Source organism: Anas platyrhynchos, chromosome 13 (genome assembly GCF_047663525.1).
Source record: "Anas platyrhynchos isolate ZD024472 breed Pekin duck chromosome 13, IASCAAS_PekinDuck_T2T, whole genome shotgun sequence".
Lineage (NCBI taxonomy): Eukaryota > Metazoa > Chordata > Aves > Anseriformes > Anatidae > Anas > Anas platyrhynchos.
In genome coordinates, this window is record NC_092599.1 from 10,498,790 (window position 1) to 10,640,113 (window position 141,324).

Here is a 141,324-nt window from a genome sequence, read left to right on the forward strand (position 1 = left end):
TGCCTTCACGCAGGGCATGACCTTGAAGTCGGATTTGCCAGCCCCAGATTTTTTTGGAGGTGGTAACTCCAACACCCAGCGAGGCTCCAGCATCCGGGGTAAAAGCGCACAGCCCTAGAAATAATTTTAATTCAGGGAGTGACAACCCCTCCCCAACCCACCCCCCAGCTCTATTCTCTCTTTCTTCAGCTGTTAAGGCAGTGTCATACCACTGCCTTCTGTTTGATGTCACGGAGGGAAGCAGGCTCGATGGGAGTAGACGAGGTTGTTCTCGTGCCCATGTGTGCACAGGATCAGACCTTAGAGGGATTTGCAGAATGTGGGTCATACAAAGAAGAATAAGGAAAGATTTATTTCCCTTTGGGGTGGGAATGTTTATGTAAGGCAGAGTTATTTAGCTACGTATTGGAGTAGAATTTTCTAACTTTACCCTTATCTTTTTTTTTTTTTTTTTCCTGTTGTGCATTTTTAATAAGAAAACCAAATAGAAAATTTTAAAATATGTAGGAAATTTTTCCTCTCCTTTTTGTCTTTGCCTTTTGTTTGAAAACAGTTAAAATACTGTATAATTACAAAACATAATTCTCTGTCATAAGTGACAGCATCCTTCTGAGGGTTTGAGAGCAGTGCGCTCAGCTCCCCTGGGACGTTCTGAGTTCTTTCAACTCAAGCATCTTCAGTGGGAGCTGGGGAAATGCAGTATGTCCTAGAGCTACAGGCAGTGTGACATTAATGAGATGCTGTCATTTAATAATTGTGCTTTGTCGCCATTGCTTGTTGATTGCTGCCTTTGTGAAAAAAATAACGTGGCATTTTTTTTTTTATTCCTAGGTTTTAGGCTTGTAACAAACTGAAAAGTTTCTTCCAGATAATTTCATCAGGCTTAAACTGTGGCACTTGAGAAAATTCCCTGGCCGTGAGTTGTAGTTCCGTGGATGTAATAAAGGTCAAGAAGCTCCTGTATAATTTAAACAACAACTCAAAATGGGGAGCAAAGTTCATGTTGCTCTTTAAGTGGAAAGTCAAAGTTAAGCATATTCATTTACTAGTGATGTCTGGATGGCAACAACATAAGACTTTCCAGTTGTTGTTGACTGTGGGTTATAAAAGTGACTTAAAACTGAAAGCCTTAATTTCTCTTCCCTATTATTGCCTGTCTTGAGGAAAGCAGTAACAGAGCTAATGTTTTCAGTTTAGTACTACTAAAACCCAGGCATGCCTGTGAGCTAAGAGGAGCTAAAATCTAAGGGAGACATTTTGCTGTTGTCATTGACAGCTGCTGCTGTCCAGAGGACAGCCTGATGATATTTGAGGAACAGCCCATACCCAGAGGTGTCAGGCAGAGAATGCACATCTTAGCTGCACAGTGTATATGAACAATAACGTGAACAATGATGATTTGCTTTAGTCAGCTCCTAAACTATAGAAGTGTAAAAGCACAATCCTTGAAGTCTCAAGCAAGGTTCATGCTCCAGACCATGACTTTTTCTGGGGTGCTGGGGGAGCCAGATAATGTGGAAAGTGACTGCTCTGGTGGCTTAGCACAGCACCACCTGACAAAGCACCCAGAGAACAAACAGCAAAACTGTGAATCATTCATTTTGGAGGAGGACAGGAGAGCCAATGGCATGGCACAGAGGGGGTAGGTGTGTCACCTGTGCTGCCTGCCCTCTGTGCTCCACAGGCCTGATTGCAAAAGCCAGAGGACGGGCTGTCCTCTTGGAGATAGCTCCAGAGTGGTGGCACATCTCAGTCGCTTAGCATCTTGTTTGCCTGCACCCTTTGTCTCCATTCCTTGCATCTCTCCAGTTTGCCTTGCCTTTCCTCCTTGTATTTCTTCAGCAACTATGACCAGCCTGAAGGAAATCTGTCGTGGCCTTCCTCTAAACCCTTTGCCTGAAAACAGAGGTCGGAGGAAAGGAATACCCCATGCACCTGTGAGAACCCCTAATCTCACTGCTCAGGAGAAAAAGGTAACGTGGGGTTTCACAAGGCCTCACTTCTCTTCCTTTCAGATAAATGCAGCTAGGAGCAGCAGACCTGATCGCCTCAAATGCTCTTCTGAGTGCCAACAGATATATTTCTTTGGTGTTATATTTTCAGTAATGAATAGTGAGACAAAATACTGGAAACTTTTCTGCGTGCTTGCTTTCTCTTTCTCCCTAAGTTGATTGATATGAGGGAAATCTGACACACAGCAGCATTGTGCATGACTTTAAATAGCTAAACAAGAGGCCTTAGACTTCAATGCTGTCAATCCAGCATTGTTCCTTGGAGATGAAATTATGAATGCTGCTGCAAAAACGCTGCATATGTATGGGAGTGAATACTATCCCCTCAAATACAGTTAACATGAAATGTGGCAAATCACCATCATGGTTCAAACTATGTATCTGTATGTTTGCATAGGGATCCAAAGATAAGTTAGTTTAACCAGCAGTCTGAAGCATCCTGGCATTTAGACAAGCTTGTAAGGTATTGAGTTAATTATTTGTCTTTAGTTGTGTAATTCTTTTTCTGCCTCTTTTTGTTTAAATAGTCTGTGCACACTCTAAAGTAATCGTTGAATTATTTCATGCTAGAGACAATAATATATATATTTTAAAAAAAAAAAAAAACAGCAGCAGAAACTAATGTCCAAGGGGTGGACATCCTTAGGAATTTTGTGCATGATGGGATAAGGTTGGTTTCTTAGTTAGAAAGCCTTTTGCTTCATCACATGTAACTTACAATGTGACTTTCTGGTCAGAATGCAGAAGTTCATTCCCCACTAGCGACTTACACGCAACTTCCTTGCCCTCGTGGGAGTTCCTCACTGGCATCAGCACAGAAATTCTTTCAAAGTCCACTTCCACAAGCAGAGAAGAGCCCAGCCAAGGGGTAGGAGGAAGAACAACTGTGAGATATCCAAAAAGGATTTACTTCAATGTCAGGAGCATTCATGACAGAGGCATCCAGTCTGTGCCTGGGACAGCTCAGACAGATGGAAGTGTGGCTACTGAGTGTGCAGAAGGAAGCTGTGGTGATAGTTGTGGAGATAAAGGAGCAGGGGGTGAGCTTCACTGCATGGTAGAATATTGCCAGCCATCTCTACTTTATTCCTTTCCCCAGGAGAAGTTTGCTTTATCATGAGAAGTCAACATCGCAGGGGAGAAGATGGTATCTCACAAAACAATGCCAAACCTTACTCTTTACCTGGGGAAAGATTGGTAATGACAAAGCCCTCATTCCCTATACAGAAACTGGAATTGTTTCCTGCCTCCTTTAAGTGTTGAAGGAGACAGCAGTAGACTGCTTTTTTGGTCCGTCTACTGTCTAACAACCTACCCTCATCTCTCCTTCTTATCTACCACATGTGATAAAAGGTCATGCTGACTGGGTCTTTTATTAGCCTGTTAAAAATTTAAAAGCTTCCTTTCTGATTTATTTTACTCTTAATCCTCCACCTTAAACTCTTAACAGGGTTAGGGGCTCAGATGGTATTTATTTTATATCTGAAAGGCCGAATCTCTTTTTTAAGAGGTGTTTCATGCTGGGAAAAGGTTGTCTGTCTACAAGGTGGTTTGTAAGTCTTGAGACAGGCTTCCAGATTTTGTTGGCAGTGTGTAATGCTGAGCATATTGTGAGGCTTGTCATTATGTATGACACCGCGTTCATTTTCTAATTGAAGTGTTCATGGGAAGCTTTGACAGTAGTGAAGTTAATAATGCTCTGCTAATTTTCTCACAGTAAGGATCTGTCCCTCTCTTCATATGCTTTCATTCTGACGTTACCCTTTTTTACAATAATGATCTGTAGTAGTGCCTTTTTTTTTTTTTAATTTTTTGAGGCTTCCTTTTGTGACTGTAACAGAAATCCTATAGGCAAGATTTATAAAGTTCTGCGTGTTTTGGGGCTTGCTGAAAGGTATACAATTCCTCCTATCATATCAACTTTAATCTCTTTGGATAAATCAAGCTATTTCTCAGAACTGATTTTTGTTTATATGTTTCCTGAGTCCTCTTCCTTCTGCATTCTTTGCCTGAGGCCTGTAACATCCACATCCTCTCCCTTTCCCTCCGCAAGAGGAAACTCTGGTTTTCTGTTTCTCAGCATCTGTATCTTTGTGTAAATATGCTGCAAAGCAAATATCCCTAAAATCTTACGTGTGCTGTGTCCTTTGCAAAACAAGGGCATTGCATGCTTGATACTCATTGACGTTCCGGTAAAGTCAGTGCCATTTAGGAAGAATGTACACTTTTTGGTGTTGCTTAGAATCAGAAAAAACGTCACGTCTTCATCCATGTAGCAGTTCCCCTAACTTTGAGCCAAATCACATTATAGTTTCTTTCTCCCCAGCACAATCACCTGCTAGCTGACTGTATTACCACCTGTGTTTCTGTCCCAGGGCCCTGAGGGAATTAACAAGCTGTGATGGCTCTAACCAGCCTCACCTGAGAGCTATACACACACACACACATACCCTCTGCCCATAGGTTTAGGGGCTCCATTTAAGCTTAATTTTACTTACATTGGAGATTTGGCTTATGTTAGAGCTCTGTCATGGGGGTCTGTCTATGCCTAGCCAGGGGCCTAACTGATCTGAACCCCAACCTGTAGGATGACTTGACCTTGGGCCTACCTTGTCATTATGGACCTTCTGGTAATCTCTGAGCTGTATCTCCTTCTGGTAACCATCATCTGGTCCAGACCTGCATTCCTGATTTCACTGAGATCTGCACATCACCATGGCCTTGCGTGATGACCTAGGCTCCTGTTTGAACCAGGCTGCCAGCCCTGGGCTGCCCTGCTTACCTCCCTTGGGCATTATGGGCCTGGGCCATGGTGGGTGAGGTGCCTGTCCTGTTGGCTGTTTTATTCTTCTTGTCTCCCTGTCCCTCAGGGAGCAGCTGGTCTTTGCTGCTTTGTGATGTCCTGGTATAAAAAGCTGAAAACCAGAGCCTGAGAAGTTGCACAGTACATGAAGTTCCTGTTGAATTTTCTGGAGAAGAAGCAAGACATTTGTCCTTAATGGCTGCTTTACATGCCTAGAAATTAGGCTGCTTTTGGATGTTTGTATATGGATTGGGAAGGCTAGCCTGGTGTCTTCTGTTTTGGAAAGTCTGAATGATAGAGATCTTGGCATACTTTCCCAGCCAATGGGACATTTATAGCAACTGCTACTCAGAAATTGCTGTGTTTACTTCCTAACAGCTGATCTGAGCTACGGCCTATGAGTGAGAATACATGCAATCACAATTTTGCTTTTACATTTGTTTAGATAATAATACCACAAATGATTTTGGACCTGGACGTCATCACACAGAAGATTAGATGACAAGCAACATCTCTAGTGGGGAAAAAGCAGAACTAAGAATGGTTCTCATTTCTTCTCTTCATGCTTCCCTTTTGCCCCAGTAAATGGGGCGAAATATTTTGCCCCAGTAAATAGGGTGAATACAAATCTTAGTGGTTTTGTTTGTTTGTTTTTGTCTCATGATCCCTAAATTGGAAGTCTTGATCAAGGTGTTAGAAAAGGAGACCGAACGCCATTCTCAGAGAGGCAGTGGCTCTCTAACAAACACCAATGGACTAACAAGCTGGTATACTTGGTTTCTCAAGAGAATCCCACAGCAAAACAGTTGATAAACTGGAGCAGGGTTTCATGGTTTCTTTGGAGTACTTAGTTGGCATTGAGAGTCACTGAATCTTGACTAAATGGCAGCAAGATCTTGGTTTGCTGTGTAAATGCCAACGAGAACCAAAAAAGGACCCTCTACTAGTGATTAGAGCTTATGAACAAAAATTAAATGTTAGCTCTGCCTGATAGATCTAAGAACAAGATTCTCCATCAGATGTTTGCATTGAACTGAGCTGAACTGAATCAGTAGCTCAAAAATTCACAGTAGGTTTTTAAAAGCAACGTATCAGTTTCAGAAATGTGATGTTTTTTATTTATTTTTTTTTGAGATATAAGTGATCTCAAACATGATTTTTCAGAGGTACTGAGCAGACAAATGCAGCTCATGATGCTGTCTGAGGAAGCTATGAACAGGAACACCTAAATATCAAATGCATGCTGTCTAATATCAGAGTGGAATGTGTCAGTTATGGGTAAAATTAATCGTAGAGGTCAAAATAGTATTTTGTATGGTGTTTTAATAAAACTTAAGGAATAATGGCCTTGTATTGACTTACCATGAAAGCCTGATGATCAGTCTATTTAAATTTGTTCCTTAAATGCCTTTCTCAGGTTATCCAGTTTATGACTCAATCATGAATATGCAAAATTCTCCCTGATGCACATGGCAATTGCTTTTTCATGAAGCAGTCAGGCTCCATCTAAGCAATTTTAAGGGACACAGCACTGCTATTGAGAGACTGCTTCAGAATTCGTTATTTAAATTCCTTGAATTTCAAGACTACATTTCTTCATGGCTAATTTACAGCTATTTATTCTTCTCCCAGCATTTCCCTGAAGCTCCTTCCTGCTTTGACACTTATCCAGCAGTAAGACAGCAATCAAATGTCAGCTTTGTTCTGTTAAGCTAAACAAGCCACAGTCTTAGTCTTCTTTTATAAGATCAGCTCTCTATTGTCTGTGCAACCCAGGAGCCCTTCTCACCCTTCATGTAACATTGAAGTTCATGTTTCATTAATGTTTGCATCATCAAAATTCAGGCTTCTGCTAGCATGGAACACTAACAGTGCGGGGGCTCACTCTAAGTGAATTTATTTGAAAATCCAAACAGATTTCGCCTTCTTGTATTTTTAGAGCAAATAAAAATATTTTCTCATCAGTTTCGTTATAATAAAAATAGTATATTGATCAAAGGCTAGGTGATCCTTGCCAGGATGCAAGTAAAACACTTTCATCCTAATAGTTTTCTGTAGCAGAAAAATGCAGCAACTTTTTTTTTTTTTCCTCACCATATCACTCTTTTCCTCTTGTGGAACTAGATTTTGTTGTTGCAAGGGGTACAGCTTACTTCATTCTCACTGTAGGAATTTCTTAGAGGTAGAGCCCCCTGTGATGGCTGCTTGCCTCTGAGACTTCAAAAGTCCCCTCGTATTTTGTCACAGTGTGTATATAGCTGGGATTTTTGTGTTTAATAGCCTGTTTTTGAAAAATGACCGCTTATCTAGCTGGAGAATAAGGCAGTATATGGAGGTGGAATTTCTGTTCGCTTGTCTTAAGTGCATTTTACCCCTTGTCATTCTGTGTGTAGAATAGCAAAGCCCATTTGCAGGCTTAGCATCCCTGGTCTGAAAGGGTCTGACCCATGTTCCTGTTCAGAAGCAAGTACACCAAGAAGAACATCCTAGTATGAGGTGTTTGTAGATTTGGGGCATTGTACTTCATCTGCTCTAAGGTATGTGAGACCAACATGCTCAGATGATGAAGGGACTGGAGAACTCTAGCCAAAAGAGACACAGTATAGTCATGTTAAATGAGGAGGTTTGTCAATAAGCTGAGAAGGTGGCTTTGTAGAGCTTTTCAGATTTTATACCAATATGTTTTATCCTCCCAGAAGAATAAGGAGAGTAAAGATACCCGGGCTGCATGGCTCTATGCGCCTTTGTTCTAGATACTTATTTTCTGTACTATATGCAACCCCTTCACTTCTTCCAGTACATACTTCCATAACACTCTGATCTTCCAACAGCAGGTTTTACAAACATGAATTATCCTTGCTATAGTCAGCAGTCTCCAAAACTGGTCTTTCCAGGTTGTTTTTAGGCTGTTATCAGACCAGAAACCAAATTTGATCCCTTCCTATCCTTTCCAAAGCGCCTTAAAAATCATCCCAATGAAGATGTGAAATTCCATGTGAGTTGTGAATCTCTTCAGTTAAGATTCATTTGGATAGTGTTTTCATTTATTGGGGAACTTATAAGAGCTTCTGGCATCTTTGCATGAAATTGGCTTTTTAAAGATTACAAAGTCTTTATTCTCATTATGGTTTTAATCAAGTGGGACATGGAATACAGAGACATGACTTAACTAACAGACTGTTACTAAAGATGGTGATTTATTTATGATTTCTTTCATCCAAAAAGACACACTGTACTTTGCAAACTATGGGTGATGTCTTTGAAGGCCATAGGGACTATAAGCCACTTAGTATCATCTGCAGAATTTAATTCAATGCCTACTAATCACTTTAGCTAATTTAAAAGTGATACGTGTAGCTTCAATAAAATAATGTAAACCACCACTCTCTGTAATACATTAGTATGTTAAATGTAGTGAATCTTTAATAAAACTTAGGCCAAGAATATCTTCATCTGTTGTCTCATAATTCAAGGCTAAGGTTTCTTTCTTAACAGAAAGTATAGTAAGGTCTTCAGTGCCTCTAAGAGTTCAGGATCTCGGGATAAGGATTTCTGGACAATGTTTTTCTTGGTAGTTCAGTGCCCCCTAGCACTGTAGGAAGGGATTCATCTGTGTCAAGTGTCTGTAGGATTGAACACTACTTAACGAATCCTTGAGGTCTTTCCATAAAGATTTGGGGGGTGGGAGGGAAGGGGAACGTTATATACATGCAGCAAATGAGTTTACAAGGAAAGATGCAGATGGAAACATTTCAATGGGAAAGCAGGAATGGAAGCTCCCCTGGTGTGAGGTTGGCCTTTTAAATTAAATCGTCTCTGTAATAGCTGGGGCAGTTTTCCAGCTGACTAAAATTCAGGGCCACCCACTTACCTCCATTTCTCTTTTACCTAATTTTTTTTTTTTTTCTCTTCCTGGCAGCTTGCTTTGCGTAATGCCTTACGCTATTTCCCACCTGAAATACAGAAGAAGTTGGTGCTGGAATTTGCTGAAGAACTCAGGCTGTATGGCCATATCTACATGTATAGATTCTTTCCAGATATTGAGATGAGGTAAGAACTAAGGGGTTCACACTGCATTTGGCTACCATTTGCTTACCAGCTTTCACCTGTGGAACTGACTCTAAATAGTGATAGCACTGTGGATGGCACTGGGACCTGCTGTGAGAGGCTGGTTATTTTCCAGTCTTCCTGGGCTTAAAAGAGAGGCAGTACTTTATTTTTCTCTCTCTTCTCCTTCCTTGGAACCTGTATCTGACCCTGGTTTGTAATATGCTGTGCCTGTTGATCTTGGAGCATCGCTTCATTATAGGGCTGATGGGGCTAATGTTTGTGAAGCAGAACAGTTTTGGAGAGGGCTGCCAGGGGCTAGCTGCTTTTTTTAGACTGATTGATTCCTTTTTGCATCCAGCAGGGGTCTGGTTAATGTCTGTACATAAATCTGAATAAAGCAAGCAACTAGAAAGCACTCTAATTTCCACAGACATACATATTTCTGTGCTGTCCACACTAGACTGGGGTCAGCTCTTCTTGCAGAAATCAGCTACGGGGACAACAACTGGAAGAGAGTCTGAAAGGTATTGCAGAGCTGGACTGCATATTTTTCCTAACTAGTTTGGTATTTGAGAGTTTCTTTGGAACCAAATTTCAAGCTGGGCATTTTTTCTTAGATAGGATCTTAAATAACAAGGGCTAATGAGCCTGAAGACAATTTTTCCCATTGCTCTTTCCCTTGGTATTTTGCAGGACTGAGCTGCTTGGCCTGGCAATTGGGTTATAGAGGCCAGTGCAAGTGCGAACCAAAAAATTCATGTAGAAAAGCAATGAGTGCTTGTGGCTACCATGTTAATAAACAGTTGTGATTAATGAATTCAGCAAATGATAAGCTGAATGTGATCTTTCGTGTTTTTGTTTTTTTCTTTGCTTATTTCTGATTAAAAGTCGAAACCTGGTTTGCTTGTTAAGATACATGTCATATCAGTTCTGCACTTTTTCCTTTATTTTCTTAATCCCTCTTGAGTAAAAACCTGTAATTCAAAGGGATGTGTTGGCATGCAGGGATGTTTCTGTGGTGTGTTTTGTTGCTGTTGCTACCATTATGAGTCCCTTGTTTGTTTCCTGACGTCTGATGAATACAATTTCAGAGCGTACCCCATCAAAGACTATCCCTGCAAAACCAAGTCAGCTGCTGCCATTATGCTGATGATCATGAATAATCTGGATCCCTCAGTGGCTCAGGTAAGCTACAGTGATAATAAAGGAAGCTGGATTCATAGAACAGAAACAAATCTCTATGTTCCTTCCTGCTAACATAGAAATTGGAGAATGTAAGCGTATAGGTAGAATTAATCCTTGTGCAAATGATGCACCTTCAGTGGATTGAATAGGATTTCAGCTGTACAGAAGCCTTTTGCTGATTCTGTGGTGCTGGCTGCTCTGTTAGCTAGGCGGGTCAATTTTAGTATTGCTAAGGCAGTCTCTTTGCAGAGTGATGTGCTAGAATGATCATTTCTGTGAGGCTAACCTTGTGAGGGAGTAAAGGCGATTCTACCTTTTTTCTGTGGTGGTTTTGATACCTTGGAATGTGGTTCTTATTTGATAAGTTCTTTTGGTTTGTGCTGTGCATAGTTCTTCATTCTCCGTAGGGGGTCCTAATTTAGACCTATGAGGACTACTGCAGCACTAACAAGGCTCACTCCAGCTCCCACTATTTTCAGGAGCTTGGTTGCTATCTGTGAGATAGGCAGAGTTCAGCTCTCAGTGCACTGCTTCTACAACATATGTTGAAAAATTAGTGTTGATATTTCCTGTAGCTTGGCAAATTTAGCCCCAAGGACAGATTTACTAGAGGGTTGCTGGACTAAGTCCCTTCTTACAAGCACTGTCCAGTGTAATGCATCTGTTCTACAAATGGCAGGGAAGAGACCGTTCAGCAATGTCCTGCTGGTCTTAGACTCTTCCAGCTATAAAAGCTAGTGGCAACCAAACTGTAAGCTCACTCAGGCTCAGTTTAAGGGATTTTACTGGTGTGTATGTTTGTTAAAGAACCTACAATCCAGGAATTACTTTCAAACATTCTGTATCACCAAAATGCCATTGTAACAATAATAGATGCTTACTTTGAAAAAGACTTTTAGTATTTATTTATTTATTGCTTAACCGTTAACTTTTTGGATGGTATTCCCTGTTTTTAATAGTGTTGGTGCAATAAGCTATATAAGCTATAGAAAGAATTTATTACTGAGATTTTTTTTTTTAATAACTTGAAGATACTGTGAAACATTTCAGAAAAATAATTGTGTTATTATTGTTAAATTGTCTTTCTCAGTTTCCCCAGGAGCTTGTCACTTATGGAGGAAATGGTCAGGTCTTCAGCAACTGGGCACAGGTAGGACACTGCTGGCTTTGCAGCTTCTTTCATTAAACCCATTTCACTGTCCCCCAGGCACATTCTGCTTAGGCAGAGTTTGTGATAATTCTTGCAGTCATTGTCTCACAATACTCCAAAACATCCTGTCTGGATAGAGGAATGCCCAGTTATGAACTGCATAGATGGGGAGAGCTTTATTTAGTAAGGAGAGCACAGACAGCCCAATAAAAATACTGTATTTTAAACATATCAAGCTGTGTAAGATGATGTAAAAGTTCTTTGTCTTTCTCTAATGCATGTGTATGTGCCTGTACTTTGCACAAATAGTTTTAGAGGCAGAATAAATTCTATGAAACAACGTATAACTTCTGCTTGCTTCTCTGTAGTACTTTTGCACAATATATAGAGGAATAAAAAAAAAAAAAAGAAAACAATATGGCTTTAAGAAAGTGTAGTCCTTAGTCTTTTTCCAATAAAATCAGATGAGCTGAAAATATTTCCATGCTAGCTGGTCATAGTGCACTTTATTTTCAGGCCTAACTCTGAACTTCTGATACTAATGGCAGGTGGGTAAAGTCCTGTCTGAAATCTGAACTGAGATGTTTAAGGTATAATTGCCCATCCAAAAGTGGCACTAAATACACTTGCTTTAATCCAAGTACTGCAAAATGCATGTGAAAAACATTTTGAGAAGAAATTTGTGGCTTTATCTGAATCTCGCTTTATGCTTATTAAAAATATCAAGCAAAACTAATCTGTAAATGAAATTCCTCATTAAGGAAAAAAGAAATGGATTTCTCACTGTAGCACAGGACTGAGAGACGTGGTCTTTCTTCTTTGTGATTTTTATCTGTAGCTAAGGAAAAAATCATGGTTCAGTTTCCAGATCTGGTAAATGGGAGTTTAATGGAAGTCTTAGGTAGCTGTTGAGGTTGAATAATCACCTGTACCTTTTTACAGTAAAGGTACTATGGCAATGCACACCATTTCTTTATACTGTGTTAATTCATAAATGTCAGTTAAGCCAGTTAACACATTGCATGAAAGTTTTACAGCATTTCTTGCATGTCCAGTGCCAGCAGTTCATATAGTGGCATTGCTTGGGCTGACATCACTAAGACGGATGTTGGGCTGCAAGGTGAAGTAGAAGCTCTGCCAAAGTCAGAATTATTTTCTCTTCTCCTGTTCTCATCCAAGTTAGAGCTCTGACCTGCAGTTGTTTCACAGCACAGCAAACAACCTTTCTGTTTTTGCTTGCTTAGAGTAGCAAATCACATGAATGATTCCGTTATGATGGAACATTTTGTTCTCTGAGGCTTGAAAACAACATCCTTTCTGAAAATCTGTCATTGCAAAATTCCTAGGGAAAAGGCTGAGTTTGGTTTATATCAACCACACAGGCTGGTCATCCACACACATTTCTACTGAATGACTTTTAAAGAGAAAAATATGACCAGAGGTAAATTTCCCCTTACTAACTTGTCTGCAAGCCTGCAGGCTAGGAAATACAGACTCCATCTTCCTTTTCCTTCCTACTTATTAGATATTTCTGCATTGACTGAAAGATACAACTAAGTATCTCACAGCTTCTGGTTTTGTTACAAGCTTTTCCCAGCCTGCTTAAGTTTTCACAGCTAGTGACCTGTTCTGTACTGGAACAAGTTCAAAACTTTTCATAAAACATACTAAATGAAAAGCAAACAAACAAAAACAAACAAACAGAAGTAATTCTTTCCTGCCCAACTTAACTTGCTAAACCCATCTTAGAAATTATCTGGGTTAGAAGGGACTAGCTTCAAATCTGTACCCCTTTAATATGGGTGAAAGGCAGCCACAAAAGTTAAATGTGTTAACAGCTGCTCTTCTTGGACCTGGTTGCTCATACTAAAATTCCCATGGAATATAATGGGCTTTGCAGTAGATAATAATGGATGGGAGTTAAGTTTATAACAGTTTAGATGATCAAGTCTACTTCTTGGCACAGATCAAGAGTAACTATTGAATTATGCAGTTAGATTTGAGATGCATTTATTTAGATTCCAGGGTGTCTCTAGGACTCTCTTCATTGTCCATAGTGAAAGCTATTTTTTGAGAAATTATTTCATTAAGTGCATGCTGTAATGATGATCTCTTGAAGAGATGACAAGAACCAGAAGATGTTGAATTTAACCATATCAGGTTAGGCTCAACATTATACATGGGTGTTTTGATCTCTTTTTAAGTGAAAATTTCACAGCTTGCTTTTGGAAAGATTGCCAGAAAATTGCTAGGTCCAAATGGTTAACCTCAAGATAAAATTAGAATGGCTTTAAAAATGATGCACTGAGAAGCTAGCAAAGCATTTCTGGGGTTTGTACTGCAGAAATTACTCTGGAACTTATTCAGACCTTTGCCAGTTGATTTATGTTTCCTGCTGAGCGATGTCTCTTAATGGACTTTATTAAAAGCAAGAATGTGTTGAAATGTCTGGCTGTTACTCTGTATGTGAATACACCTCATTATCTCTGTGGCTGCCATCATACTCTGTTTAGCAGCTTCATGAAGAAACATAATGCAAGATAGAAACGTATTCCGTCACTTTCCTTGCTTTCCCTTTCAGTTCTGGTTGGTAATGCAGTATTTGTCAGAGATGACTGAAGAGCAAACATTAGTAATGTACAGTGGACATCCTCTGGGACTCTTTCCCAGCCATCGATATGCTCCTCGGTTAATCATTACTAATGGCATGGTAGGTGTTAACATCTTGGTTTTTTTTTTTCTTTCTTTTTTTTTTCCTCCTCTTTGGTTTATTTTTCAAGTCTCTGCTGAATTAAACATTGTTCGTGCTACCTGAACTTATAATAGCACACCAAAGAATCTGGGGTCTAAATTCTGCAGTATTTGTTCCAGTACAGTCACTCTCACCTCAAGCAGGCTGATCTGCAGTGATGGAGAGAACAATTCTTGCCTTGTCAGAGGATTTATGTTCTGACTCAGCCTGGGCTATACATATTCTTGACCAAAACAATTAATCTAGACTCATTTTGGAAGGCATGAAAGTCCTCGACAGTCAAACAGATGACCTATATCAAATGCTTATATACCTGAACTGCTTTGCTCAGAAGGCAAGCTAGACAAATGTGCCTGCTGGTCCATTGCCTGTCCTCTTGAGCTATTCAATATTCATCTCTCTGTAGGCTGGTTTTGTGGCTAGACAACTGCTTTCTTTAAGATTTGTATGACAGCCATGCTGATGGAAAGATCAGATATATATTGTATAATACTAGAATGCATGGAATAAAACCCCCTGAATTACTACTTCTGTTTTTCATTGTTTTTTTGTGTGTGTTTGACCATGGAAAATTCAGGTGGTGAAAAAGATCTGCTTAAATCTTTAATTTGCTTATCTATATTTTATTTTTGATTGTTTTCTTAGGTTATTCCCAACTATTCTACCAGAGATGAATATGAGAAGATGTTTGCTTTGGGAGTAACAATGTAAGAAGATACCTTACTGTTAAAATATACAAAATATTTATTTAAAATTTAACTCAGGCATTGAGCAGTGGCTGGTTAAAATTTCCAATACAGGTGGATTTCAACTGCACCGCATAAACTCCTGATGTTGCAAAGCATTAATGCACACTTAAGTGCAACTGCTTAGGAGTTTGAGTTATGTTCAACCACATATATAAGGTTGTCATTGAGGTCTGCTAGGAATTAGTATTAGGATTATGTGTAAGACTTGGCTGAATTACACCCTGAAGCCATAATCATAACCTAATTATAGGCTGGGCTAGTTACACTTTGCAGTGGTTGTTTTGCAATCTTCAAAAAAAACAGCTAACCAACCAACCAACCAAAAAAAAAACAAAACACATAAGTTATGAAGTTTTCCTTTAATTCTACACTAAGAAAGAGCTTTGAAGTAGAAAGCTATATATTTTTTAATATATTTGACATGTTTGTTTATCCGTTTTTTTAAATGCTCATTTAGCCAATGAGCACAGGATTGTTATTCTGCTGTGTATGATGGAGAGAACCAACTTAAGCTATGAGAGAGCTGGATGTATATAGACCAGAATGCTGGAGGAAAGGAAAAGGCATGAGCAGAGTATGTTCACTGCTGCTTTCTCAGGGATTTTGTAGGAATGTGGACAATGATTTTGGGGTTACAATATTTAAGTCACAATATTTTGTGACTTAAAAGTGGGAGTGCCACTAAAATCCAGTGGTATATGCTCAAATGGGAAAAGGAGCCTTTTTGAGTCTTAGTTGCTATGCTAAAAGCTAAAATAAAAATTACACTCAATTCTTTTGTTCTACACATTTTGGAGCTCAATAATTTAAAGAGTTAAATGATCTTCTGAAAGCCTGTTTGTGCATTGAAGATGAGGAAGGTCAGTTAGGTTAGGATTTTAATAATGCCAGACCTTTAGCATCAAAACGAAACACAGGGGATTGACATGTTTCTTTTTGTTTGTTTTGTTTTTGTTATACTAGAAATATACTTAGAGGTACACAGCCCTCCTTCCAGCATGAGTAACTTCTGGTGTTATTGTTTTCCTTGATATTGCCAGGTACGGCCAGATGACTGCAGGAAGCTACTGCTACATTGGACCTCAGGGAATAGTCCATGGGACTGTGGTAAGAAATCAAGGAAAGATTTATTTGTTGATAGCTATTGGAGGAGGGTATCTCCTGCAGTGGCTGGTGACTGGAGTGGTGTGGACTGCTGTGAGAGGATGTTCCAATTATCAAAGAAATTCTCATTGCCTGCTCCTTAAAAAGGCAGTGTCCTTCTACTCAGTCCATGACATAACCAGAAAGCAGACCTGAAGGAATCCATTGTCAAGGTCTCAATCTGAGATCACATCTAGCTACAGTAAATGAAGTATGAATTGACCAAAAGGAACAGAATGTCAGTTGGACGTAGAAAATAAGTGCCTGTGAGTCCCCTTAACAGTCCTGCTTGCAAACATCCATGTGTTACAGGTACCTATGGAAATTAATTGGGAAAAGAAATTTAATGAAAAAATATAATGTGACTCTTGAAGAAATACCTCCTGGTAACTGCTATATTGTATTGTGTGTAGCTCACAGTGCTGAATGCAGGCCGTCGCTACTTGAAGGCAGAAGACCTATCTGGAAAGGTGTTTGTTACTTCTGGTCTTGGAGGGATGAGTGGGGCTCAAGCAAAGGCTGCGGTCATTGCTGGGTGTGTGGGAATCATTGCAGAGGTGAGAGCAATTCTCTTTTGTTGTCATCTTGTCTTCGTGCGCTGCATTAGAAGCCTCATTCTCCTGATCACATATGCTCCTCTATCAACTCTGTCAGGACAAACTCAAAAAAAGATACTGCCTTCCAAGATCTGTATGTCTTTCCATTGCTGAGCATTTTTCACTGCTATTCCACCTTCTATCTGTTTGCCCACTGGGTTGTACTGTAAAGATATGAACTGTTACTTCTAATAGTTGCTTCACAAATACTGCAGAATGATTCTGTTATATAGGCCATACTCAGCACTTGAACTACCATCACTGAATGTGTGAAAGGATATAACTTCCACAGGCAATTCCAATGGGAACTATATCCTCTTTTGCCAAAAAGTCTATCAGGTTAAAAAAGTGATAGTTATATTACAATTAACCTTTAATTCCTCTGGCACCCTTATCAGGTGCAGTGAAAATACCTGTTAAATATGGTGGTATGATTCAGTCATCCAGGTTGGGACTAACAAATTTGCTTAGTGTTGTGATTCTCTGAAGGCAACGAGATTTTGTAAAACTGGGAAACTCAAAGTTGGCTTCAGCATGAAAATGGTGAGGGTAATTACAAGCACTGAATTTCAGTTGTAGACTGTCTGTCTTTGTAGACAACAAAGGTAAGTTCTGCTAAGAGAAAATGCTGTTGGGGAGAAGTTCTGTGCTATCATTTTCACTGTTCCCTGAAGCTCACTCACAGCTTATATTGTTTTGGAGGGTCTTCCATCCTGATGTAATATTTCTGTTCCAAATATGTTAAAATAACCCATCTGTTTCCTTCCGTAAACAAAGAGAATCTAATAATGATCTGCAATTCAAAGATTGCTAACGTTTGAGTGATTAGAATAGTGTATGGTAGGATCCACTGGATACATAGATATCTCTAAGTATCATGTATCTGATGCTGAACCTGAACAAAGTCTTGATAAGTATTCATATGTATAGTTTTCAAGTAAAATAGATTTTTATATAAAGAAAGTAATGTTAAGGTCTCCTAATACTTGCATTTTCAGCTATTATTTTTATCACAAAATTCTGTTCCAACAAATCAGAAGACTGGACTATAAAATCATTGCAATAGTTTTTAACTGAAAATGTTGCTCTGCAATTCTATGAAAATGATAGTGAATTTCTTTAACGATAATGACTTTAGTCATTATCGTTAAATGAAGTAATAAACTAGAAGTAATAGAAGTAATAAACCCTTCCATGCATTTCTTTCTTCTTGACAACCTTTAAATTCAGTACACTGGGGAAACATTCTTAGTGGAACAGATATAAGAGCTGACCAAAATGCATTGGGCTCTTTGATTGGTAGGTAATCAGCTCTTGCTACTGCTTCAGAGGAATATTTTCAGAAAATAACTTCAGAGCAGACTAGAGTGGGAGTTTAGCTTTCTCGGCCAAAGTAGCTTATAAAAAGAATTAGCTGGCAGACCTCTGCTACGGACATGCCACTTGCTGCAATCCCAAGGATAAGAATATTGCAACCTAACCTGTAATAACTCTAAGTTCAAAACATAATGGCTCAGACTGCCTACGTGGCATGCAGAAAATCTGTCCCACTCTGGCTAGCAGAAGTCTTACTCATGGAAAGTTAAGATTTCATCTATTTTGTAATGATGGTGCAAAAATATTTTTTTAGCACAACATGAATTTTGCGTGTGTTTGAGATCTCATCAGGTAGATTGAATGAAGATCAAATTTATTATTGAATAAATTACTATTGAATAAATTATCTTGTTCAGACTTTGACTCTGTCATCATGAACTTTCAAATGCTAGAATACAAAAGGAGAGATTTCAGTGAATGCTATTCAAAGCAGTCCTTTGTCCTTTTCATCTCCACGGCTGCAGATGATTTTGTTCAGGAGACTGAATATCGCCTGGTTTTTATCTCCTGTGAGATGATCCTTGTCGGAAATGAGTCTCAGGAGCACATGTGGATAGCTATATATATGTACATATTATTTATTTAAGGAACTATTTATGCAAATGGCATTGATGAATTGTGCAAGAGATGTCATTTTGTCAGCCAGGGCTTCCGAAGCTCAGACAGAAGGGATTAATGGTGCAAGTCTTTTACCTCTTCTGTTTGACATGAAGCAGATTGTAATTTTATGAAATAGCTGTGTGGAGGGCCAGATGATCTCCTCTGAGCTGTGCTAAGCTCTCTAGGGTTACACTGGAGGTGACATTATAGAATCATAGAATCATAGAATCATAGAATATCCTGAGTTGGAAGGGACCCTTAAGGATCATCAAGTCCAACTCTTGACACCGCACAGGTCTACCCAAGTTCAGACCATGTGACTAAGTGCACAGTCCAATCTCTTCTTAAATTCAGTCAGGCTCGGTGCAGTGACCACTTCCCTGGGGAGCCTGTTCCAGTGTGCAACCACTCTCTCTGTGAAGAACCCTTTCCTGATGTCCAGCCTAAACTTCCCCTGCCTCAGCTTAACTCCATTCCCGCGGGTCCTGTCGCTGGTGTTAATGGAGAAAAGGTCTCCTGCCTCTCGACACCCCCTTACGAGGAAGTTGTAGACTGCGATGAGGTCTCCCCTCAGCCTCCTCTTCTCCAGGCTGAACAGGCCCAGTGCCCTCAGCCGTTCCTCGTACGTCTTCCCCTCCAGGCCTTTCACCATCTTCGTAGCCCTCCTCTGGACACTCTCCAACAGTTTCATGTCCTTTTTATACTGTGGTGCCCAGAACTGCACACAGTACTCGAGGTGAGGCCGCACCAGCGCAGAGTAGAGCGGGACAATCACCTCCCTCGACCTACTAGCGATGCCGTGCTTGATGCACCCCAGGACACGGTTGGCCCTCCTGGCTGCCAGGGCACACTGCCGGCTCATATTCAACTTGTTGTCTACCACGACCCCCAGATCCCTCTCTTCTAGGCTGCTCTCCAGCGTCTCATCGCCCAGTCTGTACGTGCAGCCAGGGTTTCCCCGTCCCAGGTGCAGGACCCGGCACTTGCTCTTATTGAACTTCATGCGGTTGGCGATCGCCCAGCTCTCCAACCTATCCAGATCCCTCTGCAAGGCCTTTCCACCCTCATTCGAGTCCACAACTCCTCCAAGTTTGGTGTCATCAGCAAACTTGCTCAAAATGCCTTCTATTCCTACATCCAGATCGTTTATAAAAATATTGAAAAGTACCGGCCCTAAAATGGAGCCTTGAGGGACCCCACTGGTGACCGCCCGCCAGCCTGACGCAGCCCCATTCACCATAACCCTTTGGGCCCTGGCCGTTAGCCAATTGCTCACCCATCGTATGATGTTTTTATTTAGCTGTACGCTGGACATTTTGTCCAGTAGGATCCTATGGGAAACCGTGTCAAAAGCCTTGCTGAAGTCCAAAAAAATCACATCAGCTGGTTTCCCTTGGTCCACCATACGGGTGATCTTATCATAAAAGGAAATCAGGTTAGTTAGGCAGGACCTACCCTTCACAAACCCATGCTGGCTGGGACCAATGACTGCTTTGTCCCCCAGGTGCGCCTCAATACGTTCGAGAACCATCTTCTCCATGATTTTACCAGGCACTGACGTGAGACTGACAGGCCTGTAATTGCTAGGGTCTTCTTTCTGACCCTTCTTGAAAATCGGCACAACATTTGCCAGCTTCCAGTCTACCGGGACCTCTCCAGACTCCCAGGATCGTTGAAAAATAATTGAGAGAGGTTCCACGATGACGTCCGCCAGCTCCTTCAGCACCCGGGGATGAATCCCATCCGGACCCATGGACTTGTAGGGATCCAGGTGGAGTAGCAGATCCCGCACACGTTCAGGGTCGGTCGGGAGTTTGTCATCCCCACCGTCCCGGTCCTCCAGCTCGGGGCACCCTGGGTCCCATTAGCTCATCATGTTTGTGCAATTTTTAAAACTGAGTTTAAAAAAAAAAATCCCATATTTGAAAAGATGGTTCAAAGGAAGCTAGCTTTGAGTGTGCCAGCAAGTCTGAAAGACTTTCCAAGACTGTCAGAGAGGTTTGAAATAAAGTATATAAGATGTGGTAACAGATTTAAATAGATCTGATCTGTATTATGCAGAGCTTTAAATGAACCCCATTCCTGTAATTCATATGGGCCATTTAATATCCTTTTCCCCTGTGTTGATTTAAATAATTCCCAAAGCAGCTGTCCCCCACGGCACCTGACTTTTTTGTTGAATAATTCTATTGGTAGTGACACTGCTATTATCATAATCTGGGGTTTTGGAAGGACAGTCTTTATTACTGATGTGGGAAATGATGGAAGGTTTCTCATGCTAAGAATAATTGGGGAAGAAAAGGTTTCCTGGTGTTCAAGCAACTCCTGAATACAGAACTTATTTAATTTACATATAAATACTTTGTTAATGAGAAATAATTAAATGGAAATGATGGGGGTGGATTATAGAGAAGTAAAAAATGCTTTAATGTAATATTGTAAGATACTCAGGTTATGCATTCTTGTGCGCACACACAACACTCTGGGTGTCTAAATCAGTTGCCACCACAGAAAATTTGCTTGAATTAATTTTGCCATTTGCTTTATGCCACTGATAACTCATTATAAATGTCTTAATGATGTTTATGCATCATTAAGTTTGTGCATTGAATCATTAATATGGAATCTGTGCCAAAGCCTCCACGGTTTGTCTATCCATTTATATTTTTATCCTGCTGTCTCTGGTGCATACACACAAACTGGTTCCAGAAGAGTACCAATTTGGGATTGAGCTTGTTAGGAGCTTCAAAGTTCAAAGCAAGAGGGGATTGAAGGCGTAGTTTTGTTTTGATCCATTCCATTTTTCACAGAGGCACCAGCCAGCTGGGACAAGAAAATACTTTCTTCTTTTCTTTCCCATATTTGGTTGAGATTTTCAACCAGAAGTCAAAGTACAAAAGTGCGGGTCAAAAGCAAACCATTCTTTTGTCCTGGGCAGTCTGGCAGAAAAGTCTGAGTTATTAGGGGAAAAAAAAAAAAGTTTACAATTTTCAATGAAAATCATCAAAACAAACATTAAAGATCACTTAAAATTGATGTAAATATATTACCTCTTGCACAATTTTAATGAGAATTTCTGGTTTGTAAAATATGATTGAGAAGTGATAGGTCAGGTTTTTTTCTAGCTTGTACCCTAAATAATAGAGAATGGGATTGGTAAAAATCAGAGATGGAAAATAAGCATTTGAACTATCACTTCATCTTAAGGCCAATGCAGGGCTATTCCTTTCACTCACTTGCTACTTTCTTATTTAAAAAAAAAAAAAAAAAAGTAAAAGGGACTCAGTGGGAGAAACAGGAGTTTTAAGATCTTCTGTTATTTGTCTTAGGTTGATGAAGCAGCGCTTTTGAAACGTTACAAACAAGGCTGGCTCATGGAAATCTCTAACAACCTGGACCATTGCATTGCTCGTCTGAGGTATGATTTGTAACATTCAGTTACTTTATCTCTGCTCCCTAATCCTTGCTTTACATCTTTCTGCATTGTGCTATTTTAGTATTGCATAGGGGGAGAGGTTGAAGGACACCACATCTTACCCTAGGTCTGCTTTTGAATGTGAATCTATCCTTCCAAACAGCAACTTTCCTTGGTAGTGACTACCAGTGCTTACAACTTGCAGTTACCAGTGCTTCATATAGTTTATATCATATGTTAAATGTCTGCATTTTTTTCATGAACATGCATATAGCAATTACAAATAATGTTACACTTGAAGAATCAACCTGCCTAAAGGTCAGAAGTTCTATTGCCCAGATGAGTGTTGGAAACAACATACAGACTTATAGTTTTGTTTGCAATTTGTATGTTGCAAGTCAGAATTACGAGGTACTTTTTCTTCAACCCATCTTTTTAAATTCTATTCTAGAGATGCAAGAAAGAATAAAATTGCCCTTAGTTTGGGTTACCATGGGAATGTGGTGGATCTGTGGTAAGTAGTATATATGGATATATTAATGTTCTTGCTTATTAAGTCAACCTGGGATTAATTCCCAGACTTGGAAGAGAAGCAGCATTAAATGTAGTGCTGAGTTCATGACTCTAGATATTTATGAAACTGTATTGTCAAAAGAGGGATTTTCATCCTTGTGTCCCATTTTCCAGTTGCATGGGAAATGCATCATCTTTCTTTATGGAACAGTGAATTTCTTAGGGAAAGAAATCACTAAGATTTGTCCTCGGATGAAGAGGGAATTTCTCCATCTCCTAAGCTTTTGCTATTTGGTTAGCCAAATAGCCCTGACTTCAGTGAGGAATAGAAATACTGAGGCATTGATTGAATAAACATAATCAGATAATGGATGTAAATTCTAGCACTCTTGTGACTTTATCCAATGGTAAACCTCACTGTTACACCATAAACCAAGGGTTGAAACTGATCGATATATGGCTGATACATCATACTGGCATTTGACTTACCTCTTGGCATTCCTGTGCAGGGAAATATGAATCATAGAATCATAGAATATCCTGAGTTGGAAGGGATCCTTAAGGATCATCAAGTCCAACTCTTGACACTGCACAGGTCTACCCAAAAGTTCAGACCATGTGACTAAGTGCACAGTCCAATCTCTTCTTAAATTCAGACAGGCTCGGTGCAGAGACTATTCCCTGGGGAGCCTGTTCCAGTGTGCAACCACCCTCTCTGTGAAGTATATGGTGATGAAGATTTGCATGCGACTTTTAGTTTCCCACTTCCTGACTGCTAAAATAAAGCCAGCTTGCCATGGCATGCCTTCATAAACAACTTTTTGTGATGGAAGGAGTTCGCCTGAAAGAGGAGCTTCAATGCGAGAAAACAGCTTTTGTTCAAACATTTCATTTATTGTCTTTCCTTCCCTCTAGGGAGAGGCTAGTGTATGAGCTGGACACAACAGGAGAGCTGCTAGTTGATCTGGGGTCTGACCAAACTTCATGTCATAACCCATTCAGTGGGGGATACTATCCAGTCCAGCTTGGCTTTGAGGAAGCAAAGCAGCTCCTGTCCACCAATCCAGGGAAGTTCCGGACCATGGTACAAGAGAGGTAAATGTTTTGATTATTCATATTCTAACCTTTAGATTTTGTTGCTCAGCAAGTGATTGGATCTTTGTCTTTTTCACAAGAAGTTTCACTTAAGTATAAGATACTGCCCTTCAGTAGAAAGCTGGGGTAGAGCTATTGTAGCAATAACACTAGTAACTGCTGACTTGGACTTACACGGTTGTTACTCGAAGTCTGGTAGACATGTCCCCTAATCACCATTTTAGAAGTCATCACTAGCATACAAAATCCAGAGGCCTGAACACTTATGATTTATTTCACTTCTAAATATTCCTAAATTGCATTAGATTTTAAACATCCAAGGCAATAAATACAAATCCATGTAGACTAACAAATGGTTTAGGTTCACTGACTAAGGCATAAAACAGCAATTGGTAAGCCAGGAACACATGTAGCCTACCACACTTCTAGCTGTGGCTGGTGATAAGTTTTTTATAGAATGATATAACAAGGGGACAAACTTTCCCAATCAGTCCTCCCAGCTTTCTGCAACTGTAACCAAGTTCTCTTTAGCATTTTGATTTCAGGGAGCTACTCCTGATTTACAAGTTTGCAAGTGAAATTGGAATTGGATGTTACAAAGGGAACAATTCAGTATAATTTATATACAAACAAAGATGACTCTGTTATTGTTCACCTCAAATATTCTCACTGGAGAGCTATTTTCTAGTAGAAGTTAGAACATGGCTATGTAGTCTATTTGATTTTGAATTAGGAACCTACAAGAACCTTTCGAGTTTCCCAAGTCTGTATCATATGGACTAAGACAGAGGTAACAGGTAAATTTCTTGGAAGGACTCATTTGTAAGAGTCTGATATGACCTAAACAGACACAATTTAGTTTGTTAGGCATTGGTTTACCTTTTTAGAGTTCTAAGAGGTTACACCTTTGCATGTACAACTCCACATGCGAGTATACATTGAGATAAGAACTGGATATTGCTAAGTGACAAAGGTATCAGGACAATCCTTGAGTATAGTCCACTATACCCAAGCAACGGGAAAAACTGGGCTGTTCTGGCCAAGGGAGAGGCCAGAACAGTGATGTCTGCCCATTTAAATTTTTTCTGTCTTTGCAGGCTTTCTCTCTGAAGTCTTTGAATTGCTTTGCATATTTGTAAAAGCTGTTGTTGCTTTCAATCCTCAGGGCTGGCTGCACTTCTTTTGCTGAAAGATATGACCCTTCACTGTTAATTGTTAATTGCAATGGCTATGCATCAGTTCAAGATTTGGGGATAACAGGTGCTACAGAGATTGAAAGTATCTTAAATATCTTATGGGTTTATGTCTGATTTTTAATTTTTTTAGTTCCATCTGTCTCTACACTGCTTCCCTGCCTTTAGTGAGCTCATGATATGATTCTTTTTGATATTTAATCAATCAGGAATAATGGTTTCATTCTTTATTTCAGTCTGAGGAGACATGTGGCTGCTATTAACAGACTAGCTGATAAGGGCATGTTTTTTTGGGATTATGGCAATGCGTTTCTCTTGGAAGCTCAAAGGGCTGGTGAGTAGATTCTGGAGTTCTTAGATGGGAACGAGCAATTCTTAATACCTCTTTCCATCCCTATCCTTTGGTTGGATAGGGTTGGTCACAGCGTTATGCCAACTCCTTAGTCCCTCTTGTTCTATCACTGTTCTCTGGGGTCCTTTACTTCCTCTGTGGCTAAGAGAAAGCCTTCATGGGAACCCAGGTGCAGTCTGGTTATATATTTTATATTTTTTTCATCAAAAACAAGTTACTGATAACTCTAAAATTCTTTTATAGGTGCTGATGTTGAGAAAAAAGGAGGCAATAAAACAGAATTCAGATATCCTTCCTACGTTCAGCACATCATGGGGTACGTTGGGTAGATCTGGGACTAAAGTACTTTAATGCTTTATGGTTATTGGAGACTTCACTTAATGAAAATCTGGCAGTGTAGTGTATACAATGAAAAGGAATCAGCTACAGCAGTAGGAAATTTGATCTTACAGGTGTTATGTCAGAGTTAGTCTAATTCTCTTCTAATTTGGAGTAGTGCCCAGTGTGGCTTAGGAGGATGTTCTATAAGCATCATGCTTGTGTTTTCTATTGGTTTCAGTAGAGCTACAAGGAAAAGAAGTGACAGACCTGGAAGGACGTGTGTGACTAGTATAAGACTCTGATAGCAGAGGTGTTTTGCTAATAATTTGCGGTGAAAGGCATGACAAGTCTTGTTAACTTGGTGTAAAAGCTTTATCCTTTTTTGGATTAAAAAGCCTTATGAAAACAGATACCAGATGTCTGAACAGTAAGCTAAAACATTGCCAAAACAAAACTCTTTATTCCTTTACATGAATAGTTGCATTTTCTCTTTCATTGCATCAATTTTCCTTAAGCAGCTCTGCTCAAGAAAATAGCCAAGTTGCTGCCTCAGACTGTAACTATCTGCAAATAAGAGCTCTAAGAGCTTAAATTGAAGAGCTTGTCTCTTCAGAGCAGTAGAGCATAATTTCAAATCATTGGAGCCTATGTCTGCACCGAACTCAAAACACGTCTGAAATAAGACTTTTTTCTGCCTGTGTCACCAGCTGCACTCCTCACTCAAGCTGTCCATGCACTGCTTGTAGAAAGATAGAAAGACCTGAGCTCAGGACATCCACTGAAAGATTTGGTTATAACACCTTCTGACTCATGCTTAGCTTGCCTGTACTATGTGAATAAAAGCTTGAATGTAGAGTAAGGCACCCACCAGATTCTCTGAAGCTCAAATGAAGTGTCTTATTCTTGTGTGTAAACAATGTGGACAGCAGATGAGTCTGGACTCAGGCACTTTCTCAAACCTACAATAGTCTGATAGTATAGATAGTAAATTTTATGAAACAGAAAACAAAATTGCAATTCATCTGATGGTGCACCTGTTTGATTGAACTGTCCAACATTTCTATCAAAATTGTTGTCTGACTGTATTTTTTACATGCCAGTCATTGGCTGCAGGAAACAGCACTGTTTAATTAGTTAATGGCTCCTGATGCTTCTGTTTAGATTAGTTCATTGAAAATGTTTGAAATTCTTCCGTCTCCAGCTAATGAAAGAAAAGCACTGCTAGCAGCCAGGATAAATAAAGAAAGAATTTCAACCATCTGTTAATGAAACATGTTCTCTTCCCAGGGACATATTTTCCCTGGGATTTGGGCCATTCCGCTGGGTTTGTACCTCAGGTGACCCACAGGATCTTTCTACCACTGACTCAATTGCCATGTCTGTGCTGGAGGACTCCATTCGTCGGGGAGGTAAGGCAACATCCCATGCCCCCATCACTGGGAGTGTTTTTGAAGACAAAAATGAACTGAGTTGTACAACATGTGATGGCTTTTGGCTGAAACCATAGAAAGCAGTCTTTTGCTTGTTCCATATGGGCAGGAGATCTCATTCTTCCCAAAACTCGTATAAGGAATGTAACCAGTAGGTAAGATGTAAAAACACCAAGTAGCGAGGTTACTGATCCCAAAACTATTGCTTCAGTTTTGGCTAAGAGCATTTATTTTCATTTGTTAAAGATTTTCCTGTACTCTGTCACCTTGAAACTTTAAGGCAAACAGTATCTTTCATTAGGTCTCCAAGAGCTTCATAAAGGAATCAAATTGTTTTGCCCCTGTCTCTCAGGGGAATGAGATATGGGAATCTACAGAGGTTTGTGAGAGGTTAGTAAGCAGATCAGTGGCATGAAAGCCAGATTTCATGGGCTCGGTGCTCCATCCAGTGTCATTTATTTGGGATTACAATTTTGAGATCTGAAATTTTTTTGCTATTTGTTAATAAAGTGGCAGCTGATTCTGCCATTTGTGAAACCAAATTGGGATTCATGGTTGTGTATACTGCACCAGTATCTAGGAATTACACTTTCACTCTTCCATATCAAAATGCTGTAGTTTCTTTAAAAAATAATGTAGCTATTTTTCTGCTGTGTACTGAAATCACCAGTCACCTCTCAAGACTGAACTGATGCATGACCTTTGGATGGTTTGCATTGCAAGACTCGGAAATGGATCGGTTACTGTGTACACAATAGTATGTGGGTATTTTTACAGATGCTACTGTAAAGCTGAGGAGAGAATTATCTTCCACATTAAAAAATAAAAAAAATAAAAATTGAACTCTTGCACGTATATTCTTAATTCAAATTTTAAAATGGCATTTTAAAATCCCAACAGGTGAAAACAGGCTTAAGGGAAATGCTAGCAATGCTATTATTTGATTTGCTGTTGTGTTTGGCAGGACAGTGGGAATAGGATTTCAAAGAGAAATGAAAACAGAATTTGGCCAGAAAATAAACCGCCATTCATGGGTTCATGTTCTTAACTGTTACACTTGCTGTTCAGTCCCTGTGGGACGTGAGCTTAGACCAAATTCCAGGGTCTGGATATACTCATATACATATGTATCTAAAATCTGAGCCTGCATTTGAATTTTATAAAAGAATTGGTTGTGATGGTTGAAAGAAAACTCCATAGAGCTGAAGTCTATTGTATTCCAACTCTAAACTTTTGACCCAGCCTTGAACTCAATGTTAAGCATTCTTCCTCTTTTGGGGAGATGAATTTTTATGCTTAAACCTCACAAACTGAAAAAATCCAATATAGTTTTATTTGCTTCCAATGCCAAGGCACCTCGGCTTTAAATTAGCATTTGTGCAAGAGATGCAGCAGTGATGACTGAAGTGTAACTTGGATTTACTACCTCTCTGGCAGCTTGGAGGCTGAGCTGTTAACAACAACACAAATCTCCCAAGAGCAAAAGGGAAGCAATCTCTGTGTTAATGAGGACTGTTCCTCTGCTGCATACACAATGTCTTCTAGTATTTTTAAAAGCCTAAAAAAGCACAGGAGACCATGAAATTCCAGAAGTAACATGGTTGCCTTGCCTGTTTAGGAAGGGATTCCTTTTGGGGTGTGGGATTTAAGGCTGGTAGCAGTTTAGCAAATGAAACACACGGAGCTCTTTCTAGAAAGTTAAGCTCTTTCTAGAAAAAGCTGTAAGATTTTCAGTTGCAGGAAGGCCTAAATAAAAGGGAGGATTCTTCACTTCCCCAGGGCTAACAGATGAAAACCAAACTGGTGGTCACCTCTGTAGTTTAGGACAGAGAATGACTGTTACTGGAGCTGTCTGGGAGAGACAGACGTGCTGTGTGGAGATATGTGCGTGTAGGCAGTTTGCTCATCTGGCTACCCGGCTGGCAATGTTCTATAGAATTAACAGATGGATCTTTTCTATAAGTCCATGCACAGCGAGGTATGAAACATGATAAGTATTCTGAGATTTTTTATAAAAATAGTAGAAGGGAACTCAATGGTTTATAAAAATGGTAGAAAGGAACTCTTTCACTATTTGGTTTTCTAGAGTAACACCTGCAAACTCTCACAAAATGTCTGTAATAACCTAAATTAATACTACCCATTACATTCTAGAAGATGTTTCCTTGAAACTTCTGAATGGCAGCACAATCCTACTAGGACAGCACAAGCAGATGTTTTGTCTTTCACTCCCTATGAGTCTAAGAGCTGACACTTTAATCCTCATCACAGTGTTTAGAAGCTCTCATTTGGAAGCAACCCATAAAGCCCTGACAGGTCCTTTTAGTATTGTTAAAGCTGTGTCTTGGAAGGCCTTCCTCTGCAAGAATAAATGTATTTTGTATTTCTCTTTAACGATATGTTTAACCCAGAGTAGTTCTAGTTTTACATGCTGTCATATTGCCTAAATGGAAAGATAGCAGTCTAAACACTCTGCTCAGTTACCTGGCCAATTTCAAGTTAGCAGTGTGCAGTTACTCCAGTTTGACTTGCAAATGCAAATCATTTGTATTTGTTATAATCTGACTTGAAAATGGGTGAGAGCTGGGAAGAGGTAGGAGACATCCTGTCTTGGCATCTGCAGAAATGATTATGATTTGGAGCTCCGGTGCACAAGCAAGTCACTGCGGCTTAGCATGCTGCCACATGCCAGCTGAGTCCTGGTGGCTGCCTGTGTCTCTCTGGCCAAAGTAATGCAACATAACTCCAGGCCAATCTTTGCCTGTAACTATGCCTATAGGGAGTAACTTCCTAAGCACTGTAACCTCAGCTGTGCTCACACGTACCCTTTGTAGAAAGGCATAGCTGTGAAAGCCCCCCGAATTAAGATAATAAGACAATGCTTCTGTGCTGCTCTACACTCCTCCCTTTAGTTACTCATGTGATACAGATGGTGCCATGCCTTTGGAGGCAGCTGGCTATACTGATTTTGCCATGTATCTGACTGATATGTCATATTTGCCTGTCTTTCACTTCAGATATCCTTGTTCTTTGTCCTCTTTGGTTTGGTTGATTGAGATGGAATTGAACAGGTATAAATGAGAGGAGAAGCTGGAGAGTAGTTCAAGATGTTGTTGTATTCAATTCTCAGATAACATACGTGTCTAGACAAGGTCTAGGGTGGATTTACACACAGTTGCTAACCCGTAAGTCTTTCTGTGCAGTTTGTGCTCTATAATAACGTGAGGCAACGTACCTCAGTTTGTAAGATATACATGACTGACTTCAGGTTTATCTTGGGATAAGAATGTTCACACGAGCAATTCAGTACAGAGCAATTGCAATCCTATAAATCTATATCCCAAGCACTGATGTAATTTATCCTCAAGTATATATTACCAGCTGCTTCTGAGAATTTCTGATAGATGCTCAGAAGAGTTATTTACTACCTGATGCAACACTGGGCTGTGGTACCCAATATCATGGAATTTGCTGAAGTTACTAATTTAGCAAAGGCTCAGAAAGTGTCTGGTCATCTAGTAGGCAGCAAGCCAGGTCACTGAAAATGAGCAGTATGTGCAGCCCATATTTCAAGGTTTAATTTAGTTTGCTAAAGACCTGAATGGCAGCTATAATTCTAACTGCCTGCTCCACAGCATCTCATACCTTTCTCTAAATATATTTTACCAATTACTGCATTGGCTGTGAAGAGGACTCTACAGCACTTTATATATGCGTGCTTATATCTCACAGCAGAATTTGACTTGCTAGTGCTGTCAGATGAATTAAATTAAATTTAGAGCATATTGCATTCATTTTCAAAACCTATTTTTTCTTGCTTTCTCTTGCAAGTGAGCACATCTGTGAAGCAGCAGTACCATGACAACATCCGCTGGATTCGGGAAGCTGGCAGGCACAGCTTGGTAAGTGCACAACCTCCTTCAGCACAAGTGATCATTCCTGGTCCAGGACAGTTTCAAATGCTGGAGTGAAAAGTAGGAATGTGTATGAATGAAAACACTGTCTGTAAATACCAGGGCTCATAACTAAACATCTCTCCACAGCAGGGGTTTAGGGTGAGCTGAAGCAGTTCTTTCCCTTCACCTCTTCATCTGGAAATGTTAAAATAATACAGCAAGCTGTAGTCTTGTATCTGGAGTGAAACAGGCTAGTGATTCTTTCTCCACCTGATTTGTAACTACCTTTCAGCACCATTCAAAATGTCCTTCATTTGGCCCAACCTCATTAGGCCTACAGTTCTCAGTTCCCCTTTCAAAACAGGTATGTTATATTATGGGAAGCAGGATGACAATGAAACATCCCTTGTTTTTATTTTAGGGCAGGCTCTCACTGTGAAGCTAACTGGTAATACTGAAGGGCTTACATGTGCTCTCCTCATCTGGAAACCAGACTGGTCTGTGGAGTAAAGGCTGGAGAGGAGCATAGCAGTGAAGGACAGATGTTCTTTGACATTCTTTGTCTCTGTATTTCTCTTCCCTTCCAGCCCACCACCACCAGTTCCAAACCTCTGCTTCTCAGATGTTGATAAGGGGTTTGTTGATAGGGGGATTATAGTTTAGCAATCAGGTTGATTTTAAAAACGGGATTTATTGGACAGTAGTGGCTGAATACAGAAATACATCTCACTGTTTGTGCAAGTGGAGATATAACTCAGTTCAAAGAAGGGCTTTAATTTATATTTTCTGGAAGCTGGATGTTGATGAATGAATAATCTGTACTTTCTCCTACAGAAGGAGGCAATCCTGTGACTATATCTATCTGGGACCTGAAGATAAGCCAGTTGCACAGAGAACCTTATCACTCTGGCTTTTTTATTTTGCAGGTTGTCGGCTCTCAAGCTAGAATCTTATATTCTGATCAGAGGGGTCGTGTGTCTATAGCTGTGGCTATTAATCGAGCGATTTCTGAAGGAAGGATTAAGGTTTGCCTTTTTCCTCCTGATATGGTCCAGTAATTGTGTTTAGTATCTGAGGCTAGGGTGGCAGGTGGGAAAAAGAAAGCTTCAATCAATAAGAGCAGAAATGCCTGTCATTTACGTGGGACCATTCTGTTAAAATATGTTAAAGGTCAGTCCTCCTCTGTAAGTAACCAGTATTGTGTTGTGTAAAGGAAGAGACAGGTTCAGAAACTGAAATACATTGCCCTTTATTTCATGTTGGAAATTTGCTTTATTCTATGTTTGAGCAACTGCAGGCACCACACTGTGACTTGCTGAAAACACAAGACAGGGTCTCAAACTCCTTAGCAGTGCCCCAAGATGACACATAACAAGAGGCCATGGCGCTGCCCAGTGTTTCGTACCCTCAATCCCTTGCTTTCAGCCATATTATTACATCTACTGATTTAATTCAAAATTGTTCCTTAACTTTTGAAAGATTGTGATACCTGCTTTTAAACAGTCCTCATCAGTGTCCCTGCTGGGTGTATTACAGCAGCAGCAGACCTAGGCATGTTTACTCATCTCAATCTCTTTTATAGCCAAACTACAATAATTGCCATATTAAAAGGAGCAAATTCAAGTAAAATTTAAAATGGATTCTAGCTAGGGAAGGCTTGTGTTTTTGTTACGCAGAAAATGTTTTTTAAAATATTTCAAATGTTGAGCTGTTGACCTTCTCGGGATTCAAAACGAACATCACTGCAAGCTAGTCTTAAAAAATAAACCTGACCAGGCAGAGCACTCCCATGGAGCTGTGACTGACAAGGTCAGACTCCCAGGCCCTTCAGATTTTATGTACTTTTTTCATTTCTTCAAATCTCCATTCCTCCTCTTGCAAGCTGGGTACTCATTTCTATTTTCAATTATTTTCTAATCCACTGCCAGCATAAAACAAAGCCAGCTAATTCTAGACCAAACCATGCCAAAAGAGTGAATTCTTACAGAAGCCTGGTGCAAGACCTGCAGCTGGTCTAGATTCATACTGTTAGTTAAATTCCAAATCAAGAATGGACTTGTTTGAGATGCAGGAGATCAGTAATTTTCATTGTTGCCTTATTTTTAGTCTTGAAGTCTTCCAAAAGAATGAAAACAGTAATATTTGCTATTTGTTATTCAGAGGAATAAGTACTTGTGAAGGAAGATTTTTTGCATTCTGAAGTGTCTTTGAAATTTCAGCAATGAAAGGCTTCAGTGAAATTGCCACTCTACTTTTCTTCTTCTTCCTGTCCTATTTGAGGATGGCACTGACAAAAAGAACAAACTCCTTTTGCTGGCTATGAAATGATGATGACTCTCATGAACAAGCAGCATATCAATGTCCCTTTGCTAATAAATAATAGCAGGGAGAGGAGATTTAGGGGGTTTAGGAGATGGAACAAAGCTGAGATTTGAGATGACTTCAGATAAAGTGAATTCAGCAAAATATGATCTGTGGTAACATTTCCAGTCCATGAAGGACTCCATTTGCTTGTCCTTGGATTTTGCAGGCTCCAGTAGTCCTCAGCCGAGATCACCATGATGTGAGCGGGACTGACAGTCCTTACAGAGAAACGTCAAACATTTATGATGGATCAGCCTTTTGCGCAGGTCAGCAGAGCATCTGAGACTTGTCTGTACAGGCAAACAAGAAAATTGCTTTAAAAGAGATTTTTTTATGCAACATTTTGAAATGTTTCTGTTCAACCCTATAATCCTAATTAATCAGATTTTCTGTGAATAGCTGTCAAGAGATAAAGAAATGACTGTAGAGCTAGATAAATAGGAGAGGCTCAAAACAATGACAATTCAATGAAGATGCACCAGATTTACTTCACTGTAAATGGAGAGCAATCTGTTTTAGAGGACTGCATCTTGTGTTTGATTTTAATTTTGCACCTCACTCTTTCAAAGAGGTGATCTGACCAGAATTACAGCAGTACTTCCTTGAGATGCACAAAATCACATCTGTAGCAGCATTTTGCTTAAAGCAAAATCAAGGACTCAGAAGTTTGGAGTTTCTGAGAGGAACTTTTCTGGGCATAAGGGTACATACATTTGCTAGTGAAAGCACAAAACTGGAAGTCAGGAGTTCTGGATTATATTCTAAACCTTGTTGCTCACTCAGTGTGACACTGGGCAAATTATGTACACTCGCTGTTCAAAAGAAACCTGACCTGAGCTAACCAGAATCTGCTCTTAAGATTGTGAAATGGTGCTTTAGAAAAAAATAAATCCAACACATATCAGACTGCAGATGTGAAAAATGAGTGAAGCACTAAATGTTTTTAACCTAAGTCTTCCTCAATTTTCCATCCGTAAAGTGGAAGTGATGACGATAATTTTAGCCCGGTAGTGTTATCACATGCCATGAACTGACAATCATGAAGTGACTTCAGAGAGGAGGATGCAAGCTGCTGTAGAAAGAGAAATTATGATTGAGGTAGCTGAGAATATTGAATGGCTCCCATTATGACTGAGAATTCATAATAGAAACAAATTATGGCTCAATGTTAAGGAGAAAAGTTCCCTGCTATCTTAAATGGACTGCTTGATGAAACGAGGCTTTTAGCAGTACCTATCAGTCCCACTTCAACATTTTCTGAGTATGTTGGCTGGTTCTAATGTGCCAGATGGATAGAGGCCTGAAATAATGTTTGCTTCTGCCAAGCTGTGAGAAAATGGTGCAGCTGCACAGAGAACAGCAATCCAAATTGAAGTCTCCACCAAAGAGCCTAACCATATAAGTAAACACCAGGCAATGCTCTCAGAAGAAGGCAAATAGAAACAAGGCCTGCTAACCCAGTTGCTTACTATGTTATCTGTTTTTCTTTGAGTTTTGTGAATTAAATGAACTACTTGCCTTCTCCATGGGCTTATCCAAATCCTGTTGACCACTGATTTCACTGGTCTTTAAAACCAAGTCTAACTCTGTTTTCCAGATGAGCCTCTGGAGGTAATTAAAGAACACCTTGCATCTTAGGTCTTCCTCTTTCTTCTCTCCCTCCTTATCTGTTGTTTTAATGCCAAATTTGAGCTAGTTCGATTGAAATTGGCTCCTCTCTGGCACAAAAGGAATTTTTGAGTCTTTGCCTGTGTCATTTTGTTTTGCAGTAAGTACCTCAGTCTGATCCCTGTCAAATGGGTCATCGCTGCTCTGCAGAGTATTTCAGCACAGACATTTGCGCAGTTAGTGACCTTTACTGAAACCAAAGAGCACAGTGTTACTACGTTGTTGGTCTATTTACCGTGCTCCTTATCTAAGCTCCACTCTTATCATGCAAGTGGCTGAGGAAGAAATCTGTACATTTTTAGAGTATAGGGATTTGAATCTCTCCCATTTCCTCCTGACAGCACTGTAATTATGATAATTGGGTTATTAAAGTGACATAATGCCAGATAAAAGGTGCCATAATGGGGCTTTTGACAGGGTTTAACATAGATTAGTGCTCAAGTAAACTCATTTTTCCATCAGACGTGTAACTACTGTAGGTCTACAAATGTGACTAGGGACATTTGCTATGTTCCATTTTTTGCTGTTAAAAGCTTAGCAAATAATCTATTGCTCCTGAATTAAATCTGGACAAGTGTTTTTTTTACTCTTATCCTCAGTGTGTACCTTTTTCCACCTCTCTGGGTGTATCTTTTAGCGCAAGTTGTAGTGAACATGAAATTCTAGTGAACACTTCAGCAGATATCGTGCATTTAACATTAGTCAAGTTACATTTGGCTCCTACGTTTATTTTTCTTCATTTATTAAAACAAAAGAAATATCCCATGTGATTTCAACAGTCCCAGTTTTGAGGGTGAAATTCCTGTGTCCAGAGAATGGCAGCTTATATCATTTTCATTGTGACTGTTCCTAAAATGCAACCTGTTAGCTTTAGACTGGTTTTCTGCACAGGGCTGAATTAACTCCTCAGTCTGATCTGAAAATACTTCAGCTCAGGCCCTCCTGAGAGCTACGAGGTATGTAGTTTTCCAAGTGTTCCCTCACTTTGAAATCTTCTATGTGGATGTGTACAGCCTGTTCCATGACTGAGGCACTCCCAAGGAGAGGACTGTATTTCTTTCCACGCTCAGGAGCTACCTCCCAGCTGAGGAGCGGCACGTTCTTCAGCTTCTTGAACTGGATCACAAATACATAAAACTCCTTGTAAACCACGGTGTGAAATCAGCATTTGGTTCCTGCAGTGTAGGGAGGAAAGAAAGAATGGGAGAACTCATGCCTGTTTGCCCCCCACCCAACATGAGATATTTACTATATATGTGAGAGAAGCTGTGTGTAAGCCCTGCTTCCAACACTGCCTTCAATCAGCCATAATCGAGGTGGCAGTGGAAGGAAGTGAGCAGCACAACAACAAAAACAAATGCAGCATGTCAGAGCCCTGGTAACTCCTTTTCTCTCCTCACAGACATGGCAGTACAAAACTTCGTAGGAGATGCGTTCAGAGGAGCAACCTGGGTTGCACTGCACAACGGTGGTGGAGTTGGCTGGTAAGAGCTTTACTTTTATTTTCTAAAGCTGGACTCTGAATCCAGTTATTGCTGCTGTGCATGTGTGGGGGGAGAAGAGACAGGAGGTGAATTTTAGAGAAGGTGTGCGTATGACTGGAGAAGTATGATGGGAAGGATGGGTTTGGAGACAAGGGCTGGAAGGATGCATTATAAGGTAAAGTGTGGTGTTGTATGAGGTTCTCTTAATTAATGTTCATATGTCAAGAAAAAGTGTTTTAGACATTGGCCACAGCACAGTTTGGAGAACTTAATTTGCAAAACAAGGACAGTCTGCCATGGTCTTTTTGAACAGATCCCGTTTCCAAAGTTGTCTTCACACATGCACAGCCAGAGTGTTAGTGGATGGATTATGTTTAGATTTCCCCTTAAGCTGTATTTAAATCTGTGACCTTAGGACCCCAATATAAATGCCCATGTGCTAAAGTGCAACGAGGGGTTGTTGATACAAAACAGCTCAGGTGCCAGCAAACCCCCCACTCTTCTTTCTCCCCTTGTTTCTGCGTGGTACCATAAAAGACTACAACTAAGCAAGGACTTGATTAAGCACCTTCTTCACGTAAGATGCAGAACTAGGATAAATGCTTCGACTAAGAAGCAGAATGAAAGAACTATCATTTATTGAGAGGGAAATTAATCTCCTTCATATGCTACTAAAAGGCTACTCTGGCTTGGCACAGGCTAAGGGTAAAGGAAAGCCTGGGTACACTACAGAGTATTTAACTCTTGTTTGTTCTTTATGGCACAGTCCAGCAAAACCTCTCCCATTTACAGTCATGTCTTAATTTTGTCGTGTAGCCAGTCAAAAGGAGGACAACCCTCTATTAAATACTCTAGTGATCTCTTACTTCACTGTTTCATCCAGCTCTGGAATATGCCAACAGCAGCAAACTAAAGAACTTGTTGCAGATGTTTTCCTCAGAGACACTTGATGATACCTAGTTATTACTCATCTGGATGAGCTAGAGCTAGAAAAATAACCCTTCAAGTCAGATGGAGAATTCCCTCCCCTGTACTCTACCTCCTTTGATTTTTCAGTGAAGTAGCTACTGAATAGAAGGTATGCAAAAGCAAAACTGAACAATGGGATAAGGAAGTTTTCTGCGGGCTTAGACACATGGAGTGAAAATCTAACTTTACTGATTTCAGTTGTAACAACCACAACGGTCAGGATTTTATTCACAACTTCCATAATTCTGAATGGAAAATACCAGAATATCCACTTATTCTGGTCATTGCAGTCTCCAGATAGAGATAGACTCCAGATAGTAGCAGACTAGATCTGTCTGAATGGCTTTAGTTGAGTTTAACCTTCTAAAACATTGCTTATGGAATACAAGAGAAGAAAAACACTTTCCGCTAACTGTTGTGCAAAATACTTGGAATGTTTTCATGGTGATTATAATTACTGGAATTGCTTAAGTAATTGCTTATGCCATGAGTGTTCTGTGCATTAATGATGCTTAATCAAGATGATCTTATTCCCTGTCTCTTTCTGGCCTCTATAAAACCAATCCCTCCTGCACATTCCTAGCCCTGTGAGCAATTAAAACAGAGTGAATCAATGGTGAGACTGCCCTGACTTCTGGAAAAACTGGGAATACAGTTTCATTGTATTGTTGCTTCTGCAGTGAAACTGCATCATTGGAAAGAAGTTGTCCCTGCAGGCAGAGGAAAGGTGCTGTCATTTATGTAATGAATTGGGAAGCTAGCATGTGACTATTCACTGAAATCAAAATATCCATGGAAAAGCAGGGCTTGATTGTCCTCTTCACCAGCTCCTATGGCTGCTTAGTGACTTGTCATTGTGGCACAGTGTCTGCTCACCTTGTTCTCAGGAGTAGTCCTAACCCTCTGTGATTAAATGACTGTGCTTCAGTGAAGAATGCGGTGCCTGAAAATTAGTCCTGTCTCTGCATGAGCTTTAATAAGCCTCCATGCTGGGACTCAGATGCAGTAACAATGTCATGTCATTAGATGCCGTGGTCTGCAGAGCCCCGAAAGCCGTGGCACGACAGGTGGTTCTGCTTGGTTTAACTAATCACGGCACCACCCGGGCTAGTTAAAGCACGGTGCCCCTCTGCCTTCTCAGGAGAAAGAGAGGAATAATTTAAAGGTGGGAAAAGAAGCAAAACCATCCCCCAACCATTATAAATGACTTTCCTTGCCTGAAAGACAGATGCTTCTAGTTTTTAGGACTGTTTTGCTTTCTCTCTGGGGAGGTAAAAATTCAGCTGACTTTGTTGTAAAGAAATCTCCATGTGCCTGATAAAATATTCTTGTCAGCTGATTTGGAAATGTGAAGCATGTGAAAGCTTATATTTATAAGCAATAAACATATATTTATAAACAAACATGCGTATGATTAGAAGGAAATGAAGTTGCCATTGTACTGTTTTTGTTCAGGGAGTTCAGAAATAGCATTTGCACTGTGCCAAGCTCCCTGTCCTCCTTGCAGAGGCTGGGCTCGCCTGGATCTGTTGAGAGATCTGCTGTGTCGTCTTTCTGAGACAAGAGGGATGTATTTTACTTGCTCTGACATCCTGCACAATAGCCTGGTGGGCAAAGAGAAAAAAGCAGGATTAATATTTAGCTGGAATCTGCATCATGTGCTGTTGTAGAGGTTTAAGATTAACATGGTCTTGACTATAATTACAGCAAATGAATGTTATTCATTTCTTGCTGCCTCTTTATTTGCAGGAGAATATATGTTAGCATGGAGCCTGGGTAACCTATAGTAACAAAAAGGCAGAAGTAATTTAAGAATTGAACTGAGCTGTTGACAGTGTGACATCTTGTTTGTGAGAGAGGCCTTGTTTTCTTTGATCACCTTAGAAGGAGACATCTGGAAATTATAGGAGGTAGCTTAGGTCAAAATGCCACATGTTTCTTTAATTACCTGAAAATATGACCCAATGCTAATGAAGGCAGAGAGTTCCCCTTTAAAAGTGAGAGGTTTTGCTAGAAAATCCATCCTAACAAATGCTGACATCTAATTTATGAGTGATTTTTAGACAGTAGGACAGATTCTGATGAGTAATTCTGATTTACACTGGGGTAACTCCATGGAAATTGATGGAGAGACTTTGAATTTATGGAGTGCAAGCCAGATCAGACGCTCACTGCTGATGCTTGAGCTTCAAAGGATGCTCTCTGGGATGCTGTGCATAGAGGGGATCTCTACCACTGACAGAACATCATCTGTCAGTGTGAATAATCTTTACAAAGCACCAATTCAGAAGTCTCATCTTGTTATTGTCTGAAATCATAAGCAGGCTGCCTTGAGGTGTGATCATACTATGGTCCTGATGCCATAACTGATATTTGTAAGTATACTCTGGGCTTATACTTTCACACTGGTCTTTCTTTACTGTCAATTTGGTCTCTGTACACAACAGAAGCAGAGTGTAGTGTGGTAACTGGCCATGGTCTTCATACGGTGACACTTGTAATGTTGTAGTCCAATCTGGTCACCTCTTTTGGAGAAGATAGTAACATGAGCCATTCAAAAAGTAGAGTTGGCAAGAAATACAAATGTTTGGATGCTTGTTTTCATCCCAAAATGAGACCTAGAGCAGTGTTAATGAAAGATTTCACACAGTAAGAAAATCCTAGGAATTAAATTCCAAACTGAAACACGTTGAGTGTCAATCAAAATGAAATGTTTTATTTTGAATGTCAGAGGTTAGAATATTCAAACATCTCAGTTAAAACACGATTTTGTTTCAGATTTTCCTGCTAAATATAAGAAAGTGATTAATCTTCTGATATTCTGCTATGACAAACATTTGTTGAAAAAATTTTTTTTTCAACAAAAAATGTATTTGTAATAGCAATATATCTAACAATGGCAAAGTGGAGGGAGTTCCAATAATGGGTAGAATCATTGTGATACCTGGAGCTCTGAGTCTCTTGCTCAGCTATGAGACAAGGTCCTACTTATCACACAGGTAGTGTACATAACCAGTGAAAGGAAATTAACATCACGTAATTAACAACATAACATTGAAAAGGGGAAAAATGTGAGTTTTAGTTTCACAAAGCAGATCAAGTTTGAGGTTCCAATGCAGCTTGATTTTTCCCATTTCCTGAGAAGCAAAAGTTATTGCTGGAAAATGTAAGAAATGATTCTTTTCTGGATACCTAACTTCTGCCTGATTCATGGGTATGTCCGATGTTATTCTAAGTAAATTTTGTGAATATACTCATTCTATTAACTATAAAACACTGAGGACAAATCTTGCCTCCAGGACCTTCGTTAGTATTCTCTCACACCACATGTTGCTTTGCTGTAAAACATGCCCCATCTCACACATTTCTGATGCTGGGTTATAGTGCTAGAAGTCTCTTACAGATTTACAGCAATAGATAATTTTCAAACTGTATTCTCTACTATTCACCATATGCAACAAAGCAGGAACTTGAGCAGACCAGATTTTGAAGTGAGACAAGATGTTTTTCTCTGTGTTTTCCCTGTCCTTTTAAAACCAGACTGGTATTTCTCCCAAGTACGGTCTGTTTGGAGCATGTTTCTGTTCTTCTTCTGCCAATAAGTCTGCTTCCTGAAAAGTTGGCACTGGTGTCTTTAAACATCTACATATCTCATACAAAATGAATGACAACTTTTGAAATGATCAAGGCAGATGTGCATTAAGCAGTGGTTAACACTTTTTTAATTAGAGATGCTCTCTCATTTGTCTTGAGAGAATATAAATAGATCCATCTGTCTGCTTCAGTAAGTACACAATCCTCCTCATGATCCTAAGTATATGGCAGGCTCTAGTGTAGTAAACACGAATAGCTTAACCTTCAAAAATACCCGAAGATAGGTAACTCTCTAGTCCATCAGAAGTGCTAACCTTTCTTTACTTGTTTCTAGAGCCACTATAAAGTGCGGTCCCCAGGAAACACAGCATAAGCTTAGTTTTTGGCACACCTGCTTGGAGTAGATACTCACTGCTAGCAGAACTTTACATGAAAGGTAGAATAGGTTTTATGCAGCTCAGGAAACTAGCTTCCCCCAACCCCCCCCCCCCCTTTTTTTTTTTTTTTTAAGTATTTAAGAGGTCACTGTTAGTTTCTCTTATTCAGTGTAATTTCTGTTTTCATCCTTCCTCCAGTGCAACTGAACAAATTAACTCCTGTAGATTTTGTGGGATTGGCTCCAGTTCTTTTGATTGAATTCTATTATGTTTATATTTTTAGGGGTGAAGTGATCAATGGGGGATTTGGCCTGGTTTTGGATGGGTCCACAGAGGCTGAAGAACGAGCTAAAATGATGCTCAGCTGGGATGTTTCCAATGGAGTAAGTAAAACTCACTAAATACATTCACTGGCATATACTGCCAGGAATAATCATAGGTGAGTGGCAAGGAAATTGAGTTGCTGACTTGAAAGGTCATTTCTAGCTGTTATTGCTATGATCCTGGCAACTTCTTATTAGCCCTACATTAATCAAATGTGTAAATATTTTGCTAAATCGGAACTGAGTGATTTTCTTGCTTGAACACATTTGAGCCTGAATATTTCACACTCTGATATGCAATTCATAATGCAGAGACTTGTAGTGCATTGGATACAAGCAAGTGCTTCTTTCCTTTGTGCCAATACACGATGTTTTTTCATCTGGGATACCTTTCTTGTTCACAGACCTAAATGCAGAACTTCTTTATTGAAAGAGCCTGCCTGCCTGTGGAGTTTCACTCATACATGCTGGCAGAGAATTTGGCTCCTTGATTTCATATTTTGCAAATGCATTGAGTGTCATTTATCCTTTTATTTATCCAACTGAAAAAGCATCGGTTGCTTAAATCAGACTATTATCTAAATAAAAGGCTTGTTTTTACCAAACTGGGATGGAGTACGTAAGTTTTTGTAGAGAGAATTTTGGGAAGTATCTAAAGTACATGGCTCTACCAATGTTATCAGCCCAGCCATATGCTTCTGCATGAAAATGTTTCAAAACTATCCAAATACTCATGAAAATGAAGTACCTATTAACAAATTACTTCCAAAATTAGCAAGGAAACTAGAAACTGGCAGAGCTGAAAGATTTATTGTAATGAAATTGGGTGCCAGTGTTTGCACAAATACCGCATAAGATGGGATGTGGCATGAGAAATGTACGATTTTTACACTCATTGATTTTCTTGTCTGACAGGTTGCAAGACGCTGCTGGTCGGGTAATGACTATGCTTATGAAACGATCTGCCAAGCAATGAAAGAGAATGTCATGTTGAAGGTGACTCTTCCTCAAAAGGTGGCAGATGAAGACATCTTAGAGCAAGCCCTGCAAAGTTAGTGGTATTCCAAGTGCACTATTATTCTGGCAGAAACATTTGAAGCTGCTTCCTTGATATCCTACCTGTGCAAATGATAAATGTGTTGCAACTGTCTCTTCCATGTGAGTTTTTCTTGTTGTTATTTTTTTCCTTGTTAATAGTGCAGGCCTGTATTGGTCTGTGACAGGTCCACTGTTGTCAGGAACAGCCTTTTCACTAACAAAATGGAGGAGTATTTGCAATGAGAAACTGTTCATTTTAAGAAAATAAACTGGAATTTTGTCCCATATATATAAAAATATTCCTGATAATTCAGAATTTGAGGAGACTTCTTAGCTCTAGCAGATCAGACTCTGAATTGGAAATTGGAACTGTGTCCTAATTCAGTCTGCTGCTATCAGCAAATAGTCATGAAATCCAGTAGTCAACATGTTGATTTGTAAAACAGATTTATTCTTTGGCTGTAGGAGTATGTACTAATATTACGTGTGCTGGAATCAAACTTTTCTGTATCACCATAAAAACATTTAGTTATTACAACAGAAACAGACAGATAAACTGTAAATGGCCAGTGCAGCTTGCCTGCATGTGTTTCTCCCTGAAATCGTTACCTGAGAAAAAAGAACAGAATCTAGTGCCAGTTATTTAGGTAGGTTGGGAGGGGTGGTGGTGGTGGTGGAGGAGAACCAGAGGGTGGTAAGTAGTAGACCACTTCCAAACATCTTAGACTAAGGCCAGAAAAACATGGAATAGCTCATAATAAATTAGTGGCAGTCAAATTCTGCCTCAGTGCTCATCGGTGTTAGGCAGCAAAGCACACTGCTGCTGAATCTGCAGTGTGCTTTGCTGCCTAACACCAATGGGTTTCTTCTGTAGAAGCACACTGCACTTGAGCAGTTTCCAAATGGATGGAAACCTTCATAGAATCTAGATCCTGAGTGCCGGCTGACTTTTTCTCATAAGAAATAAATTAAAGCATCAAGGACAGGATGATATGGGCTTCTTTCACACAGAAAACGGTTATAAAGGGAGAGATAAAAAGGTCTTTTGGCCTCTCTTCTTCCAAGAAAGAGAGAGGAAGACACAGACCCCAATATGCCTGGATGCAACCAAAAGAAACTTCCTATTTTGCACTTGAACTTACCGTTATATTTGTTAACAGTAGCTCACTGAAGTATATTTTGTTCTAATCAGCTATGAGGCTGAAGTGAAATCTGAGGCTAACTGTGAATGAACTCTCTATACGCATACATATCAACAGATGCATGTATGTATATCTATATTTATATGCACACACAGAGAAATGTTTTACATACTGGTATGTGTACAAAAATAGTTCTCAGCTATCATTAGCCTCATGTTAAGTATGGCCCTTGCCTACGGGCCTTATTCTGACAGGAACACAGAGTGCCAGCGGTCCCTGCCTCAGTGTGCACATAATTCTGGACATGCACCGCTGATCCTGCCTGGGACTCAATTTGCTTGGCACGGGATCCATCACCCCATGGTGGAAAGGTGGGGGTTACACAGGTAAACCCATGCTGCCTGCTGCAGGTGAGTGATGAGCTGCAGTCCTTTGAACTGTCAGGCCTCAGGAAAGCAAATAATTGTTAGATCCTGTGGCACTTAACAAGCGTGCAATCTCTGCACCCCTGTATTGCCTCTGGTGTCAGGCAAAGAAAACCTTTTAATTATTTTTTTTTTTTATCAGAAATCAGTTCTTTACTCTGTTCACATACTGCGTGTCTCCAGACGAATAGTGAGAGTCTGGCATCTGCTAGCAGCTGAACCTTCTGTGAAGTGCAATCTGCAGTTCATTGGAATTGCTTTACATTATGGAAAAAACGCACACATTGACAAGTTGTACGATTGAGATGTGAGTAGCTGACAGCCAGATTTGACAGCCTTTGCTTTGACATATGTTATGCGTTACCTATTATTAATAACCACACTGGGTTGGGCCTGAAGTTGGCATCTCAGTAACTATCATACAAAACCACTCTAGTTTTCATAGCCCCAAAGAACTGGGGTACTGTTTTGTTATGAGGAACATGCAGAGAATATAATGGCTTTCTGTATTACAGAATCTACAGCTGCTCCATAGTCATCATGAGTTTTTCACCATTGTGTTATTTAGTACTGAGACACCTGCCAGCATGCTCACCTTCACATCCCAGACAAAACAAGGGAACCCTGTTTTCCTCCTTGCAACTTTACTGCCAAGAGGACATAACCTTGCAAGTATGACTATATTAATGTCACTCAAGTCCCTGGGAGTTTGTAACTTTGGTCTACCTGTAGGGAGACACGGCACCTGAAGGTATATGCGAGAGCTTCTAGCTGAAGATGAGGCTATGAAATATTTGTCTATTAATTAGTATGAATATGGCAAAGGGATTACAGAAAGGCAATGATAATTTTTGAGTTATAAAGTACATGCAGTTATGTGTATACTCTTAGTCTACTTTGTGGTCCTTTAATGGTATATTTCAAATTACTCAACACATGTGAACTGAGGTTTACAGTACCTTTGGGAAAGCAGAGGGGAACAGCAACCTGTTCCTGCCTGCTGGGAGGAAACAGAAGGTGATTTTGCCCTGGCCTGGCCTATGGCTTCTGTGTGCTCAAAGATTCCCTTTCTGAGCTCGGCTGAGCCTCCTTATTTTTTTCTGCTCTCCGCTTGTTTGCAGAGAAACTGGGACTATGAATGAGCAATTGTTCTGTCTCGTTCAGTGAGGATGCAGATGTCATTTCTAGGTAGATGACCTCACCGCTGGAAAAGCTCAATGCAGACAGAGCAGTCTCTCAAACCACGCATCTGCTGTCATTGTATCAGATCCTGACAGTGGATATAGAAGCAGTGAATTTTTGTAGTGAGGTTCCAAGCTTGCCACAGGCTGGTGTCCTTCCTATGAGCTGCAGTACCTCGATGCTTTCCTCGTAACACAGACACTTGTCTGTAAACCTTTTGTGTGGCTGCAGATAGAGGCAAGAGAACATCAGAGCCTTGGGAGGAAGAACAACATGCAAGATGTGTGTGTCTAAGTACAGTGGCTTTTTGACTGCATAAAGTTTCTGATGTCTGTTGCTTGCTCTCCTGAGCAAGATTCTAGTTAGTCTCTCCTGGCAATGGCAAATTAGATTTGTGGCTTTTTTTTTTTGTTTTATCCTTCAGCTTTGACATCTCTCAACTGGGGATGAACCTATGGCTTGAGCAGTAGGTCCGGGGCAGATTTTTCTTTTCCTAAGAACGTGAAGGAGAGCTGCTCAGAGGTGAGATCAGGATGGCCAGGGGCAGCCAACAAGAGGATTGACCCTGACCCAGTCAGCACGGGGCTAACAGGGATTTTGGGGAGGCTGAGCTCAGGCACCCAGAGCCTTCAGCCTCTGCACAGGCAGCTGTGGAGGTGCAGAGTGGAGGCACCTACAGCGGTATTGCAACAAGTACCAGCTTCCCCAGAGCTAAGTGTGGCTGGACAGCAGTTCCCCATCCTTGCTGTTGGAGATCTGATGCAAAATTGCTCCAAGGAAAGCAGAAACTTGCCCAGTGGAAGAATCACAGCACCATCTGCTGGGACTTACGCTATTTCTACCACAAACTACAGAGTTCTCCATTTTGCTTAAGACTGGAGCGAGAGAAGCTCTCCCAAATAACTGGGGAGGAAAAAAAATGCACACCACTCTTTATGCATTAACTACCTTTGTAGTTTTGTTTGTTTGTTTGTTTTGTTTTGTTTTTTAGGACTTCCACCACCTTCAGCCACTCGCTTCTGCCTGTCCCTCTGTTGGTGACACTGGCAGCAGGGGGAGGGTTGGGCCAGGTGGTCGTGAAGGCCTTTTCCAGCCTTAATAATTCTAGGTAATTACTGTAGGATTTCTTGCTGGGTTCCCTCTCTGAGGGGCTGGGGTGAGGGAGCAGCACAGCCAGGATTTCAACGTGGGGGAAATAATTTGTGTCTCTCAGGGCTGGTTCATAATGCTGTTTTCATGATCCTAATAGCAGTGCATAGGCTATTTTGCCAAAACATTCACATTTTGCTACACCATTCACATATTCCAACTCTCCCACCATGGCTGCATGGTTCTGCACTGCCACACCTTCTCCCTTGAATTAACATTAATAATAACAATAAAACACCTCCAGCGGTGCCTCTGTAGGGCAGCACAGCCCCAACCCCACTCCTGCAGCAGCTCCGCTCCGCAACTCCGCTCTCCACCTTTTCCCCGCCTCCCGCTCCGCTCCGTTCCGCGCGGCTCCGCGCTCCGCGTTTCCCCGCGGGCCGCGCCGGCCCCGCCCCGCGGCTCCGGTTTCAGCCGCTGCTACAGGGACCCCCAAGATGGAAACGCAGGGGCTGCCCGCCGCGGAGGCGGCCCGGGCCCGGCCCGGCGCCCAACATGGCGGCCCCGCCGCGCCGCCCGCCGCCCCGCCGCCCGCCTGGCAACCGCCGCTCGCCGCCGCCTCCTCCTCCTCAGCCGCCTCCTCCTCTTCCTCGCCCGGCCTCTACGTCAGCTTCCCGGTGCTGCTGCTGGAGGAGAAGCCGGAGCCTGGCTCCAGCCCGCTGCCCGGCCCCTGCGCGCCGCCGGCGGGGCCGCAACCGCCGCCGCCACCCGACAGCGACGGGCTGCTGCTCGTCTTCAACGTGGTGCGCGGCGCCGCCGAGGCCGGCCCGGGCTGTGGGGAAGCGGGGCGAGAGCAGCAGCAGCAGCAGGAGGAGGAGGGCGAGGCCCCCGCTTCTTCGCCGCCGCCTCCTCCTCCACCACCACCACCTCCTGCTCCTCCGCAGCCTCCGTCCCCGGCGGCCCGTGAGGTAGCAGAGGATGATGATGATGAGGAGGAGGAAGGCTCCTTCTCGGGCACCATCACCATCAACAACCAGAGCCTGGTGGTGCGCATCGAGAACGGCGTCCTGACGCTGGGGCCTGGCGCCGAGCAGCAGGCCGCGGGCTCCGCGCTGCCTCCTCCTCCTCCTCCACCTCCTCCTCCTGCGGCCGCCTCGTCAACCTCAGCCTCCTCCTCATCCTCCTCCGAGCCCCCGGGCGGGCCCCGGCCGCGCTCCCCGCCGGCTTTCCCATGCCCGGAGCCCCGCTGCGGCCAAGCCTTTCCCCGCAAGCAGCAGCTGCGGCTGCACCGCCTGACTGCTCACGGTGGTGGAGGAGGAGGAGGAGGAGGAGAGGAGGAGGAGAACGGCCGGGGGGCGGCGGTGGTGACGGCTGCTCGGCCTTTCAGCTGCCAGGTGCCGGGCTGCGCTTGGTCGTTCGCCACCGCCTACAAGCTGCGGCGCCACCTGCACTCGCACGACAAGCTGCGGCCCTTCGTCTGCTCCGCTCCCGGCTGCTCCAAGCGTTTCACCACCGTCTACAACCTGCGGGCCCACAGCCGCGCCCACGAGCAGGAGGCGGCGCACAAGTGCGAGGCGTGCGGGCAGCGCTTCCCCAGCGCCGCCCGCCTCGCCGCCCACCGCCGCCGCAGCCACCTGGAGCCCGAGCGGCCCTACCGCTGCGATTTCCCCGGTAAGGCAGCGCCGCGATCGTCCCCTGGCTTTTCGTGCCTTTATTCACCCGCTGGGGTTGGCACCCGATGGGGATGGGGGCTCCTGGCCCCGCCCGCCGGTTGTTCTGCAGCCCCCGCTCGGTTTTGGGATCGCCTTCTGGGTCTCCAGCAGGCTCCTGTTCCCGCACCGGTTATCTGGGAGCTTGGCACCTTCCTTACGGCTTTGGTAGCCTGAGGTTGAAGCACAGGTCTTTGGCTGTGTGCCCTAGGCCGGGCTCTACATGTTCTGATCACTCACCTTGTCTAAGTGGCTATAATTGATGCAAATAACATAAAAAACAGCACAATCATAGTTTTTTTCTTTGTATCTGGATGTACTATCCAGGAAGACAATGAAGGTCGCTAACTAAAACACAAGAAAGCAGCACACCTTTCCTGAACTACTCCTGTACCAAGCTGATTTGCTGTCTCCCTTCTTTCCTCAGGCTGTGAGAGGACATTCATCACAGTGAGTGCGTTATTCTCCCACAACCGAGCCCACTTTAGAGAGCAAGAACAGTTTTCCTGTTCCTTCCCTGGCTGTAATAAGCAGTATGACAAGGCCTGCCGACTGAAGATCCACATGAGGAGTCACACAGGTATTCATAGGGGTAACTTGCGCCTTGGGGAAGTATGTAGAAGAGAAAGTGTCAACGGTGAATTTCAGTTTGCTGGAAAGACTGACAGTCTTGAAGAGAGGAAGAAAGACATGAGTTACTTAAAGGCAGTGAAAATGTTTGATTCTTGGGATTCTAGGAGTCCACGGGACATACTGCCCAAATCTGAGATAACAATTGACATGCAAGAGATACAGCTTTTGGCATGCGAGGTTGTTCGTAAAAATTATCACAGCTCTATTCCCAAGTTCATAGACATTCAGATCACTGTGTAAATTCTAATCTTGTTCAAAATAAGATGCTAAAAAAGATACTCAGAGCATGTAAAACATCTGTACTAAGACTTGGAACAGCACAAAGATATATTTCAACACAAGCAAGCACTCCTGACTTGGAAGAACTACTGCTAGGCTGAAATCCAATATTTTAGTATTTTTAAGACAATTTTGTGTACTTGCTACTGTCCTTTGTTTTCCTGGTTTCATGGCTTTACAATATGTTTAAAGAAGTGTCACTTTGTTAAGTGAAGGTTAATAGAAGTGGTGGAAAATACAAGTACTTCATTATACTGTAATCAACATATATTCACAGGTCATGGAAACAGGAAAAAATCCTCAGTCATGTTTCTGTTTTGAACAATGTCATCACTGGTTATTGAAGCAACTTCAAGATAGCTGTGGGTTATTTGGAAAGAGTATTTGGGAGAAAATTAGGAGAACACTGGGGAAGGTCTGGTGTTAGAAAACAAACAAGGCAGGATGGACCGTGATTGCTGAACGAAAAAAGAGCACAAAACCAGGAAAGACCATGTGTTTTGACAAGCACAAGATGGATTGATAACAATCCTTGCTCCCACGTACACGTGAGAAAAGACAAAGTCCTTGTGTTAAACAACGTTCAGACTTTAGGAGAGGGAAGGTGGCATTGCTACTCAGAAATCATTTGCCTGAGGGGGTGGTCAAGTCTTCTTGTCTTAATCTGATTGAATTTAAGCAGCTTTTGAGATTTCTTGATAGCAGTGTGTAATTTGGTATTATATTATTAATGTAACCTTTCTTTGCTTAAGGTGAAAGGCCTTTTATTTGCGACTTTGAAGGCTGTGGCTGGTCTTTCACCAGTATGTCCAAGCTGCTGAGACATAAAAGGTAGCCTTTTCCGATTGTGCTCTTCTCAGTCACTTGCTGTTTATTATTTTTTCATTATTATTGCAGAAGTTAAGCAGCGGGTTTAATCTTGCCATTGGTGGTTTCCTTCCTTTGTAGGAAACATGAAGATGACAGGAGATTTACGTGTCCAGTAGAAGGCTGTGGGAAGTCTTTCACAAGAGCAGAACACTTGAAAGGCCACAGCATAACCCACCTTGGTACAAAACCATTTGAGTGTCCAGTAGAAGGTATAGTTCAACTTTTGCATTAACTGATAATTGCTGTACATATAGCCTAAAGGTTGTGTGCTTTTCTCCAGACACAAGCTAGGTACAGGATCAGAGAAATTCAGAGTGAGTCTTCTAATACGGTTTGAAGAGGTAAAACAGAAGACAAGTAACTGAATTTAACTGAGTGATCGTTTTCAAATTTATGGATTGCCAAGAAAACAGGGCTTGCTCTAGGTTTATTTTTTTTTTCTTCATGCTAAAAAAAAACCTGCTTTACCCTGGAAAATCCAACTTTTGATGCTCAGTTTCTGCAGCTCAGCATCAGAAGCTTGGTTCATCAAAAGCAGTGAAAAGTACCATCCAACACTTCCAAGGCTCCGTTTTGCTGCTGTGATGTGATCTTGGGTGTTCAGTGGTTGCTCTGTGATAGGCTCTGCTGCTGGAAAGGCAGTGTGAGTGTTTTCTGTTGTGGTTTGTGGTCACATGGGAACCTAACTGACTCTCTGAGTTTCTTAGCACTACATCCATTGCTTCAGTAAGATTCCAGGAATGTGAATGTTTTGTGTCTGATCTTGAATATTCTTCCTCATAAAGTAAAACAGCTCCCCTTGGTGATTGTTTCTCCTTTTAATGTTTTTTTTTCCAGCAGCCAGCATGAAGAGTTTTCACTTAAGATGATGCAGTAAGGAAGGGATGTACTTTACACTGAATGATTTAGTGTTTCTTGTCGGAAAAGAGATTGCTGAACTATTCTACCCACTGAGATATCCTCAGTGTAAAACAAGAAAATGTATGTTTGGCTGTCTTCTGATTCTTCTGAACATATGTCCAGACACTGCAAAGCAACACATAGAGTTCTGCAGAGCCGTTTTGATTTGTTAAGACAGTAAAAAGAAACATCAAAATGAAGCTAGATGAATCTATAAAGCTTTCTGTATCTTTTTGCAGGCTGTTGCGCAAAATTCTCAGCACGTAGTAGTCTGTATATTCACTCCAAAAAACATCTTCAGGATGTGGACTCATTAAAGACGCGTTGCCCTGTATCAAGCTGTAATAAATTGTTCACTTCCAAACACAGTATGAAGACACACATGGTCAAACAGCACAACTTCAGTCCAGGTAACGAATTTTTTTCAAACTGTGGCAAGGTGCAGTTGAACACCTAAAAGTTTCTAAAAGCTTCCTTCTTTGATCTTTCATATTCTTTCATCCCCGTTGTCTGATGAAAAGGGGCCTGAACCCTGCCCAGAAAGATTAGTTGCCTTTACTATACTGTTGCTGTTTTATCTTCACTGTGTTCCCCAAGAGCAGATGACAGTATTGTCTGTTTGTGCACTTTCTTATCCATGTTCTTGTATCCTAATAGCTCGTTCTCCTGATAAGTCATAGCATTATCTTCTTTGTTTGTCCTAGCAATTAAAGATGTTTAAACTGTATTCTGCTGCAGATCTCCTAACTCAGCTTGAAGCAACCAGCTCCCTCACACCCAGCAGCGAACTTACTAGTCCGGGACAAAGTGATCTCAGCAACATAGACCTGGTGTCCCTGTTCTCCAACGTGTCAAGTAACAATTCTGGAATTGCAACAGATATGGCGTTAGTGAACTCTGGAATAGTCACGATAGATGTTGCTTCGGTGGGCTCAACTCTCGGAGGAAACCTGCCTGTCAGTAACAGTTCTTTAAGTCAGGCGGTTGATCCCTTGATACTGGTGGCCAGCAGTGACATGCCGCAGAGCCTGGACAGTTCTCTCTTGCTGGGAACCAGCACAACAGTTCTACAGCAAAGCACTTTAAATTTGGATGATGTACAGACTGTCAATGCAGAAGCCTTGGGTTCGCTAGCGTCTCTGTCAGTGAGGAATTCCAGTCAAGATGTGCACAGTTTGACATCCAGCAATAATTTAACAATTGACACAGCCACTTTGACTCCTTCTAGTAGCCTTGGTGGTACCAACGTGCCTGAGTTACTAACGCCAACTAAAATTGAACGGAATTTGCTTCCCAGCTCGGACGTTGTTGGTCAGCAAGAGGGCAGCAAAGTAGTGACTCAATTTGTTTTCTCCAACCCTCCAGGAAGCTACAGTGCTCAGAAAGAAATGGATCTTAGCGCAGTCACTGGCAGCTCGTTTTTGGTATGCAGTAGCTATACTTGTTTACCTTTAGATGAGTGAGACACCCTGAATTTATCCATTGCTACTTACACCTTATAGGCAGACTCTTTTCTTGGAGTTTGCAGGTGATGTGTTTCGACTTTTTTTTTTTGGATGAAGAATGTAAGATGTTATGTTGAATTGTGTGTTGTCAGAAGTGTGATCAACATGGTGATAAGTTCTGTTAAGAACAATTGGAATTCTGGTGGTGAGAGTGGAGGGAAAACCTTTCAAAATAAGGGATTTAAAAAATAACCATCCATCTGAGAATGAAATGGGATGTACAAGAAAACCCAGGAACAAGATGATCTCATGTACATTACATGTACATTAGATGCAGGAAAAGATTTAAGTTAGGAGAGTAACTGAAACATTTTCATCTTAGTCCTCATTCCCATAGCTGTTTCAAATAGTCATTCCTTTCTGCTTTCTTATGTTATTGGAAGCCTGTTTATTTACAGCATGAGGTATTCTTTCTATTGTGATGTTTAGCATATTAAAATCTGAAAGCTTATAAATATGGAGCTAACTTCCTTTTGTGTTGAACTCCAGTTATTAACTACATGCAGGTAAGTTACTGAAACCCTAATGTGAACAGCATGGGAAACTGGAATTCAGTGTTTGCAATATAAAAGATAACCATGACTGGGAATTCATTAGTCTGTTCTCATTGTCTTGCTTAGTTCTTGCATTCAAAACGCTTTGCACCCTTTGCCCCCCCCCCTCTTTTTTTTTTTTTTTATCCCCTCAGGAGAGCAGTGGGTCTGCAAGAACAGACTACAGAGCCATTCAGCTAGCCAAGAAAAGAAAACAGAAAGGGAATGGGAGCAGCACAGGTGAGAAGATGCTCATTTTGTTAAATTTGTTAAACACAAGTATTTAGGGGTTTTGGCAGTGAAATGGGAGCAGATATCAGAGTACATTCTTAAATAACCCGTCCATTTATTGGTAGTTAAAATAATTATGCATATGGTTTACCATCTGTTACTAAGAAAATGACATTCTGTGGAATATCAAATTCACAGTAAGTTTACAAAGAACTTTGCACCCTATGTTCTGTGATGTTTAAAAAGATGATCCATCCGTCTCTTCATTTGCTTTTTATTTTTTCTTATTAAAACGTGTAGAAAAAAGTTAAGGTTGCTTTTGGTCTTACGTTGTGGGTTTTCATTTATTCTGTACAGACAATGAAAAGATCAGCTGGATTTCTCTTGCTTCTGTTTTTCGCTTGGTAACAATGTTTATGCAGTGTTAAGGAACTTATTTTTTCAGTTACCCAGAAATACTCAAACATCTCTGTTAGATTTTAGTCTTGTAAAGAGCAGGGTGAAATTTAGGTCATGCAGACATGGAAGTATGCAAACTTCATTGCTTCACTATGCTTTTTTTTTTTCAGTTTGGAAAAATTGTGTACATGACTTCTCAGGAAATGAGTTGCAAAATTAAAAATAGAAAACAAAGTTCTAGTTCCTAATTCCTCACTATAACAAATGTGCTGGTATTTCTGTTCTACCAGAGGGGAGAGCCCTAAGCTTAGCAATTTGTGATGTGGTTTTAATGGCATCCATGTAGAAAGATAACTGTTCAGTCAGCAGGTGGAGTTCATCAGCTGATTGCTGTCTGGCCTTTTTAGCTATGAGATGGTGCTTAATTATATTGCACTGTTCCAGGCGTTTGCTATGTAGTGCTAATTAGTGGTGCAGTGTAAATTAACTGCATAAAATTGAAAAATGCTAGCAAGAAACTTTGGCAAATTGCTTCTGGCTATCTAAGTATTAAACCATCTTTTTCAGGGGCTTCTGGCTCTGGTCAGAGGAAAAGCAAGGGTGGTAAAGTAAGCCCTACGAACTTTTCATCATCCAATACTGGCAGTCGACTGGGTGGCAACATTGTTCTGCCAAATGGGGGGCTGACAATAAGGGACCCTGCCACTGGAGCACAGTATGTGCAAATTCAGCTTCTACAGGTAAGAGCTGAGGAGGACAAACATGCTCGTCTCTGTTACTTGAGCTAGCACATTTACAGACAAATCTGACTGACTGTGAACTCAGGTATGACTGCCCCTAGAGAAATATTCTCCTGGAAGTTTACATGAAATGTGGCTTTAGGGAGGTGTAGAAGTGCCTGAGAACAGCTGGTTCAGTCATACAACAGCTGGGGCCAGAATCCCAATGCATTGCACAAGTGAATAAGATATTTTTATTTGGTGTAGTGCTAACATTCAGTCCAGTCTGGACCATACGGGCACTGTAACTGTAGGGAGCATCCTGTTCAACTTAAGCTGAACTTTTTCCTCTTTGAAAAAAGAAAGTCTTGCCCTTTGACAACCCACCTCCACTCCTGTCCCTACCTTCCACCAAAATTCTTGCATTGCTCTCTCTTTGTCACATATACAAGGTAAATAAAACTGACACGAAAAGTTTTCTGCAAAATGAAGTTTTAGCTTAAACTAGCGTTCCTCTCAACTACTGAAATAAGGTTTGAATTTTTTTTTTTTTTTAATACTTAATAATCCATGTGGGCTGGTTAGTGGAGCATGTTGGGCAGTACGTTTTTGGTATGGTGGATGTCTGCGTATTATCCAGAGGGAAGGTAAGTTCCACTTAAGATTTGGTATGGAGGAAGCTATGGGCAGAGTTCTTCCTCTCTGTCTTTATAGGTTTGGATTTAAGTGGTAGTTAGCTTTCTTCATATCTTGGTGGGTCTTGGCTTTATACTAGAACAGAGTAGTTGCTTTATCAGATCTTTTAAGACTCTTAAGGTTGATTGAAAATTGCTGTATTGTGCTGAGATGCTTCAGAGTCTTGTAATTGCATCATGTTTCTGCCTTCACAGGATGATCCCTCAGGAGAGGGAGATTTACCCTTTCAACTGAGCTCTCAGTCCTCCTCATCACATTCTCAGCTTACAGTGGATTTACCTGTTCACATACTTCAGGTAGAGCATGTCTAAGCTGCTGGGTTTTATTGGCTTGCTTGAAAGTGAATATAGCTTACTGTGAACCCTGATGTTCTGCCTAATGGAAATACCTCGTTTTCCGTTAGGAATACAGAACTGCACTGCGAGTTTTATCTTGTGTATGTTACCAACCTGTGATGCATCATAGCCACTTGTTTTTCTTCCTCTGCTACTGAGCAATGAATAACTACACGTTACGAATTTATTAGTGCCTTATTCTTGTTTTCCTGATCCCATTCTGCAGATACTAAGTAGGTCAAGAAAGAGGATCAGAATTGATACTCTTAACTGTAACAGGCTACATGAAGGGTGGGAAGTGGGCAATAAGATCATGGTCCTACACGTCAAAAGAGGTGTCTATATGAGAATGGCTGTTAAAGTCTGCTCAGTTCTGCAATCTGTGGTTTCACTGCTTGTTAACTACTGAGTGTCAGTGGAAATTCAGTTGTTCAAATGCAGAAAGCTTCATATGGCTCAGTGTCTTGCTGCTAGCATGAATATTTTGTTATCTGCTATTCTGGTAAGCTGCTTGTCAGTGAATATGAACAGCTGAGAACCAAGCAGCAATGAGTGATTAACGGATATACATACACCAGATTTTCCATTTGACCATGTGGAGCTATGGTTTTGTTAAACTCTGCCATGCAGTATTCTTACCAAGTGTGTGTGTGTCTTGGATAGAAAATAAATTTTTGTATTTGGGAGAAGCACCTTACTATGATAAATGTAGAAGTACAGGAGTACTAGGATCATTGGCTGTGGTAGAGAGTTAACAGAGGGAAAGCAAATAGTCAGTGATTTTAATTTTATCTCCCTTAGTAATATTTGTGTGAAATTTTCCAAAGAAAAAATGGAGTGGCACTGTCTGAGTGGGTCCCTAAAGTAGGAGAACTTTGGGTTTCCTCTAAACAGTTAAAAGCGTTTCTCTGATCTTGGATAAATGTCAAAGTAGTCTTAGTGATAAGCATTAAGAACATCTAGAGCACCACTGAACTCTTCATGCTATCTGTTTGCTTTAACAGGAGCCACACAATTCCACTGAAGATGATGCAGGTTCTGATAACTCTCAGTTCACTGGAAGCACAATAAACTTACAGGATCTGGAGTGACCATTATTAAGAACTATTACTTGAAAACAAATTGGGCAATCACGTCTCAACAAAGTGAGATAACTGTGTGGGTCTTTTTCCAAGGAAAATATGAAAACTAGGAGTACTGGACTGTGGTTGCACTCTTTGCAATTTGCTAAAGACAGTTACAGCTGAAAGATTTCCTTAAAAAAAAATGTAAATCCTACTTGATGTGCCTGTGTAGTATAACCTGTCTGCCTAACGGTCACAGAGACCAAGGCAGGCTGCTGTACAGTGTTGTTTCAGGGAGAAGTACTGTATTAAACTTCAAACTGAGGTAATATTTACTGTTTTCACAGGAAAGCAAGTATTCTACAGCTAACAAGTACAAATTTATAAACCTCTGCCTATGACAGTTCAAACTTCCCTTCCATTGGTCTCCTGCTGGAACCAGTGGCATTGAGAAATTAAAAGTTAAAATTTGCAAGTATTTCACATGTGCACACACAGATTGTTTTGGCCCCTGTGTTTTGGCAGAAAACTGGAATAAATTGTCACATGTAACAAAGTTAATGTCCTACGCCATGAAAATGAAATGCTCTAAAGTTTTGTTTTAGCAAGCTAGATTCTAAATGTTAACTTAGCTGTGAATCAGTTTGTAGCTCATGTTGAGTTTCTCCCTTTCCTTGCTCCTGCATCCCAAATTATCTGCTGAATTCTTCCAGCAAAACTTGAAAAAAGAACTGCAATAGAACTGTACTCACTGTAAGTGATTAGCTAAGACTCCAACAGTGTCTGAGAGAGGTTAGTTTTATCTTTGTGTTCCCTTTTTTGGGAGAGATGTTGACCGTCACGTAAATTTTAAGCACCTTGATTATATCTCATCTATGAACTGCTGCCAAGTTAGCTGTAAACTGGCCACTACCTTTTTTTTTTTCTTTTTTTTTTTTAATTTTTTCCCTTTTTTTTTTTTTTTATGGAACACTGTTAACACTTTTTTGTTATTGATATCACAGAGTATCACATGCATGTGGAGCTTCCGTCTGGTTTACAGAATATGCAGTTGTTAGAATATGTTGGGAGGGGAAAAGAATTGTTACTAGATTTGTCCCGTTGAAAAGCTGCAGTTTCTGCCGGGGGGTGGGGGGAAGAGTTTGTATGTACTGTACTTCCCTGGATTGGATTGCAGACAGTTAAGTAAGTTTAGGGTTGTATAGGGGGGAAAACCACCATTTGGTTACATTTTAAGGTGGCAATTTAAATGTTTCTTATGGTAATGTACTGAATGCCTATAAACTTATGTATAGGAATTTGATAAAAGGGTGTATGTATTGTTTTTTATTCTCAATGAGGTGTGTGTATGCACGTATGTGTATATTTTTTATGAAATAAGATATGTCATGCAGAAGAACCTTGTGATCTTTCTAATCTTGCACATATTTATTTATTTTACAGTTTTACTGATGTTGAATTCACACGAGGTCATTCAGAAATGCTTTTACTTCCTGTGCCTTTTGAACTATGTATGTGTCCAGAACAATACTTTTTTTCTGGTTGATGGGAGGGGGCAGGGGGGAGTTTACAGGTTACATTTAACTTCAGGTCCTGGTTTGTAGGCAGTATTTTATCTTCTGGTTTAACCGGTCTTTATTTTTTCTATCTTTTGCTTAACTATCTGAGCATTGAGGTCTCTCTGTTCCTCTCATCCTGAGTTTACAGCATATGTCCAGGGAATATCATAACCCTCTCAGGTGGGGTTTCGAAACCACGCTAATTGGTAGGGGATATACTTGATGGCTGTGACCACAGCATAGAATCCACTCCTGAGAGGTAGAAGGGTTGAGGAGGAATCATGCTGAAGGGACTACTGGTGTTTTTCCTAGTGGTCACCGTGCTCTCTCTGGAAGCTGAAACTCCTCAAGCTCCCATTGCCTGTGTTAATCTGTTTTCGAGGACCATACCAGTTCTTAATCTAATAAAATGGCCAAGGAACACACCATCTTTTTATGGGACTTGCAAATGAATCTTTATACTTCTGAAAATGTACCTCATTCAGCTTTGTAAATGAATGTAAAGCGCTAACCTCTGGGGGCCGAAAATTGGATTACTTGGCTTCAAGTCCATTGCTGGCAATGGATACCCGAAGAACTGCTGGTGCAAAAGGGTTAATAAAGCTTTTTTTTTATGGTCAGTTTGTCACTGGGTGGTGTTCTTTGTATGGATGCATCTGACATAAAGCTAACGGTCAATAGCTTGGTTTCTGTATAGCTTTTTTCATTTGCTCAAGTTATTGATATATAACAAAACCCAGCCTTTAGGCTAAGGGATAGCCTCTGTTTTTATAGTCATTCACCAGGTTTGTGACTTTAATAGATGTCTGGTAAGTGCCTGACTTAGTTCTACCATAACAAAAAAATCGTTATTGTGATAAATCTCACTAGTCAGCTTTTTAGGACCGTCACGTAAATTTTAAGCACCTTGATTATATCTCATCTATGAACTGCTGCCAAGTTAGCTGTAAACTGGCCACTACCTTTTTTTTTTTTTTTTTTTTTTTTTTTTTTACTTTTTCCTTTTTTTTTTTTTATGGAACACTGTTAACACTTTTTTGTTATTGATATCACAGAGTATCACAGCTTTATGCTTCAAGAACTGAATGAGAAAAACATTGTTGCCTGCAATGAAATGAGAGAAAATTTTATTTCCGTAAGCAAAAAATCGGGGGCTATAAAATATTTACCTGTCACTAGCTCTTTTCCCTGGGATCTTGTGGTATAAGATACGGAATTTCATTGAAGTTCATTCACTGAGTAAATGGCTTAGACTCTTAACAGACTAAATCTAGGAAAACCTTTTTTTCTAGAATGATTATCAGCCCTACGTGGTATAGCAAAGGCTGTGCTGTCAAGTGAAATAATAGAGTAGTTCTTCCTTCTCCTTATCCATTTGTTCTTGGCTGCGCTTCTTCTTTTCCTTCTTGGTGGGTGGGCTGGAGCGGAACATCAGCTTCTTGCCAGGCTGCAGAGAAAGCAGAGGCCGTGCACATCAGTGCTGTGCTGAGCAGCATCTATGAGCCCTGTGGCTCCTGATACAGCTGCTTCACACCATGGGGTTCTCCTGCTGCCTGGAGCCATGGCCCTTTGCTGGCTGCTTTCTAGGCAGGCTTGAATGTGTCTATTCAGCGTGTTTTTTCTCTTAAAGTGTAAGCATCAAGCACCTGAAGATGATTCATGTGCCAGTACTTCAGCTTCTACAAAGACTGTAGATGTTCCTGCAGCTGTTTTCTGATTAAAGCCTTATTAGTACTGCTACAAGGAGGTGGGAAGTTGGAATCTGAGGGGGCCTGCAGAACTCTGTTTTATATTGCGTGAAGGGGCAGGGACTCACGGTGCCTGTTCTTGATTGCCCATCCTGTTACCAGCTTGATGCATGGCAGAGCTGGGCTGCCCTCACGGTCACGTTGACCTGTGAAATGTGCTCGCTTGGTGTGCAGCAGGAGCCCTGGCCTGCGGTTCTGCACGTACCTCTGAGGAGGGAAGTCTTGGATTGTTGTGATGAGGACCATGTGCCAAAAGGTAGGGCTTGGTTATACACCTGAGCTGGTCTGGGGGCTTGCTGCTGCTGCAGGGTGTCCTGCTGCTGCCTCCTTTCTCCTTTGTTGATTTTCCTGCCTTTTTTTTTTTTTTTTTTTTTTTTAATATTGCCAGATTATCAAGTTGAAATGAGCTTAATGAGAAAATTGGCAAGCAATGGAGAGGACCACATGGTTAAGGCACAAGAATGGGAGGACAGTAGAAGGACACAGAACTGGAATAACTCTGCACAGCTGCCCTCTGGCAGTTGTTTAAATTATATGAATCCTGTAATCTGGCCTACACATGAGCATGGGTGTCATCCCCACACAGCTGTGGAGGCCTCCTTGCAACAGCTCTTCCCTTGAATGCTTGAGGGTACCCCCAACTTCTCTGAGGCAGGCTATGGAGACAAGATATTCCTATGGATTATTGCACTGACCTTTTTTATTACGGTTGCCTGTGCTCTTTCCAGGGCCCGTTGCAATCTTTCCTCCTGCAGCTTCTTCTGTTGCTTTAGCTTTTCCTCTCTGAACCTTTTGAAGGGAATGAAAAAAGGATTTAAACGTGCATGGCTACACAGAGACATGGCTACACAGAGTACCCTTTTGATATATGTGTCGTCTAACAGTGTAAGACCAATGGAGTGTGGGGGTTGAGTATAGATGATGTTGGATTTTAAATGATCTTTGAATGGTGTTTTTTGGCATGGGGGGTGTGGAGGCAGGGGTAGGGGTTGGTCAGATTCCTTCCTGGGTTCCTCTCTTCCATCCCCACTATGTGTGTATCTTGTTTCTTTTGTCAGTTACGAGTGCAAAATCATTCACAGAACATCAGGAAGAAGTATTGCACCCTTTCTACTACAAAGGTGAAGAAAAATACAGAGAAAGAAACTAAGCAGGAGCAGAATGTCGCTGTTCTGGCTTTAAATGCTCAAACTACTTTATCTTCTGATTAACCTGGTTCACCTTGGAACGGCCAGATCCAGTCAGCTCTCCATTTATTCCAGCTCTCTTTGCAGTTTGCAAGGGGAACTTTCAGGTGGGTAACTGAAGCAATAGCAATGTCTCAAAACCTGAATTTATTGTATTAACTGGCTATTATTTCCATTAAAAAGCACAAGTTAAATTTAGAGTTCTGTAGGAGAAACATTTAGAAACTGCTGTAGCTGCCAAAAATTCTTATGTACTTATACAGAGAATTAATTTTCTATCCAATTACTTTAACTGTTAATGCAAATTGTCTTCTTAAAATTACAGTTCTCATCAAATTTGCTCAGAAGACTTTTTTTTTTTTTTTAATCTTTTTCTAGATTTTACCTTTCAGTTCAGAACACAGGCACCTTCCAGGTCTTTTCTAACATAGCTGTGGCTGCTGTTTGCTGATGAAGAGTTGTCAGTACCATGAATTTGAAGCAACACAGGAGTAAAATGGGATCTATTGGTTATCTGGGCAGTCATATTTCTGTTAGTTACCAGGGTTGATTTGAAAAATTTAGTTCTTTCAGTAGTTTTGCATTTGACCCTCAATGTTTAAAAATAGAGGACCTGTTTCCAGAGAGTCTTGTTTTACCTTATCCTCCTTTCTTTTTCTTTGGCTTTCTCAATCTGTGCTATCTTTTCTGGTGGGACTCTCTCCAGGTTGTCCAATAAATTGTTGAGCCGTTTTTCTATCGCTGCCAGCATCTGCAGTGTCGTCAGGTTTGCCTCATTGTCTCCAATGCACTGGTTATAGACCTCCTGCACCTTTTTGTTCAAGCTTGTGAGCGTTTTGTCCTAGGGATAAGAAGAGATAAGGTGAGATGCACCAGTGAGCTTCTGCCCAGTAGAAACACTACATCCCTTCAAAAGAATAGAAAAGGAAACCAGTAGATTTAAATTTCCTCAACAAAACTCAGTTGTTTGCTTCTCAATTTGCTTTGCAGTGCCTGGGGTGGGAGGGCTGTATTGAGCCATTCTTTTGAGCCATGGCTCAGGCCAGGTTGCAGCAGCCTGGGTGCCTCTGTGGGTTTTCCTCCCCCCTCATGGCAGCTGCGTGGTGTGGGCACATTTGTCCCAGTTTGCTGCCTGCACTGTGCCCCAAACCTGCCCTTGCTGCAGCTCCACTGCTGAGAAAAGTGCTGATCCCAGCCCTCTGTCCCTGTTTACCCAGGATGATTATAGTCAGTGGAGAGAAACTGCTCATTGCCATGCTATCCCACCTTGCCTTGATCTCAAGGAGTACCTGGACATCAGTGTTGTGTTCTTCAGAAGAAAAGACTTGAACTCTGTGCTTCAGATCTGCTGCCCTCTCTTCTTCTTTGGCGATGGTGGATTTGAGGTTGACCACATCCTGCTTCAGCTGTCCTATCTCCTGCTCCCTAGGCCAGAAGAGAAGGGAGGTATTTTGAAAAAGGCATCTCAGAACCCCTTGGCTGCTGTTCTGCTTTCCAGCCCAGGACCATCCCTCCTGCTGCCGGCAGATGGAGGTAACACTACATGCCATTTCTGGACAGCTTGCACTGTAGCTCTGAGAGCAGAGAGCTTTGGGTTTTCTGGAATAACAGTTCATGTGTCGGTGTGGGGGATGGAGAAATAGCATAGCTAAATAACACTTGAGAATTTCTAATGAGTTGATGCAGGAAGTAGATTGTATTTAAAAACATTCACAAGGGGTTAAGGTGCACTGCAAATGGGAATAGGTGTGCCTACCTGCGGTAGAAATACTGTGCTGCAATTACACTCAGGTTCCCTGCTGGCTTCCTCTGGGAAGGGTTTGCATTGAGTCAAAACAGATGCTGGTCTGGATCGCTCCAGGTTCATTGTTACTTGCTTTGATCTTTTCTTATGAGAATTACATGATACTTCCTGGTGTGTGTACCCCACAGAATGCTAATTGCATCAGTTCCCCAGCCTGTGCCTTGAGGACTAGGCAGCCTGGTGGGAAGGTGCTAGTAAATGGGGGGGGGGGGGGGGGTCACTTGTGTTTGAAAGCCGGGGCACAGGGACCCCATTCCCATCACTCACAGAATCGCAGGATCACACTTACGTCCTTTGGTGTGTGGTGATGAAAGTGTTTTGGAGCTCATCCAAACTTTCTTCCATCTCCTGGGAATTCTGGATGAAGGACAAGTTCTCTTCCTCCATCTCCGTGAAAATAGACAGCAGTTGTTGGGGATCAGTAAAATATAGCTCAGGCTCCTGGAGAGGAAAGCACATGTGATGAGTTTTTGCCCTCTGCTTGTTCTAGTTCTGCTGCTTTGATTTGAGACTGGAAGAAGGTGCCCTAAAGCTCCCTTGTGTTTTTTGTTGTTGTTGCTTGTTTGTTTTATCAACTGTGTTGGAAAAAAAAAAAAAAAAAAAACTTGAAAAGATTTGAAAAAAGTATTATTTTTCTGGAAAAACTTTGCCTAAACAATATGCTGTTTGTAACTAGTTCAATCCCAGAGAGAGAGAAGTTTCCTAAAACTTTGGAACATAAAAGTAGTTTAATATCCAAATAAAATGATTTTGTGACTCCTCTCTCTCTGTTCCAGACGAAACTGCACAATGAGGAAAGAGGGAAATGCCCACCAGTGCCTTTGCCTACTGGAGTTATTTGTGGCTCCCCCCAGCAGGACAGCCAAGCATGATCCCCAGACATGACTATATTCCCCTAAAGAAAAAAATGTGTTTGCTTAGGGGAAACTACCAAGTAGACCCTGCCCTAGGTTAAAGAAGTTTTGTCGCTCAGCAGAGTGGCTCTCTGGTTTCTTATGGCAGTGTGGGCTGGAGGGGCTGTGGCTACAGAAAGCTGAGTGCTCTGCACCCAACTCTGGGCATTGATTTTTGACTCCTGAAACCTTCTGTCTCTTCTCTAGGACCAGGCCTGTCTCTGAAGCCTTGCCTTGTTATGGAGAAGGTTTGTGATTTGTGATCTGCGGCCAATGTGATGAACTCAAGAAAAGAGGGAGGTAAGGCTTACTTGAAGAGAGAGGCAAGACTTACACAAAGTCTGTGTGCCTTACTGCACTGGCTGATTTGGGGTGGTGATGCTGTTAGCTTTGCCTTAATTTCATTCAACTGATGTAAAACAGTGGAAGCTCTTACTTCAGTTTTTGCACAGATGGTAGAAAACAGGCACGAACTGAAATAAAGCAAGTGAAGAGCTTATTCAGCCCCAGCTGTCAAACTGTTCTTGCATGTAAAGAGGTACCTGGCTGTCCACATACAAATGTCTCCTACTTTCCTGCCAGGTGTTTAGCTTGACACTACCTCAGTAGCTGCACCAAGTTGAATTTTGGGAAGTAAAAAGTGATGCAAACATCTGAGTGAGAAAACTTCAGTTTTGGACATAAAACGGTAACGTTGCTAATCTCAAAACCTCCTGTTGTGACATGTCATATCATCTTGTTGTGGGTTGGCAAGCTTTGAAGTGATGGTGGGTTTTTGGAAAGCAGCGGAGGAAAGTTATATGAAGATACTTATAATGAAGGTTTCTAAAAACATGAATGTTTATGAATATATAAACATACATCTACAATTAGTGGCCACAATAACACCTCAACCCCATAATGAATGGTTAGAAGGTGAGAGAAATTAATAACATCAATAAATGACACAGAACAAAGTGTAAATGTTTCAGTATAAAGACTTCTGACCTCATCTTCTTCATCTGAGCAGGGTTTGCTCTCTTGCTCCTCCCGTGAACTTCTGAAAAAGTATTTTGTGTATCAGGCTCTTAGAGAAATGACAGCTCAAAGGAGACCTTGTTAGTATAGCATGAACATAGTTGCCACATGTTGGCAACTAGCCAACATTGACACCTCAAACAACTTCTAGTTTCAGCTGCAGGTAGCTGACAGCTTCCCTTTCTGTTGTGTGTTGGCTGTTTGCTCCTGAATAGTCCTTTGAATGTTTGCAGGTTTGCCCCCCATTTGTCTGTGGGCTGCCTGGGCATCAGTAGGAGCTAGAGGCCACACCAAGATGCACTGTAGGAGCTGCGTCTGTCCTCAGGCAAGATGTTTTTTGAGCTGCTCCAGGCTCTGCTGGCCAGCGGGGTGAGAACTCAACAGAGGAGCCTGACCTGAGGGTGTTGATCCAAATGCCTTTAAATGTGGTGGGAAGCTGGGCTCTTGGGTAATGAGAAGGCTGAGGCAAAAGACTTGTTAAAAAGACACAGCAGCACAGTAAATGTAGAGAAAGCTTTGTGTGGAGTGTGCTACTGCTCCCGAACAACATGCTGTGGCCACCACAGGAGTCTGCAGTTTTTACTTGCCCTTGGAGAAGGCTGTTAAGTGCTTCTTCTGCACAGCCATCTGCCATTTACCAGCAATAAAGTCTCTTTTTTCCCTGCTCAGTCCCAGGGATGAGCCTGAGCTGCAAAAGCAAGGCAAGAGGAGCCTCTCTGGCACTGGCAGCAGTCTGCTCATTGCCTTCATTCGCACCTATTGCCCCAGGGCTATGGGAGGGGTGAAAAACCTCAGTTTGCATCGTTTTCGTGCCAGACCCACTTGTGTATGTATTGTTTCTGCCACATGGCAGCAGCCCAGTAATTGCAGTGGCAACACAAGGGGTGGCACAAAGCAGCCCCGCTTGGGAGGGCCTGGCACCTGCAGTGCTCTGAGGGGAGGCCGAGGAGCTGGCCCTGCAGGTAGAGACTTGGCTTAAACTCTACTGCTAACCAGGTGTTTTTTGGCCTCAGGAGGCTATAGAATCACCACAAGCCCATGCTTTGCATTTCCAGGCAACTGTTCAATATGCCTTCCAAAAACAAAAAAAAAAAGTGGGCCCTTCTTGTCTCTTACTCTCACCTGCTCTCCACTGCTCAGTCTGGGCTTGCCCATGTTATGGAAGCCTCTTACTGCCTGAAGCCTCTTACTGAAAGCAGGTGGTCAATGCAATGTGGACCTCATTGATGGGATTGATGTGACCAACAGTGGGAACCAGTAACCCAGCCACAAACAGGCCACAGAGAAGCTTTGCTCCAACCCAAGGTCTATAATTCCTCCTGGGGTCACCTTAGGGCCCAAACTCTGTGCAGGCTCTTATCAGAGGATTTGGGGATGGAGCTTTTTTGGGGTAGGGGTACAAGTATTGACTTGCACATCTTTGGAACGTCTGATATGTTGATTTGTTCCAATAAGACCCAGACCTATGCATGCTGAGAGCGAAGGTGAGGAGTAGGTTTTATCTTCCTGATTCTCAGTTGAGTGTTCTCCATATTACTTGACTGTTGTTTTTTGTTGTCTCGTACTTACTTTTTTGTCGAGAAAGGCTTCAGGAGGCTTTTGAGTTGTGGCCTGATCTCACACAACAGCTTTAAATTCAAACTTTCTGCAGACAGCAGAGAACTTGATGCATCTGTATAACCTGTAGTGTACAGACAGGCAGCATTAACCCAGCTGTCAGGCCTGGGCCTGAACACCAGAAGAGGTGTACGTTTAGAGCATGGAGCTGGCCTGGTGAGGAGTGGGGAGCTCTTCCATGGCACTTACCCTCTTCTTCAGCGGTGAGAGGAGAGGCACTTTCTTGGTTAGCTTTGGAGGCTGTATTCGACTGCTTTGTGTGCTTTTTTACATGTTCCTCCTGCCACTCTTTTGGAGATAGCTGATAGAGGAAGTCCTTGTAGATCTTGTACTCTTGCAGAGTATTCTCAAATCTGGATATTTCACTAGGGTGAGAGAAGTGGGCAAAGTGTGTTAGCAAGAAGGAAAGCCCCTGTTTGAGCAGGTTCTTTCTAACTCTTGACAGACAGCTCCACTCAGAAAAGGGACAAGAAGGCACATGTCCTTGTGAACACACACAGACAAATGTGAACCTGCCCTGCAGTTCCTCATCTGAAATCCCTCTGGTCACATCTCTGTGGGCAGACCTCTTCTGTGGCACTGGGCTTACTAATATAGGAACAATACTAGGAAAGTTTGTCTGGGTGACTGGCATCTGGCCAGCCTGAAAAACTGGCAGACAAGTTCAGGTGTAATTGCACATGTCCAGAGAGAGTTACTTGATTGCAAAGCAGCAGTATTTTACCCACATCTCCAGCAGAGTCTTGAAATCTGAGCAGCAGGCCTTGGAGCTTAATTTTTACATCTGTCAACCCTGTAAGGCCTGTGCAGCTAGAAGGGAGCGAACAGAGATCTCCCTTGCCCATGTGTCTCTGATAGGAGTGGTGACCAGCTGCCATCTGCAGCTTGGCCAGTGTCAAAATACACTGATGGATGTCAAAATACACTGATGGTGTCAATTGAGATGAAGAGGCAGAGATGTGCATTTAGAAGAAAATAAATGCTTCCATTTTGCTGTCTCGTCCAACCCAAACTTCAGCCCCTGCACCTTGGGAAGCCAGCAGAGAGCACCCACGCTCTGCAGGTATCTCCAGGGGTTTAATGTGGCCTGTGTCACCTTTGGTGTGGAAGATATAAGTGGTGAGATTAAAGGACTTGACCTGGCTCTGAGCTCAGTGTGAGCAAACACCAAGAAGGGATATTAAAATAAAGCAGTCAAGTTACCTTCATTAAATATCTGTTTTACTTCAGGAGGGCTCGAAAGATGCATGTGATGAGGTATTGTGCCTTGGCTGGCAGGTGATAACTTGTTCAGCTCTTTTACTTTCCCCCAAGTATCTGTCACCTCAGGAAAGAAATACCTGCTCCCTGCACGCTGCCCATAGGAGGGAGCATGGCAGCATTTAACAAAATGAGTAATTAATGTATTACCAAGTGCTCCTGCTGCCTCTTAAAAAAAACTCAGTCTTTCAGTCAGTGAATCAACCCCCAAGCCACATTTTATAGCTTTGATGCCAAATAATAGAATTTTTACTTGAAAAATTAATACAAATCTTGCCAGCTCCGCTTGTCATGGGAATTATCATTTTTAAAGACACTATTAAAATGCCTTGCTGTAGTTTTTATTTGTTTTTAATCTGAGACTAGGCATTTCATTTTGGTTTCAGATTAGTTCTTTTTTAAAATACTGTTAAACTTGTTAAACTGTTAAATTGTTTTAGAGAACAAAATCAGTATCTGGAAAACAAAAGCTCTAATGTTTTGTCTAGAAATCACTGAAATGTTTTGACTTTTGAAATAGTACTGTTTTCTGAACTTCCCTCCCCTCCCCAAGGACTGTAAGGGTATAGTGCTGTAGGGGCTGTTAAAGGTTGAGCAAGAATAATGTGCTGCTCTTACCTTTGGAGACTATTTATTTGGGAATTGATCATCTGGATCTCTGTTATTTTCTTTGTCTTTGCTGCAGATTCTTTTTCAGCGCTAGAATGCATCAACATAAGCCATGAAACAATTTAGCGATAAGCAGGTAGTGAGCTGTGATGCATATAAAATAGATCAAAGATGGGGAGGAATCCTATAAATATATATATTTTTAACGGTACAGATGTACCACAGGTGACACTTGGCTCCTGCCTGAAGGTCCCACTTGCCTTGGTAAAGGGCTTGTGGGGTCTTCTTTCTGTTCAAGGGGTCCCTAACTGGGCTGCTGCTGAGCATCACTTGCTGCTCTGCTTTTATGATACCTGTAATGGACCAAAGTGCCCAACTTGCTTCTTATAGGGAACTGTTCCTGCTGTGAAGGGTTGGGAAGAAGAATTTGCCTGTCATAAGGGTGTTGTGAGAACAGAAGTGGTGGAGACAATGTTAAGTTCTTCACCGCAGCCAAATTGAGGGTTTTTGCAATAAGATGATTCCCCTACTATTGATTCCTTCATCTGTTTCATTGAATGTGTGGGGAGAAAATGCTACTGGGACTGTAACTCTGGGAAAACCCAGACACACAGAATTTGAGGTTGGATGCTAGTCCAAACCCTCAGGGGAGGTCAAGCAAAAAACTTGCTGTCCTATGCAAAAGAGTATATGTGTGGTTCCCTCAACGTCCTTTACATTTTCAGGGCGTGAACAGAATTTCTGTGGTTCTCCTTCAGGAACTCATCAAACGTGGCAATATCCTTCTCCAGGCGGTGTTCAGCCTTTTCCAGCTTTTTTTCCTCTTTCTCTGTTATGTTCTCCAACCTTTGAATCTCCTCTCTCTTCACTGCCATGGCATACTGAAATGAACCCATAAAGGCAAATCAGTTTGTTGGTGTTAATTGTGTGGTGTTTTGGCTTCGTTCTTGGTTCCCTTTTTGCCTTCTAGTTGTTGGCAGAGAGGGTAAGGATTTCAAACCAAGATATGTCTTAGTGCAAACTCGGTACACAGAGGCCAGAAGATGTTTCAGAAATAACACAATAAATAAGTGGTGAAACTGAAGGCAGAATCAAAAAGTCCCAGCACTGAATTAACTCCTAGCTGATAAAGATTGATTCAGTGGTGTTTTAGTAAAACAATAAGGGTGAATAATGGGGATATTCCAGCACGGCTCCCATATTTTGGTTTCATAAAGGCTCCCAGCTATAAACTACATATGGTACAGCAAAAGCCAAAAGGTCAGTGTATCTGCACATCTTGTAAATGAAGGGGAAATCGTTGGATGGCTGCCACTGGGTGGTGTGAGCGACCTATGTTCACTTCTTAGTTGTGGATTGCTGGCCTATGTATAGATTAAGAGTTTCTAACACAGGGTTTGGACAATCAGTTCATGAGGTCTCATGTATGCTCTATTAGTGTAACCTCTATGCAATGGGAGGAAAAAGCAACACAGGGAAGAATAATTAAGTGGTCAGAGAACAACATCCTTAAATAAAGCCAAGTACCTCAAGTAAAAATATTTCTCTTCTGTCATTTATGTAGTTGCGGAAGGTCTCCTTTTCTAGTGGGTAATCTGAAACAAAGACAAAAAGTTCATCAGACTTGGGGGGGAAATATGGTCATGCAAAGAACAGTGAATACGGTGGCTGCTGTGAGCATGGATGTGGTTGGCACTGAAGGCAGCAATACCAATTATTTTATTACCATTTTGACATCAGTTAGGCTCAGTTGGCAAAGCTATTCCCCACGTTAGAGGCAGGAATTTAGGGTCATGTCTACTAAGCTAACCTAAATGTGGATTTTAGTGGAAGTGTCTCCATGACACAAGGTCCACCAAACTCTCAGCTGATTTCTGTGCTGCTTCCCAGGACTCCCAGCTACTGTTGTGGCCACAGGGGATGGCAGAACCCCAGCTACTGTGGTGGTGACACCTGCTGCATATGTAAATGCATGAGACGGAGACAGCCTAGCCACACAAGGGCTAGAAAGATGCAGCAGATAACTACTGTGTCTGCAAGAGCTCACTAAAGTCAGCTAGAGCAAACTGCTAGTCCCATCCTCTGGGTGACTTTTGATGTAGTCTGTTATCCAGCTGAGCAGCACTGCTACAAAGACGGTAACTGTTCCCTACCTTTTTTAATGGCTATCTTCCACGAAAGACACTCCTGAAGAGCTTTCAGTTTCTCTTCATCTGTTGCCTGTTTGCTGTTTTCTTCTTCCTCCTCCTTTTGCAGAGCTTTCCGGAACCCTTTTTGCTTTGCTTTTACTTTAGTGGAGTATGTCATTTTCTCATGGATTTTCATGGTCTTCATCTTTTCACGTTCCTACGAGGAGGAGGCAGTTATGCGGACAGCTTGATAATGTGTTTTGTCTGCTGTGGTTTTTAATGACATCAGTGGTTATTCACAGTCTAGAAATTAGCAGCAACTGATACCCTGCTGATGCCTGTTTGCCTGGTTTATCTGACTGATCTCAGTGATACCCCCTCTTGGTTCAACCAAAACACTTATTTTCTTAGTATCTGTTCTCATTAGTTTGTTGATTTTGCGTTCTGCATCCAGCCACTAGCTGTGACAGTTTGTACCCACTCAGTGTCCTCATTTTTCCTTCCTGGTTTATTCCTGGGACAGAATGGAAATTATCAGAGGTTCATCCTTCCCCTAGTCAAAGGGAACAGGACAGCCCACGGTCAGTACAACCTCAGCCAGCCTTCACACAGGCATGTAAACCCTCAGGTTTGAATTGAGGATGTCTCTTCAAACCCTCTTTAAAGCTGTGGTCTGTAATTCATTGCTCCCTGCTCAGTGTGGGCCTGGGTTAGGCTGAGGACATCAGGCAGCAGACATCCTTAGTGCACTTCCTACTAGGCCTTTCCCCATATTTACATTGTGACATTGAACCTAAGCTGAACACAGACTATCAGTCATCAGTTGGTGAGGTGAGGAGGCTTGCCTAAGCTTGTTTGGAGCCTTCCCTTTGTGATTTAGAAACAAAACCCTCTTGCTTCCACACTACTGCCTGGCTTCTGCAATCATCTGAATTCTCAGGCCTCTCAGGGGCACCATAAGCTCTCCATGCTTCCTACTCCACTTGGATCACATACCCTAGGGAAAATCCACAGTGGAAATAAGGAAGAAAGATGTTCCACGGACCCAGCTCTCCAGGCTAGTGCACTAGTGACCAGCAAGCCTATGCTCGCCTTTGCTCTTGGTAAGCGTAATCTTTCATCATGGACCTCAGTGGACTTGTAGCTGATCTGGGGGACTCTCAGCCGAATATGGCAGGTGTTGTTTCTCTCATGCAGTAAACTTTGGTCTCATTTTGTATTAGTTGGTTGCCTCCCCTAGTGAGCCCCTTCTATATGCACAGGTGTAAAATGTGTACATACCTCCTTAGCCTTTTTTCTTTCCTTGTCCCTTATTAAGAAAACATCAAGATCTGGAGGAATTGTAAAAGGATTTTTCATTGGGTTTTCACCTTCTTCTGGGAATTCTGCAAGAAATAGACAAAGATGTAGAAAGTGCAAGGCAGAACGTCAGGACCTAGTGCAAAGGGACATTGCTGTGCTGGACCGCAGCAGCACATCTCCTGACAATGTATGCCTCTGGCTGGTGACAGCTGACTGCCTACTTTAACATTTAACATTAGCATTTAACAATCCCACTCCAAGATTAGAAGCCCCAATATAACAAGTGTCAATTGTTTGGACCTTCTCCAGCTCTCTTGTAACTGGTAGGTACCTAGTCCTCTCAGGAGAGGTAATTGGAAAAGTATTATACATAGGTCATACCTGTTAATATAAATATAAGCTTTTAGTTAATTGTCAAAGCCTCAAAAGAACTGGTTTATCTGTAAATCAGGAAAGCTTTAGCCAGGCCCAAGTCTGAAGAGCAGAATGCTTTTTGCCCCTGTGCAGGAAGACTCTGGTTCACGATTTAATACTGTGATATAAAGTCAGACTGGGTAAATGCTCAAGGTAAAATCAGTGTCTGAGAGACGAAGAAAAACTCAGGAAGGACTTCAGATCTTGGCTCTACTAGGAGATCTATCAGAGACCAGGCTAATTCCTGTGCCCTTCTCTGAGGAGCTGTTGATGGCAGAGCAAGAGCTGTGTTCCCTTACAGTCCATCTTCCCATTTCCAAACCTCATTTATTGAAGTATTTGTTCATTGTTTTCCTCAGGCAGAACTTTTCCTGAAGCTTTTGGGAGTTAGTCTAACCTGATCATGAGCAGAAGAGTATGAACACAGACCTCTCCTTTGACCTAACCACAAAAAGCTGCCAGAGCATCATGACCTTACCTGACAGCCCAAGGTGTGTTTCCATTGCAGGTTTGGAAGAGAGACTTTCAGAGATTGACTCTTCATGTGGAGATGGCATCGTTGACCCTGGCCCAAAGAAAATCATAAACAAATCAATCAATTGGGACCTGCCAGCAAGTGATGCAGTGACGGCCTAGGGGCTTTCTGGATCTTAACCACTGAGCTTTTTGCATCTGGGGGAATTAAAAAAAAGCTTCAGCAAACTGGAAAATGTTTGTGTTCTGACACCAAACAGGAGATGCTGATCCTTGGCTGATGTGAAGGCTGTGTAAAACAAGAGTCCTCCTTACATACGCAATGATGGGAAAGCAAAGACAAAACAATTTGGAGGCAATAAGCAGCTCAAGTCCCTTGCCTTTTCTTGTTCCATTCACAGCTCCAGTTCTGATCTAAACCCATGCTTTCATCTGCCCATGCTGGTTCACAAGCAACATTTTTACTCCCTAAAGCTCTTACCAGAAATTGCTCCAGTACTGTGGGTTTCTTGTGATAAGGCTGAATGACTGCTGGACAACACAGACATGCTGTAGGGAACTGATTCGTGTTTAATTGTAGGCTGGCAAACTGTTGAAGGTTAGCGTTTTGTTTCTCTGAATCCAATCTCTTTTGTAGTCTTTGCTGTAGGTCCTAGGGGAAAAGACATAATTGTAATGATCTCACTCACAAAGAACAGATAGATCATTGTTACAGTTACCCTGTAATCAACAAAGGCAGCAAGCTGGGTCCAGGGAGGTATTAGTTCAATTGATGTAATTCTGCTGCTGGGACCATTCCTGATCCACACTGGTATAAGACACAGCAGAAAATATCCTCTTCCGCTTGCACTAGTTTTAAGGCTATTTTAAAGCATCATTATTTGCTCTGAACAGCCTCCAGTTTTCATGTATTTTGAGCTAAACTCATCTGGCCTAATTTCCACGTACGTCCTTGGTGCTTTGTGTTTTCTACTGGCTGTGTTTCTGCAGCTGCCCAATTAGTATCTTATTCTTCAGAGGTGTCAAACTTTCAGCATTGATGAGAGACAGAGACTGAGGTAGAATTTAAGCTGTTTGAATGTGCCCCAAATGTTTTCTCTCTGCTTTTCAGATCCTGAAGTACCTTTTCCAAAAGCATCCTTGACTGTTCACTTAGATTTCATGTCTCTCTGAACCTGGGTGTAACTTCATCGGATTTTTTTCTCTAAGGGTCCCCCATCTGTGTCCTGCCACAACATAAACCTTGCTGATGTTGTGAGTTTTAGAGGAAAAACCCATCAGGCCAGGTGTAGGAAGGCAATGTTCAGATGAATACACTTTGTGAAATACACAGAGCAGTTCTAGCAAACATTCAGCCCTCTCAGTGCACACCTTGGCTTCTGTAATTCCCAAACCTTCTCATCAAAATCTTTTTGTTCAAGTGGTTGATTCCAACTTCTGCTACAGGGAATGGGACTGAAAAGCGAGACTAGACAGAAGATACTGATATATTGCAAATAATTTGTCAGAGAAGCTCCCTGAGATAAAAAGTGCTTTGTAATACACTTAACAAAGTATACAAAACCCTGTTGCTAAGATTAACTTATAAATATTCATTTTTTGAAGTATTTTTGTTTTGAGGATATTGGTTTTGGTGTTTTTTTGTTTTTTTTTGTTTTTTTTTTTTTTTAATAGATTGTTTGCACAGCACTTTAGAAATAATGCCAAAAGCTACAGAAGCGCAAGTTGTGCTAATTATAATTATTAAGCTCTATAATGCTAATGAAAAATACTTTGTTGCTAGAATCATTTGGCATATATTTCACTGTTTCTGACACTTTTATGTTTCAGTAGTTACACATCAATGTCCAGTAGTATGTGAATCAGAAGATAAGGCATTCATGGCTTTAATCTACTGAAACGTTTATTCAGTGATTTTCCAAGCACCAATCTGCTGTGTAAAAAAAAAAAAAAAAAAAAAAAAAAAAAACAAAGCCAAAGTAAACATGCAAACAATTCTAAAAATAATACAATAAAATCCATCCACTACGTTCCCAGAGTGTGTGATAAGCATATGTGCTATATACTCAAATAATTTAAATGATAACATCACTCACAGAAAAGGCTCGTGCTCACTGGGAAATTGCTTCAAGTTCTGAGCTGTGGGGCAGCTATTGCAGGGACAGATGTGTCCCATTTCCCAGCTGGCACGCAGAGGAGGAGGCCGTTAGTGCGTGTGATTTCCCACTGAAACACCCCAGTACCTTTGCTTGTCTGAGCACAGTTATATCCGATGCTGACAAGCAGAGAAAATGCTGCAGTTGCCCTCACCCCTTTATTTTTATGGCTTCTCACCCAAAGGAGACCTCTCCACGGATGGCTGTGGATGCGGTGCAGCAGACGCAGTGCAGCTCGGCTCAGCTCCGGCTGTTGTCCTTCTGTTTGTGCTACCATGGGAACCCCTGCGCCTGCTGTCAGGTGGCACCCAGCCCATGCACGGAAGGGATGCCTTGGCCTGGGTTCCCTGCAGCAGGGACAAGCGTCCCTGCCCTGATGGCACAGGGCTGAGCCAGGTGGGTCTTCCCAGGAGGCTTCCCGACACAGGTGATGCTATGTGTCTGCCAAGCAGGCAGCTCCCTTAAGTACAAACCAGCCATCTGGATGGTAAAGAGAGAAAACTTCTCAGGTGTAAAAGGCTCCCCCCTTGCTGGGTTTCTTTATTTTGATCCACCTGGCCTGAAATCAGGCATTTAACCTTGTCTCAACAAGCAAAGCAGTGGGCTGAGGAGATGGGAGTTGGAGCCCTGGACTGTGGAAGTGACTGTAATTTTTAGTCACCATGTGACTTTGAACCATTTTTTTTTCTCTGCTTTGGTCTTTCTGTTCACAAGGTGTGAACAGTCTCAGTTCAGGGCTGACGTGGTGTGGGTGAATGAACTGACATTTACTGGATTCTCCCCAAGTCAATAATGCTATAGAAACCCAAATAATCATTCCATAAAGTCACATAATTTGAAAGATGATTTGATACTTTATCAGTTGAAAAAAGTAATATATTTTAAGAAGGAAAAGATCTTTAAATACCATATTTGCTTTTTCCTTTTTCTGAAAAGACTGAGTCTATTCCAAATGGACCATGTTCTTCTCTAGACTCTTTAGATTTTCTATTAATATAATTTCAGCTTTCGGAAATAGCAGTTTCCTTCATTTACAGATAGGTTTCCAAACAGCTTTCTCCCTCTGAATAAGTCATGCAATAAATAGCATGATTTTCTGTAAGTGCAAACTCTCATTTGATTGTTATTGTTCTTTTCCATGATTGCTGATTATCGAAAGATTGGATTCAGGCAACAGAAGGAAAATGCTTATAAAGAAAGAAATTTCTCTTTATTCTGCACATGATTACTTTGATTTTTAGCAGTGATGCAGAAAAGTGCTATCTTTGGTATATTTGGGGAAAATTTCCAAATGTACTTGGGAGTATGTATCAAAAATGAGACTGTAAAGTAATTTCCATTACCAAAAAAATAATTCAGGAATGAGATGTATTTAAGACGCACTTTTCTGATCCAATGGCCTTTGTTCAGAAATACCAGTTTATTACAGAACTTCAAATTTGCAGTAGTAGTAACAGCAGTAGCCATCACAGAAATAGATAACAGGACTAAGACATTGGAACAGCTACAGCTCTGTCTGGCGTAATCTCTACATCAATGAATGATGCATTTATATAACCATTGCTCAATTCTGTGCCATCCTTCCTAAACGCTTATCTCTGTTCCTGTTTGGGGAAATTATTTAAAATCGGAGATGTATTTTGTGAATTCTTGGAAATGCACAAGCTCTTCATAGTTTTGGTTCCTTCTTTGTATCCTGCACATGCCATAAGCCACTTGGGCTCTTTGTTTCCTTAAGGGCAAAGAAGTTTTTAAGGCCAGAAGGACATCTGGGGTCTATTCTTGGCCACCATTAACTTAGTTAATGAATGGAATAAATATCATGTGCACATCATGGGAAAGCCTGCTTGGTGGCATAGGCTGTGCAGCTGACTGGTGCTGTAGCTCGTTAGGGATTTCCGGGTTGTGCAATGTAGCTTCAGGGCACTGCATTTTTGGGTCTTATTAAATGTCTGGACAGTGCTTCCCTGGTGCAGATCTGAGGAAGACAGGCTACATGATAAGAATTGCAGATTGCCTCTTGTGTTTCCAACAGAAGGATGTTTTGGGGGCTTTCAGGGGATGATTTTGTTAGGACCTGGGATTAGGATTGCAAGATATGGTTATTTCTTTGCTCCTTTCATTTATTTCTTGAAGGTGTTGCTTGTCTTCTCTACTAGCACAGAGGTGCTGTGAGGGTTAATTAGTGTTGGCAAAACATTTTGAAATGGCTGATTGAGAAATGCTGCCAGAGATGAAAGCTAAATAAGTATCTAGATAAATAAATATTCCTTTGTAGTCTTATCTTTACAGGAAACTCCCTGTGTACCCAGGATACTGCACAGGTCACTGAGCAGCCATCTCCCCATTGCCTGGAGTCTTCTCAAGGGGAACTCATTTATTTAAGTATTCTACTTCAGTTTCTTCAAAGTGAGACACAATACGTACCACACAAGGGGAAAAGCCTTAGTAAACAGCAAATGGCACAGGAATACTAAATGGTTTGGCAGCTTTTTCATTCTCTGGAGCTTTTGTTCCTCTGTTTCCTGCTGAATTGTGTGGCTGCAGAACCCAGAACATCCCAAGAGGAAGAAGAGGAAAACAGAACCTATTTCCAAGGTAGCACACGGGGTAGGAGGAGGGATGCACAAGTGAGTGTCCACAGCACAAAGTGTAAGAGTTCCACTGAAGGTGATGAAACCAGCACTTTGCTTCAGTGTGGTCTTAGAGCTTCTGGGTGCTTTTCTGCTGGCGGGTCTCTTAGGGTGACTGTTCTTGCGCATTTTCCCTGCTTAGAGGGGAGTAGCTTCAGGTTGGTTGTAGAGAAGAGATGGGGAAATTACAGCTGCTCACACCCTTCTTGCAAGGTCTGTACACACTGCTGAGCTCTGTATAGACACTGACTCAGGGAGGAACACTGACCAGGTGGTTCTCCTCTGTGCTTTATTTACAGTACACATCCCTGCATCAGCACCACAGCTCAATGGAAGATGCCATAAAGAAACAGTACGGGAGACCATATCCATCCCATCTGATCAAGCATTAGGGCTAAAGCATGTCTCTGCTTCTCTGCAGATTTTCTTCCTTCCCAGCACCTGACTGTTGTAATGGCCATGCTGAACTGCTACACATACCAACTGCTGCATGTGCATGGCAAACCCAGGGCCTCTTGACAAAACTGTGGATGTTTCCTTGTCTCCTTTGGTTGTGGGGCACAAGGAAGTGGTGGCCTGATAGAAAAAGAGGTACTATGACTTGGGGTGGAGCCATCCCAAACAGGGATAAGCAACTAGTGCAGAAGACCTCATGTGCACAGCAAAGCTGTGATACCCAGGTGCCCTGGTTCCATGGGGTCTATCTACAGGCAATGCTGTTTACCCCCAGCTGAAGCTTACTTCTAGGAGGGATTTTTATCTTAATGTAAAATTTTCCAGCTGGAACAACATGCCCGGTGACCTTTGGATGGTCAGAGCCAGCCACGAGGTGGCAGCAACCTTGTATTGCCATGGACAGGGATTTGGCGCAGTGATCTGTATTTCCCACTTTTACCATACAGGTGAGGTCTCCAGACATGATGAGCACCAAGAAAAACCTGGCCCATCCTCTGGCTGCTGAAGAAGTGACACTGAGAAGTGTCCCCAGAGGGTGCTCTTCAAGAAGACCTGTGAGCTCAGCTCTCATCATTGCAAACAAGCTGATGGAGCAGGACTCACTCAGGTCTTTGAGTCCTACCACTGATTCTCTCATATCCAGTGTCTTCCAGGGCTGCCTCATCCAAAATGAATTTGTGATATTCTTGCAACAAGAATTATTCTGGATTCAATCTGGTGGTTGAAAGCTGATAAATACTATAAAGAGACATGTGGAAATGACAGGACAGCCCCTGTTATCCATCCTTTTGCTGTGAGGGTACTTGTGTAATGACTTAGACAGCAAGTAGCAAGTGCTCAATGATTTGTACTTCACGCTCTCTTTTTTCTGCTGAGATTGTGGACTCTTTCCTGCTGAGAAGAGGAGAAAATACCCTGCTGTCTGTATTTTAGGACCTTGTGAGACCTGGGCCAGCTTCTTTTGCAATGTAGAGCTTATTCTAGCATGTGCCATGGTGGCAAGGATCCTCCCTTGCAATGACTGTCAGCGGTACTCTTCTTAGACAACCGCATGCAGATAAGCTCTGGGCTTTGCTCTGTCTCCTGAACTAATGCAGCCAACGCTGAAGCGTCAGTTGATTCAGGCTCTCTGACTTCTGGCCTGGATTAGTCAGTGTGGGGACACCTGCTGATCTGTCTGCTGATAGTGGCCTAGCAGAGCATGATGCAAATGCAGCTGAAGATGACAGAACCACAGAACAATACCACTTGGGAGAGACCACTGGAGGTCTCAGGCCGAACCTCTTGCTCCAAGCAAGGCCAACTTCAAAGTCACATCAGGCTGCTGAAGGCTTTGCACAGCTGTTTTGAAAACCTCGGAGAATGGATGTTTCACAGACTCTCCAGGTGGCGGGGAGGAGATCTGGGAGGCTGAGCTTGGGCCCCTGAGTGGCTCCACAGCCTTCTGTTGGTAAGGATGATAAATACATGACATAGTTGTGATTTCAAGGCCAGTTCCGAATACCTGTTTAGACCTAATCCCAAATTGAAAAGTAGTTCCAGATTTCCCTCAAAACTAAGTACGTCTGGGGCCTAGGAGTTTGTGCTTGGCCCATTGGAAAGAGAGCCACGGAGCTGAAGCCAAGGAGACTTTCCTAACCAGGGCTATAACAAGGGCTATAAATTCTTGCTATTTGCAGGGACAAATGACCCAGGAACCTGAGGTTGCAACTTCATGATTTTACATTAAGCTCTTACGGCACAGTTCCAGCTGTTTTCCTGGCCCTTGCTTCATGGCAAAAGTACAGCTGCTGTGACTGTCCAGCTGAAAAATACCCTGCCTGAGGAAACAATCCTTTTATTTTGATCACCGTGATCAAAGGCGGGGGGAAGGTGGGATTGGCCCTGTCAGTGCCAGTCTCTGCTTAGGGAGATAGCGAAACTGTGGCTTTTTGTTAGCAGAACAGGTGGTGGTGCAGGCTCCCTTCCTTCAGTAGAGGCATACAGATCTGACCAAAAAGGATCTGTAAAGTAAAGGGCTGATTTCTGAGAGCTGCAAGAGAGAGCACATGCTTTATGGCTCCAAACCCTTTCTGCTCATGTGGAAAGGATTAAAGAGAAAAAACAACCCAGTTATTCACTTTGCTCCTGAGCTGTTTTGGTCCTGTCCGTCTTCTCCAGAGAAGCTTTGACAGGAGTTGTTATCTGTGGCCCTAAACTGCAGCTTATATCCCCAGGGCAGCTCATGGGATCTGTTTCCCTTGCCAGAGGACTAGGCGTCAGCAGGTACCCATCAAAACAGTTCCTAAACATGTGGTGTCAGCCTGGCTGTTTCCTTGCAGGACCTGCCTGTTTGCCTCCCTGCTTTAAGGATGGAGTAGTGGGGCAGAGAAACCAAGTGACTCCTCTGATGCCGCACGGTGGGGCTCTGGCGGGTCAAGCCCCAGATCCACAGCTTCTCGTAGCTGTTCAGCTGCAATCACAGACAGCGCAAACATGCCCCTCATGCAACAACAGCCTTGTTACTTGGAAATGCTAGAAAGTTTCCACATCCTGTTCCTATTCCATTGACTGCACCTGCGTGAATGCCCGCTGTTCTCTCCACCAGGGTGTCAGCAGATCCTGTAGCTTGTTTTCCACTGAAATGTCTCCTCTTAGGTAAATATTATATCTGAGGTTGCTTTGCCAGTGGCTTTCCTACCTGGAGTTTGTACAACAGGTCAATGCCCTGCTCAGAGATAAGAGGAATACTTGCTGTGAGTGCTGTTTGCTGCTGTGATATGCCATCCTGCTTTTCCCTCACCAGCTTCTCCTTTAAAAGTTTTTGAATGCTGCTGAAGTCGTGGAGGTTTCAGCAAAGTGAGGGAAATTTAAGACAAGCTGTCTAGTGCTTGGACAGAGCAGAAGGGCTTGTTTATCCCAACAGCCGTGGCTTGTAAATTATTCATCTGTGCGTAATTGAAACATGCAGATCCTCAAAGGTCATGTTACAAAGGGTGAGGTGAAGGATCAGCAAGCTTCGAGCAAAACAGGAAGGTTAACAGGTCCTAGGGAACCCTTCTCCATCCACCTGCATCTGCTCAACAGGAATTCTTGCTTGCAGAAGAAAACTGAGTCTCAGATAAGTGAAGCAATGCACAAATGTGTGTGTGGTGGGGAGGACACCTGTAAAAACTCTTCCTGTGCCTGTTTTCCCTCCAGATGGAAGCTGGTTGCAGTGAAACTTATAGAGAGCCTGTGGGCACACACAAATATCAGTGCACAATAGTTTTTAGCCTCTGTGAAGTGTAGAAAAAGTTTCCAAAGACCAAGAGAGATCAGAATAGCCAACTAAGCAGAAAAGAAGCCAGCACGCTTCTGCTCAGCAATTCTGTCTCCAGACAAAACCAGACTTCAACTAATTAAAAAGAGCAGATGCTAGCTGGAACATTAATTGGAACAAGTATCATCTTCTGTCTGCTTAAATCTGTATTCTAGCTCCCTCCTAGTAGGTTTGGAGATCTATAGAGAGTTAACTCTTTAGCTGGCTTATTATTTTGTTACACACAGCATGTACTTAGAAGAGCTTAATGAAATATCTATGAATAGATTTGTGTGTGTGCATATATATATATGTATATATATTTAGGAGCAAACAATTCTCCATTTAATAATGCAAAGCCATCAAACCCAGCATTTTCAACCCTTCTTTCTCACAGTGTTGGTAATAAAGTGATCTTCCTCAGCTTTGAGAGGTCTTAGAAGTAGCACTGGGCACAGGGCCAGCTGCTGTTCTTTCCCATCTGCATTGTATTAAAGGACACCTCTTCTCCAACCTCTGCTCATTTGCTGCCCTCAGCCCATGTTCCTTCTCGTTAATCTTGATATATGCTCCATAGAAAGTGCAAAGAGCTTAGCTGATATCTGATACGCTTATAAATAGCCTGTCTGCCCTGCTATGGTTCTGCAGCTATCCCAACACGAGTAAACACCCAACGTATTGCACTCTTCCTGGAACTGGGATGCTATCGAAGATTTTCCTCTAAAGCATCCAAATTTGCCTCTTCTGGAAGCTGGGTACTTGACTGCAGGCACCACTACTCTGTTCCAGATTGGCAGTTCCTCAATCTCGTCCTAGTCTCTGATTCCTCCCTAAGAGATGAGGGAAAGGCATCATTTGGGTAATGAGGCTCTTTCACTGTTCCCTGCCCTCCCTGCTCCATGGGTGCAGGCTGGGGCTCCCTCTGTACAACTCCAAGTCCCAGTCCTTCCCCTCTGCTTCGCACACAGCTTGCCCCCAGGCTCCTGCTATTCCCTTCATTCTCACGCTCCCAGTTTCCTCCTCCTCCATCAGGGACAGATCCTGTTTCCTTGCTGGACTCACTGAATCTGTCATAGGTCTGGCAATCCCAGCAGAGATTTGTCCTGCAATGCTTTCCTGAGCACCAGTGCTCCCATCTAAATGCCATGCAGTCCTCTGCCTTCCAGGGAACTAGGAGCAGCAACAACCCTGTGCAAACTCCTCCATGCTTCCTTGGTACATCTCTCTTAGTCTCCTTTTCTTTTGGCGACCTCCTTGAGTGATAACTTTCATTTCCCACTGGCATTTGTACTGAATGAGCCTCGAATTCAGCTCCCCAAGAGCCCCCTAAATAGAGCTGAACGTAGGCAGGAGATGTAGGGAGGCTGATTGGGATATTAGAGATTATCCCTGACTCATTTTCTTGCAAGTCTGATGCAAGAAGTGAGTCAGATCCCTCCGACAAAGCTTGACCCAACAGCCACAGCCGGCAGCCAGCCGAGTGGCAGCGTGTGGAGCTTGTGTCATTTTGCAAATGGAATAAAGTTCACTTTGCACAGCGGCATCTGCCTGCATGTGCCGTTAGAGCAGAGGCATCTCGCCCGAAGACGCCTTGCAGCTCGCTTATCCCATCACCGCTTGTGGGTGGGATAAGCTCCCCAGAGCCCTCAGCAAAGGGGACGGGTGCCACTGAGCGGCGACCCTCTGTCTTTACTGAGATGGGGCAAAGGTCCCTGCCCTGCAACACCGAGCTGGTCATGCTCAAAATGCTGCCAGTCCTTGGCCCCTTTGCAGCCAGGGCTCAAAAACCCTCTCCCTCCTCTGGGCATTCTTTCATAGCAATGCTGCCAATACTAATCCTAATGTAACTCTGCTTTTTGGCTGCTTTCTCTTCCTAGGTGTTAATGCTGTCATTACTGAATGACACCTCCTTTCCCCGCAGCTCAGCTGCAGACAGGCATCTCCTGGGGCCGGTGGCTGAGGTAAGTGGCTCCATCTGACTCCTTGCATTGAGCTCTCAGTGCCCATCCTCCTTCTGGAGGCGTCTTGTTGACTACCGAGAGCCATGGGTGACTGGCTCATGTGCCGATATCTGATTATTGAGGCAAAGAGATAAAGTTAATTGATATTTGTCTCCTTATATTCACCTCCCACATAGCACCAGCATCTCCCCTTATCAGGGTCCACCCTGCTTCTTTGCCATCTAGGTGGCGGCCTGCCATCTATCCTGTTTTCCCTCTCAGCTGGTTTCAGGTTCAGACTGTGCCCATTTTCTCCCAAAAGTAGACGAACTCCTAATGTGGATTCTGCAGCTGGCATCCCTGCAGCCCATCCCCACCTCACTGAGACACCTCGCATGGAGCTGCCCTGAGAGTGGTGCGTGCAGTTGGACTGTCTGGAGCAAGCACCAGTGTCATTGCCTTTGGGTTGGGGCCTGCACCACTGCAGGTTTTATGATCCTTAGAGTTGCTTTTAGTGGCTGCTATCTCTAAACATGCATCCCTGAGACATAAGACGGATCCTGACCCAGGACTTTTCCCTGGGGATAATGGGGGAAGCGGTGCTCAATGCCTCTGATGGGAGCTTCTTTTGGGTACGGCAGCAATCTCGCTCTGCTGAATACAGGCTTGTGCCAGGTTAAGCACTCACCCCTGAGTGCCTCTTCTGTTCTTGTTCCAACGCAGCTTCTAAATTGGAAACCCCACCACCTGCATATGATACGAACAGGGATTTTGCAACATTGGGAGGCTGAGTCAGGGCACAGGAACGAGAGCCATTTCTACTGCTGAAGAGGCTCGATTGCATTCAGGTGCCCACTGCAACAATTTCCCTTCTCACCCTGTCTCCCCAGGGGTTGTGCAATGCTGGCACCGGTCAGCCTGGTGGCGGAGGAGCAGCCGGTGCAGCTCGGTGAGCTCACTGCCTACCCATCACTTTTCCCCCGTCAGCAATAGCATGTCCAAAGTAAATCTTTGGAACCGCTTTGGTTCAGGCTCAGACTGGCAGCCCCTGTCTTACTGTGAAATTTCTTGATACAGCAGCTCCCATTCAAAGTTTAGTATCACAGCAGGACACCACCCAGGCATGGAAAGGAGCCTGCAAACCCTCACCGTGCTGCACCCTCTCCAGTGGCCTGCCCTGCGTGTGGACTACACAGAGCAACCTTCCCTGAGCCCAGTTACCCCCAAGCTGTACCCTGCAGCAAACCCATCTGGTGCCGGTCCTTCAGATCCAGCCCCTCTGGCCAGTGCCCCCTTTGTAAGCTTCCCAAATAAATTTTAATGGAGCTCGTTAAAGCTGTTGAGATTGGTGGCAGCTGTGGGAAAAGGTCTTGTAAATAAGAGTGCTTAGATTTCCCTTATCCTACTCTTTAGTTTCCTGTAGGCTTTTCAGTGCTTTCTGAGCCTGAGTTATGGCTAAACCATTCTCAAGGACTAGTTGAAGTCTCTTGTTTGTTTTCTTGATGCTGTTCCTAGTGTCTTGTAAATCATCTTCTGTCTTTGGCACTGCTAAGGAGTGAAGCAAGCAGTTCCACCACTGCAATATATCTAGGTTTTGTTACAGCAGGAGGAACAGAGCCCAGCTCCTGACTGAAGGTCTTGTGAGTTGTTCTAAGTTTTAATGTATAGCATCATTTCGGGATCAGCCCAGTGAGCACTATCAGTTTGCCTCATTTACCTTCCATTCCTGTGCACTTTGTTAGACCTGTGACTTTGTGCTATGCTCCTCCTGGGTCATGTATTGGTCTATTTTCAGAGGGTAAATCCTGCAGCTCCACCAACACACAGCTGCTCACAATGGCCCCGTGAAGCAGCCCACGTGGCTCGTCTGCAGGCACGTGGCCTTGAAGTCAGCCAAAGAAGGCTTCTGGCATGTTTTCTCCTCAAAGCTGGGGATGAAGGAGGAGGAGGCTGCAATAATTGAGCTGAGAAAACTTTTCGTCTCCTGTCTGGGTCTCAGTGGGCTCCAAAGAGGGTTGAGAAGTTCCAAGTTCTTGGGCTGGCCCTGTCCCATGTGGCAGCTGCCTTCTAGTGTGGCTCAGGAGCCTCTGCTCAAGGTGACTTTTCAGCATTTTAATTCCTTTCTGTACCTCTTCTTCTGGGTTGCTGAAGCTTTTCTGCTGGCTTGTATTTTTATGAGGGTTTGTCTCACCCACTGGGCTCTGATGGCTGGGACACCTTTTGGTCCCTGTTTCCAGAAAAGCATCACCGCTGCTGGGCCCTACCCAGGACGCCTGGATGTGTCCATCAGCTGCCCCGGCAGGCTGCCACTACAGTTCTCTGGTCCCTCCTTGAGCCCATTGCTCCCTCCCCATTGCTCATTTTCTCTTGGCTTAGCATAAACGCCAGCCCTCAGCATTCTCCTTGGAGGTGACAGCCCATGCCTGAGTCCAGCAGTGAACCATTTGCTCCAAGCAGCAAACGGAGCTGCCTGGGAGCCCTCAGGGCTTGCTTTGCTCCTGTCTGTGTCCAGCTCCTTTGGTGCCTATTGCACCATGGGCTCTGATTTCTTTCCCTTTCCTCAAAACATCATCCCCTTTTGGCTTCTTCGTGAACTTTCCTTGATTCTCTGATTCCAGAAAAGACCTAAATGTCTCCATGTGCTTATCCAAAGTGATTGATCCCTGAGATTCTTGTAACCTTTATTTCTCTTGCCCAAGCCCAACTGCACTGTCCTAACTCCAAACAGCAAGTCAAACCCTCTCCTTCTGCCCCATGCAAACTTTCTGGCTTGAGGAGGAAACAGCTCTTTTGTCTATCATTTTTGCTGCTGCATGTGAATGTGTCCTCTTTTAAAATGTTTTTGCTTGAAGACAAATTATTATAGAGTTTTCTGAGCAGACTTGCACCAATTTCATTTACTTCTGCGTGCTGGAGGCCTGATCCTGGCAGTACTGAGCTGATGCTCTGTGAGGCAGAGTTATGCCCGGTTCCTCAGCGAAGTCTGTCCTGGTGTTGCACAACGCATCTGTTCTCGGGGGGGCTGTGTGCAATCTCCCATCCGGGCAGACGTCTGAGCCTGATCCTGCTGGAGTGACGTCAAGGGCTGCAATACTGTACCTCGTCCTGGCACGCTGCTGCTGCAGCAGCTGCAGGCGCGCTGGAGGTTGTGCAGCTGCTGCTGCTTCGACCCGCAGTTAATAGGTTACCGACAGGGAACATGGGTGGCCCTGCAGCTCCGGAAACCTCTGACTGGAAGCAAATGGTAGTCGCTTTTAAAAGGAGGATCCTCGTGTTTTGGCCTGTGAGCAGGGCAGTGGCTAGGATAAAACTCCAGCAAGTTTGCAGCCTTTCTTGAGGTTGGGGCTCGGGCTGGCACAAGAGAATGCCTTTTGTCATGGAGCTGCAGCAGCCAGCACCACAGAGAGTGCCAGTAAATCACTGGCCTTGGCTTGGTGCTCATCCCCGTGGCTCTGATTAAGAGAACAAGAGTACATTATCTACAAGCAGCCATTGTGAATACTTGCTGCTGAGGTCTGCTGAAGGCAATAGTGACGGATAAAACAGCAGCCTCAGCTTGCATCTAACCCACCATGGTGGAATATAAGGGTGGTGGATACACCGGCTACACCTGAATGCAGCAGGGAGGTTTCCTGCTGCTGCAGGGAAGGAGGAGAGCCTCACATCCTCAGGGCAGCCCATGCTTCCATCCCTTCACCTTGAGGCACCCAGGCCTCTTGCACTCCCCAGAGGCAGGGCAGGAGAGCTGTGAAATGGCATTGAGCAGGAGTGGATTTGCTGGGACTTCCTGGCATCATCACAAGCATTGCCTGCACCTCACCAGCCCAGACTGATTCCAGCCCCAAACTGGAGAAATGATGCTTCTAAATCTTTCGGCTAGTCAGCTGAGTGCTGGCCCAGGCTAGGGTCCATCTTGACAGCTCTGCACATAGGTCAGAAGGAAAGAAAAAGCGACTGACGGTTTCAATTTTTATATGAATGCCCACATTCTTCAATTCTTCTTCAAAGCTGCTTACAGACTAAGATCCGCTCCCAAGTTTAGATTTTGGAAGTATCCTTAAAAAAATCATAATTTTGATCTGGAAACAGGACTGAGATAAGTCTTGAAGGTAAATATTTAATTACTGAATCAATTTTAATAAAGATCCAGAGTTTGCAGTTGATTTCTTTATCCCTTGCAGCACCAACCAGTGAAATTCCTGGTTAGTACTGGTGTTGCTGTGGGTCCCATCAGCAAATAACTTATAATTGTGATTATAATTGACTTTGCATGCTAAAAGTGGAAAACTTGACATCCCAGAACCAACATGCTTTCTGTGTTCTCTCATCAGTGACAGCTATTTTATTTCTGGGGGTAAAAGCAAAATTAATTTTCTTTACTGGTCACCCTAGTGAGGTTGCGATACTTTGCAGGGCAGCAGCTAGCCGATATTTACCTTAGGGGCTGTGATATTTAGACAGGAATTCCATTGCAAAAGGGAATTACAGTGGTGAACTTTAGCTAAACCTGGCAAGTTAGCATGACCAATGCTTGACTGTAATAATGGAGTTGATACTTGTTTATTGACAGGAACCATAGTGCTATCCAGAGAAGCCCTACTGCATGCATTAGTTTGTGGGATGCTCATGATTAAATACAGACTTAAGCAAAAGCAAACAAACAAAAATAGACCTAAATGCTCCCCAACACTGTGGGAAAGCAGCCTTAATGCCAAGGGCTGGTGCTGCTCTGTGTCTCTGCAACACGTAGATCCCACATCCACTTTGTCAACTATTGGGTGATGTGAAATGGTTTAGAACCTTTTTTATTTTTCTATATATTTTTTTAAAGGAAACACTGAATTATCATGTCAATAAGCAGAGGTTATAGAAGAGTGAAATGGTTAAATAAGATGTGTTGCTCTCTCCCATGCAGTGATGGCAGGATCTTCCTGCAGGAGCTGCCACATTCCCTGTGACATTGGCACAACTCAGGTGTCCTGAAGAAAAGGCTTTGTCATCATCTTTTTGCTACATATTCTGCACCAGACAGTTAAAATGCTTTTTATGAACATCAGTTTGTTCAGTGTCAAGACTGTTATCCTCAGGGAACCATTGGAAAAAGCGAGGAACAAGGAGATGAGGTGAGTTGCTTCTGGCTATATAGACATTAATTAAATAGGAGCAGAGTTGGGAAAGGACATGCTTTCCTCCAAAGCAGTGTTTATGGGAAAAAATATATGCCAATGATCTGATTTCAGCCCTTAGTTATTTCTTGTGATGCTAGTAGAGGTGAATATTTTGCCCAGGAACACCTACAGCATAAGAAAATGTGCGTTTTTAGATCACAGGATGCATGACTAAAACTTCCCCAAACTTTCTGACAAGTCCAGGGCTGGTGTGAATGAAAACACTTCCTATGATCATGTCTGTATTTTGGGGACGTATAATCCAGGTCTGCATCTGTGTTTTCTTCATTGCTTACATTGCTACTAAGGATTCAGTAGATGAAGAAATAGAACATTACATCACAATGGATCATTTTTAAATGAGCAGTCCCTCTGGCTTGTTTATTTGTTTGTTGTTAATTATTCTGTTGAGAATATCTGCCCTGTGACAAGCAAAGCAGTCAGCTCTCAACAGCAGTGAAATAAATCTCAGTCCAGGGCAAAACAAATTGGGAAGAAGCTCCAGAGAGTGGTGCTATTTGAAATAAGTTGAAGTATTATTTTGAAAGCTTGCATGGAAGAATGGAGTTTTGCCAGCTATTACAATTGGACTTCAGAGTAACTGCTGAGTGGGTAATTATTCCCCCAGGAACACGGGAGTCTGGACAAATGTAAGGCAGAACAAGAGGGAAAAAAAGTGTATGAAGAATTAACTTTAGAAAACAAGCTAGAACATTAGTCACAGGAGGGATATAACTCAACATTCATTTAATGTTTATTTCTGTGATGAACAGAAACGTTGTTCTTAACCCCTGTGCTGAAGCAGGAAATAGGAGTCTTCTCACTTCTTGGGGCAGCTGGAACTGCTTTATTGAAGTTCATATCTTTGATAAGAGGGTGAAGGGGAGGATAAAGAAATGTGCTGAACATGCTGCAAACCCAGCAAATGGGCCTTGTGCTTGGAGCAGGGACAGAAACCACCTGTGGAGCTTGTTGAGATACTATGTGGTATTTATTGCGGTCTTCAGTGTCTCCCCCAGTGTGAAGATTGGGGCAATATCCCAGAATTTAAAAGCTAATGTCCCCCTCTCCGTAGGAGTATTTGCTAATGGTCTGTCTGCAAGGCATGGTCCCATTTGCCTTTGTGCTGAGCAGCACCTCAGCAGCAAGGAGGTAATTCAGCTCTACTGCATGTTAGAGGAGCTGAAATACAATGGCAAAGAAAGCATGTGAGATGTTTTGGGTTATACAGTGCACTTGTGGTAACTATTGAACTGTAGACTTACCTGTAGAGTGTCCACACTCAGCTTTTGGGATTCATTGCTCCCATTCTGATCTTAACAGCAGCAATTCACTAATCAGTTCTCTTTCTAAAGCAGGACCAGTATTGCTTTGGATGTTTGGCAGTTTGGAAGAAGATGGCTGTAATTCTGGTGGCTCACAGTCAGGTGGTGCTGGAGAAGAATGAAACTTCACAAAAGCATCTTATTCATTCAACATTGATCCTATGTAAATGGGCCACACACACTGAGCTGAGTGTCTGGAGTAACATCACAGTCAAAGGGTCCAGACCCCCAGCCTTAGATCTCCCCAGTTTTGTGGACTTTGGCTTTGTCTCATCTCTCTAACCTCCAAAGAGACTGACTGAACCTCCCTGCTGTGCTCTCACTAAATCTCTGGCCAAATGATGGGCTCCCACTTGCCTGTCCAGCACTGGTGCCCCCAGGCACATGCCTGTTGGTGTTGCAGTGTTGCATTTCTGACCTGTTGTTGCTCCGTGACCTGAGCGAAGGTTACCAGTGTTTTTGTGTGGACTCTGTGTTTACTATTTAAGGTGAGCAAGAGGCTCTGGATTCCACTGGTTGGGTCATCCTCTCTGTTTCCCAACTCAATGTAAACGGACAGACAGGCAAGGTAGCTCTTCCTTGAAAACCTTCAAATTCTGTTGCGATGTGCCAGTTTCTGGCAGACTCGATACTGGCAACACACGATGGTTACAGCACAGTCGTAGTTGTTCAATTTTGTAAATGTTGTCTTCAGAAGGACCATCTTCTCTTACCACCTTGAGCCACTTCCCTGGAGTCCTCAGCACCAGGCTCCTGCACAAACACACCCAGCTCTGGCGTATTCCTTCCAGGAGAGGGCAGGGGAATACAGTTTATTGCAGATCCACTCCTGAACAGGAGCCAGGTTTAGTAATGCCCCAGATCTTCCTGTATGTCTTCTAGTCTATTTTGCTTTCCTAAATGCAGTAGAGAGGTAAGTGCTGAATCTTGAAGTGAGTCAGTGGATTTTGTCACATTTGCAGACCTGCCTGTTCCTGAGTCATCTTCACGAGGGACAGCTTGGGCTGTGCTGCTCGCCTTGCTCTTGAACCTCTAGGAATGAGCCTCATCTGTCACATTGGAGGCATCAGCTCCTGCGCAGCTGTGGGACCAAGGCTTAAACAGCTGAGGCCCAGCTCTTCTGCTTCATATCATCACATCAGGGGAGGCAGTGATGGGACAGCGTGTCTGTCACTCACTTAGCACACCCATATTCCTGCAGGAGATGGCCTGATTCCCTTGGCCGTTCGGAATAGTGCAGCTCTGCTCTTGAGTGTGTTTGACCACAGATTAAAACCCAGGAGGTCTGCATCGAAAGCCAGGTTTGGAACGGGACCTGGTTAAAGATGGTTTGGAAAAATAGCAGCCAGAAAGTCAGCTGATATTTTCTTTCTCAGTATCTTAATGAACAGAAAGTTTGGGAGAAAATCAAAAACGCTCGCCAGCTCTCCACAGTTTTTAATATTCCAAAGGGCATTAACATACAAAAATCCTAAAATGAGTTTCTTCCATCTTATCCCTGCCTAGGCCTATAACTCTGACTTGAAAAGACCACGTAATTTCCAAACTAGTTAAGGAAAGAAAAAAACTTATATGAAAGAATCAATAAACTGTTGGCTCTGCAGCACAGATGCCCTTGCAAGGCCAAAGAAATGAAGCCCTGAGATTGCTGTTGCCGTTTCCACCTTGTCCTGCAGAACCACAGTCAGGGATAAACATATTCTTTGTGTCAATATTTCTGTAGTACCGAAAGAACTTGCAGTCCTTATCTGTGAGTGTCAAGGACTGCCGAGTTAAAGCGATTGTAACGTTACTGGAGAGTTTGACAGGCTTGGGCACTCGCCCTGGGCTGTTACTGCTCCGGGGCTGAGAGCTGCAGCCCAGCAAGGCTCAGTCGGACACTGCCACTGGCTTTGTGGCAGAGGAACGGGATCTGTCTGCGTGTGGCTGGTTCAGGAAAATCTCCAAATAGAAGCTGAACTCTTTTAATTTTTCTTCACCTGATTGTTTTTGCTTTTCTCATTGGGAAAGAGCGGCCGTGATTTGTAAATCACATGGAAATGTGCAAGTAATCAATTCCGCCTTGCTAACCCTTCTGCCAAGCGGCCGGTTGGCTCTCCAGACTGCTGACAGCTTGCTGCTGCAGTAACGGGAATAGCAGGGGCTGGGGCAGAAATACCACAGGTGACCTCTAAGGCAGCAAAGCACTTACCCTGTGCAGCCCAAACCCTCTTTTTGCCCATCCGTGAAGCTCAAACACTTTCCCTTCCAGTCCCCTCCAAAGCGAGAAGCCATTTGTAACGCAAAACTACAAAAAAACTTACAGAAGATGGGAAAACCTGAGGCAGGAAAAAAAAAAATCAGTTTTGGTACAGCCACATGTGGAAAGGCAAAGTGTGGGCAGGGTCAAACAAGCCTGAGGTGCAAACTGCTGAGCACAGAGCAGCCTTTTGCTCCCTCTCCCACCTTTCCTGGTGCTGTGCTACGTGGCACAGCAACTTGGGAACAACTTCAGCCCGATTTTTTTTTTTTTTTTTGTCTTTACAGTGCAGTGCTATTATTATCCCCAGGAAAGTTTTAAAAGCCTTGAATGCTGAGCTTTATTTGCCTTTCCTGACTGGATCTTTAGCACACAGCCATCAGACAAAGGACAATGGAAAGTGCCTTAACTTCGCTTTAGCCCCGGTGTTTGGCGGGGCAGTAGGAATGCCACAGAGGCTGTCTGAGCAGGGGAACCAGTTTGACTGAAGTTCTCTCCTGAAAGGTGGCAAAAGAGATAATGGAAATTCCCCAGGCTGGATCAAGCCATAGAGGTGACAACTGTTTTTTAAAGAACTTGGTGACCAGCTGGACAGGGAAGGAAGTCACCTAGCAATGCACAAAAAGCATGGGGCAGGGGAAAAGGTCAGTGAGCATGGTCTCAGTTTTGCTGCAGTACCAAATAAAGCCACCGAACAGAAGAAAGCTGACGTGAGACATCGGTGACAACGGCACAAAAGATCATCCCCAAAAGCCTGCCCAGCCCAACAGTCATTGCTGGTTCTTGTGAAAAGTTGGCAGCCAGAAGTGATCAGAGGATAAGTCTCAATATGTGCATTTCTCCTGCTGTTATGCAAAAGCTCAGAGTGCCTCCAAAACCTTGAGCAAAGCTGAGATGTGTGCCAATTTGCTTTCACTGTCATGGGGCTCCAAGGAATTGATCAGTAAATCAGTTCGCAGCTTGAGAGGTTCGTTCAGTTATCCTGGATGGATGGAGAAGAGGCTGGCGCTGCCACTGCAGCTTCTAAATCTCAATTTTGGTTTTAAGCCCAAAAGCACTTCTATGGACCCCAGAACCAGGAGTGTGATGTGAGGCCTCACAACAGGCTCTGTGCGAGGAGGAAAAAAAACTTCTGAGGTAAAATCTCTGCTCAGAAAAGATGCTGTAGAGGATGAGGCTGTGGGCATCTTTCACCAAGGATGACCCCAGATCTGGGCTCCACGTGACACCAGCTTTTGCATGCTTTGCCATTATTCTGTTACACGGTAGTGGGTTAGCACAGGAATGAAATTGTTTGTACTGAAATTAAATATCAGAACTTGTGCTTTCATGTATCCTGTTTATTTGTTTTTAGCATGTCCTTTGTCTGTCTAGAATTTTTGTCTGGTCAGAAAAAAATGGACTTTGGCTATTTGTCCAGGGTGTCCTGATGTCCAATAGCCTGGACAGAGCAGCAATTTCTACAAAACTGCTGGACCTCCAGAAGTCCCCAAGGCACAGCCTCTGCACAAATGTACAAGAACTTTCCTGAAGTTTCCCAGCACAGCTGATCCCACATGCATGGCTGAGGGCATCAGGACATGTGCGAGGCTTTTGGTGCATCCAGAACCTGTCACACAGTGGGTGAGTGAGCTCATGTCAGGGGTTCATCCTGGATGCCCTGGACTCATCTCCTCTGGCAGTATGTGTTGCCTGCATGCATTTTAATTTTTTATTTTTTTTTTCCCAGGGAAATCTCCAGGAGAAATATAGAGGCCCTAGTTACACTTGCTTGTTTATTACCATTGCATTTGAACTCCCAAGGATTGCTCTTGCCTTGTACTGAATGGGTAGGAAGCTCTGTAGGGTTCTGCAATGTAGTTGAAGTTACTCCTCCCTGAGTGATGATGAACTGAAGCTGTGTTTGTTCATCCCGTGGGTGTCCTTGGGCTCAGACTCACAAGCTCGTTACCTGGTTTACCAAATTGCCACCTGCCTCTCGAAGCGACTGGTCCATAGCAGGTGGGAAAAAGACACGGATCCCTCCTCTCTGTGTGCAGCCTCACAGGGCTAGCACCAGCACAAGGGGCAGCGGCGGTGCACATCTGGTTCTGCTGGAGCCCTCTGGAAACACCAGCCTCTGTATTTGCTTCAGTAAGAGCTGAATGCACCCAGCCCTGCAGGATACTGACAGGGAAACAGAAAGGTTTTGAGCTGGTGAAGTGGAAGCAGCTTGAAAGCAGAACTGGGACTGGTTCGTTTCCATGTGAGTAAACATGGGATTTCCCTACCCCTTCTGTGACCAAGAAAAAGTTGGAAATTACTGTAACTTAAATCTAAAGAAGTTGTCCAAAATTCAGAGCAAACACTAATGTGTCCCAATGCATTTCTAGGTCACAATGATAACATTAAGACTATAAATCTGGGTTGTGTTCATGGCATTAAACATTCTGAGGTAGTTCTGTAGCTGCACAAACCAGCAATTGAGATTGCAATAAATCCAGCCTTGAGGGTTTGGGATTTTAGCTATATCTAAATCAAATCCTTTGCATTGCATCAAGCTAAACTTCACCTACTCAGGGAACAAAGGGGTAGAAAACAGTGAAACAAGACTTGCTAATGATCTATTTGGGGTACAAATATTCAAGGCCAGTGTTTTTACCAATGCAATGCTTCTTACATCAGTGAAGTTACACTAATGCAGAATTTGGCCCTGGTGTTTGTATATAAATATAGTATGTAGGAATCTGATGAATGTGCACTTATGTATTATTCATTGAGATACAGGAACGGAAAAGCGAGGTCCCTGCATGAGAGCAGGACACAGCGATCGTGTGCGCGCTGCTCCATGCTGCAAGCTGAAAGTCAGCACTGTGCACGTGGGATGGTTGCAAGGGCACTGAGCATCTGGAGAAAGTGGAAATTGCATCTCTAATTCCTCTGGCTAAACCGAGGGAAGGTGAAAACCTCACTAATCTCTGCTAAAGCAAACTTAGTAGAATAAAACTGGCTGAAAAGAGAAAAGCCTTTCCACTTTGTTGAGACCATTCCTGCAACCCCTCAGGGTTTTGCCCAGCCCAGCTTGGCCATTGCATCCCCTCAGATCCTTAGGCACTGGGTACTGCCTGGGCACCCCCAGGTCCTTCAGCTACATCTGTTGGGGCTTGTCTTGCCTGGAAGTCCTTTTGGAAGAGGCTGTTTAGTGTTTGCCAAAGTGTGAAATCTGCTGCTAGCAATTCTGAAGCAATGAAGACTGAGGAGAGTTTTCCTCTTCAAGGCACTGGGCTGGAGTTGAAAAAAGAATAGGCTGTGTCTTGGTTCTACCACAGACATTTGGTTCAACCGTCCATGCCTCAGTTTGCCCATAAATTCATAAAATGACGTTAATGCTTCATTTTTCCTTCAGGACAGCAATTTGCAGCCCTGAGGCCCACAGTCCTGCAGCATCAGAGTGCAGACCTCAGAGAGGTGCCCAGACTTATCTCACTTGGCTGTGCCGGGCCAGCCCAGCCTGCGCCTTCCCAGGGATCAGAAAAATAAAAAAAAAGTGACTTGAAATATCTCTGATGTAGTAGGGAAACCCAATGCTGTGGGAGCTGGCAGCCCTGTGCGTCTGAACTGTAGCTTCCTCGAAGGGCTTCACCACTGCGGGTGGTAAATGTGGATCCTGATCCCCCCATGATATTGCATGAATATTTGCACATATAAAACTTGTAAATTTATGTATAAATTACAAATTTATGTATAAATGTATAGATTTATGTATAAATTATACTTAAATTGTAAATGCATGTATAATTTGTGTATATATAATTAATGTATATGTACTTGTATATATATCCATATACACACTAGTTTGTATATACATATATGCATACATACATACTAGTGTATTTAACCAGTGTGTGTGTGTGTATATGTGTATATATATATATATATATATATATAACTGGTATATATATGTATGTATATATATAGCAAATGTATATATCCATGTATATATGTAACTAGTGTGTGTATATAGATATTTAATGAGTGTATATATACATATATATGTAAACAGTGTATACATACATCTATATACGCTCTCAGACATATGGTCTGATTTTTGGGTGGTCCTGTGTGGACTCAGGAATTGGACTTGATGATCCTTGTTGGTCCCCTCCAACTCAGGATATTCTGATTCTATGATATATGTAACCAGTGTGCATGTATGTAGTTACGCAATAAGTGTATATGTATGTGTATATATAACAAGTGTACATATTTCTGTATATACATAACTTGTGTATATATCCATGTATATATGTAGTGTATATATGTAAATACATAAGTGTATATATGTAAGCAGTATATATATACGTATAACGAACGTATATATATGTACACATCCACCTACATATACACTGCTTATATGTACGTAACCAGCGCATAGATCAGTGCATATCAGTCCATACATAACCTGCATATACATACGGACACAACGCACATACAGGTGCATATCCGTGCACATACCCCCCCCGCCGAGCCTACACGCGTGCCTACAGCCCCCCACATGGTAGCACGACGGGGGACCCCCCCATCCCCAGCACCCCCCTTCCTACCCCCCCCACAAGCATCCAGCGGGCACGGCGGGGGCCGGGCTCCCATCGAGGCCGGGCCGGGGCCGGCCCCCGGCGCCGCGGGGCCAATGGGGGCGGCGGAGCGGGGCGAGCCTCTCCCCGGCCCCCCCGCCGCCGCCGGCCGCCCGGCCCGCGGGGATAAAGCACTACGCGGCCCGCGCCGCGCTCCGCACCCGCGCAGCCGCCTCCCGGGGGAGCTGCGCCCACCGCTCGGGGCTCGGATCTGTCACCGGGGGGTGGGCTGGGCTGGGGGCTACTACGCTCCCTGGGGGGGGGGGGGTCTCGGCCTTGTTTTTTTTATTTTTTTATTTTTTTTTTTTGCATTTTCTACTATATTTTTGCACCGCGCTCCTTTGCCTTTTCGTCGTTGCTTTTGCATTTTTCTGGGTTATTTTTGCCCCGGCTCGGCTTGCGGAGGAGTTCAGGTGAGGGTTTGCACCGGGGGAGGGTGGGATATGGCATCGGGGGGGCTGCAGCAGGGCTGGAGCTGGGCAGTGCACAAGGGGCGGCGGGGGGGTGCGCTGCTCCCGGCCGGGTGGGATGGGGGGGAGAGCTACCAAAGCCTGCTAAAAAAATAGAAAAAGGATCAATAAAATAGGGGAAAACAATAACAACTTCTCAGCATTGGAGATCTGGCAGTGCCGGGATGAGGGTTGTGTCCCCCCCCCGACCGCTGTCACTGTGCGGTGTTTGGGGAGTTTGGTGCCGACCCGGGGTGCGTGCCGCTCGTGAGGCCGAAGTTTGGGTCTAAAGGTGGGCACTTTGCAGAAAACGGGGTGAAAACAGGGCTTTGAGGAAGGTTTTTACAGCATTCCAGAAGCAGTGGCGTTGAAAAAAGCCAGGGAGGCCCCTAAATGTAGCCCCCTACCCCTAGTGTCCGATAAGCAGTGCAGCCACCTTGCAGCAGGGCTGAGAGTAAATGGACTCCCTGGCTCTTGGCTCCTTTTTTTTTTTTTTTTTTTTTTTTTTAATTATTGTTTTATTACCTCCCCGTGCATTTCCATTTGATTTCTTAGAAAAGCTGGCCCTGATTCACTGCCCAGTTTATGGCTCTGTCTGTGGAGCACGAGTCAGCCTGAACAGATATTAAATCTTCCAGGGAACAAGGGAAAACAGTAAACAGATTAGTCCTAAACTAGAAAGAGCTGTAGCAACATACATGGGAAATGACTGTCGGTGTATCTAAACCCAGGTACTGCTGTGTTATCTGTGCTGGGAAATGGGTCCCCATGTTGCAGCAAGTTCCTGGGACTTAACATTTTAAGGTTATTCTGAGACAGAATATGCCTTCTCTCTCTGTATTCCTTTAAGCTGGTGATTAGACGGACAGATTTTAAGCAGAACAACATGTTTCTGGCAGAAGGGACATCATAACAACCTAGGGAACTCTTAAAAGTTGGAGCCCGCCGCGTTGCCGTGCGCTGTTGAACAGCTGCTCTATTTCACTCCAGAAGCGGCTGTTTTCCAGTGGCTCGGGCACTCAGCTCCCTGTATAGGTGCTTACATTTCTGACATGTTTTCATCCCTCCCAGGGATGAAAGTGCTTTATGTAAACAGCATCATTAGTTTTCATAGCTCGCGTAGCCCTGGCTTTTTTTATTTTATTTTATTTTTGTTTTTTAAGCTTCTGGTTTTGGCTTTAGACAAAGTAGGGATGAAAGCCTTTTAGTTGTTAGTCTGGCCTTTAGGATAAAATAGAGCCTGGGCCCGATCCCACATTCCAGGCATTCCCCAAAATCTTCTTGGCTGCTGTGCAAGTTTTGCGAGCGTGCAGAAAGCAGCTCTGGCCCGCGATGTGCCTGGATCTGTTTGCCTCTGACAGTCCCCTGTCTTCTCGAGACGACTCTGGTTACACCAAGTGACATTGCTCCTTGTCAAAAGCGATGGGGAAATGAGCGTGCTGCCTGGGTTCTGCTGAGGTATGTTGCTCACAGCAGCTGCTAGGGCTCGGTTGTTTTTTTCCCCACTCTCTTTTCAGTCTCCATTCAAAATAAGATTTAGTTTTATTCCCTGTGAAATCCATGGATATTTTGATATGTGGCTTCCCAGTTCTTGCAGGCATTTAAAGAAAACTTGAGCTTTTTTTTTTTTTTGCCTTTTTTTTTTTTTGGAAAAGCTTGCCAGCTGCTCTGAGTGCACGCTCATTCCCCGCGCATGCAGAGCACGCCAGCTTTTCTTAGAAAAAACACGTCGTGGTCCAGATTTCACTCACAGCACTGTTCTTCAGCAGTTGAGGCTGGAGCAATGCAGACGTACGAGGAAGGATCGGAAAGCAGCTGAGGGCAAGAGCTCCTCTCTGCCTCCCGTGTCACAAGGCAGTCACCCCTTTCTGGTGCAGGCACAAAGTGAGCTGCCGGGGTGAATTCTTACTGGGAGCAACAAAAACTTCTCAGAAACAGACTGGGTTTTCTGTTTCACATCGCTCAGCTCTGTGACTTTTGCCTCGAGGGAAAGTTCCTCCAGCAGAGTTTTTTTTTACAAAAAGAGACGTCATGTGTCTTAAACACGGCTCTCCTGGCTCTTCACTTTTACTATAAGAGATTATTATAGTCTGAGGTCGCAAAGCAGAGCCACTAACCTCTGTTTGAACTTCCTCGTGTTCAGCACATGTGAGTATTTTGTTATCGGGTCAGAGGTGTAGCTGGCTGACGGGCTGTGCAAACCAGGAAAATGCTGTCTTACTTTTAAGTCTCTTTCTATCAACCTGTCTCTGCGTCCACTTGTGCATATAAGGGAGGAAGCTGTGTCTTTAAGAAATATAGAAGTGTGTGGTGTTTTTTTCCTTGTTTCCTGTGAAATATTAATAGGTGCTGCCAGTGGGATGGAGCTCTTTAAGGGTGTTGTGTGAAGCATCTCGCGCCGCGTTAGGTGCTAAGCACATAGATGGCTTTTGATTTTTCTCCAGAGAAGGCAAAGACGGGCAAATTCTGGAGCTCAGGCAGCAAGGATGCTCAGCAGTAGCAATAACAAGCTTCCCCTTCCCTGCACAAAACTGGGAGCTATTGACTATTCATGGCAAAACGTCCAAAGCGCAGCGGCAGAGCCTGTGGAAAATGACAGCGTGTAACAAGCTTGACTGGCATTTCCTTCGCGCTGGTCACATGCCTCCTAATTCACACACACACAAAACCTCATAGGCTGATCAAATGACTTCTATCTCTGCGCTCCGCATACCTTCCACAGAAAGAGTTGTTTTATTATGCACATATACAGCTCTGTTTTCAATCAGTCACCTTGAGCGGATGACTGAGAGCCAGTGTTTGCTCCGTCCGGAGGTCTCTGCAGTCGCTCTCTAAGGGGCACAGTCTCCAGCCCGTAAGCAATTTTTTTTTTTTCTTTTCCACCGGGGTGGGGGTGAAAAAAGAAGAAAACAAACCCACAGCTTGTCCCTCCTGCCTCCCCAGTAATTGTACTGGGAATTTTGCTGGGCTTAACTGGGAAAGCATGGGATGTGCCCGGCTGCGCTAGCAAGGTCAGGTTTGGCTGCGGTGTCTGCACGGGTGGCAGCAGGGTTAGGGCTCACGGCAGGGTGGCCCCACGGGACACTGCCCCTTTGCCACCTCCACATGGGGGAGACCAGGCACAGGGCTGCCCTCCCCACTCAGCAACTGGCACGAGGCTGGGGTCAGCTCATTCTCCGCCACCAGAGAGAGACGGGAGCGCAGAGTGATGGGGTGAAAGCAGCCACCAGCTGCCTTGCCAGGCCGTGGCAATTAGCTCAGCGCCGTGCCAGCCTGATTAAGGGCAGCGCAGGTGACGATGACGTTGGCACACTGATTCATTACATCTGGAGGGGAAAATCCGCCTAGTAAATGCTGAAGCACACTAAATATTCCTGGCTCCTGACAGATTGATCCTTGCATTCCGCTGATTAGCCTATATTTGTGGAACGGAGGAAGTTAAAAATAAGGTTGGTGGAAAGCTACAAGATAAGGAAAGGATTCGCATTTTATGGATACCAGCAGTAAACTTGATTATTTTTTTTTATGGGTGCTAAAAATTTCAATACTTTTTTCTTTTTTTTCCCCTCTCCATTCCCTTCTTTGGCTCTCAGTTTCACTGTTAGGTGAAAGCCCGCAATATATTTCCTCTGGCCAGTAATATTCTGGAAGGGAGCTGTAAATCTAGAGTACACACGGTTGTGAAATGGTTTCTGAAAGAATTCTTTTGCAAATATGTGGTGCAATCCTGCGAGGCGCTTAGGCCCTGACAGTCCTTTGGGGGTGGTACAGACGTATCGCAGCGTGCAGCAGCATGTGCGCACCAAGGTTGGATTCTTGGGACTTTCCTGCGAGCTAGAGGGCTTTGCGAGGTTTAGTTCATGGAGGTAAATGATTAAACTGAGTTCTGACTGCTGCTGTTTTGTTTCCCTGCACCCAGGCTCCCACCTGAACCTTTGCCGCGTGGTATATGCTGTTGGGATACCCTAAGACATCGCCCAGGAATGGTGGATCACTTGCTGCCTACCGATGAGTCCTTTTCATCTATGAGGTCTTCTCTGGGATACTTTGGGGACATGACGGCAGGGGTGAGGTCCTACCAAATGCTGCCCTCTCCCCTGTCAGAAGATGACAGCGACTCGTCCAGCTTTTGTTCTTGTTCCAGCCCGGACTCCCAGGTTCTCAGCTCCAGCTATGGGAGCACGTCCAGTGCGGAGAGTCAGGACAGCATCTTAGACTACTTGTTGTCCCAGGCATCTCTGGGGAACACCACCATGTCATGGTGGGACAAAAGGAGACTTCAGCCCATAGTCAAAGAGGAGTACTTTAGGTTGCCTGAATTTGCTGTGGATATGGAAGACTCTGGACCATTTCAGCCCACACTTGAGGAAATTGAGGAATTTCTGGAAGAGAACATGGAGCTGGAGCTCAAAGACAGACCTAAAAGTGAGACCAAGGACTTGAGAGCTTGCAGCCAAGTTTCTGTTGCCTCGCTACAGCAAAAAGACCATATGTTACCCAGCGCTAGCTTAAAAGAGAGTAAAAACGAACAGTTGAACAGCTCGACGGAAGGTGGCCAGGCTTCAAATGGAGGAATGCCCGTGGAGAATGGGATACCGGTTATGCTCCAAATTCAACCTGTACAGGTCAAACAGGAGTCCAACACCAGCCCTAATTCCCAAGGACCAGCACAAGACAACATTAAAATTGCACAGCTCCTAGTCAACATCCAAGGACAGACATTTGCCCTTGTGCCCCAGATAGTTCAGTCATCCAATTTGAACTTGTCCTCTAAATTTGTCCGCATTGCTCCCGTCCCCATCGCCGCCAAGCCAATTGGGCCAGGAGGCATGATCCAGGGTCAGACGGGAATCATCATGGGTCAGAAATTTCAAAAGAACCCTGCAGCAGAACTCATTAAAATGCACAAATGTTCTTTCCCTGGTTGTACCAAGATGTACACGAAAAGCAGCCATTTGAAAGCCCACCTGAGGAGGCATACAGGAGAAAAGCCTTTTGCGTGCACGTGGCCAGGTTGTGGATGGAGGTTAGTATTGGGGTGCAGCAGGGTCCAGTTCCCCTCGCCCTTTTGCTCGTTTCACTGAACTTTCTGAGCACTCTCAGTGTTTGCACTCATTTCTGAACAGTTTCTGTTCCCAAAAGTGGCTTGGTTTGTTTGAGAATTTGAACTTTTTTCTTACTATTAGGTAATCCAAGGGCTTAGATAAATTAAGTGGCAGAGCATCACCTGCTGCCACCAGCTGTATGAGTGTCTTTAAAGCCCATTATAACTTATATTTCATTCCAAGATGGTCAGATTAAGCCTGTTACTGCAGGCAATGCCTTGCAGTCACATGGATCTGGTTGCAACACACCAGCTGCATCAGATGCTCAGCTGGTACCAGCTGAGGGCTGTAAATGAGCTGGGTGGTTTAGGACAGAGTCACGGTGTGCATGGCTGTATGGGGCTCCAGCTGCGGAGGGTTAAGCATGATCAGTGAAGGGCTGTGACATGTAAATGCAGTTAAGAAGAGCATTTTGTGCAGTTTCGTAGAAACCACACTCCATCCTGTTCCTTCTGGAAATGCTGGCACTGGCACTCCAGCCTGCTCTGGGTTTTATTCTCTGCATTGATTGAGAAAAATGCGTGGGTGCTGCTCAAAGTTGCAAAAAGCTGTCAGATGTAACAACATACCCAGAAGGCTGAGATGGAATTGAGTGTTGCTTGAATGGAAAATTGCAGGTTTGATTGAGCAAAACGTTTTGTACAGGTGATCTCTACAAAAGTAGAGGTGATTTTTTTTTTTTTATATATATACCAGTAGAAAGCATTAAAACTTTTTAAGAGAAAAATTTGAATTTTTTTTTGACAGAAACTTTGATGGAGGCCTTCATCCCTCTTTCCAATTAGCTGTGCTAATAGTCTGCCTGCTGGCTAGTGTTAATAAAGAGCACCACAAATTATGATGGGAGCAAAACATAGCCTTAACTCCCTTGTAGTAAATTAAACCACATTTCTTTCAAAGAATATCCTGCAGAGCTTCAGTGAGCAATGTCTAATGAGGAAATGGGTGGTGATCATGGGGAACAGACAAGGTAAAAAGTAACAGGAGAGCGTTGAGTAAAAATGCAACTATGTGAGACATGCAGCAATTAGAGATGGCTGGATTGGTTTGAGGGAAAAGGTCAGAATAGGGCTGAATCCTCTGTTCCCAAACTGGACTAGTTTGAAGCCTCTCGGGGGGCCTGGGGGGATCATTGCAATTGATTTCTTTGGTGATATTTTTTTTCCTTGTTTCAGTTTGTGGTGTTTGTATAAACAGGCAGGGATTTTCTTTTCATTTGTGCCTGTGGCACTGCTGATGAGCTGGGCTCAGGGGCTGCTGCTGGAAATGCACTGAAATTAAAGCCCCCTTGTTCCCCAGTTTGTCCCGCCAGGCGCAGGTGGTGCGGTTCCTGGCCTGTCACAGGGGCACTGCTCCTGTTTATTCGGCTGTCAGGGTATGTGCACACAGGCAGCAGATGTGCCTTCTGCCTGCGAACGTGCCTGTAGGTGTCGTGTTGGCTTTCCTCGTGCTGGGATGTGAGCAAAACCCTCATTTCCGTGGCAAATGCATGTGGCACGTGAGAGTTTGGGTCTGGTCCATGCCGAGATTTATGCCAATGCTTCCGGTGACTTGTGTGGCTCAGGCTCAGGAGTCTGAAGCGTTGCCTCTGGGTGACCTCTAGCTCTGTCTTCCCGCAGGGCTGCTGCTTTCCAGGCTGCAGAACCAGAGGGAAGCATTTAGGGAAACACGTGAAGCAGTCAGGGAGGGATGCTGACTTGGCAGCTGGGTGCCTGCTGCTGCAGCACGGGGTGCATCGTCGGGTGGGCCAGGAGATGTGCTGCTCCAGCAGCACGGAGCATCTGCACCTTTTGCTCTCTGCCAGCCAAGCCCCTTAAAGAAGAGGAGCCCACTAGGGATGAATCGATCCCTTTATCTATGAGGAGTTTCTCCTGTTCACCAGCAGCTGCTGGGGGAGCTGTGCAAACTCACTTTGGTTGCTTGTCTTGTGTTCATGTGGCACAGGCAGGTACCTGGCCCCCAGCACCCCCAGATTTCAGCAGGGCATCCATGGAGGTGGGAGGGGAGGGAGGCATCTTCCCTCCTCGCTGCTAGCTGGGGCTTCGTGCATCCCACTGCCACACCAAAGGGTAGACCCAACAGAGCGCTGAATTGCTCAGCCCCCGTTCATTAATAAGGCGTGTTTACCTTTTCCAGAAGTGCAACAAGAGCTGTGGTCTCGCATGACTTATGTCAAATGCATCCGGACTCTCTGTCCTCTCCCAGTTTTGTATCATCTCAAATGAATTTAAGCACCAAAGTGCTGCAGGGCTCTGCTTTCCTCCCTCTTTCCCCCACATTCTTGTGCTTGTGTATTTATTTTTCACCAAAGACACTTGAGATCTGAGCTTGCTGAAGATGGTCATTTCGAAAACAAAACAAAGTGTTGCCTAGCACAAGGCGGCTGAGTGGAGGGGATTAAAGCTCGCCCTGCTCACTGGGCAGCGCTGCCACAGGGAAGCTGTGTGCTGTAACTGCACCAGGGCAGGGCTGTGGGGGGGCTTCGCCAAACTCCAGGACAGTGGCAGAGCCCTGGAGGAGGCTGAATCCTCCTTGCTGGTGCCCTTCCCTGGTGCAGGGAGAGAAATGTTTCCTGCAGGGTGCAGAGGAGGTGGTGAGGAGTGGCCAGTGACCCGTTGAGTTCGATACCCCACTGGACTGGCTGGCGCACTGATCCGTGCCTGGCCAGCTCGTGCCTTTGGCAGCCACTGGTTCTCTGCCCCTCAGACATCCCCACCAACACATGGGGCTGTGGCACAGGCTGGCCCGAGCAGCCGTGCTGCATCAGGAGCCGCAGAAGCTCTCACTGTCCCTTCCCTGGGCACCAGCACCCAAAACTGCCCTTGTTCCTAACACCTGCAGGGTTAGGCCGGAGCGTTTAAGGGCCCTGTGCATGCTGGGGCTGGGAGCAGTGCAGGAGGCAGAGGTTTGGCTGGGGGTTTTAGAGGCGTAGGGCAGGTCAGGATGCACATCCAGAGCCTCTCCGCTGCAGGGCAGAGGTACAGCCTGGCTCAGCCCAGTAGCTGGTGGCCATGGTGGGGGCTGTGGAGGACCAGCTGAAGTGACTGACCTTTCCTGCCCTGCGAGCCACGTGTCCTTGTGTAGCCAGGAGCCACAAGGACACGTGTCCCGCACACCAGGGAGCTCTGAGGTTTATCTCCAAGGGAGATGCGCTTACAGGTCCTGTGGGGTCCCACCAGACAGGGGGATGAAGCAACTCTTCCAGTTGCTGTGGGATTGCCTGGTTCTTGGGGTGTTTTCAGCGCCAGAATGTGCTGCAAATATCATTTCACCGTGGAGCCAGGCCGCCAGGTCTTCCCGGCTTCCTTGTCCTAACCTTTGCGTTGTTTTTTTGTAAACACACCGATAGCTTGAGGTTTATTTCTGTGGGCTCGTAAGTTGATCTTTCCGTGACTGCTGGGGAACAGTATTGCAACATTCCTGCCTCTTCAGCTAAGGACATCGTTATGAGGCAGAGTGTATTTTTATCGGATGAACTCATCCGAGCTCCCAGGGTAGGAGCAGAGCTGCTTGTTCCCAATGTGCACCTCCTTCTCCCCCACTCACCATGCGATTCCCATTGAAATGCACTTGTGGAGCTCTTGTGCGGGATTAGCCATGTGCTACGGCACTTCTGTTGCAGATGGTGACCTTAACAGCCAAGGACATGGGACAAAGCAACCCAACCACATCTGGTTTTACTCCTTCCCTAGATGATAAGGCAATATATAAGAGGGCAGCTCTTTGCAAAGGAGCTTTCCTCTTGCTGCTCCCTCTTTTCCTTGACGTGGTTGCCATTGCCATCTCTGGCAACTGGTCTGTTCCTAGTCCTGAGTCCCTCTGAGACAGCCTGCACAGGCAGCAACCTGCTCTCTCCAGAACGCTGCCAAATCCCATTTGCTTCTAGCTCTGTAAGACCATTACCCCAGGGATGCGGCACTGGGACCTGCTCGCTGCTAGAGACATGGGAGAAGCTCCTGGCCCTGCTGCTTCTAGATCCGGGATGTGGTTTCAGGAAGCCTAGGATGGAAGGAGCAGGGGTGTTACAGCAAGCAAGTCTGCAGGTCCCAGAGGCAAAAAGAAGTTCCTGTGGCAGCCTTTGTGAAGAAGATGCATCCTGGGCAAGGGATGGCTTGGTGGCTCCACTAGAGCACCTGCCTTTTGCTCTTGATTATAACTTTGACTCTTTCACCATGGAGGTACCACAGCAAGGACAAGGCTGAAAAGTAAGAGAACAGGTGAAGGAATCTCCCCTAGAAATGCCCCAGGGGGAGATGCATCCACACCGCACCTTGCCCAGGGCGAGTATTTGCATCTGCTCTGTGCTGGCTCTCTCAGGGTAGCAGCAGCAGACTGAAGAGCTGTGGGAACTGAAGGAGCTCTTCCCAGTGTTCCCAGTGCCCGTGCCCTGTTCTGCAACTAGTGGCGGGAGATCACTGCTAATTAAAACCTTTATGTGGAAACTTATTTTTCTTGCATGAAGGACTTATTCATAGGAGCCCAGCAGTCCTGTTTTTCCCCTTTCATAAAAATAGCGTATTCACCCGGTTGGTGATGTGATATTTTGCTCCAGAAGGGCACATTTTTCTACATGTTCTTTCCCCCATTTATTCCACTACTGCCCATGACTTCATTTATTTATTGTAAATAAACAGCTGATACCGTTTCTTGCAAGCTCTCTTTCTGTGCTGCTCTTTGTTACTGTGCTGGCAACAAAACACTTAATTGCCCTTTGTCAGGCAGCAAATTTTTTGTACCCATCTGGACAGGGCTGTTTTAGTATGACAGTGCTAATTAACCCTGTGGCTCCCAGTCATGTCCAAGCTGGAAACAGAGCCAGCCCTGCTGCCCAGACCAAAGGACTGGCTGATTGAAGTTCAGTAAAGCCTATGAGACTAGCAGTGGGATTTGGGGATTTTTCTGTTGAGGTGGGAAGTGGGGAATATCTGAAATTAAAATGACTCTGAGAGACAATTTTGGTAATTAAAGTCCCCATCTTGATTTCAATTTGCTCTTGAAGTATCTATGCTAATGGCCATGGGGCCCACCTGGATTTCAGCTGTTACAGCCCTGAGCATCTCTAGTACTGAGCTGCTAATTGCTCTTCATTTAGCCTGCAGGAGCATGTGCAAAGGCCAATTTTTCAGCTGGATCTGATAAACTGGATAGCTTCTGGGTAGCTATATCTCGCTGTTATCTGGAGCTCATCTCAGATGGATGTGCCATAGTGCTGGTGGGAGCTTGGAGTAGACCTCACCTGTGGGATGCTGGTGGTTACCTCTGCTTGGCTTTGCAGGAGGGAGGCTGTGGGACTGGCTCTGAAGGGGACTAGTGGAGGGATCAGGAGCAGAGCCATCTATTTGAGCTGCAGCCTTATGATTGGGCTTAGGGCAAGGCTTCTACAAATGATGCATCCATGCATTGTGCCGAGTTGAGTTTACATGGGATGAGGTTGTGAATTGTGTGTTTTCATCACTATTGCTGACCTCTGGCTGGGACCAGACTGGCTCTGTCGTGTGTCTTGGCCCTTTCAGTTTGCATATTTGGGCTTTGCCACAAGCAGAGTTTCTGAGTGGCCTGAGGGGAGGTTTGGGGGCCGTAAGAGAATTTATTCATTTGTCTGAAAAGGCCTCTCTTCTCTCGCAGGTTCTCCAGGTCAGATGAGCTGTCTCGGCACAGGCGCTCCCACTCGGGGGTGAAACCCTATCAGTGTCCCGTCTGCGAGAAGAAGTTTGCTCGAAGCGACCACTTGTCCAAACACGTCAAGGTGCATCGATTCCCCCGAAGCAACCGCTCCGTCCGCTCCGTGAACTGATCAGTCCCGCTTTCCCCTTCCCGCCCAGCCGTCCTACAGCAGCCGATGACAGCACTTTGCTCACTATATTTCTAGTGATAATTTATTTGTCTTCACACAACAGTCAATGCTGTTACTTGATACCACCATGTCTGAGTGTCCCATGTCCTTTAAAGATGATTTGAGAATGAAGTTCTTTTTGGGTCAGGGGAGGGGGGTGTTCTTCCTTTTTTGTCTTTTTTTTTTTTAAGGATGTTATTTTCCTTTCCTCCTATCTTTCCCTTCTTTCCTGCTGCTTCTTTTGGAAATTACAGTGTTTTATTTTTAGCTGTTTTCTGCTGCACATGAAAATGTAAGAGTTGCTTGCAGCTAGTTAATTATAGCCCTGGCATTCCTGAGGGCTTTGCTCATGTACAGGCCATTCATTGTGAGTTTTTATTAAGCTGCTCTATTTGTCCAGTTTGGAAACAGCAAATTCCTTTTGAAATGAAAACAACTCCTTTGTTTTTGGGTTGCCTGAGCCAAGGATTTGTAGGGGCTGGCCATAGGAGGAGGAACAGTGGGAGTCGGGGAGAGGGAGAGGCAAGCGCTGCAATGCACCCCCACACCTCTCTCATTTCTCCAGCTCACATTTACCTTTTCCTCGGTTAGGGCTATATATAAATATTTATGTATATATATTCATACATATATATATGTATATATTTAAGCAAAGATATATCCCAAACAAACCCAAAGCTCAGGCTGGGTGAAATGGGTTGGCGTGGAGGCCTTTTGGTGTGGCTCACTGCGTATCATGTGCATGCTTTTCCTGTCCTGTGCTGCCACTGAGGGTGAAAGGATGCCCACGCATCAAAGGAAACGCTGCTTTCCTTTGACAGTTTGGAAGCATCCACTGTCTTTAGCAGAAGATCTGTTGTCTAGAGTGTAAAGCAACAGGAAGCTGTTTGTAAGAATGGCTGCGCTATGCTCCCATCTCCACTCCTGTCCTCTTGTGTGATCCTTGAGGAGAAACCCCAAGGTGCCCAGTGGTCCTGGTGAGCACTGGGCATCCCGAGCATCCCCTGCCCACACTGGCTGGGGCTGAGCCTCTGTATCCTTGACCATTTGTCAGGGTGTGCCAGTGACTTGGGAACAAGGGGAGCATCATGGCCTGGTGGGACAGCACCAGGAGATCTTCTGACCCAGGGTGAGCTTCAGCGCTGAACCTTCCCTTATCAACAGCCATGTCAGAGCTCCACGCAGCTGGGCTGGGCAAATGGGTGAGAACAGTAGCCAAAAGAAACAAATTCGTATGGCAGATGGCTAAGAAGGGAATTTAAGCAAATAATCAGATGGTAGCAGGCAAGCGATTTTGTTTGTGTTTCTTCTTCTTGTTTTGTTTTTCCTTTTGAACTCTGGCGATTGTAAGAAGCTTTAGAAGAAAATAGAATTCAGTAATTAGGAACGATTTTATAATGGATGTTGCATTTCCTTTCCATTCGCAGACAGCATCTGTTTGTCTTTTTGTTGGCAAAATGGGAAATAGATAACTGCCGTCCTAGTGCTAGGCAGAGCAGGAGCCCGCGCTGTGTAAGAACAGCAGGTCTAGCTAAAGCGAATGCATTCCTTTTGTCCTCTAGAAATTAATATAAATGAGCTATCATCTATTGACTGGTTTATATCACATCCTATGAATGTATGTAAATAAAACTGTACATAGATGCATATCTATATAAAATATCTTTTAATAACGTATCAAAATTTGTGTAAATTGGAAACAAAAATACCTATAAAGCCAGTGTACATAAGTTACAATTCTGTATATTTTCTTTTGTTCTTCATAAAAATATATTTACTTTGACAATAAAATGAAAATGGAAATTTTATATCCCTTTTTGAAATTATTATTCATCCATTTCCTTTGTAGCCAGCTCTGTAATCAAGAAAGTGGTTGAAATCAAGTTAGCGCATGAAATTTTGATTCACCTGGATGTAAGTTTTCAGGTGCTGAGTAACAGAGAGGTGATGGAACAGACCTCAAGCCGCCTTCAGTTTTTCCTCACCTCAAAGCTCTTGGGAGGTGCGAGATGTTTCACCGGAGCTCTCACGCCTCGCCTGGCAGCCGCTGGGCCCCGAATGCCTTCTGTGGTTTCTGACGGCTGTGGAACAGGTCTGCAGCTGACTATTAACCTCAGTCAGACTGTGGTTAATAAATTAGAGCAAGCAGGTTTTGAGGAAATTCAAGCTCTAGGGGCTAGCATGAAGAAGGAGGGTTTCAGAGTCTGAGATTGGGATGGTGACTCGCTGTGTGACCCAGGGCAAAGGGCTCCACTGCCATGTGCCTCAGTTCCCTGTCCTGTCAAACGGGGATGGCAATTCATCGTGGTGACACTGTGGGACTTGACTGCTGTGTATGTGATCCTTGGATGGAAGGAGCATGCAGTAAGACCGGTCACGGGATTAGATTGTGAAAGAATGGCTCAGCACGGTGGAGGTCTTGGTGCCAAGGCGCTTCAGTTGGCTCTGCTGCGAATCCCACATCTGAAGGAGAGATGTGTGGGACCTGTGGTAAGAAGCATGCCTCAGGCCTGAGGAGAAGATGCCCTGTCCTGCAACAACCATTGCTTCCCATGGGCAACAACACAGGCACAAACACGATAGTCTTGTGGTTTGCAAGCTGGGACATCTCTTGCAATATGCTTTCGGGTGCTCGGCCTACACTGTGAGAAGAAACCAGCAACGTTATTGGTGTCCACTTCTGAGTCTCTATGGGAGCAATGGTGCAGCGGGTCCAGAGCTTCTCCCAGCAAGAATCACACTGAGACTAATGGCACCTGGGGATTAAAGCATTTCCCTGAAGTACAGCCACCAAAACAGGCCAGCTGATGAGCCATGGATCTCCAGACCTTTGTTTTTCCTAGAGCACTCCTATGAGCCTGGCAAGAGGACTGAGGGACTTGGCAGAGCAAGCTCTGGTCACTCTGTGGTGTTATTACCTCCTGAGATGTAGCCTGAAGACCAGAGTCCTAAGGACAGCTGCTTTAAGAGTTCTAATTGCATAGAAGCTTTAATTAGCAAACCTGCACCAAGAGGATCTCCGATTCCCTTCTGTTCTCACCCTACAGACATTATGCATTAAACAAGTTGCTTTATTTTAACCAGTGTCTCAGTCTCCTCCCCATCTCCTTTGGAGTTCTGATATTGCTGTAATGTTGGGTAATTCACCCTGCAAGGTACTTGGGGCAGAAGTTGTTATTTCTTCTACAAGAGGCAGTACTTACAGCTGAAGTGGAGTAATGCAAAATACCCACTCTTGGAGCACAGCAGTGCAGAAATCTTAAGATCTAAGCTATGTTTTAGCTTGGAATATTGTCCATGAAACACTTACTCTCTCTTACTTTTTGTTTTCCTTTTCTAAGCACAGTTTCTGTGTGGGGTGTGTGTGTGTGTGTGTGTGTGTGTTTCTGTATTTTTTTTCCCTAGTTTTAGATACTTACCTGTAGGGAAATATAAGCTTATCTTAAAGTTTCAGCATTTTGCTCTGAAGAGCGGGGTCATATTTGCTGTGAAAGGAGAGTTAATTCTGCATGAAATGTAATGGTATTTTCAGAGGTTTGTCACACACAAAAAAAGTAGAAATTAAAAAAAAATAGTTTGGGGTGTTTGTTTTACATGGAATTACAGGCCTGCCGAGGCTGGGCTGTAGGTCTTGCTAATTCATGAGAAAAAGGTGGCTTTGCCTTAAGCCACCTGAAGATAAGCATATATATAAGTTCTTCAACGATACATCTGTAGATAGGTTTATCATGTCTTTGCTTTGGCAACTCTGCACAGCATGGCATCATTATGCATATACCTAAGTCTCATTAACTTAAAACATCTCTAATTGGCTTTCTGAGGCATGAATGGACACCTGTGCAGTGTTGCAGCCTTTGTATAATGACTGTGAGCCAGTCCCTAACACTTGTGAGTGCTCTCTATGATTCTGAATGGTTTTACTGGCAATTTCTGGCTGTTTATAAGCTCTTCATGAGAGCTAGTGGTGGAGGAACCGTTGTTTGGGAAGGTCATTCTCAAGGTAAGGACTAAGTGTAAGGAATAAGAGTAAAGTGACGTTTCTGTAAGGTGACCTGACTTCTATGACCTGTGGCTAATCAGAGGGCAGTGAAATGATGTGTCCGAGACCACAGAGCAAAGCAGAGGGAAAGTGGGAACAGGACCAAGAAGTCCCAAATCTCCTTTGCCCCAGACAGTGGCACAGACCGCGTATCAATAGCAAACAGAAGGTTATAGAAAGCAAAGAGTGATAGGACGTGTAAGTGAAACATCAGATAAGCAAAGAAAGGTAAAGACGGGACATGAGATAAAGTTGAGCTGTGCTGATAGTGTCTGCTTTTGGAAAGGATGCCAAGGAGAGAGAAATGAGAGCTCGCTTGCTGGTACATTGCGCTTGGGACTCACCCAGGCAAAGCTCCCTAAAAAGGTTCCTGCTCCCCTGACCACATTACGTGTTTGCAACAGTCCCCTGCTCACTGCCCTCCCTGGGGGTTGTTTCCACATAAATCCTTGTGCCGGGAGCCTTCTCCTTGTCTAAATGGCCACTATACATTTAATCCAAACAGCCAGGTGACTCCAGCACAAAGCCAGTGGCAATAAGCCAGTGTTAATTATTACCCTGGGCCCCTTGGGTTATGTAAGCCTGGATGTGCTGTACCATGGGCACTTGGCTCGGGCCTGCCCTCCCCGTCTGGGAGAAATACCAAGGACCTGCCAATGCACATAGAAAGCTGTTTGGAGCCAGACGGGATTTTCCTTCTCCCCTTCTGAGAGCACCTATGAAACCCGTTATTCACTGGGCTCAGTGATTGCCATGCTGTGTTTTCTTGTTATTCAGAGACATTGCTCTTAAAGAATGAGTTGTGCTAAGCTCCCACTGACTTCAGTGCAAGCCAAGGACAGTGACTGCCATGGTTTACCCAGGGAAAAATATTCCCAGCTAAGGCAGGGACCGCAGATCCCGGCAGGTCCTTGGCTTCCCTCAGTCGTTTCTTCTGGGATATCTGTGCTTTTGTGGCTACCAGTCTCTTATCCCACAGGTTTTAGTTTTATTCTAGTTTGCTTGGGGGAAGGGGCTGAGGGTGTGTGGTGTGTGAAAAGTAGATATTGTAAAGAATCTTCTGGCCTTAACACCTAGTGTGTGTTTGCATGCAATTGCAGAGATAGGACTTAGTGACTCTTCTGGTCCAATGTTTCTATATTGTACGGTTTATAGCTACTCAGTGCTCAGCATTTCCCAGGGCTAAGCTTCGATCTGCTCTGCCAGCTCCGCAGGTCTTCCTCCAGCTGGAGCTAGAGCGCATCCTCCAGCTCTTGCTGCATTCCCTGCCCAAGTACCACTTTTCTAATGGTTTTGTGGTCAGGCTGACTCAAAGCCCATGTTAGTACTTGGTCTCCTACATTGCTACAGCTTGATGAACCTCTTGGCCCTTGGAGACATTGCTGTGGAGAGCTTTCATCAGCTCACCTGTCCTGCCCTATGGAGTATGTATGCCTTGGCCAGCATCTTGCTGAGCCCCAGCTCTCTGTTCAAGCATCCTGCAGTGCAGAGCAACATCCAGCAGCCCTCTGGCCAGCAGGAGCAGAGGGCAGTGTTTGCATCTCTGCAGGGCCAAGTCGTTAGGTAAAATGGGAGTAAAATGCGGGGGTGACAAGTAACTGTTGGAGAAACCTGCACTCGTCTTGCTTGCACTAGATGACAGTAACTTCCTCTGCTCATGTTGGAATTGTAACTGTCCTGAAAGGCAGAGAAAATCAAGGTGAATGTGGCCTGTAATTTCCTGGAAGGGAACAGAGAGGGGAATGAAAACAGAAAGTGAAGCATGTTATGGTGTAACAGACCCCATTTGGTCTTTTTCCAGCACGAATAGGTGACAGGCTCATTGCGCGCAGAAGGGCTTTGCGTCTTGTGTAGGAGGAGGGTGGTCTCGGCCAGCAGCCAGCGGCAGTCAGAGTGCAGAGCCCTGGGGCAACTGCAGCTCAGTGGCAGGGATGGCATGGAGGGGAGTCCCAGGGCTGCGCCTTGGGCAGCTGGCAGGCATGGAGAGACAGGGCTGGGATCACACTGAGTCCCCTGGGGCCTTCCTGCTATAAGGATGTCACTTTTCCTGATGCTGTAGCTGATTCTTGGAGGGGTCTCGAGTGAGTCTTAGCACTTCCATAAGCAGAAATGTTATTTATCCATATGACGCGGATACCGGGAAACTCAATAATTACAAAACACTCTGAGGTCTTTAGTGGAAACATCCATCCAGGAATTGTTTTGCATGTGACTGAGGGTGGAGTCCTGCAACCCACAGAAAGAAAGGTACAAAGAATCACTGTTCTGCATCTAAAAAAGCCTCTGGCACCTGCATCTCCTATGGACTCCAGCGGGCACCAGCTTGAGCCCTGCTAGTTATTCCAATGTTATGGTTGCAAATGCAGAGATGGGACTGTTGGGCTGAAAAGAGTCCAGGCATTCAGTACACTTGCTTCCATAAGTGAAAGAGTGACGTGAATGTTCAGGTTTGGCTGTTGACTGCTGGCTTTTTCTGAGAAGACTATAAGTGGCAGCCAGGTAGTCTCTCACTTTTTGTTTCTCTGCTGTGTGTTGTTTTTCCATGGACAGCATGTCCTGGACCTTAGAGAGCTGGCTGGGGCTTGATTCATTCAGCCCGGCTGTCCCTGGTGGCAGATAATGCATCAGGGAGGGCAAAGGGCTTGGAAATTTTATTATGTCAGAGAGGCTGGAAAAACACCCAGACTGTGCTGAGGGCAGCAGCGCGTCTGCACGCGGGCTGATGGATGGGAGCTGGGGTCTGACCATGTAGTGTTGCAGTTCTATGGGGCTGAGGTGGGATGTGAACGTCCTGGGGCAGGGCTGATGCGGGGAGCCCCATGCTGTCAGTGAGATCCCTCTGCTTTGGCTGCTGGGGGAACAGCCTCTGATGATGAAAAGGCAGATAGATGTCCGTCTCTTCTGGAAGTGGCAAGGGCTGCTGGGGAGGACCAGCTTTGGCTGGAAGAGATGAGGAGTAATCTGTCCTCTCCAGAAGAGCCAGTTAGTGATTTACAGATGGCAAGTTGGTGAGCTCTTCCTCTCGCTCCTTAGGAATTAATGGCACAACTGGAGGCTGTTCATTTACCTGCCACCTGGGACCTTTAGTCTCCTTGCTGTGTATTCCAACAGCTGATAAATAAACACACATTAGTAACACATTTCTCTTCAAGGGAGAGTGGGTTTTCTTTGGCCACCAAAGCTCCCAACAGCCCTTCCCAAGCACTGCCCAGCTGCCTGAGTGCTTGCCCCTTGCTCAGTATTGCTGGCAGTGCCTTGCGGGTAGTCCAAGCTTGTGCATGAGATCAGAGGCACCCATGAAAGTTTAATGTGAATCAATCTGTGTCATGCCTCAGGAAATGATTAGCAAATTAGAATCAGTCCTGATGACTTCATGAGAGTTACCTGATACCCTGCCATGGATCCCTGGTGGGTGGAGGACCATGAATCCAGGGAGAGCTGGAGCTACCTTCCTCACTTGGCTCCAGCAGTCATATGCTAATCTCCATGGAACAAATTAGCTGTGCTAAATTAATAACAATATTTGGCACTTCACTAGCATCTCTCAGCTGAAGAGCTGAACGTGCTTCCCACTGGGGATTTAAGCCTTTCAAGCCCCCTGAAGAGTAGTTGTCACCTTCATTGCACAAAGGCAGAAAATGGATTTAAATGATTTGACTAGTATTTCTTGGGCAGCTTGTAGCAGAGCTGTACAGCAAACCCAAACACAACATTTCCTTCTCACAGACCCAGACCTTCATCACATGATGTGATTTTAAGACATGTACACTGATGTGTAGATGCAATTAATTGAAGCACACTGTGAGAGGACTGGGGATGCATTTTAGCCCTCTGGATAGGCCTAGGATCTGTACTGTAGAAAACCATCAGGTCAAGCACAAGGGGTGACAAATGTGTTCATTTTGCTGATGCAGCATGAGTGACATTGGAACAGGTGTACTGTGGTCCCTGTGGCTGCTGCAGAACCCTGGGGAACAGGAGGGGACGGCTTGGCTGTATCTGCTTGTGGATTTTTGAGTCCTTGCAATGGCCCTAAGTGGCCTCTGCAGATGGTTCATATTCTTCTTCTGTGGGGGCCCTGTTAGCTCCCACAGTAAGTGGCAAGAAGTTCAGCTTGATTTCCTTTTATTGCTGACTTTATCACTCCATAAAGCACTTCTACACTGTTTAAAACTTTACCATTATGGTGTGAAGCTGATAAGTACCCTCAGAGGATTCCTTGTGCTAAAATCCAATGTGCACCTTGCTGGGTCTTCCTATTCATCTGCCTGCAACCTTTCCTTTCTTGACTTTGAAACTTTCTGCTTATCAGGAATCTCCTCAAACTCATTTGTTTTAGAAAAGAAAATGACCAGTTGCTGATGCACTGTATGTGAGCTATCTATCTAGCTGTTATCTATTAACACAAACATTTTAGATTGTGTAAGAGTGTTCATTTTGAAAGTCGGTACAGAAGATCTAGTCCAATTTAATCTCTGCTGTTTATTCTGATCTTTTATTCAACTTCTGCAACTAGATAATTTGTGTTGGAATTAATAAACTCTACTCTTTGTTGTGATAAGTGCTAATTATTGTTTTCAAGGCAGTTAATTTGATCAACAAATAACTAGTCAGTAGCTAGAGAGATGTGCTGCTGAGAAACAGGTTTTTGCCTGCCTTGTTCACAGTGACTGCTTAGGTACGTGTAATCCACCCAGAAACCTCACAAGTAGGGTCTCTGTGACATAGACGCAGTATATTTGTAGAGGCAGGCAGTTTAATCAGATGGGCAGGACAAAGAAAGCACAGTTAGGGCTGCCCAGAAAAAAACATAATTCAATTTCAGTAGGAAATGCCAAAATTATTCACCAGAAGATATGAGGGAGCATGAGAGAGAGCTGAACTGCTAATGTGGTGGCAGGCAGTTACTGGGAATGTTGGCTGTCCTGGTTCGGGTCCCAGAGCTGCTGGTTTGGTCCCTCAAATTGGCCATATTGAAATGGTGCTCCTTTCTTGTTTTCTTGCCACTGAAGCTTCCCTTGTGAACTGAACGTCTTGATTTTACCAGAAAAGCTCTATTGATAAGCTAATGTAAAAGACGAAAGTATGCAGAACTTCATAGTCTGCTAAGGGTTTTACTTAAGCGAGGTGCTGTTTGGGGACTTACTGAGGTCATGTAGCTATGCAGCAAGAGCAAGGAGTGCAATCCAGTGAGAGCACTTCTCTCAACTTTTGTCCTTGAGGAGCCCTTATGAGTCACATCTGTGTCCACATGAATGGAGGAGCCCTAGGACCATGGGTCACAAAGGTTAGTACAGGCAGTGGATGACTCTCCATAACCCCTTTGTCTATACTCTCTTGCCTGATCAAGGTCTTCCTCCACCAGTCAAAACATTCCTGTCAAATAAGCCTCAGATTTTTTTATTTTTATTTTTTTTTTCCGGATATATATTTTGTCAAATGGGAATTTTCAGGAGAACTGTCTGGTTTTGTTCAAACCTCAGCAGCTATTTTTGAATTTGACTTTTCCCTCACTTTTCAGCAACCCCAGAAATATGATTTTTCATGACAAGGCCCTTTTCATATTCCAGGGCAAATGCAACACTGGAGAGATGTGAAGACTCAGCTAAAGTTTTTAGGGCCTTTAGTTGGAGGCAGCAACAACACAGCGACAGTTCTGACTAGTGTTGCAATGTGACAGCTACCATCATGAGGGAAAAGAGAAAATATTGCAGAGAAAAGATGTTCAGATCTTTTAGGTCATATTCTCAGTCGTTTCTAAACTGTACCCTCCACCTTGCTTTGCTTTTTCTGGTCAGAGATTTTGTTTAGGCAATGCAGTGGCTTTAACTCCCCTACATTTTTAGACAGACACGGGGACACTGGTGGCTGCCTTGACAGAGGTGGAAACGTGATTTGCAGACCTGATGTCCTGCCTCATGTTTGATCTGCGAGCCTGTGGCTGCCAGGTTGATAAGCAGGACACGGATTTGGAGCCTGTCCCATTCAGGCTCTGAGTGCAGAGACCAAGACCCAAAAAAAGGTTTCGCTCAAGTGAAGTCTCAGCTCTGTCAGCAAAGGCTAAATTCTTACGGAATTTGTCAGAGCCATGGCTTCACCCTGTTTGTACTTGAGCACCTCTCTGCTCAGGGTTGATGACTTCAGGCTGGCCCCAGGTGGGATGTGTGATTCCCCCAAGGGCCTGGGGCTAATTAGAGACCTCAGCTGAAGGCACCTCCAGGCCCCTGTAAGTGGAGTTGCTAATGCAACTAAAATTGCTAATTATTGCTAAAGTTTGTGGCTGGCCAGGGGTAATTATTTGGGTGCAGACCCCTCCAAGACCCCTCAGGAAAGGAGACTGCAGGGAGGAGCAGCTGCCCTGTGCAGAGATGTTTTGAGGAATGAGCTTTCAGCAGGTACTGTGCTGGGGAGGCTGTCACTGACACAGTTGAACCCCTTGAGGTTGTTTTTGAGGAGAAGAGGGTCATTGTAGGGGTGAAAGAGGCTTGAGGCAGGTGGGTGAAGACTGTTTTCTGGTGTTTGAGCCACATGGTGGTGAACCGTGCTTGGCTGGGAGGAAGCTGAGGTGCTCTAACCAAGGTGTCTGAGCTGAGGGTCTGGGTTGAGCCTGGCCTAGCCCAGGGGGATGTAAAGTTGGCCCCTGGCCAGTTCAGGTGGCCAGAACTAGGCTGCACCACAAAGTGTGACTCAGGGGATTGTGCTCCTGTCTGGATGCGTGCTTGTTTCTCTTCTCCTGGCACGGAATTGAGGACTTCCTCCTGCTCCACTGTCATACTGTGAAAACAAACCTCAACTCTTCGTTTTCCTCCTCTTGGGATAGAGGAGGCTGTACGCTGAGCTTTAAAGACAAGCATATAGGCTGTTTTTGGGGAAGTGGGGAGGAACAAATGCAATTTAGCCTCTGAGCTAGAGAGTTTCCTAGTGCAGGGCACAGTCCAGATTTTTCCACGTGTGGGCCTGAGCCCAGACATCACCCTGACAACACGCGGGAACATAAATACAAACAAAAATAACTTCCAGATGAGGGTTATATGCAATGTCTTGTTTTACTGGCATTTATGCTTGCTTATTTGGCTGAAATCAACAAACATCTCTGCTTATTGCAGCAGGCTAGCAGGAGGATGCTAGGAACAGCGAAAACGCCATTTCAGCTGAGCCCACATCCCTGGGGGATGCAAAGCCTATGACAGTCATCTCAGGGAGGCTCCACACAGTGGGCAGAGGGAGGCAGGGACCAAAAACAGCCTTATCAGTGAAACCTTTTTCAGACCCTCACCTGTAATAGTGAAGGAACTCTTTGGGTCTCATCTCATGAGCCTCTTCTTCATCTGACTATGTTCCTTCAGGACCCTCTATGCAGGTTTGCGTAGGACTGCACCCTCAGGAAGTGAGAGCAATCCCCTGAGGACAGGAGGTTTTGCACATCGTTTTATTTTTTTTTTATTTTTTTCCACCTTGCAAGTGATATTAGTGGGTTTTAAGGTATATCTCAAACTCCTTTTTAAAGTCAGAATATAAAAACTTGATTTCTTATGCTCACATGTGTATGTACATAACTCTTTTTCTATAGATATTGTTGCTTAGAGCAGCATATTTCTGTACTACCCGGATGCTTAGACATGATTCTGTATTGCAGCCCTTAGTAGAGATTCCAGTCTACCTGGCCACTGAATTTCCTGCTCTTTTATCCCCAGCAGTTCAGGAACATCATGGAAAACACTAACTTTAAGCTGATGAGAGGGGGGGAAAAAAAAGGCTAACTTGTGCAGGGTGCCCTTGTGTGTACTTATCTCTTATTCGCTGGAAAAATTAGTCTGTGGCTCTAGCCTGGTTTTATTACAATAGCCAGTCCCTGATGTTGCTGCTTTAAGACTATGAGGTCTAAAAATAACTGAATAAATCACTCAAATGAGGCAGTAAGCAAATAGATTTGCCCGCCTGTTTATTAATAAACACTTGCACCCGAATCTATATTTCTATATTAGAACATGGCTCTGTGTCTCCTGTGGGTATAAAAAGAAAAACACCTGGCAAAGAGCGAGGGCAGTAAGGCAAGTACAAAGTTTCCACAGTAAACATATTTGTGTTTGCTGAGCAAGTGTTGCCTTAGGAAGGCAGGAGAGGCAAGCAGCAAGCGCTTGCTTGCAGAGCCTCGGATTACCAAGCACGGGGAGAGCTGACTCCGACAGCTGCAGGTCTGCAGATTGCAGCTAGATTGAAACACGGGGAGTGTTTTTGGGAGAAGGAACTCACAGGCATCCTTCCCAGCCTCTTTCAACGCCGACCATGTGCATGCAAAGTCCAAGTGCACTTCCTCCTTGGAGTTTGGTTTCAGAAAGCAGCCAGGGGATAGTGCAGTAGTGAAGCTGAGCTTTTGGTGGGTTTGTTTGTTTATGTTCTGGGGTTTACCACTTGGAGGGTTCCTCCTCAGGATGGCTCAGCATCTGCTCTAATCCTCACCCTTGTGGAAACAGCTCTGCTGCCTTGCAGAGCAGTCATTTCTCAGCCTCAGCATAGAGGTGACCCATAGCGAACCTTTTCTGGTTGGACCTGTGTTCGTTTACTGGCAGAGCTGTAATGTGGGGGGAAAGGACAAAGGAGGCAGGGAGAAAGCTGAAGATGACTGTGCCTGTTGTAGGGTCTTTGGGAAGGGTTGGGCTGCCCTGATAGTGAGTGTGGTATGCTTGCTGTAGGATAGAGGTAGCTGGAAAAAAAAAAAAAAAAAAAAACCACAACTGGATGTGACCATCCAGATGACTCCTCTAGACTTCTTATCACTGCCAGCGATCTATGGTGTATGGCTTTCCCAGTCCCACTCATGTTTCTGCCCCTCACAAGGTCAGCTGAAACTTGCTGAAGGAGGGACAGAAGGATAGCAAAAAACAAGCAAGGTAACATCTGACTGGGATGTGTTAAGATGCCTGGCCAATTTCAGGACTGTCTGGGTGTCTCAAGTCTCTATATGCAGTTTCCTAGCTCTGCAAGGGAGACCCAACAGCTCAAGCAAGGATGGTACATCCTTATAATTAAACAAATTGTTTTGCATTAGATTAAGACAGTTTCCCATCAACTACCTCCAGCTGTAATGGTGCAAAGCTGATGACAAGCTTTCATCAAAGCATGATCTGAGCACATGACAGGCAGCTGGGCCTGGGCCTGGCTCCTCTAATGTATTTATAGAGCTTTGGGTTCCCCTCTTCCACCCGCAATGGCAATAAGTATTGTTTTTGTGAAACTGTTGATCAATATAATCATACTTCACAGCTTAATTTTACATGGTGATTTTCCTGACTACAATGTGTTGTGTTAGTGGCTACTATCTGCAGTTGAGATCTGTCTGCAGTTCCCTCTTGGGAGAGGAGTATCTCCAAGTCAGATAGAACTTTTTTTTTTTTTGGTTAAGTTTAGGAGTAGGAAGTAGAGAAGCATTTTTCCTTTTAATTTTCATTAAGAGCTGTGTCCAACAGGGATAGGTATAGTCAGACATGTGGGACATGGTCAGAGTAGGTCAGAGCTGCAGGAATTTGCTAAAAGCAGTGGTCTACAGAAGTCCTCCTTTAGTATGCGACTGCCAAAGATGTGTTACTTTCTTCCTGAAATAGAAGATGACCAAGTGAGATATCTCTGCAGCCTTCCTTGGGGTGTTATTGCTCAGCTGGAGGGCAAGCATAAAGTAGCCTCAGCTAAAGGGTCCCACCTGGGTGTTCACAGGTTTTCATTGATGAAAAGTTTCAGTTAATGTTGAAAGCTGGGAAAGGAGTAACCTGCCAGGCATCTGAAAAAGCACCGAGGGAGGCTAGACATGTTGAAGCAATAGGAGGGGATGGGTCATTTAATTTTGCTGCAGCAATCTCTTTCCATTTGGTTCTACTCACTGGGCCCAAGGCAAAACGTAACTCATCCCAGAACAGTTGTCCAAAGGACAGACTCTAATGAGGTTAAAAATGAATCACGCTCATTCTCATTAGCTCTTAAAGTAATGTGTAGTGCCATTAGTTTGTGGAAATCTTTAAGAACAATATCCTTAGACGTGTTTCAAGTGATTGTCCGACATAAGTGATCAGAGGAAGTGGCTCCTTTCCTAAGTATGGTGTTAGATGATTTGTGGTAGGAGGCAGCTGTTGGAGCCTGTGTCACTGAGGATTTGGACTTTATTTGGGATATATATGAAAATCTTGATGGTCTCATGGCTGCACAGCTATTTCTGAAGTAGCTCCACAAGGCAACTGCTAATACAAAGTGAGCTGCATGTTTTTAAACAAATAAGAGGATTTAGGTTAAACATTAACTTTTGGTCATTTCAGCTCTGATAGCTTTGGCCTTCAGGTTGATCATTTAATAAGCTCTTTCCTGTTGCTACAGCAACCGCAACCCTGGAACACCTTGATGTTCAAGTCAGCAAAAAAATAAAATAAAGCCTGTTCTGAAATTTGTTTAGGCTTCTATTGATAAGTGTCTGTGCTCAGAGTCAATTGTTCAGGCAAACAGGGCTTGGAAATGTACCATGGGGTTTAATGCAATCCTTGCACAACCCCATCCCAATCCATCGGCTCTTGCGCACAGCTGAGAACAAAACTTATATTTTTTTTGCCCTTCTGACATGCATTAAGCCATTCAGTGATGTTGTTTCAAGAAAGCAAACAGACTCGTTTGTTCTTCTTGCTGAGTTATCGTTGTACGCAATGTAATTCTGGCACAAGAACATGCATGCCCTCTTCAATCTGCTGTGCACCAGTGAGTGAAGCGCGATGCAGACTGACTTTTAGAAGGACAACTTTCATCTGCATCTCCTCCCAGCATGTGCTTGAACACAGCACCATGCCAGATCTCAGCTGCCTTGCCTTCTGTCCCTTTCAAACACAGCTTCTGCCCAGAAGGTCCTTTATTCTTTGAGCCCTCCCAATTTTAAAGCATTTGAAACTTACCCTAAATGTTGATTCTATTTTACAAACAAGTTTTGGGGTAGCTTCTCAGCTGGTGTAAATTAATATTGCCTTGTTGGATTCACTGCAGCTGTGCTATTTAATGCCAGATGAGGTTTTGGTCAGTTGGTTTTGCAGCAGTAGAAACTTCAGTTCTCTTGCCTTCTCTTAATTTTATTCTTAACGCTGTGAGTTCCTCTCTCTAATTTTCAAGGACAACTATTGTTTCATATTGTTATGTCCGGGCAATTGCATCTCTATCTCTGACATGTGCAGAGGTCCAGAGTTTAGAGGGGGAGCAGTATTCACTTTTCTTTCTAGGAAGAGTGTGCATTCTCCCTCTCTCTGAAAGGTAGCAATATTTTAATGAGATGTGGGGTTACAGATTTATAGCTGAGTGCTCATCAAAGCTGATGGCAAAGCTGTCTTTAGAGCACAGCCCTGAGGGCATCTTGTTTTACATTTAAAAAAAAACAATTGTGAAATACAACTCAAACTTCATGGCTTGATTTACAGTACAGCTGGCAGAATTTCCCCCCCCACCCCCGTCCTAAAGAACACTTGAAACCTTCTAAAATAGTCCTCCTCCATCGTGAGGTGAACCAACAGGTCCCAAACTGGAGGACAGAAGCAGCCCACTGGAACTAGCTAAAGCTCCAGTCATTTGGATTCTCCTGGGGAAGCTGAGGCACATTTCAATCGGCAGCCTGAATCAGTCTCCCGTGTTGGGGTGGATGGCCTGGCTAACAGTGCTTTGCTGCTTCATGCTTTTGCTTCCTGCTCTGGTTCTGAAAAGTACACCCTGGACCTGAGATAACGTTTTCCCTGAGCTGTCACTGTGATAGCTATTCCCAGGAACTGTTTCAATTTCAGTGAGTCTGCATTTTCTGTCAAAGTAACATTTTTGTCAAAAACCTCCAGACTGTTTCTCATCCAAAGCCTTCTGAAGTCAATGAAAAACATTCCTCTTCAAGAGAATTTTAATTATTCTTAAGTATATCGGAATAAAAGCATAATCACATTAGGAATTTGCTCTCTTGACAGAGGTCCATATTGATCTTTTTTTTTTTTTATTTTGCACTAATGAGAAGTAGGAATGGGGCTATCAGATAAGGATCTGGACTTCCACTTGGTCTGAAGAAATGGGGTATGAGACAGGTTCATGCCTGCCAGAAAGCTTGTGTTCCTTTCCCTGCTGGAATAGTCAAGCAAGGACAGCCTGATTCAAAGGACAGCCTTGGTCACACAGTAATGTTGTGGTCAGATGTGTGTTAATATAAATCCATGCTGAATTTAAAAAAAATAAAAAAGCAAAACAAAAACAATTCATAAACCAGAAACATGGCCTTTTCTTCCTCCCTCAAAACTTTTGGCTGATAGAGCATCATAGATCTTAAACATGTCTGGAAGATGTTCAAGAGGCAACAGTTGCAACATCATCGCTTAAGGAAGAAAAGCACATAATTAAAAACAAACGACAATAAAAGAGAAATGAAATCACCTCTCCACCTAACTTCTTTCACAGGCATGCATGTGTGTACACACACACACATTCTCTCAAAATCTTGGTGAGCTATTAGCCTGGATGTTACTCAAGTCTTGGAGTGATCCAGTTCTCTTGGGAAGAAGAAGAAAGAAAAGCTGCCAACTTCATGCATCAAGTGGAACAATAATCCTGAGCTAAGAGAAAAGCTTCCAAGTCCTCAGATGGTGAATTATTTATCTGCTGACATAGAACAATACACACTTTGTAGTTGATGTACGAGATTTCCTATGTGCGTCGCATTAGAAAGCGTGGGGGTGTGGAGTTGTATAATTATACTCCTTTTTTTGACAGGGGAAACACCCGCTCCCTCCATGGCTTTAAAATCTATAATTAGCCACAAGGGAACCTGAATGTCTCCAGCAGCCCTTTCTGAGGTGTTTGGTTATGTTACTAGGACCAAAGGATGCTGTTGGCAAAAGTTGTTGGAGTCAAAGCCCTGGGATTATCTGTCAGCCCCCAGGGCGACTCCCCTGGAGCATCCCAAAGGGCCCCAATCAGTGCACTGCAGTTGCTTTTTAATTTCTTCCTTTTTTTTTTTTCTCCTCCTGCGTTACTTTTATTTCTCTGACTTTGAATCTGTCATAAGGATTTTGTCTTCGAGACTGCCTGTAAAATAACTCTTACCACTGTGCTGTTGGGATGATAATGGAGATGTGGTTTGTGACTCAGCAGGGAATGCCACCTTAGGAAGTGAGTCTTCACTTCAGGATGGCAAAGCCTTGGCCCTGAAGTTGAGACCTGGCAGAAGGCAACTGCTGTTAGGATTTCATTGCCTGAAGCCCTGAGTGGCAAGAATGTGGCTTGTTTAACCTAGGAAACATCTGAATTCTTGTAACTTAGTCAAAAAAACAAAACAAAAAAAACACCCTATATAAATAGCACCAGTTATCTCAGGGAAAAAGACTTTGTATCCTGTCACAAAGCTTTTGAGTCAGCTTTTAATTCCTTTAATCTTTATTGAAGGTAATATTCTTCTGTGGACCAGCTGCACTACTGCCTGTGATCAGCAAACTGGTGCTTTGCTCCCCAGCATCCCTGAAGCAGGCAAGATGCTGCTGCAAGAACTGCTGGAAATAAACCCTGGTACTGCCCTTATGCAAAAAAGCACCCCCTGTGGATAATGTAAAGCCTGTTTATGGGCCATAAAAATACTTTGGAGATGTTCAGCAGTGTTAAACACCCCCATCTCCTGATAGTCTCCTAAGTGCACATAGCTGCTAGATAGATGTCCTCTGCCTGGCTGGTAACACTCTGTGCTGGCTTTCTCAATGGAGAGGCCCAGGGCTGAAGAGAGCAGCTGGTCGTGGGGGTCAGGGTCGGGGCACATTGCATTGCCATTGCCCATTTGGGAGATCAATATAGGACTTCAGCCTCCGCCACTTCAGCACCTTTCATTGGGACTGTCCTCACTTGTATTTAATGTGAAACAGGTCGGGTGTGTCCCAAGATCCCAGCCTGGGGAATGCAAGTGTTTTGTCCAGGTTGCTCACATGAGTTGATTCCTATCTGGATGCATTGTCTCTGCTTCTGGAAACTGTCTTTTGATTTGTAGTCCTCAAAGCAGGAGAGCATGGGAAAAAAACAGGCATGGAGGAATGAAAACAAGATGAGGATGCAATAACTCCATCTCAGGTCCTGCTGTAAAATAACTTCATGCATTGGTTTTCAGAGAGCTCGGTGACAGGCACAAGGCATCTTTTAATTGAGATACTGTGGATGGGATGCCAAAAATAAACTATTTTTGTCTGTTCAAAGGAGCCACTGCCAACTTGTGAGGTGTCTTTCAAAACAGGAAAAGGCTGCGTAGAAGTGCAAGAAAACATGGTGTGTAGCTGTTTCCCCTCTCTGACCTAATCCGAAGACTGGTTCTCCTGGTGGTGAGGTGTCCAGGCTTTAAACAAGATAGGAGACCATTTCCAATTTTATACTAATCAGGCCAAATGTCAACGAAGCTGATTTAAATCCATTCCCTCAAGCTCAGCTCCCTACCCGAGCTGTTTTGCAAAGGAGTGTTGATTACGATTAGTGCTGATAATCACTTTTCTGATAGAGGTGTTATAAACCATGGTTTTATCTCGTGGTATCAGCACCAGCAAAGGGAGAAACCACAGCCATGAAACTTGACACCACTTGCTGCCTTCGGTCACCCAGCTTGGTGCAATAAAAGAGCTCACACAAATCTCCTTTCAGAGCCTTTGCTTCCTTGTCTCAGGATCGCAAACACCTGCAAAACTCTCTGCAAATATCTAATCACCACCTGTAACGTGACCGAACGGCGGCACCATTCCCAGCCTTCACCACCTTCACTGTCCTGGGCAGGGATTGCCGAAGTTGCTCTTTGCCTTCACTTTCTTTGAGCTTATGCAACTCTGCTGTTCAGCGTGTTGCAGAACAGCCTGGTGACTGATGAAATAGCTTGCAGAGATGACAGGACGCAGTGTAGGTCTTCCCACAGCACTCTTGGAGCAGAGCCACGTGGTGCTGTGGGTTGGGGTCTGTCAGAAGGCTGCAGGCTTCTTGACCCACATGTTTGTGCTAAGCACAAGGTGATGTTCTGATATTTGGAACAAGGAAAAACTCCTTGGACCTTGCCATGAGTTTGTGTTTGTATCCAGAACTGGTGTTCCTTCACACCCTAGCATTTTCTGTCTTAAGACCTTCCTATTCTACAGGCTTGGGATCCCACCAGCACATAGGCATTTTGCAATACATGTTCAGAGCGATCAATGTGCCAAGTGTACATGAGGAGTGGGAGTAACGTGAGGTCATTTGGCCTGCTGGCATCACCAAAACCCTCTTGACCCAAAAATCTATGTATGCCCAGGTGCCATTTATTCGAAGTGGGGGGCATTTGACACGTGCCCATGCCTGTGTTGGTAGGGCCAGCTCTGCAGTGGGATGTCAGCAGGAGCTCAGCTGAAACCTGCCTCACTGGGCCCTTTTGTAAGCTCTAAGATAGGAGATAAAGAGCTGATTTCCCTTGGAGAGATGTGTCCTGCTTCTAAGAAGGTAACTGCCTCAGAAATAGGAGTTTGTAGGAAGGGCTGAGATGCTCCTCTGGCTGTGCTTAAACCTCATTTAGTTAGTGACATTTCCACACAGGGAAAGTGGGCACAGAAGCAGCTGAACCTGACATTACCTGTTGAGTTGGTCTTACCATTGCTCTGGATCACTGTTTTATAAATACTTCATCTCCATGAGAAGGTGCTTGCTGCAGCATGTTGGAAGCTGACTAGGCAGAAGCTTTGCCTTCGATAAAAGTACAAGAGAAAGGAGCTGTCTAGTTTTGTCCACGTGTTTTTTCTAAAAATCTTTGAAGAGAGACGCTGTTTTGCATTCATTTAAAATATGGTTAAACTGCAATGCAATGCTTGAGTGCTTGCTGCAAGATATCTGTACGTCTGCCAAAAAGCAGGGATGCAGAGGGAACGATGCAGCCTGGTGGCATGTCAGTGCTGATCCCCCTGCGCAGGAGGGGGCCACCACACAGTGCTGCTCCCGGCAGACCTCACACCTTGCTGTGTGGGTTGTGATGCTGAGGGGATTTGTTGAGGATGCTGTGGCAACGCCAGATGTTGTCAGATCCAGACAACTTCACTTCTCTGAATCCAGAGGAGAGCGCTTGCCTTCCTAGGCTGAGGTCTGGTAGGAATCCCGCTCCCAAACAGTGTAAGAGCAAGCAGATTTTGTGCCTCCAAGAGGCTGAGCTTTGGAAATTTCAGCCTTTTAATTCTCACTGGTGTGTGTGCTGACAGCAAGTCCGTTCCTCCTGAGCAAGGCACTGCCCTGGGACAGCTGACAGGGTTCACTGAACTGGAAACTTGAACCTCTGTAACTCTTTTTGGACCCTGTATCTGCTTAGCAAGTCTTTCATTTTAACCAGTGCGCTCATGTGGCACAGTTTTAATCCTTCACTGCTTTTGAAGAACAGTCACTTAAAGCAAAATCTCAGCCTTGGGGGAGTCAGTGGAAATTTTGTCGCTGACTTTGGGCACTTCTCTGCCTTTTGTGTCCCCACAAGGGCACTGAGTGAGCGGAGGGGAGAGCTCCCGTGTGTCTCAGGTCCCAAATGAAGCCAGGGGGCTGGGAGGAGGAAGTCAGGGTGCCCAGCTGTGCATTGAGCTGCCTCTGACGAGGGCTTCCTGCCAAGTCCTGGCTAAAGTGGGTAATATGTACTTTACATGCCCCATACACACGGTCTCTCCTCGCTCAGCGTCAAGGCCACGACGTACCGAGCGCTTTCTGTGAGAAAGAAAAATACGCAGGTAAACAGCGGCAGCCCTTAGCTCCAAACACGTCTCGGTTGGTTGCTCCTGTTTTCTTGTCCAAGGAGTGGTTCAGCTAAGGGAAAGGTGATTTGAAGCATTACCAGGGCATGGAAAACACCTATTAAAAGTGGAATGCTTCGAAATACTGGAAATGGCTCCCTTGTGCAAGAGTGGCTGTTTGCCTCGGCCACTGACCTGTCCTTAGAGATCCTCTCCTCTCAAAACTGTCTGAGAGCTCCAGAGTGATCCCTGACCTGGAGGGAGCTGGAGCTGGGCAAATGTCCTCCTCCACAGCATCCAAGGGGCTATCTGGGAGAAACGGTGAACAACAAGAGCACCTTTGAACCCTCTGCAAATATCTAGAAACATAGTGAACACTGAAAGAAGGGAGGGAAGGGAATAGGGTGCTTACTTCAAGTAATTCGAGTTTGAGTGTCAGGAGTAAAAGGCTTAAACTGAGCAATGGAAACTGTAGATTTAAATGTCAGGGTATATTTCCTAACAGGGATTTCTGTCAAGCTGTTGGATAATCCCAAAGGAAAATGGTGGAAATCTCATACGTAGATATTTCTCAAATTAGGTTTGGATAAAGGCAACAGATTCTAGCAAAAAGCAGTTGAACTAGATAATCTAGGAGTATTTTCCCATCTCTAAAGTGTGATTTATGCTATAAACACTGCCAGACCCTGCAAACTAATCTGTTGTGTTAAAAGTGACTCAAACATGATTGCTTATATTTTTATACCCCTCATGATGTTAAGCTTTTGGTTTGCCAGGAAGAGTTGGAGTATCCAGGACACACTTTACTGTGAATGGGTTTCTTGAACTATAATTACCAGGCAATAAATCCATACAAGTGGGAAACCTCTCAGCTCTTGTGCTGAATAATACGAATGGACAGGAACAGACTTTTCTGGGGGTTTATGTTTTTGTGTGAACTTGGAAGGAATTGAAACACAAATGCTACTTTTGAAGGGCCAGTTAGGGCAGAGGCCACAAAATTGTTCTTTACATTAACAGTAAAAAATGTATTTGCACAGCTATTTCTTGGATGGAAGCTAGTGCACCGACAGCTGGTTTTAATTATGCAAACAGATGCAATAGCTGAGCAATTACAACTTGATCACGGGCCCATGAGAAGCGAGGGGATCTTTAGCAGTCCGTGCCTAAACTACTCGTGTTGGGCAGGATCGGACCCCCAGGTGAGAGATCTTGCACTCGGCGCAGCAGTTTGGGAAGTGGTTGAGAGTAAGACTTTTCCCATGGCAGGCTCTGTTCGTGCTCTGGCACATCACTGTCTAATTTGGGGGTGGGTATGGGTCCCAGGGAACGCCCAGCTCAACTGTGGTTCATTGGCTCTGTTGGACTTTCTGCCTGCTTCCAATGGCGTAAATGACAGGAAAATATGACTATGAGCATCCCTGGGCAGTTCCCTGCCACTATTTGGGGGAGTTGGCAGCTGTATCTTGCCAGGGGAGTTTGCTACTGATCATCCCTGTAATTACTATCAGGGTAGTGGATTTATGAGAGACCTCAATACAGGTTTCATATTACTACAGACACACTGCAGAGAGAGTCTCTTGTCCAAAAGAGTTTAAAATTTAAACTCAAACATGGAGCTATTGGTCTGAGTGTTTTATGCACAGATCACCAAGTACCAGAGGACTGCCAGGCTTACCACCCCACTGAAGGCAACGGGACTTCGGTTGTCAGTGATGATATGAGTAGGGTTAAGCCTCTACAATTGGTGTTTCTTTATTCAATGTCTTTAGTTATTATTTTTCCTCTCCCTGTACCTTAAGGGGGGTGTACAGGCTATCAACAGGTGGGCCACAGCTTCATCTGCAAATAAATGTATATGTCTACATATGTACAGATGTATACGTATGCATGTGTAAATATACACACATATATCACACACACACACACACACACACACATATATAAACCATACAGAATTTAAAGAGAAGTAAGTATGAGCTCCTAGCTGCCCAAGTGAAGCATTCTTAGTATCATCAGTCACAGCGCTGCGCTGGAGCAAAGACCTAGTACTGCCTAGAAGGACAAATATGAAGTTATCAGAGAAAAGATGTGCAATTCCTTGTGCATTCAAGGAATTGTGTGAAAACCCAGCCTTCAATGGCTTATCATAAAAAGCCATGGTTTCTGCAGGTGGTTCCCATCACTCTTTCCCCTCCTCTGCCCCAGGACAGAGCCTGTTCACTGTGTCCAGCTGAATTGAGAGGAAAGTCATCTTCTGAGACAGTCCAGCCGTCAGGCTCTGGGTCTAACCCTGAAAATAGGAGCTCTGACCCAGATGAGGTTGGGCCTTGTTGCCTTCTCAATCTGTTTAATATCACTATCAGCTCTGTAGGAGGATTGTTCCTGGCACATGTGAGAGTACTGACGAAGCATTGCTCTGCTGATTAAAACATGTGCAAAGCAAGCTGTGTCGGGTGCTGCCCTTCCACCTCAGGGAAGTCTGCCCAGCCTGGATGGCCAGCTGAGACCTTCTTCAACCCTTTATTAGAGATAAAGGAGGGTGGGAGACTTCAGAAAGTAGGCCTGTCCTGTTGCTTTTAAACACCACTTTGCAAAAGGCTGACTCAAACTGTTCTTCCATGGACAGTGATGGTGATGCCCACCCAAAGCTCTCCGACATGGCAATGTCTGGCTTGGTTTCTCCATGACAGAAAATCATGCTGAAGTGGAGGTCCTCAGGTTGGGTTGAGAAATGGTGACATAGCTGTTGGAGGAAAACATACGGGCTCCTACCCTTGGGCTAGGCGTTAAGCCTTCTGCCATCTGGTTGGTAAAATCACAGCTGGGACACAAATCAGCCAGGTTCCTTCCTTCCCATGGCTGGACCTGGCCCTGGGGAATATCCTGCCTGCATCTGGCTTGCAAGTGTCTCCCTTTCCTCCTCCTGACCCTTTGGTGTAGATCCCCAAATCCCTCCCCATGCGGCAAAGAAGGGGACAGGGGGATGGGGATCTTACAGGGCTCCCCTTAAGAGCTGTCTGACATTTCATTGCCAGCCCTGTTTCTTCCAGTCCTGCTTCCTTTTCCACCTGCAGCTCCACGCTTCTCTTAGCCTGCTCCCTCTACTTTTCCCATGTGCAAAATGTGGTAGGAATTCAGTCTTGTTTTCCTTCTTGTACTCCTATTTAAGATTGTTCCCTTGTCACAAGTTCTTCCCCTACAGGTATCCTTACAAATGATATCTGAACTACTGTCCTAAGCTAGGAGAAAGTGTCCTTGTCTGTTTGGTAATGACTTCTGGCCATCCCAGACCAGGTGCAGGAGCTCTCTCAAAGAACCTGAGGACGTGCAGGAGTGAATAAACAGGAGGTGCTGAGCACCATGTGGAATCAGACCTGGCAGGAAAGAGCATCATAAGGAGAAAAGTCTAGGCTCCACATTTGGTTACTCCTCTACCATATGGCCTTGGGCAGACCATTAACCTTCATTCCTACCTGCCTGATGGGAATAACATGTGGCCCACTTCAAATTAGAGTGGAGACCTCTTAATCCTTCCAGAATTACACCCTTCCTATGCAAAGCCTGAGTTTTATTAAAGATCTTAGACCAACCTTTACCTCATAGCGTTTGATCACAGATTTTTTTCTTGGCTAGATGTTTCTTTCATTGCAATTCCTGCTGTGACTTTCCCAACACTGCCCTTTCTGTCAGTCTATATATTTTTCTGGTTGGAACCGTAGATCTCTGAACAAGCAGTATCAAGTATTGTTTTGAATATTGAGCAATTAGATGATAGAAAGCTCTTCCACAGAAGCCAGTAAAATAGTCTCTGGTGCACACAGTTATCACAGCGCTTTGGTGCTCTGTTCCCTTTTGCTTTATTAACCCTGGCCCTGTGGGCATTGAGCAATGAGCCAAATGATATCTGTGCTGCACGTACAGTCCATTCTGCTGGCCATTTCTACACAGAAAAACTGCAGGTCAGATTTCTGAAGCTGCGTAGTTATACTTGCAAATATGTTTGCAACATTAACATAAAATAACTTATGCTTGCAGATATTCCTGGTGTATTTACGACTGTTTAGCCAAGAAATGGGCATGCACTCGCACTGATGTGAATAGGAGCAATTTTCCTCTGTACGGTGGCTGTAGCTGCAGCAGAAATATTCTATCCCCTCTCTAACACCTTGTATCTGCAGCAATTTTTTTGTTGTTGGTTCATAAAGTGACTCTGAGGGAAATGTTATGCTTCCTTTGTGTGAGATCTAGGGGATTTGTGCTTTTTTTGTGTAAGCAAGCAGGATGTTTTCCAAAGAGGGACTGAGAGAATGATATGGAAAAGAGCTGTCTGACAGGGTAGGGCACACATTCTCCTGTAGAAAAGCTTATTTCAGTATCACACAATGGGCTTTATTTTTACTTCTGCTGGCTTCTCTGGGGCTTTGTTGGCTACATGACAGCAACACGCGAACAATATGTTACTCATCCAAAGCTACCTGGCATGACTACCCGAAAAAAGAAGAGAACAGTGAATAAATATGGCTCAGAAGGAAGTGACAACAGCACCCACATTTTCAAATAGGTTAATCTTTGTTTAAATTGTGTTTTGATGAAGAAGGATTAAACGATGTGCTGGAAATGGCACAGTATGACTAATGAGAGGATTCACAGTTACATGATAGGAGAGGAAATATCAGAAGGGATATAAGCCATCAGGCATCCACACACTTCCACACACTGGTGGACTGTCAGGAAAACATTTTGCTGATTGGCACACGATACTACTGTTGGCTGTTTTTCTAATCTTCCTCTGAGATGTTTCAGAACATTAGAACTATCTCCGGAGGATCCAGAGATGAAAACGTGGGCTCAGAAGTATCTTGTAGCAGCTCCAGGCTATGGCTGCGTGAACAAGTTGGCCTGAGATGAGTTTGGGCTGATTTCTGGCCTGTCCATTCCTCCCCAGTCACAGCCCAGCTGCTCACCTTGACACTGCAGAGGACTGAAAGCATCTTCCTGGGTGTTCATGGCCAAGGAAGCACACTGACATTTATTGAAGGGTAGGAGCTGCACACAGGCAGATCTTTCTGGGATGGAAAACTTGTGATTTGTTGTTTGTGCTTGGGCAGGAGGGGATAGCAGGAATGTCATAGCCCCATTGATTTGGTAGGGGAGCTAAATTTTCAGTTATACGATGAACATTAGTGTCATGTTGCAATTCTATGCATATTTCCTCAAGAATTTTCCAGTCCTTTATTAGACCATTTAGTCTGGGTACCGATAGTATTAGTGACATATAATAATAATTAGTTCTACTTTACAGAAAGTAGCGCTGAAACAGAGCAATGACATAGCGGGTGCTGTAGTGTTAAAGTCACAGCTGTGTTGGTATTGCAAGACTTTGGGGACACCACAAAGTTTTACAGTCAAAGTCAGTCAGAAGACAGTGAGACAGCACCTGGCAGCCCAAACCAAGCCCTAGCAGCAGTGCTCACACACAAAACAAACCACCTTTTCCTCCTGACAGAGATTTTGATCACTGATTCCTATGGCACTGGATACACAAAGGAAAATTCCTGTATCAGGAAAAATCCTTTAAGAGAGAGAAGAGGTCTCTATGCTCTGTTCAGTTCAGTTGCAGCATTTCAGGACTTATCCAAAACCTAATGGATCAATGGGAATCCTTCCAGTGACTTCAGTGAGGTTTTATAAGGCTGTAATTCATGGCCTGGTTGCCGCGATTGTGCACGTACCTCTCACAGTACCATTGAGGGTTGTGCTTTTGAAAAAGATTTAAGCAAACAGGGCTCCTCATCAACAGTTTGCATACGGCAACAAGTTTCCTCACTTGAGAACGATTTGATAGTGAGGTTTGTCTCCAACTGTCTAAAAGTTTTCTGCAATAAGTGAAGGGAGAAAAAGCTGTTTTTGACCCCACTTACAGACGGGTTCCAGCTGTATTAGGTTTTAGGCTACTTTTCTGATAAGAGGTAAATATTTAACATTAATGCTAAAAATGCCTTAGGATTAAGGAGCTCTTTGGAGTTAATGTGAGTGTTTAGCAAGGGACTGCGAACTGTCTCCTGATTCAGAGGAGAAAGAGCATGCTCTGGTGTAAAGGTTCAGGTTCCCCTGTGGTTATTTTCTTCCCTTTGGACAAGGGTCTCAGCAGCATGGCCTACCAATCCTCCTGCTACACCTGATTCTCTGTTTCTTTTTTTCTCCTTGTGCTTTTTGAAGAATCTTTCCCGTCTGTTTTTTAACCATGCTGCTCATTTGCCCACCAAATCCTCCCTTTGCTCTCCAGCATCCCCCCTAAGCCTTATTTCCACACCAGCCTCAAAGCAAGCTGTGTTCCTTAAAAGCCAAACAGGGTTTTAATACCCAGCCAGCCAAGAGAGGCTGGTATTGCGTGGCAGCTCGTGTACCTGCTTGCACCCACAAACAAGGCCCAGCAATCCCTGCCTCCTGCTAGAAAATACATGGGTTTGAAACCACAGAGCTGCAGACACAAAGACAGGGCTGTGGTCAGGACAGGGCTGACTCTCTCTAGGCAGCATTTAGTGATGCAGGATTAAAAAAAATAAAGATCACAGTACGTACTCTGTAAGAGCATATATATATGTGTGTGTGTAAACCCAGAGCCACGCACATTCATAAACAAACCACAGAACACACTGCAATGCTTGAACACACTCCAGTGTGCCTATGGACATCTTGTTCTCTCCCTCCTTGTGTCCTTGAGGTATCAGGTTTCCTTGTTTACGCTCTGCCTCATTCAGGATCTGGAATTCCTAAAGAGAAGCAAAACACAATCATGTGACTGAAGACTCATTTCCAGGAAAATCGGAAGAGGTTCTAGGAAAGGTCAGTGCTCACGTTCTCACTTGCTCCCATCAAAAGACAGGATGGAGGAGAGAAAACTGGTGTGAAGTCCCTGATCCTTTGTCTCCGTGTTAAGCCCAGGGTCAGCTCTTAAAGGAAAATTTAATGCTTAATGAGTTTCTTAGTCCTTATGTTTTGTTTTTCCCTTCTTTAATGGTTTATTCATACGGAACACGTCACACAGAAGCAGGATTGCTGCCTCCTGGGCTGTCAGTTGTTCCAGTGGCTTTCTTATCTCCTGTAGGGTTATTTTTTGCATGTGCTGCCACAAGTGGTCATGGCTCTGGCTGTGCTATCACTAAAAAGACCACGAGACATCCAGACTACATTGCTTATAAGGGACTCCACATTAATGTACTAATAGAAAAAACAAAACCAGCAGCCCCAGGTCCCATATACCAAGAGCATAAATGAGAACATTGTTAAAGCTCTTCTCATTTTGCAAGTGCAGAAGTGGTGAACCTTGATTGGGGTTACCTGGATGGGTAGCAACACTCACAATGTTGATAGTCACGGATAGGAAGGTGTGATAGACACACACTGCTGAAACCTAACCCTGACGTGCCTTGATCAGGTAAGATGATGAATATGGTGGAAGCAAGTGGTAGAAAATGCAATGGAAATCCCTAGTTACCTAGCCAATGGAAGACAGGAGGACAGTACTCACAGGTAGGATGTTGGTAGAAGAAAGGTAGAAGTCAGGTGGCTGGCCCTGCCCCATGGGGCCATTTTGGCTATTGCTGCCATGAGGGAGGGACATGGTAGGGATGTTAGCTATTCTTGGGAGCTACTGTCAAATCCCTCCTACAGGCTGCAGCTGCAGTTTCCAGCCCTCTGATCCTGATGGCAGCAGCAGGAGAAATTAGCTGAGCTTCCTTAGGTTCTTCATTTCTGTTTTGCACGTTACTTGTCTACCTACAACATTTCCTAAAGGGTCTGTGCCATTCCTCCTTAGGATGTGTGGTTTTACTTTTGGCCATGCTGTTGTTAAGTGCCCAGCTGGGCTAAGAGCACGTTTTCCTTCGTCCATCATTTTCTCCAAGTCCAATATGGCCTAGAAATCCCTTTGTAATGTAATCTGACTGGTCTTTCCTCAACAGATGCTATGGCAGACTATCCCCAACTGTATTTTGGGGTTGATAAATGAACCCTTGGGTGATGAAAGATAACTCAGTTTGTTCTGATAACATTGTGATTAACAGCAAAAATTCCAATTGTATAGATTTCTGTGCTGTAGCTGTGTGTCTTGGTGCTTTTTGGTGTTGATTTTTTTTTTTTCTGGTCTAGCTCCAACAAGAGCTTGTACAATCATGCTTAAGTTTTAGCAAGAATCTTGCAAAGATTCTCATGTGCTTAAGTCCTGTGTTAGATCCAGGCTCAAACTCTCAGCCCCAGGCAGGCAGGACTAAGCTTGTGACAATTTTCTATTACTGCACAAATCTGCTGGAAAAATCCATCTGTCTGGAGAGCTGCAGCAGGTCAAGGGTTTAAAACATTCCCCAGACATCCTTCACTTGTGTAACCAGCTCACATATCCACACAGGCAGCCCGCACAAAGTCCCATCGTGCTGTGTCAGTATTGCAAGGGTCAGTGGTGAAGTTGCTTGAGAGAGAAGTACCAACAAATCTGCAGTTAACACACCGCTGCTCCTTTGCTGTGAAGTGAGTGGTAGGTACTCTACGCTCCAGTGACCATTCCAACACAAATCGGTGTTAGATTATGGAGCAAATCCAAGACTTGGAGAAGCAATAAGTAAAATTCGTGCCGTCTGCAGTCTTTATTCATGAGGCATGCTAACTAGGTGTTATTCACACAGGTGCCTGTAAAGTCTGGAATGTGCTGCTATGTTATGAAAAGAAAAATCGTAGCTGTAGCATGGTAAATACCTACAGCACCTGATGTGGAATTAATTTCAGTAAATCCTGATTCACTGGCTGAAGTCTAGGCTGCAACACAGAATTCACCATACGGCCTGAGATCAGGGCCTTAGCTTCTCTTGCTGATAGTGGCCAGTGGTGGTTATTTGCAGGCAGAGAAGAAATGGGTATGGCTAAAGCCTGTATTTTCAGCTACAGCCAGCAGCAAATCAGGGATCTTCTAAGCCATGAGTTCCTTGTGGGTTTTCAGGTTAATGCTAGAGATCACCCATGGGCTGATCCTCTGTTTGAACACACTCGTGCTTTTGGCCTCCATAATGTCCTGCAGCAACCAGTTTCACAGGTCCATGAAGCTCAGCATGAGATATATTTGTGTTTATTTTAAATGTATGTAGTAGTATACTGTTTTATGTAGCGCTTTTGAACGTGTTCCCTTATCCATGCAACAACAGCAGGTAGTTGTTCCCTGAGTTCAAGTCCCTTTTATCAATCAGTTGTCTCACCGCTGGGTTCTTGGCTACTCACAGAGGTGAGACTGTGAAGAGAAAGTCCTGGACCAGAGAAGCCCTATCCCAGAAGATAGATACCTGACTGACTGCTATGTCAGAGTTTGCACTGAGTGAAGTCTGGACGCAGTCTGTTTGCTGACCAGCAGCTGCCAGGCTGCAATTCCAGCCAGTTTTGAATCAACAAGCCTGGCTCTCATTTTCCTGAGATCTCATCAGAGCTGCTATCAGCTTGGATCCGACCTGGTGGATCAATGAAAGTTATGACGCTATATGGATTTGTTTTTCAGTGGCATTGATAAAAGAGTGTTGCAAGATCCTCATCTCAGACTCAGTCTGGCTAACTGAAGGTTGTGAAATTTCCAAAGATGACAAGGGGAAAAAAGAGAAAAAAAAGCAAAAAAAAAACAACCATTCTCCCGTGTGTTGCAACTCTGAGTGCAATCAGTTGCAAACAATAATTCTCTCACTGGACACTCAGCTTCATTTTAGTTGGGTCCATGGAAAGTAATTTCTATATATATCAGCTAGATGTCTGACCTGAGGGTTGAAACAAAGAAATGTGCTTGCAGAAATGTTGCAAATGCAAAATTCTGGCACTGAAGTCCAAGTTCTGCCCTTGACTAATGTAGTTTGTCTCAAAATTGTGACCACATTGAGCAGTTGTACAGGGAAAGGGAAGAACTGAACCATTTTGAAGAACATCTGTAAGCTAAAAACCAAGAAGTAAGATCCACTAGGAATGGAAATACTTGATTAATGTGCAACACTGAAGAGAAGATATTTGCTGTGAAACAGCTCCCAGATCTACACTGCTGCTTCAAAGCATTCCTCCTCATCTTTGACAACCATGGCTTTACCTGCTCTGCTGGATGAGAGGATCCAGTTCCCCTTGCTCAGCATTTCAGCTGCTCTCTGATGTGCTTACCTCTTCTGCTAGCCCACTAGCTGTGGGCTGGTGACTGCAATGTGAAAGTACTGTGTTTAATTGGATCTGATTCCCACAGCAAACTAATGAAGCATCTCTGTTATTAATGGGGACACTTTAACAGTTGACCATGATGTAAAGACAGGAAGAGTTTACTGAGTTTTCAGTGATATTGGTTGGATTATAGCAGAGCAGAGAAGCCCTAGTCTTAGGTCAAGGTCCTTGTGAAGGTAACGTACAGGCAGTCCATACCTCAATGAGTCTGATCAGAGTTTAGCAGGACTTTCCCAAAACATTCCTTTAAAGAAACTCAGAGGAAGGAGAGAAAGGGGAAGAATCAACACAATTTGCACCTGGGAGTTGAGGAAAACAGCAGAAAAGCTCTGGGAAATTCTACTCCAGCTTTTGCATTTGGCAGAATGGCTTCATGGTAGGATTTCAAGTGCTCAGAAATCCCCTGGAATATGGTCCAAAACAAAAAATAATCTAATCAAATCCAATCTCATCCAATCTAATTTCATTTCTCACTATTGTGAAATCACCACAAAAGCATCTGAGACATTTTTACTTTTTTAAATGCTAAGCTTCTGCAGGATAAACTTATACGTATTACTGCTATATAGGCACTGTTCCTTAGCAGAATTATAACTTAACTGAACTGCAGTATGTTGCAAGAGGAAATCCTTGTCAATGACAGCCATGGCCACGAGAAGCCTTGTCAGTGTTTCTACTAGGATCACCATAAAAATGATAGGAATATGTCACATCATGACCATCATTATATTTTTCCCACTGTGGAATTGCCATTGTAGGTGATCTTCCAGCAAGAGCAAAATATTGCAGTTTACTGATACCTCCATGGGCCTGATTTCAGTGACCTTCCACATTCATGCAAGAAAGAATTAAGACAATTCTGCAACTGAATCTGAAAGAGCAGGTGTAAGAGTAGGTCAAAGCTCTTCATATCTTTTAATGCAGTAAATAATGTTGTATGTGTCTTGTAACAACCACTTGAGGTGGTGCTTAACACTTCAGTTTTCCATTTCTCCTTGACAACTATCTTGATCACTGGATTTCTATATTTGTAATTGATGTTACATTGGACTCTGGATATGAAAACTAATGACAAGAGAAAGTGGTGGCAATTTCTGACTCAACATTTTCATCAATAAAAATCATTCTTAAAATGACTGACACTGCATTGGCCAGGGCAAAAGTCTGATCCCTTTGTACTTACTATATTGCATTAAATCATAAAATTGTACGGGGTCACATATAGCAAGGTGTATGAGTGAAGGCATCAGCATCTGACGTGTTTCTAGTGAACCACCTTGAAGTTCTCAGAAAGGAGGTGCAATCAGAGGGTGAAGTGTTAGTAGTTCTTCCGGCTTTTTATGACTCCTGTTTTGCAGCGTGATCATGTGCTGTTGTTTTGAACTTCACCCTGTGTTTGTTCTGTTTCCTAGATCTGCCTTTGTGATGAGCGCTCCCATAGTGATCAACCCTGAGGAAATTCATGTCTAGACTGATGAAGCTCAGGTTTATTGTCAGTTCCTCACTGAGAACATGGAAGGCTTTATTCCACCTGCATTTTTTTCCAAAGTCTTCCTAATTTAAAGGTCAACTGTCAACTGTTCCATGCCCTCTGCACATGATCTAGTACTTTTAGGATCTGAAAACCAAAACCACGTGTGAAATGTGCCAGGTTGACTTTCTATTGCTTGGTGGTACACAGGGTGTGTGTTTAAATTCTGAGCTGGATGTACTAAGCCTGGATTTTAGTGAACCAAGATGCTGTGCTGACACCATAGGTATGGACTGATCCTTGGTACTGGGTTTTCTTTTTCAAGTTGGGTACAATACCAGGCCCATGTTGAGCTATATCCATGCAGCATGAGTACGTCTGTATTTTACCTTTCCATGTTTCCTGTTTTGTATCCAAAAATGTCTTGGGATTGTGATCTTCTTCCTAAAGGACACCCAAAGGCTTATGCTGAATTCAGCCTGTTTTTTCTTTTCCTTAATCACAGAATCATACTTTATTTCCAGAAGGAGAATCCTTTAAACTCCACATGTCAACCACAGACTGTGCCCTGCACAGAGCAAAAACTGTCAGGCAGACAGGGGGAGGACTTAGGGTTGTGAAAATGGCTACTCAACAGCAAGGACCTCAAGAAAACTGTGTTCCTACAGAGGCAGAGCTAACCTGCTTCCACACCAAGCACTAAAGGCTGGCAGGGGCAGAAGCAGCCCATGTTTGGATGCATGAAGACTCCACATTATGAAAACCTCCCAAAAACAATACAAAAAGAAAAATAAAGCGTTTCAAAATTTGAGCCCAAAGGAAAAGCAAATTGACGTCTAACAAAAGACTGATTTTCTTCTCCCGTAGAGAGGTGTCTGCCACTTACTCGAGCTGGCAAGGCAGTGTCTCAAAGGGCAATTTAACCACGTTGCATAAGGCCTTGGCTGGGTGGCTGTAGAAATATAGGGCCTCTTATCTGAATGCTGGCCACAGCTGTTAGAGATCTTGAAGGAATTATCTCTGTGCCTGTCAAACATCTGCTTTGTAAGCAAACAAAGAAGCTGAAACACTAGCAGTGCACACGACCCACTGCAGCTCATGGGGCAGAGCCAGGAGGCAGCAAACGGGAAGCTTTTTCCCTGGCATCATAAACCTGATGTCCCATGAGTGACTCCAATGGATGGATAGATCTTCATTCCTCTGTGTTTTATAGACCTGTGCCTTGTCATTGAAAAATAGCCACTGTGGTCCAAGCACTGATCTCAGTGTCTTTGGTAAGCTATAAATTATCTACAGCTCTATGAATACTCTGGCATATAGCCTACAGAACTACATTTATTTTCTCTCTCACCACCCAGGAATTGTTCCATATAAATGTAGGTAGACCCAAAAGATCTGATGCTAAAAATTGGGATATGCATTGGGCCCCTTGGCATTAAATATCTTCTTCCCTTCCTGTCTTCCCTCCCTTAGCC

The 141,324-nt window shown here is 43.7% G+C and overlaps 4 protein-coding genes and 2 long non-coding RNA genes across 13 annotated transcripts; 5 read left to right on the top strand and 1 right to left on the bottom strand.

Annotated features, from left to right (window-relative positions):
* The first annotated feature begins 1,685 nt into the window (after positions 1–1,685).
* UROC1 (urocanate hydratase 1) lies at positions 1,686–42,566 on the top strand. 4 transcript variants are annotated; one of them, XM_005025107.6, is made up of 20 exons: positions 1,686–1,973; positions 8,735–8,865; positions 9,957–10,050; positions 11,141–11,200; positions 13,782–13,910; positions 14,598–14,659; positions 15,742–15,808; positions 16,258–16,401; positions 21,747–21,835; positions 22,284–22,346; positions 23,261–23,440; positions 24,870–24,967; positions 25,229–25,301; positions 26,594–26,715; positions 30,568–30,638; positions 31,559–31,657; positions 33,163–33,262; positions 36,067–36,148; positions 41,372–41,471; positions 42,327–42,566. In XM_005025107.6, exons 1-20 carry the CDS (start codon positions 1,848–1,850, stop codon positions 42,465–42,467), a joined length of 2,031 nt encoding a protein of 676 aa, XP_005025164.3. In that variant the 5' UTR covers positions 1,686–1,847; the 3' UTR covers positions 42,468–42,566. The 4 variants fall into 4 exon arrangements, with proteins under 4 accessions (XP_005025164.3, XP_012960127.2, XP_071900205.1 ...); XM_013104673.5 differs by lacking the exon at positions 1,686–1,973 and adding an exon at positions 4,505–4,642; XM_072044104.1 differs by lacking the exon at positions 1,686–1,973 and adding an exon at positions 4,805–4,824.
* Positions 42,567–46,732: 4,166 nt separating this feature from the next.
* ZXDC (ZXD family zinc finger C) lies at positions 46,733–58,339 on the top strand. Its single transcript, XM_005025111.6, has 10 exons — positions 46,733–47,958; positions 48,424–48,576; positions 49,661–49,739; positions 49,857–49,987; positions 50,918–51,088; positions 51,417–52,102; positions 52,872–52,956; positions 53,914–54,086; positions 54,956–55,057; positions 56,101–58,339. Exons 1-10 carry the CDS (start codon positions 46,785–46,787, stop codon positions 56,185–56,187), a joined length of 2,841 nt encoding a protein of 946 aa, XP_005025168.4. The 5' UTR covers positions 46,733–46,784; the 3' UTR covers positions 56,188–58,339.
* A 490-nt stretch (positions 58,340–58,829) lies between these two features.
* On the bottom strand, positions 58,830–72,796 carry CFAP100 (cilia and flagella associated protein 100). The gene is made up of 15 exons (XM_038185885.2): positions 72,655–72,796; positions 72,178–72,264; positions 71,265–71,368; positions 70,008–70,200; positions 69,382–69,449; positions 68,572–68,735; positions 67,864–67,944; positions 66,175–66,350; positions 65,938–66,049; positions 64,339–64,390; positions 62,748–62,899; positions 61,944–62,079; positions 61,293–61,495; positions 60,163–60,256; positions 58,830–59,166 (listed from the first exon to the last, which is right to left on the bottom strand). The coding sequence occupies exons 1-15, from the start codon at positions 72,719–72,721 to the stop codon at positions 59,053–59,055; spliced, it is 1,803 nt and encodes a 600-aa protein (XP_038041813.1). The 5' UTR covers positions 72,722–72,796; the 3' UTR covers positions 58,830–59,052.
* Positions 59,758–94,125, top strand: LOC119718218 (uncharacterized). Its single transcript, XR_011812394.1, has 9 exons — positions 59,758–60,352; positions 60,526–60,761; positions 62,084–62,187; positions 63,559–63,651; positions 72,208–74,725; positions 82,576–82,659; positions 87,554–87,761; positions 92,791–92,993; positions 93,100–94,125. It is a non-coding gene; the product is annotated as an uncharacterized lncRNA (long non-coding RNA).
* A 2,001-nt stretch (positions 94,126–96,126) lies between these two features.
* Positions 96,127–109,178, top strand: KLF15 (KLF transcription factor 15). 5 transcript variants are annotated; one of them, XM_027467928.3, is made up of 3 exons: positions 96,127–96,396; positions 100,352–101,458; positions 107,163–109,178. In XM_027467928.3, exons 2-3 carry the CDS (start codon positions 100,416–100,418, stop codon positions 107,329–107,331), a joined length of 1,212 nt encoding a protein of 403 aa, XP_027323729.1. In that variant the 5' UTR covers positions 96,127–96,396; positions 100,352–100,415; the 3' UTR covers positions 107,332–109,178. The 5 variants fall into 5 exon arrangements, with proteins under 5 accessions (XP_027323729.1, XP_012960132.1, XP_005025158.1 ...); XM_013104678.5 differs by lacking the exon at positions 96,127–96,396 and adding an exon at positions 97,739–97,890; XM_005025101.6 differs by lacking the exon at positions 96,127–96,396 and adding an exon at positions 98,202–98,580.
* A 25,623-nt stretch (positions 109,179–134,801) lies between these two features.
* LOC119718286 (uncharacterized) lies at positions 134,802–137,807 on the top strand. Its single transcript, XR_011812586.1, has 2 exons — positions 134,802–134,994; positions 137,418–137,807. It is a non-coding gene; the product is annotated as an uncharacterized lncRNA (long non-coding RNA).
* The last annotated feature ends 3,517 nt before the right edge of the window (positions 137,808–141,324 follow it).

What these genes read in the sequence shown, in the direction of transcription:
- UROC1 (XM_005025107.6), top strand. Translation starts at nt 1,848, where the DNA reads ATGACCAGCCTGAAGGAAATCTGTCGTGGCCTTCCTCTAAACCCTTTG. An exon ending in CTTGGAAGCTCAAAGGGCTG is followed by an intron (nt 24,968 to 25,228) that starts GTGAGTAGATTC and finishes ATTCTTTTATAG; the next exon opens with GTGCTGATGTTGAGAAAAAA. An exon ending in TACGTTCAGCACATCATGGG is followed by an intron (nt 25,302 to 26,593) that starts GTACGTTGGGTA and finishes TTCTCTTCCCAG; the next exon opens with GGACATATTTTCCCTGGGAT.
- ZXDC (XM_005025111.6), top strand. Translation starts at nt 46,785, where the DNA reads ATGGAAACGCAGGGGCTGCCCGCCGCGGAGGCGGCCCGGGCCCGGCCC. An exon ending in AAGCTGCTGAGACATAAAAG is followed by an intron (nt 49,740 to 49,856) that starts GTAGCCTTTTCC and finishes CTTCCTTTGTAG; the next exon opens with GAAACATGAAGATGACAGGA. An exon ending in ACAGCACAACTTCAGTCCAG is followed by an intron (nt 51,089 to 51,416) that starts GTAACGAATTTT and finishes ATTCTGCTGCAG; the next exon opens with ATCTCCTAACTCAGCTTGAA.
- CFAP100 (XM_038185885.2), bottom strand. Translation starts at nt 72,721, where the DNA reads ATGTCTGTGTTGTCCAGCAGTCATTCAGCCTTATCACAAGAAACCCAC. An exon ending in TCTGTTCACGCCCTGAAAAT is followed by an intron (nt 67,945 to 68,571) that starts GTAAAGGACGTT and finishes GATGCATTCTAG; the next exon opens with CGCTGAAAAAGAATCTGCAG. An exon ending in CAAATAAATAGTCTCCAAAG is followed by an intron (nt 66,351 to 67,863) that starts GTAAGAGCAGCA and finishes CTCTCACCCTAG; the next exon opens with TGAAATATCCAGATTTGAGA.
- KLF15 (XM_005025101.6), top strand. An exon ending in TGGCCAGGTTGTGGATGGAG is followed by an intron (nt 101,459 to 107,162) that starts GTTAGTATTGGG and finishes CTTCTCTCGCAG; the next exon opens with GTTCTCCAGGTCAGATGAGC.